The sequence below is a fragment of the Adiantum capillus-veneris genome, chromosome 6 (genome assembly GCF_014529385.1).
Source record: "Adiantum capillus-veneris isolate H3 chromosome 6, ASM1452938v2, whole genome shotgun sequence".
Taxonomy (NCBI): domain Eukaryota; kingdom Viridiplantae; phylum Streptophyta; class Polypodiopsida; order Polypodiales; family Pteridaceae; genus Adiantum; species Adiantum capillus-veneris.
In genome coordinates, this window is record NC_140936.1 from 159,259,425 (window position 1) to 159,403,603 (window position 144,179).

Here is a 144,179-nt window from a genome sequence, read left to right on the forward strand (position 1 = left end):
GGACCTTCCCCCTTTGCTAAAGCTTGGAGGGTAGGAGGAAATGCCACAAAGAACAGAAGCCTTATACTACTTTTTCAAAATGGGGAGATGTGCATGACCCTCGTGCTACTTTTTTTGGGATGGGGAGATGTGTGCAAGAGTCATCTTATAAACAAACTGGTCCTACATCAACCTACAACTAGAAGCTATGGAGTTGGAAGAAGAAGAAATGACTACAGAAAGAGGAGATGAATAAACATGACTTTGTTTTTGCCCTAAAAGCACCAAAAACATGTTTTTTAACGCTTTTTAGTGTTTTGAAGACCTCTTAAAATCTCTTCAACGAATGAGAGTTTGGGTATGCGGTAGAAGTCAAAGTTGATCCTCTCGAGGGATTGCCCATTTCCCTCGATAGTAATCTCTCGAGAATTCAATTAGAGTGCCTTAGAGCATGTATGTCACGAGTCTTGTAGGCAAGGAGAGAAGGGAATAGTGGACACCTTGGCTCCGATAAGACACGAGAACAATTGCTAATACAGGTGACCAAGGGTTGCCCCTGACATGCCCCATTGGATAGTCCCGAGGTACACCACAACTATGACTGCTACTAGACCACTAACACGGCCTCAACATGGGCTGCCCTAACCTCTTGAGAAAGCAATGTTTGGGTTGGATCTCCTCCTAGCAAGAGAACCAATTTGGAGACCTAACCACTTGAGAAAGCAGTGTTCTGCCATATCTCCTCCTAGTAAGAGAACTGATTTGGAGAGACAGGCATCGGTGCCGACTAGAGGGTATGGAACATCTCCACATTGTGTGCATCCAAGATGTGATGCTTTGTAACTGGATGATTGCATCGTCTTTGAGTATATGCCCTGAGGAGGAAGATGCAAGGAGAGTATTCATGCCGCCCTTGAACACAACAGGCCGCCCACCATCTCAAGCAAACCTCATCATGGTTGCCCACCAACAATGCCGGGGGTTGCAAGTGAAAAGTACTAGGGAAAACATTGAAGAGGGGTAGATTTGCCTGCCTACTCCGGTCCCAAAACGTTGGCTAGGGCTGCCGCCCTAGTGGGCTCAATACATACAAAAGAGGGCGCCCCCCCCCCCCCCCCCCCCCCCCCCCCCCCCCCCCCCCCCCCAACACTATCTAACACGGGGTATTGAATGAAGTAGCGGTGGGATCTAGGACGTTGAAGTGAAGCACATTTCTCGTGAAGCACGGACGCCATCCGATTTGTCCTTGTTGCCTTTTTTGTCCATGTTTACTTTTTTGGTATGTGTTTACTTTTGCCCTTGTCCGAGTTCACTTTATGAGAGAGTGACTTCGCTTAGGGACAAGCAAATCCATGCGAGCGTATGGTTAGGGCGTTGAGCTGCCAATGAGGAGGTCTTGGGTTTGAATCTTCAATGCGGGGGTTGCGGATCAATGCATTGACTTTTTTTCCTCCGTCCATTCTCCTCGAGATCTCCGCAACCCGTATGCGATCGTTGATCCCATCGCCCTGGGGTAATTAAGACCCTGTGTTAGATAGTGTTGAGCCCCCCCCCCCCCCCCCCCCCCCCCCCCCCCCCCAACCCAGTGCCGCCAAAAATACTCCCAACTCCACCTAGCTATCAAGTCCCATGTCCTCAATAAATGGTAGCGCCACCAAAAATACTCCCAACTCCACCCAGCTATCAAGTCCCACGTTTTCAATAAATTGTAGTGGGTATTTGGCATACCTAGAGAGTAGGGGGATAAATCATAGGGGCTAAAGAAGATTGACTACATGGCCATGAAACTTAGCCAAAACCTCGAGTTAAACATGGTTGGAAAATCCCGACATGAGAAAACCACCTCACTGCGGGCGGGCACGGCTATAAACAGCCCACACTCCCTAACACCTCTCCCTGGGACAAACTTGGAACGATTGGACAAATCCAAAGAGATTCCATAACATTAGGATCCTCATATCCTATCATAAACAAGGAACCAAAGAGGATGAGGATATGGGCCATCACCATAGGTATGTGTTACTTCCTAAGTGCCACCACTATTGCCTTCTGGACCTCCGCCTTCAGTTCCACCACCACCACCTCTTGCCTCCTGCTCATCCTCCACCTTCTTACTCAATGGATGTTAAACATCATTATCATTATTGTTATTCAGCACCCCCGGTGTTTCAAGGATGGTGCTGCTAGAGTAGCTCTTCACCTTTTCAGGTATCTAGCATTCTTACAATGCTCTCACGTTTTTACAATAGTTTGACGTTGTTCTCAACAATGGTAACTTTACAAAGAAATCTAGGTTGACCTTGAAAATGATATGGATGTGGAAAGGGAAGGTGGGGAACTAAGGGGTTCCCCAACATTCAGCTCTGTCCAAGAGACAACATTCAAAGCAAGCGGAGATGTGCTCTTGGTTGCATGGATCTCAGAGCATTCATAAGGGCAAAGGTAAGGATCTGATTGAGGGTAGTGACGGGAGTAGACGGATGACCACACAAGAAATTAGAAAAGAAGCATGAGACGAACACAATTATTGAAACTGACGATCAGTATAAGGATAAGTGGGATGTAGAAATGGACTATTACAACAAGCATCGGCCCAAAGAGCGGAAGTCAACTTTGAAATACAAATCTAGACATGTACACCATGACTCACGTCATCACCGAACCAAATGAGTGTTCAACTAACTTGAAGATCGCTTTCGGATCTTCAAGGGTGGGAAAAAGGATGATCCTGACGTTCATATCTAGACATTTGAGCAATATGTTGAACAGGGGGATATTGACAAAGATGAGTGGGGAGAATACCTTCCACAGACCCAGAAGGATGCAGCACGAAAGTGGTATTACCACTACCCAACTTGCAAGCTCAAAACATGTAGCAAGATGATCAAAGCTTTTCATGTGGAATATACTGATAATAGGGGCGATGAGGACATCTGTGTGCGCTGGATAAAATCAAGCAGGGAAAGCTTTCAATCCGGAGCTACATAGAGAAGATCAAGGAACTAACTAGACAACCGAATGAGCCTTCCTTAGAGAAAAGAATGTGTGCCTGGCTCCTTTGTGGTAAAGTAAAAAGCTTGTTTAGAACAAGAGGTCCTAGCACCGACAAAGAAGTCCAACGACTTGGTTCAGAGAGCATTGAAGTTCGAGCAATAAGAAAAGAAAGAAAGGGGCCACAAGGGAAGACAAGACTCCACTGATAGTGAAACGTCGATTGAGGAGTCGGAGTCTAGCTCCAACTCTAGTTCATGTGATAGCAACTTAGATGATTAGGTCAAAGGGAAGAAGAAGGGTCCTGGATAAGAAAGATGAGGTAAATGTCAAAGCAAATCACAGAAATGTCCAAGACTAGACCTTCAACCGGCAAAGTAGAGACCTAGTGTTCAAAATGCAAATCCAAAGATCCCAGGTCTGATGAGTTCTCTCAATGTACATAAAGCAAGGCATTTGGCCATGCTTGGAATAATTGCAAATTTAGGATACATCATTTCAAGAAGGGAAAAGATCTATGTATGATTGTATTGAGAAACTCAGAGGTTGTGAAGATAGATGGAGCAACTGGTACAAGAGAAAATGAGGCCAATACAAGTATTGGGCCTAGAAGATGGTGATATCAGGGCGCTAATGAATGAGGGTGAGGTCAATGAATGGAAAGCGTAGAGGACTTTGGTAGCCAAAATCATAGAGGATCTGGCTAAGAAGATGTTGGAGCAACCTGAGTGCTCTGAGGCCGGAACCATCGAGAGACTGCCGCCACAACCTTCAATAGTTTAGGGGAGCAAGCCCATAGGAGTGTTTGGTGAGGAAGAGGCTGATAAGGGGCTAAATGAGTCATTGATTGCTCGATGGAGAGCCTAGCTGAGGAAGTACGAGAAGTCATCTAAGTAGACTATATAAAGTCAAAAAACAATGGGAGCCTTTATCAAGCAGTTGTCATACTCGATGCCAAGGCAGTAGTGAACATCTTGGGAGAGCATGTTAGGTAGAAAATTGTTATTCTGGAAATGAAGCCAACACCATTCAAGATACGAGTTTTCCAGGACACTTGTTTAGTAGAAAATTTGCAAATCAAAGTGGGTAAGAAAAAGTTTAAAACCAGCTTTCTAGTTGTGGATGTACAAGGTGCATCTGGTATGCTACTAGCAAAACGTGGCTTAGAAGTGTGGGAGCCATTCATGACTGGGTTAGACGCTAACCATTCAAGGGCCCAATCGGCGTAGCCAAGTAAACACTAAAAACACTAGGAGCTAGAAGAGCTCTGCAGAAAGTATGGGACAAAGAAGATCAAGCGCATGCTAACATATAAGAACATATTTCCCATTGCAGAGATTGATCTGAATGTAGTTTAAATGGATCGAGATTGGGCTCAGAGGCAAAGTCAATAATATCCTAATATTTTTATCGAGTCCAACCCAGGTGAGAGGCCAGTAACGCTAGATGGATAAACACCAGCTCAGTCAGACCACGATGAGAAGGATTCCAGATCAGAAGCCAGTCAAGGATAGACCAACACAGAGAACCCTGACCAAGTTACTGAACGAGTAGAGATGGAAGCAGGGTTAGCAAGCTAGGAATCCATTCACAATGAATGTGCAGTAGACATATAGACTAACAAGGAAGCTGAGTCACTGGCAAAAAGAAAAGGAGGTGGACCGAATTAGTTGTTTCCAAACGACTATGAAATTGAAGAGTGAAATCTCGGGTTTGAGGAAAATCCCAGAATTGTCAAAATCAACAAGCATTTGAAATAAAAAATTAAGAAAAAAGCCAAGAAGCTATTTTAGAAATGCAAAGATGTGTTTGCTTGGGAGCACACAGACCTGAAAGGCGTCGATCCAAAGGTTTTCCAACACAGGATACCACTTAAGCCAGATGCACGATCAGTACGGCTCCAAGGATATAGAATGAACATTAACTATGGCAAGAAGGTTAAGGAGGAGATTGACAACCTATTGAAGGAAATATTCATAATAGAGGTAGCGAGCAATGACTGGTTATTCTCGATAGTGGTGATGCCAAAGGAGAATGGGAAGTTGGGTGTGTGTGTCATCGAAAGTTAAATGCCCAGACGATCAATGACCCATTCCCGTTCCTACTCCCATTTACAAATATGATGTTGGATGAAATAGCGAGTCATAAAATGTATAGCTTCATGGATGGCTATAGCGGCTATAATCAGTTTGAGAATCACCCCAGAGGTTAGAGCAAATACAACTTCATCAGTGAATGGGGAGCATTCATGTACCTAGTGATGCCATTTGGTTTGTGTAATGCTCTAGCTACCTTTTAATGTTGTATGATGGATATTTTCAATGAGTTCCTTCACAAGTTTTTGGCTATTTTTGTGGATGACTTTATAGTCTTTTCAACATAGGAAATGTATCTCCTATTTCTAGAATTGGTGTTTGAGCAATTCAGGGAAAAGAGGATTTGTCTGAACCCGTTTAAGTTTTTTTTCATGATTTGGAAGGGTCAACTTCTGGAACATACTGTGTCAAGAAACGATACTGAAATGGCGGAAGATAAAGTCATGTGTGTTTAGCAAGCCCGAGCGCCAACAAATGTGTCTGAACTCAGTTCATTCTTGGGGTATAGTAATTTCTATTGCATATTCATTCACGTGTTCACAACAAAGGCTCTACCATTGTATGTGCTTTGTAAGAGATGACCCAAAAAGGAGTGAAGTTCATTTGGACCCAGGAATGTGAGGCAAGTTTCCAATGCTCTTGAAGGAGGCAATCAGCAGGAAGCCAATCCGTCGTCAACTAGACTGCGAACTATTCTTTCATGTGCATGTGGGTGCTGGCAATGGGAGAAATATTGGCCTAGCTTGATGAGAAGACAGACTACCCAGTCTACTTCGCCAGTTACAAGTTCAATTCAACTGAACAAGGATACTCAACGACCAAAAGTGAAGCACTTGGGATGGTCTTTAGTGCAATAAAATTCAGACACTATTTACTGTAGAAGTTGTTTGACTTCTATGTTGATCACCACCCTTTCTAATTTTTGATTAATAAGGTGATAATCCAGGGGAGACTAATCAGATGGATGATGTTCTTGATGGAGTTTGAGTTCAACATATTTCACAAGCCAGACAAGACTCACTGCGATGGGGATTTTCTATCTGGAAATACAGAAGGCTTATCAACAAAATTGATCAGGGATGATCCAATGGATGTTGAGTTGTTTCAATAAACAAAAGCGGATAGGCCAGATCCATAGTGGCATGATGTATACGATTTCCTTCATTTCCAGAGGACTATTCTAGGCCAATAAAAAGGTAGTGATAATCAAGAGTTTGAATTTCACCATCATAGAGGGGCATTATACAGACTAGGCATTATTCGAGGTGCTTCGACATTGTGTGCCTATGCAAGGAAGGATGCATGTTATAACATAAGCTCATAGTGGGAGTGTAGGAGGTCACTTCTCCACTGATATACAAGAAGATCTTGCAAGCAGGTTTATGGTGGCCATGTATGATGGCCAATGTCAAGGCCTTTCGTAAGACATGATATTTGTCAGAGAATGGGAAGGCCGACAACAACATATACGACACCTCTGACTACCATATAACCATTATGGGTATTTATGAAATGGGCTCTGGATTTTGTGGGTCCATTCAAAGAATTCACCTCTAGGAAGCACACATACATTGTCATGGCCACCTGTTATGTCAGTAAATGGGTTGAGGCCAAGACATTACTGAATAACACTACAAAGTTGACAACATAGTTCTTGTATGAGCACATTGTCTGCAAATTCAACTCTCTGATTGAGATAGTTTCAGATCAGGAAACACACTTCATTAATGAAAGGATTCATATCTTGACTGACATCTTTCAATCAAACATAAAAAATCAACACCTTACTATCCCACTTGCAATGGACAATCTAAAAGCAGTAATAAAATGATCAAGACCATTCTAACAAAGATTGTTTAGAAGGAGACACATCATTGGGATGAAAAGCTTCACACGCAGTTATGGTCCTATTGACGAACAACTCACAAACTAACAACAGGTATGACTCCATTTAGGATGGTGTATGACACAAAAGTAGTCATACCAATGGAATTTTCAATTCCCAGTCTAAAAATGGCTATCAAACAACTATGAATTTTATTGCAAATCTGAAAAACAGGTTGGATGAGCTACTGAAGTTCGATGAAATCAAACAGAGGGCTATGTTAAAATAGGAAGTTATCCAGCAAAGGAGGAAACATTGGCCTGATAGCAAACTTAAGGTTTGGAAATTTAAGATGTGGGATCTGGTATTAATGTTTTAGCCAAATTTAGGCCCCAAGAAACCCCGGGGGATTCACTCTATATACAAAACAGGATGCCACCTACGAGCGGACAACTTTGATAAAACCCCTATATACGACTCATATTAGAGAATATGAGCCCCCTTTCTACGCTTATACGGATATCAATGCAGAAAACTACCATACCCCTATCTTACATATAAAATCTAGGCGTCACTTGATCTAACTGAGTAAAACTAGTCAAAGAGCGTGTAGCATAGTGACTCGTAACGTACTAAGGAACCACTTCTGTTGATAACTAGATGTACCCTCAATGTGTCTTAGTTTGACTTTCAAACTATGTGCCCGTTTAGCTTGCATCTAGCTACTCGTCCAATTTTGACCCATCTAAATTACTCAAAAAACATGGTTATAAAGTTGTGTGAGGTTCTGTTACCATATACATGTGGTAGTGATGTGTGTGAACACATTAGGACCGTCGGGGCATTTTTCCCTCTTTAGGAGGTTTTTTCCCCCGTGCATTGTATATACGCCCATCACTCTAGGGCTGTCTATCTTTCCATTGCATACTAAGAGACACACTCTCTATTGTGTGCCTTGAGCTTCCTTCGTCTTCTCCAAGCTGTGTGCGTTTCTCTGCAACCCTAATTCCAACAATTGGTATCAGAGCAGGTCACGCCCTCATGGGCTTAGTCGCCAGCTGCTCCAACACACGCCTGCTCACTTTCTCCGATTTCAATGAGCTTTTGCGAGCGTTGGCAGGTTGACAAATATTTTGATTTGGGCTCATTTTCGGCCTCCGTTTCCACTACAGGCAGTACTGCACATGCTATTTCATCATTTTGTGCAGAATTTCTGTTAGTGTCGTTTTCTGAATAACAGGTGCCTTATAGTCTTCTATGGTTTGTGCTATATAGCACAGGTTGTTCTCGCTCCATTTCTCCTATTTTCGGGCAGTTTTCACATCAGGTGCAGCATTTACCATGGCTGACAACAACAACACAGATGTGTTCAAGATGTTTGCTGTTGAGGACAAGTTGGATGGGGACAACTACCCTATGTGGGCTTATATGATGCAACATGTTCTTGTGTCAAAGGGTGTCTGGAACATTGTGCAGGGCATTCATGTATGTCCTGGTTCTGAGGATGTAGGCGATGTTGAGGATGTTGCAGGTCTTGCTGCAAGGATTGCAGCTGTTAGAGTTGTTTTGCCTACGGTAGAACAAGCTCGTTGGGATGTTAAGGATGCACAGGCTCATGCATTGATTGCGTTGTCTGTGAAGCGCACCATTGTTCCTACATCCATTCAGCAAAATCTATAAAACAGGCTTGGGATATTCTAGCAGGTCTTAATGCAAGCCGCAATGAGGCTAAAATTGCTTTGCTGCGTAAAGAGCTGGAGTCGAAGATTATGCATGAGGAAGATGATATGGACACTTTCCTTGCTTTTATTGCTTCTCAAAGAAAGGGTGGTAACAGCAATGCAACCACTTCTTATGGTTCTGCTGCGAGTGGCATAAATTCTGTTCCTAATGCTTCTGCTGGCAGAAATTCGTCTGGAAATTCTGGTGATAAGGGCAAAAAGAAGATGCATTGCCATTATTGTAAAGCCAATGATCACTTGATCAAGTCGTGTCCTAAGTTGAAGGCCAAAGAGGCTAAGAAGAAAGAGGGTGGTTCCACTGCAAATGCTGGTTCCACTACAAATGTAGCCATTGTTGAGTCTTCTGTGAAAGGAGACTGTGTCGCTGATGTTGATGCAGAATGGGCTTTTAGCGCAGAATGCACTTACAATCCTGTTGTCCATGATGCATGCTTGTCAGTTGTTGCAGATTCACATGTGTGGTATTTCGACAGTGGTTCTACAAAGCACATTACCTCACATCGTGAATTGTTTACCTCTCTCGAGTCTCTCCCTCATGGGAATTCAGTCACTTGTGCCAACAACGCCTCTTATCCAGTTCAGGGAATTGGAAAGATTGTGCTCACTACTGCTAATGGCAGTTCCTTCACACTTGTTGATGCAATTTATGTACCTGGGATCAAGAAGAATCTCTTGTCTGTATCCGCACTTTCTAGACTTGGACTTGTAGTCAAATTTGTGGATGACAGATGTACAGTTCATGATCTCAGTTTTGGTGATGAAATTGTTGCATCTGGGCTTTTGTGCCGTGGGCTGTATAAGCTCACTTTGTATGATAAGTGTGGACAAAATTTTGCAAATGCTGTTGCAGATTCAAGGGCTATTTCAGATGCAAAACTTTGGCATGCGCATTTTGGTCATCTGAATTTTGCCAGTTTGCTGCGTTTGCAAAAATCTGATATGGTTGCTTCTTTGCCGCCTCTTGAAGCACCTGTCAAACATGTTTGTGAAGGCTGTATTTTGGGTAAGATGTAGCGTTCTAAATTTCCAAAGGATGGTTCAGTTCGGGCCACATGCAGGTTGCAGCTTGTGCATAGTGATGTTTGTGGGCCCATGCAAACTCCGTCCTTGGGCAATTACCTATACTTCGTGACTTTCATTGATGATTACTCCAGGCATGCATGGGTATTTCCACTTAAAGCAAAGTCCGAAGTTTTTATGTGCTTCAAACAATTGCTGGCTATGGCTGAAAATGTCTTGAAATGTACTAAGGGCACCCTCCGTTCCGATCGAGGGGGGGAGTATATGTCTCATGAATTTAATGCTTTTTTGGCTAGTCGTGGGATAAAACACCGATGTACAGTGCCTTATACACCCCAGCAAAATGGTGTTGCTGAGAGGAAAAACAGGTCACTGACGGAAATGGCACGATGTATGGTCAAAAGTCAAGCTTTGCCGCATTCTTTTTTTGGCTTGAGGCCATCATGTGTGCCACTTATGTACTTAACGGGTGTCCTACGAAAGCTTTGCAATCCATTACTCCATATGAAGCATGGCATGATAGAAAGCCTTCTATTGAGCACATGCGTGTTTTTGGCTGTTTGGCATATGCTTTGGTGCCACAAGTGCAGCGCTGAAAATTGGATGATAAGGCTGTCAAATGTATTTTTGTTGGTTATAGTGCTGAAAGCAAAGGTTACAGGTTGTATCATCCGCAAACAAAACGTATTCTGGTTTCTCGAGATGTAGTGTTTGTGGAAGATTTTGTTCAGCCCTTGCTGCCATGTAGTAGAGACAGTAATGTAAGCTCACAAGACATTTATGACACTTTGTTGCCTCTTTTCAGTGGTGGAAATACGATAGACTATTAGAAAATGGGGGTTTCTGAAAATGTTTTAGATCAGCCTATTACTAATGCAGATGTACATGATGTACTTGATGAGGAAAGGGCTGAAATCGTGATTTTGCACCGGGTGTTTTGGGTTGGGGTTTTGGTTCATAGACCTTAGGGAGAGCGACATATTGGTGTTAGTAGGGTCTCCTTCAAGTTATGTGGTGTTTCGAGATTGTTTGATGGGTGTTCGTCTCTAGAAAGCGTTGTAGAAAGTTTCCTCTTATGCACTCCTGAAGGCTGTTGAGCAGGCTAGAGGTATGCCAAAATGGCTGGTGCACACTTTGCGTGACAGTAAATTGGATGCACCTTTGTCTAGTCGTACTCGTTCAGGCTCTCGCCATGCATCTTATGCATCAGATTGCTATGCTTTGGCTGTGTCTAGCTTACATGATGTTGAGGAGCCTCTGTCTTTTGATGAAACATAGAATTCAAAAAATTGGATGGCTGCCATGCAATCAGAATATGATGCACTTATAGAAAATGACACATGGACTTTATGTGATTTGCCTCCTGGAAAAAAGGCCATTGGTGCGAAATGGGTTTACAAGTTAAAACGCAAGCCGGATGGTCAGATCGATCGCCATAAGGCTTGACTTGTTGCAAAGGGTTATGCACAGCAAAAAGGCATTGATTATGAAGAGACTTTTGCTCCCACTTGTCGTATGACTACTGTGCGTTTTCTATGTGCATTGGTAGCTCATTTTGGTTGGGATGTACATCAATCAGACATTGTTACTGCTTTCTTGAATGGTGACATATTTGAGGAAATTTATATAACGCAACCTCGCGGTTTTGTCATAAAAGGACAAGAGGACAAAGTGTGCAGATGTAAGAAGGCTTTGTATGGGTTGAAGCAATCTCCTCGTGCTTGGTATGATAAAGCTGACACTAGTTTGGTGAAACGAGGCTTTCGTAACAGTCCAACAGAAAGCACATTGTATGTAAAGCGTGAGGATGATGTACTTCTCATTGTGGTTCTTTATGTCGATGATTTGCTGATCATTGGACAAAATGAGAGACATATTGCTGAATTTAAGGCTGATTTGAATGCTACTTTCAAGATGAAAGATTTGGGGCTGTTGCATCATTACTTGGGTATACAGTTTAAGCAGTGTGATGGTGGTATTGCTTTGTGTCAGAAAAGTTACATAGAAACATTGCTATGTAAGTTTGGACTTGAGGATTGCAAACCTATTGCCACTCCCATGGAAACAGGTTTGAAGTTGAGTCTATATGATGCTGGTGATCCTGCTGATGTCACTCTTTACCAAACTGCTGTTGGCTGCCTCATTTATGTATGCAACATGAGGCCAGATATTCAGTTTGCAGTCTCACAGGTCAGCAGATTAATGCATAGCACAGGGTCTAAGCATTGGTAGGCTGTCAAGAGGATTTTCCGCTACCTTAGTGGCACTTTACATCTTGGCTTGTTTTATCCCAATGGGGGATCATTGCTGCCAGACTTACATGCTTTTTCGGACTCAGATTGGGCTGGTTGTTTTGACACGCGAGTGTCCACAAGTGGTTTTTGTTTCATGCTTGGCAGTTCATGTATATCATGGTTGAGCAAGAAGCAACCTACTGTGGCCACTTCGAGTTGCGAGGCTGAGTACATGGCAATCTTCACAGCTATGGTTGAGTGTGTATGGCTTAGACGCCTTATGGCTGATTTGGGTGTTGGACAGGACATTGCCAACACTATCTACATTGACAGTCAGAGCGCATTGGCAGTTGCGAGGAACCGATTTTTTCATGCTCGCACAAAGCCCATTGAGGTGCATTACCACTATGTCAGGGAGAGGCTCTCAGCAGGAGAGATCAGCTTGGCTTATGTGCCAACACAAGACAACCTTGCAGATCTTTTCACAAAGGCATTGTCTCGTGAGAATCTTGAAGCTTTCCACAAAGCTTTGGGCTTACTCCCCTTTGTGGACTGATCATGTCCTCAAGGCATGGAACTTCCCTTTACTCATGTGCCAGCTCTCGTTCACCGCATCACTCCAGGGGGGGTTTTTTACCATATACATGTGGTAGTGATGTGTGTGAACACATTAGGACCGCCGAGGCATTTTTTTCCCTCTTTAGGTGGTTTTTTCCCCCGTGCATTGTATATACGCCCATCACTCTAGGGCTATCTATCTTTCCATTGCATACTAAGAAACACGCTCTCTATTGTGTGCCTTGAGCTTCCTTCATCTTGTCCAAGCTGTGTGCGTTTCTCTGCAACCCTAATTCCAGCAGGTTCTTCGTGTAAATTTGCATGTATACAAACTCTTTATAGCTTTTATCCCTCAATAAATGAACTATAATCATAAAACAAGCAATTGATAAAAAGCAGTGTTAGTTCTTGCATGTATCTTTGTAGCTATTGACTCACAAGTTTGAGGGTAGAATCCTTTGGGAAGCCATTATTTTGAAACACAAAAACTTCCTCTCATTTTTTCCTTTTCTCACTTCTTCCCCCCACCCCCATAAATATGATACCCCCTCCCTTATTTTTAAGAATGGGAGATAAATTATTTGGGGCCTGCCCCTAACTTATACGCTTATGTAACTTGTAAAAAAGAACCCCTCCCCTGCACTTACGTGGTGCAGTAAGTTTTCCATGGTGAATCCCCCGGGTAAGAAACCTAATATGAAGATAGCATGGTCAGGTCCTCCAACCCCACTGCATCACAACACACCCATTTTAGAATCATATGATGAGCCTTTGGACCTGCTCGAGGTAGTGGGAGTGGCTGAAGGTCAAAACTAGGTGGGGCATTCAGGGATTGTCCCAGTTCAAAGTCAGATAAGGGAAGAAGTGAAGGAGAGTGGTTTTCATAACAATAAATGGCAGGCTATTAATGACCCAATCTTTTAAGGAATCTTACCAGCACTCACAATAAGGACAAACCAATGCATGTGCGCCATGTCATGAATGATGGACAAAACCACCAGGCGCTAGACAAATGGTGCATTCATGACAAAAATTAGGATCACTATGAGGTGTGTGCATGACCCTAGCCTTGCTCCTGAACGTCTTGCGTGCCTTGCACCCTAGCCTGTAGATCTTCTTGCACCATCACTAAATCTACATATCTTGCTATGCATGTGCCACCATCTCCCTCACCTTCTCCAGCGTTTGCTACACAGCGTGCTACTCCTACATATTCCTGGTTTGAGTCGCCACCTTCTTTTAGAAAGTTTTCTTTCTCCATGCAAAGCCTCTCACAGAGTTCAAATATGGTAAAGAAGGGGCAACTCTTGTTGCATGCTATGCAAGCCACCATGGATGATAAAGCAATAGAACAACTCGAAGAGCTTTTGCAACATGTAGAGAAACAATGTTTCATAACGCATCATAACATCAAAAAGTATGTGTTTCAAATCAATGAAAGGTCACTATTGAAGTTGTGGGACATGGAGGTGGTGGTAGAAGCAACCATAATTACCTTTGACATCGGTATCATTCAATAGTTCATCGACGCTTTCAATGATGATACTCTTGCAGTCAAAATCAATGGTAGATTGGCTCATATGACAACAACAGCTTTATCTCATGTGATGCACTTGCCATTTTCTTCAAAGCCTCAACCGTGTTCAGCTGATCAGGTGTGCACATTTTTGAAAGAAAATGAATTGGAAAAGAACAAAGTATAAGTTGGAGGATACGACATTCCAATTTCAGCACTAGAAGTTTTACCAGCATATAAGTTTGCAACAAAACAATCAGTCTGAAGAATAACCCTACATATGTCTCAAAGAAGTTTTTTAGCATATTGCTAGCCAGAATCAAGAACCCTCAGGAAGTGATCAACCTCATTTCAATCCTCTATAGCAGCGTTATGCTTTAGACTGCTAAGGTAAAAACCCAAAATTTGTTTAAAGCATGGTACACATGGCAGTTTTTGTATTGGGCCACTTACATTCCACCACATGTAAATGCAACTATGGCTTGGGCAAAAGTCAAAGGTGAAGGAACTATAACCAATCAGATCATCATCTAGGGCACCCAAAAGGGCAAACAAGTGAACTAGCTTCGGTGAAAATTGGGGCAAAATGGACTACAAAACAATCAAAATCCAGAACACTAGATCCAACAACCAAGAAATAGAGAAGTATGCTTAATCTCTTAGAATAGCTGAAGGCTAAACAAAAGACAGGATCAACATCCACTACTCTGATGATATCATAGCCAAATGTTGGATCCAAGGGTCCTTGGCAGATAAAGCAATCGAACTGCCAAGTTCACCACAAGAACGGACCAAGGCCAACGGGCTAGCACATTGAAAAAGGCTTTGGTGGCGAGTTCTTCTATTTGGCACACAATACGACTCATGTTATAGATGATTCAAAAAAAGTATATTGTTGAGAACCTTATCATCAATAGCTATGAAAAGCTACCTGTTCCATACCAAACTGCGATGCTTGTCTAGACAGATTGGGACACCAATAGTGATGGCTTTGTTTCCACCATCTAGACAGGGTAAAACACAATAGTTAATGAGTCAACCAAATGATGTAGGCTCAAGGTTCCATTCAAACAATTGATCTAAGTCATCTCGAAGCAGACCTGCAATAGACCAGGAGCCAAGTGGAGGAATACATAAGGAACCTTGCACCTCAAAGATCTAGCGGGCTGAAATTGCAAATTGAGTAGGAAAAAGACGAGCATATAATGCAAATACAACAAAAGAATTTGGATAATCTTAGTGTACAAAAGTCAATATTAGAGGAAGAGAAAGCATAGGTAGTCAACGTGAACAATGTCAAAGGATTGTGCTCAATCGAAATGTAGCGGCTTTGAGCTGTATGAAGGCCATCCACAACACCCTAAAACAATCTATTTTAGACAAATACATTTGTAAGTCATTGCCGGGTATTTCTGATCCAGATGGAAAATTGACATAGAATCTTGAATACCTTCAAAACTTGGTCGGCTCCAACAAGACTAATATGAAGGAGAAGACAAAAGAATTTACTACTGCACTAGTAAACCGAGCATTAATAAGGCATCTCAAGCACCAGTATGATGATGAGGAAGATGAGGATGAGGACACATAGCACGGAAAGGAGGATAAGAATGGAACAACTGATCACCAAGATGATGATGATGATAATGATCAACCTCCTCCTCCAACACCTGGCTCAGATATAGATGGACATCAAATCGACAACACGCAAGGGATGAAGGGAACAAGTGAACAAACTATAGACAAGACTCAACAAAAAACACAGAAAGGGTCAACGGTCCAATAGCAAGCTTAGGTTAACAAGTTGAATAAGGGCAAAAAAATCCTTGTAGGTCTTGATTCAGACATCGATCCTGACTACTCTCTTGAATGTCTAAGTCTGAATAAGAGATAAAGGAAGGAGAAGGAAATTCAGATACAAGAATGATCATGATGCACATTTGATTTAGAAAGATTCTAGATGATGTATATTTAGATTTTGAAATATTCTAGAAGCTATATGTGGGGGCCAGATGAATGGTAGATCAATGGAAGATGGTCAGCTATCACAAGCAAACCACTTTCTAGCTTTCTCTTCAACCCAACCCAATTAAACTTTTTGAACGAGTGCTAGAGCATATACTCGCCCGATGTTGTCTTGATGAATCCTCCAATGCAAAAACCATCTACTATGAATATTTAGAGCTTAGGGCTCAAGTTGGAAATGCCATTGAGAAATCAACCTTCATACACATGCATAAAAGATATTGGATTAGAAATGCAAGCCTTTCTCACTAAGATATAGATTGGTTGGAGGGTCTTGGATCAAAAAGTAAAGATCTTGCTGGAGGACAATGCTTGCAGTAGCAATATAAGACCAAAGAATAGAATGAGTTTGAGGAAACAAGAGATGGATTTGAAGAGTCTCTTTCATGTGGTTAGGTTTTTTTTAAAAATGTTGATGCAGGAGAATCAAGTGGTGATGAGCTTCATAAAGTTGGTTCCTGACTCTCCAATCCTCATGTATGCCTTACCCATGAAAGATGATGAATTATCTAAATTGATCTTGCCTTGCATCCAAAGTACAATGAACCAGCAAAGCGACAGAAGTTTTTACACATTGTCAATCATTAAGAGAATAGTATGAGCACAATGGGTGGCTTGGAAGAATGTGTTAAATGACGCTGAACAAAAAACCACAGTCTCAGAAGTGAAGGAGGGTCTACATAGCTTTCAAGGTATGATGAATTAGTGGAGCCACCAGATTTGCACATTGATTAGGTGCACCAATGAACTCCTCCAATTGTCAGTAGAAGCCTCCATGATTCCAGAGAAGGACCTGGCTAACAAAGAAACATACAAACCATAGTTCATAGAAATGGATGAAGTTTTGTTTGACGCTAGGATCAAGGCCAACTAGCCCCTTTTTCCAACGGGTTGGATACACACCGCATCAATATGTCACAAACTAGCCTAAGACAGACTAACTAGGGGAAGGGGCACTTTTTATGATGCTAAAACAAAGACCTGGAATGCTAAAACAAAATCGAGATGATGACAGATTGTAGGGCGTAGCTGGAGCAAGAATCCATCTATTGGATCATCGAGAAGGACAATGCTAGAATCAGTGCTCAAGGAACAACTCAATCTCTAGCAATTTAGGCCCCACCTCATACCATTTAGAAGCCAACACGGAAAAAGACTCTAGATAAAAGGAAATATTGACACCCTAGAAACTGTGTATGGAAAGCTCAAGAACCAGAGTGTTACACATTTGAAGTTTTAGATCTAATTCTAAGACCAATTATAGAAGAGAGATCTCGACAAATAGTGGGTGGATTGAGATTCCCTATTCCCAAGGACATCAATCATTTTTATAAGCAAACTTGGAATTTTGGAATATGCCAAAATTTAAAGAAAGGGGAGGAGAATGTAGATGGTGGGAATAGGTGTTAGTCGCGTGCCATTACAGTAATTAGGAACTGGGCAATTTTCGACTTATAGATTTATCACCATAAATGTACAGTGTATAGTTAGTCAGAGCCCAGTTTGGGTATCTATAAATAGGACCCATCACTTCATTTTGCGGGCTAGTCATTCTCGAGTCTAGAATTGCTATGAGCATCAATTAGCTCTTTCATAGCTCTCTCTAGTGCTAGCTGTATACCTTTTGATATCTGAATACATATCAACTCCAGTCTCTTATCTTCATATTTCCATTTCAGTCTTTGTTTGGTATTTTGCTATCTGAAATCTAAACCTGAAGCTTACTATTTGATCTGATATGACTAGATCCAAGTCTCTAGCTTGGAATAGATATCATAAGTGATTAGATCATTCCATTTTGGCAATCAGTGTGGTGAGCTAACGCTCTTGATAAAGAGCCTATCTCCTAGCTGGAGTTTAGTATTAGCAGCAATTTAACAATGTTTCCCAGAAGAGTCGAACCCAAAAGGAGATCAACCTACGAAGTTCATGGGGGAGCAGGATCATGTCAACATAGTGTTTGAGGAGTTATAGCGAGGCCCTAGCACCGAACCTAACCTTGAAATGATACAGATGTGCGAAGGAAGCTGAGGAACTTGGGGGTTCCCAACATTCAACTCACTCCAAGAGACGACATTCAGAGAAAGCAGAGATTTGATGAAACCTTTGAAGTAAACATACTTTCAGCTTGGTCTAGCCTGACGATGTATTCCTCAAACAATCTCGCAATCTCCAACCGAAGATTTTGTGACTCTTAGCTACCAGTTTGCACTTTTAGGGACATTTCTTTTGCGGATCAAATTGAGAAGTACACAATGGGCTTGCCTTCTCATTTTCACGATTGTTGTATCGACAAAGTGGTTTCGACATACATAAACTCATGTCACACACAAGAATGGGCTATCATATCATGAAGAAAGAGCTAGTTTTTACACATTTCTACGACTTCCTAGAAAAGAAACCACAGTTCCTAACCTTTTACTCAAGATACCTCACAAAAAATTAGCTCATCCTTTGAATTTCTATCGGAGAGTCCACTCTTGAAAGAGATGGCATAGTACCAACCTAAAGGAAGGTGTTAGAAAAGTGGCATTTGTGGATGGCTGGGGATTATTTGACAAGCTTGAACACAAAACCATCACTTCTATATGATACCACTGAAAATAACAATCCATGACCTTTAATTGGGTTGATTTTTTAATTGATAGGTGCCCCTAATTTTTATCCATCCAATGAACCTTGTAAAGCTATGAAAAAAGTAAAGATGCCCTTAGCCTCTTTGATTGAGGATCCATGCAAAGCTTCTACTCCCCACAGTTAGACACAAGATATAATAATTGACAAATATGCAAACTCTAATTGAAGCACAGAGGGCCAACATGAATTATAATCATAGACACTATTGATTAGATCACTTTGACTTCAAGTTCATGCAGTTGCACATTCAGCTGATTTCTACATTATGGACTTGGAATGATGTGATGTTTTATTGGGTGGTTTTAGGACTACTATGTGAAGCTCGGCACATGAGAAAGATTGATCCAACTAAATCACAGAAACAAGGAGTTATTGTTGGACTTGAGTATACTTGCAGATTGAGGAGTGAAGACAACCGAGGAATGAATCCAATAATTTTTGGATTGCAAACATGAACCATCAATTTTATGATGATCTTGGGTATGCAATTGGCATCCAAGCATGATTCAATGTTCTTTTATAGGCATTGGCTATATGATATTGGCCACATGACAGATTTCTAGACACACTCAAGGTGTTTGTAGCTACCTTATCCCTTCTATATACACTACCATCAGTGCACACATATGCATGACTAAATTTTCACTTGTGGATTTAATTTGCGGAACATTGTGAAAATGTTAAGAAGTGTGAGCATTCTTTCATTTTACATTCTCTTGCTTTTGCTATTTCATGCAATCAAGGACGATTACTTTGACTTTAAAGGGTGGTATGTGAGAGCCTTTAGGGTTAGGGTTCTTGCATCAAGGTCATAGATGCAACTGACCATTACGTTTATTTGGCAAGTCACAAACTCTCTCTCTCTCTCTCTCTCTCTCTCTCTCTCTCTCTCTCTCTCTCTCTCTCTCTCTCTCTCTCTCTCTCTCTCTCTCTCTCTCTCTCTCTCTCTCTCTCTCTCTCAAGCTGGTCAATGCCAATCTCTTTGTCAACACCACAATCGTGTCTACAGTGCATTGAATTTCTCTCTCTAGAAGCATGGATTTTCTCTCTCTAAACTTGAATTTGTGATTTTTCTCTCTAGTACAAATTTTCTCTCTCTATTGTAGAATTTTTATAGAAATTGTTGATTTCTCTCTCTAGAACAATGCAATTATTTCACTCTCTAAAAGTGAGTTTTTTCTCTTTAAAATCGAATTTAAAATAGCATTTAAAAAACGCTTTCTCTCTCTCTCTCTCTCTCTCTCTCTCTCTCTCTCTCTCTCTCTCTCTCTCTCTCTCTCTCTCTCTCTCTATAATAGTAGTCTTTGGAAAAAGCAAAGTAGGGGCATGTTTTTGGAGCACCCTATTTTTGGGTGATTTACTATTTTTGTAGGTCCTCTAAGCCTAATAAAAGCAACCCTTTGGGGTATCACTTTCACACATAGAACTTGCAGCTTGATGTTGTCAGGAGCACCCACTCTTAGATTTCATCCTTCCAACTTCGTGTAGGAGAAGAGTTTAATCATGAAGAACCCAAATGGGGGCACTAATAGTGGCAGTTTAGGGCTACCAACTATGTAAAGGAGCATACCGCTTCAACATCTTCTCTTTCTCCGTCTTTCGCTTCACTTTCTGAAAGTGTTCTAGAGTTTTGTAGATTGTAGTTGTCTCTGTGTTTCCATCCGATCTCTCATCGGAATTTCTTACAGTGTGCCTATGTCAAGAGATCATGCACTATTCTACTTTGGCTAAGGTCTTCTATAGGGGAGACTTGAATGCACACACATAGAGAAAACAATGTGATGTATATGACTATAGGCACATGGAGCTGCTACACACAATGGATGCAGAGGTGGGAAATGCACAAACATTTGAGGACTTAGGGGCACGAGGCATGGGAAATTATGGAGAACGTCTCATAGAGCTTGGGGTACAACAACTTCTTGTTGTATATAATGAGATGACACAAAAGCTACGGCTAGGAAGAAGGTCATGCTCTTTACATGGAGGGCATTCCTGGATAGGGGTTATGGTAATAGAGAGTTCCATGGGATCATTTGAGGCTACTGACCACTCACATCCTTCACAGTCTCCCACGCCCCATTGGAGCATAACATACAAATAACACAATGGTTGCGTGACAACATGGGATAGTTATGGATCACTTTCCCCCTTTCCAATATGTGTGGGATGCTTTGCAAATATCCCTCACACCGAGTGAGAGGAATATAGTGTTGATGTAGGGCCTTTAGCACCACTATAGATGAGAGACAATGTGGATACCGCCGCCCCTACCAATGAAGCTTCTATAGTATAGGGAACATTTCACGAGCATTGTGGAGAATGAATACTTCCTCTCACATTGGGTGAGATTACAAATTGGTCATCTCACATTATTATCACATCACCTAAGATAGAGGAGGGTAGAGCACTTGGGCTTTCCAAGATAGAGAGGAGATACAAATGTTGTTGTGAGCGTACGTAGAGCATTATGTATGCAGATTGGCCAACTAAAACTTTCCTTACATCACCTTAAGATAGAGGTGGGTAGAGCACTTGGGATGTATGCATAAAGTTGTGATGCATAAACCAACAAATCTGCAAGAAGGTCATGTTGCCTAAGTTGACAAATTTGCACTAAGGTTGTGCTGCCTAAACCGGCAAGCATGCATTCAAATCATGCCGCCTAAATGAAAACTTTTTCACTATATGATTGTACATTGCTCATACTAACAAATTGACACTAGGATGAAAATTGTACGTTGCGTAAATTAAAAAATCTCTCTACATGTGACCAATAGACTATATATGTCATAAGCTAATAGAAATCTGCTAGTGATATGACTTTGAATTTGAGTATACTTGAGTAAAGAAAGAAATTCTTATAGCCATGGTATTCCCTATTTCAAATCTCCTTATCTCATTTGTTAAGTTTTATCTTGAAGTTTATATATGATTTAGTTAAAGGAAACAATTATATACCATCATTTATTTGTAAGCATGTTACACAATAGGTCATGAAAGGGTATATTCATTCTTAAACATAATATCAAGCAGGATTCCAAGTTATATGAACTCCATCTCCTTGAAATATGACTACACAAATTCACACTACACAATAAAGCCTCATGTATTTTAGGGAGTGAGTGAAAACACTAATAGACATATCAATACAGCTTACCCATATTTTTATTATTACCGATCTCATTGCAATCCTTCTTTATGCCAATAGTATATGTATAAAATTTTTGAAACCAAAAGAAAATTCTATAATCTCCAAGTAGTATTACTAGAAGGTAAGATATTCTATGAACTAGGTCTAGTATATCTACTTTGTATTCTAAGGCAAAGATGCTACCAATTATAGTAGACACTTGCTACATCTTTAATGCAAAACCATAGAAAATTTTAACCCTTTGTTGAGCATTGGCATACATCTATAAAATTTTATAAAGGAGAAACAATCAATTTGCAAGTGCTTACAGACCTAATAAAATAATATTTTAAGAGTTTCCCAATTAACAATATGACAAATGAGGATAGAGATCCATTTGACTATTTTGGTCTAAATAGTCGGTAAGGAGATGGGTATAAAAAGATATTATGTGTGGCCAAGGAGAGTTTAAGCCTATAACTTGTCATATCAATCAATCATAAAGTTATCACCCGTGATGGATTGTTCTTTATAATGGTTTTTCAATGTAGGAGGTGAGGTTTGTTGCTATTAAGCCTCCTCAGTGGAAAGAAAATTGCATGTGCTTGTGTGTAGATGATACCAATGGCTTATGAGTTCACAAAAAGCGAATATGTGTTTTTGCATGCCGTAGTTGTGAGCATGAGAAATAGTGAGCGAGTGAGAAGAGCTATGTTTTCAAGTTTTTGTTGTTCGAGATGATTGACATGCCAAAGAACCCAAGAAAAGCACTCTTATTTTTCCAAAAGAAAATTGAAGTTGACATCCTTTTTTGTACAAGTGGGTGTATTTTTAGAGGTGGGACATGAAAAAATTCTAGATTATGCCTAAATAATCCCATATGTACTATTTAGTAGTGTAATCTCAAATCTATATATAAAAATCTAGCAAATTACGGTCAATCAATGGAAAGGCAACAAGATATTTATTCCTAAAGACTTGCCCATGGCTCACTACATGGTTTTTTGGTTTGGAAAGGTTGGTGAGATGAGTGCACTGTGATTCCTCCTACATTTGACATCAACGCAATGGGCCACCCATGACATGATGGTGTCAATTGGTCGAACAATAGAAGTGTTGTTGTATGGCATCATCAATTTATCATGCTCTTGTAGTAGCATTATGTGTGTCTTAAGCGAGTTCTTTTAACCGGAGCCATTTTACTCACTACTTTAAATAATTAGCTTGGAGAAAAAGCTAAGGTTTGCAAGCGTCATAACAACCCAATAGATAGATTAGCAACATTAATTAATCCCTCCTATATGAGAGGTCTAGATTTTTCTATATAGCAATCATTATGGATGACACATAATCCTATGGGAACCGGCTCTAAAGATAATTACTCATACAAGTCACCATTCAGAAAGCAATTTTAATGTCCAATTGATGTACATCCCATCCAAAATAAGCTTCCAATACAGAAATGAAATGAACAGTAGTCATACAACAAGTGGGAGCAAAGGTTTCTCCATAATCAAAGCCCTTTTTGTTGAGCATAAGTTTTTGCAAGCCTTGTCTTGTAGGGACCAATACTATCATCGAGCTTATGTTTTAGTTTATAAACCCTCTTTGTATCAATGGCCTTCTTTCCAAGAGCAAGTCGCATAAAGATCAAGTATTGTTCTTCACAAGTGCATCATATTCATCTTGCATAGCAGTCATCCAATTCTTTGAATTTGTGCTTCATCGTGATGAACATAAGAAGTCCATCTTCATCACACATACTTGGCATGGATAAAGCATAGCAATCTGATGCACAAGAAGCATGATGAGAGCCCGAACAAATATAATTAGACAAAGATGCATCCAATTTACTATCACACAAAGTATGCACCAACCGTTTTGGCAGACCTCTAGCTTCCTCATTTTCAGCCTTGTCCTAATTAAGTGCATCATCTACATCTGCATTAGAAATAGGTTGATCTATGACATCACTTGAAACCTGCATCCAATTTACTATCACACAAAGTATGTACCAACCATTTTGGCATACCTAAGCTACCTCATTTTCAGTATTGTCCTCATTAAGTGCATCATTTACATCTGCATCGTAAATAGGTTTATCTATGACATCACTTGAAACCTATATATGCTAAATATTTACCGTATTTTCACTTACATTTGTATTCCCACCATTGAAAATAGGCAACAATTAGGTATCAAAGATATCATGTGAGCTTACACTTGTTTCTTTAGTAAATGACAACAAGGGTTGAACTACATCTTCCACAAAACATCTCAAGAATACAAGATACATTTCAACTATAGATGATATAACATGTAACCCTTACTCTCACCATTGTAACCAACAAAGATGCATTTAAAAGCCTTATGATCCAATATCATGTGTTGTTGTTGTGGCACTAGAGCATAAGCAAGCAATCAAAAGCATGCAAGTGACCAATAAATGGCTTCTTACCATATCATGCCTCATGTGGAATCATAGGCTTCAAAGCTTTGGCACGACACCTGCTAAGTATGTAGGCAGCACACATGATAGCCTCTAGCTAAAAATCATGTGGCAAAGCTTTGCCTTTGACCATATATCGTGCCATCTCTGCACTAAATATATTCTCGTCATCCTCTTTTCTATGATGGCCATTTATTGCATTTGAATTTTCTTTAATGAGTCATTTCTGTATATGTATCTAGATGCGCAATTTCCATATATCATCTCCATCCTAGTGTTTATTTTATTTTTCTTCGTCTCTAGATCTCGTCGTTATCAACCACCTCTCTCACAACATCTTTCTATACGAAAATCCCCCAATTTAATAGACTACTATGATAATCCTCACCTTTTTTTACTTTCTTGTAAGTTATTCTCTTCATAGACATATCTAAGGGGACACAATCTCAAGCCCTTTCTAACAAGGGAGAATACCATTGGAAATTTTGAGAGAGAAGGCACCTACATTCTCTTATGATTTATGAAACAAATAAATTTTTTAGGCGTGGATTGTACTTGCATTGATTGGAATTCTCTTGAATTTCTTTGTTATAACGCCAATCACATAAGCCAAGGTATTTTGGAATAATTGATAACAGTTTGTATGTACTTAATTGTTCAAACCTACTCCAATTTAGTGTCAAACAAGTAGTAAAATGTTTTGTTTTTTTATGCCTTGCCTAGTCCATTGGTCATATGTACACAGATTTCCACTTTGGGGAGTGTAAAAATGCTCATCCTTGTATAATTTCACCAATTTAGGCAACACCATGTAACAGTGTAGATTCGTAAATTTAGGCAGTACGAGTACTCACTGATTTAGATAGCACACCAGCAAACAAACCAACAAACAATAGATTCACTAGTTTAAGCAATATTAGTGCAGATTCGTCGGTTTAGGAAGCACAAGTGTAGATTAGCCAATTTAGGTAGCACGTCTCATTGGTGGTGATTTATCAATCTAGGCAACACCAACTACAATATCATGCTGCAATGGCTAGCCATCACTGCCCCTAGTGTGATTTTCTTACCCGAGTATATCATGAAAGTAATTTGGATATGGATTCAGATTTGGTTTATGATGATTGGGTGTCAAAAATATTTCTTGTATTGGATTTGAAATCAATGGTTTGATTGTTGAATGATGACTATGACCAATGATATCCCAATACTCTAATCAGGATATGACATACGCTGACTATTCTCATGGTATGGGGCATTAGCATATGCAGTATGTGAAATTTCTCCATTAAAGTTTATGAGTTTTTATTTTGATACATGATATTTCTGACACTTAATTTTAACCATTGTTTTTTATAGGCGTGATTTGTAGATTAATAGCGATTAGGGACAATTGCTTTCCTAATGGAGAGGTATGTAATGAAAATTGATAAATATTCAGTTACTTCAGTTGAGAGGTACAAAAAGCATAAGTTGGACAAATGAAAGGATAGCAAGTTTATGGACATTTTATTATTGAGGATCTCTTTATGAGCAATGGTCTTCTTATGTTTGGACAGATAGTTTTTTTATCATTTTGAGCATTGAAGAAATCTATAAATAAATACGTGCAAGAAGAAAATTCTCACTCTTGTAAGTTGGAGATTGCACCCATTGCATTGTGTTCCTCCTCTCTTATCACCTCTCCTCTCTCTGTGCTTGTGTAGCACTTTGCTCTAGGAGGTGCACCTGCATGTCCTCTAATGTGCTACCTTGTTCTTAATTCTTTCCAGTTCCCTGAACCAGATAAGAGGCATTGTTGACACAAGTGATAGTATTCACATTGGGGACATCATCAAGAGAAGTGAACAAGTCACGATGAGATGTGATGTGCTTCGTAGCACCACTGTCAAAATACCATGCATGTGAATGTGTAGCGTCAATCGTGCATGCATCATGGACAAAAGTGTCATACGACCACTATGCACTAAAAGCCCATTTTGTGTCAAAAACAAAATCTAAATATTCTTCAATGGTTGTATTTGAAAAAGATTTACTTTATTTCTTACGTGTCTATTTAGCTTTTAGCTTAGGACATTGGTTTATCAGATGCTACAACGCACCTTTTGCTTTCTTCTCTTAGTAGATTCATCAGTAGAGACATTGTTGTTATAGGAGGTATTTGTCACAAATGATTTGCTACTCGAAGAAGGAATATTAGAACTAGTAGCATTATTATTGCTACCTCTTCTTTGTGTAGCAACAAAAGCTTGATCAAACACATTGCTTAGCCCTATTTTTTCTTGGCATAGCCTCTTGTAATAGCAAAATGACCAGCCCATTGATACATGCCTAGTAATGCATCCAAGGCAGCCTGCACAAATGAATGGTTAAGAATGACTTCAACTGCACAATAAGTTGCTCAATGATATCTTTGATTTCGGTAAGAAAAATGTTTGTTTCATCTTTCTCATGAATGATCTTTGATTTTAGCTACATGCGCAGCCAGCTAGAATGTCTCAAGGTTGTTTTTTTGTTTTGGTTGAATGAATGTGAGGATTAATGGCAATAATTCTATTATTGTATGCATCGACACATCTCTACCATCCCAAAAATTATGAAAATTTGTAAGTTAAACAATACTAGCAATAGGAGTAGATTTGCTAGATCCTATAACATCCTCCACAAAACCTAGATCCACAAAATTTGGGCGTACATCAACAAAACCTTTAATAGTGTTCCATACATCCTTGGAAGCAAGTACATGATGCATCATGTAAGCCTGCAATGGATAGTTGTCTCCATCCTGTTTATCATCAACAGACAACATCTTGAAACCATCATTGCTCTCAACTACAATAAAAGACTAAACCTGATATAGAAAATGCCAAAATTGAGTAGAAACCAAAGCCAAATTATACACGCTATATAGCACAACCCAGAAGAGACTGTCAAAGACTTGTTATGCAAGAATCGATGATGGAAAAATACTGCACGAAAGGATGGAATTGCTTGCACAGTACTTGTAGTACTGGAAATGGAGGCTATAATAAGCTCAAATCAAAATTCAAAGCACACCAAGCTCTTTGAAATTTCCCAATATATTTATCGACCTGCTGACGCTCACTAAAGCTCACACAAATTAGAGAAAGTGAGTGGGGGGGTAATGCCAATGCTAGAGACTATATCGGAGAGAATGCAGCCTACTTTGAGATTAATTGTTGGAGTTAGGGTTGCAAGAATGCACACACAGCTTGGAGATGGAGAAGAAGCTCAAGGCATACAATGGAGAATGTATTACTAAGTGTGCAAATACAAGATAAGATAGCACTAGAGTGATGGGTGTATATACAAGGCACGGGGGGGGGAACCTCCTAGGGAGGGGAAAAAATGTCGTTGCAGTCCTAAGTGTGGGTACTTGGAACATTTCATCATGCAATTTGTCATTGTGTGAGAATCCATAACACCTTCATTTGGTTGTACCTCCCACCATAGCTAGGTAAGAGCTGACTGGATTGATATGATATAGAGGACATGTGCAATAACAACTATACAATCTTTTGTGATATGCTACAACATTAACCACGTGTATGAGTTGGCTTTTTTGTTATTAGCCATTATATTATCTTTCAATGGTTGCAAAAGTGGCAGATGTAGATAAGGATTTTAGCTTTTAATTGCACATTTGACTAGAAAAGAGTGCTAGCTCTCAAACACTTGCAAAAGCCTATAGTTGAGATCAATCCTATCGATTAGAAGTAGGTTAAATAATTAGTGTATAATTAGTTTAGGGTTTTTGCACTTTTCCTTTTCAACACAAAAAAAGTATTGTCTAACCTAATTCTTTTTTTGTTTTATGATATCGTTGCAAAGTTTAGGTTGAATTTTGTCTTTATTGGCAATAGGCATGGCCTGAAACGAATTTTTGGGTGCTTCCACACTTTTGGGCTCATTTGAGAAGTGTATACTGCCAAAGACTACTATTTGCCTCTTATATCATATGTAAAAAATGAGGGCGCTATTGGGTGTACATTGGACCAATGAATCCTAAAGGCCCTAAGACACATTAGTCACCTTGAATTTTACTAAAATTTTCTCATCCAAAAACAATCTGAGGTTAGATCATTTCTAAAACAAGCCCAATTTTTGCAATTTACAATGGGCCAAAGGCTCATAGAGGCTAGGGATACATGTTCTTAACTTTTCTAAGTTTATGGGTGCTCAACTTCTAAGCCACAAGATATGTACCTCTGAGCCATGCTATCACTTGTTCAGCCTCTCAGTCATGCATAGTAGTCTCTTCTAAGCCATGGTGAGGCATCTCTAGATCTATCCAATATTTATTAACATCTTCCACCACTTTTGAGCATTTTTATTCTTATCTCCTTAAGTGTCATCCCATAGGTTTGTTTCACCTATGGGATGAAGGGAGAAATTGTTGGTATATGCCTTATCCACTTTTTGTGGCAACCATTCTTACACGTGACATAATTGTTGATGTTCACAAGCCTCTACCTAGAGCTATATAAAGGCATAGTCCCTCACTCTTTGCAACACACCTCATCAATGATCATCCTTACTATCTCACCCCTATCACTTTCCCTATTTACCTCATTTTCTTACATTAGCTTCAATACAGAAAGCTTGTAGGATATTTCTCTTTATTCATAGATATTTTCCAATTTAAAGAATGGATTATTACGATTATGAATAGATGTTTTTATTCATACAGATAAGTTCCTCAATATGTTTGAGAGACTCCTCTCATTTAGCTCTCATTAATAGTCTTGTCTTATTTGCAAAGCCTTTTGAAGACTTGGCTTTTACCAACATGAAGTTGTTTTTAATAAATCCATCATTTTTTGTCTCTTGAGTGCTCAAGCTATACAAGATAGGTTTCCTTCTTGCTAATGCTCTCACTTCTCAACAAGGCGATTCCTTCTAGCCTTAGCACCCTCATTGCCTTCTTCCCTTGTGCTCTCATTGCCATGCTCATCAAAGGTTGCCCCCATTTTCCTTGCCTCCTCTAATTTTAACCTTCTTCCCTTGTGCTCTCATTGCCATGCTCATCAAAGGTTGCCCCCATTTGCCTTGCCTCCTCTAATTTTAACTTTGATTGACGATCTTGGTTTATTTGCAAAGCCTTTTGAAGGCTTTGATTCTACTAGCATGAAGTTTTTTTTCAATAAAGCCATCATTGTTTTGTCTCTTGAGCGCTCAAGCTCTATAGAGAGAGGTTGCATTCTTGCTAGTGCTCTCACTTCTCAAGCAAGCATCTCCTTCTCGCCTTAGCACCCCAATTTTCGTCTTCCCTTGTGCTCTCATTGTCATATTCATCTTAGGATGCCCCCATTTGCCTTGCAAATCAAGGCACCTTGTGCATGCCTCTTTGATTCTCTCTACTAGCACTCTAACCTCCCAGCGTTCTCTCTCTTGAGAGCTGCACTTACAAGTGCTTAAATCCTACAAAGACACTGTTGTGAAACATTTTCTACACTTAGAGCTTTCTAACAAACATAAAGACGATGCATTTGCTTATGAGGAAGGAAGGTGTCTAGAAAACAACTACACAAGAAGGGACGAAAAATGGTTATACCCATCCAACTGGGTGGATAGAAACAAACCTTCATTGGCTATCATCAATCTTGGGTTAGCCAATAATTTGTTTTGATTTGACCAAGCAAGCCAAAGAAGTAAGGTCGTCTCTTGAGGCTACTTTGGTGGCAACAATAAGAATTCTAAATCTTAAAATGCAATTATATCATTTCACTTATCAACCTCTAGGCACTCCCAAATTGCACCTAGTTGGACTGTTTTTGTTTTGGCATTTGGCTACTCTAAAGTTGTACTTCATAGTCTTGCCAAAGAGGATAGGTTTGTGGAGACTCAAGATTCGTAGAGAGAAGTGAATTAACTATGAAGGGATGATTGTTATTCTCATGGAAGGTGATCAAAGCGCAACCACTACTCTCGAGCATGATTTTACCACAAGGCTCTATTAACAAAGAATGCCAAGAAGTGTAATTTTTGTGAACGGCTTGCTCACCATGTTGACCAATGCTTTAAAAAGTTAGCGGTTTTTACCTTTACCTTATACATCAGTATTTAGATGTAAAGGGTTCAAACACTACGCATGCTTTTTGGGTATGTGGTAAGATCGCCATGCATTAGCATTCAGTAATCCCTGCATCGTTTGGCCCTCAACCAAGTGTACCTGTGGATTTTTTTTTGGTGGGGTGCCGGGGGGGGGGGGGGGGGTTGCCTTTGGCATACTAAACACATGCCGAAGAAGAAGAAGAAGAGAAATTTAAGAGAGAGAGAGAGAGAGAGAGAGAGAGAGGGGCATACAAATTTCCAATGTGTGCTTTTTAGTTTGTGAAAGGGTCCCTCTATTTAATGCATGTACCCACGTGAGGCTTCACCTTGTCATTATGGAAAGCTTTAGAGCGGGCAAACATAATCGATTTGAAGTAATTTTGATATGGGCAAATGCAGGAGACTTTTTGCATCGTTCTCCATGACGAGCACCTAATCTCCATATATCTTGCATGGAAACCATCATTCTTCTCTTGTACCCCCACCCATTCAACATGGCATGAGAAATGACCATCCAAGGCATGATTTAACTGTCAAGTGTTTTCCTGTAATAAAACAATGGCAGATACTAGTGCATCTAAATTTGATGTGGGTAGGCTACAAAATTGGAATAGTCATGCTCAGCAGATCTTAAGAGGTGATAATTTGTCTCAGAGAACCTCGAGAAAAAAAAAAATCAGACGGGCAGACTAGTAAGATAAACTAGAGAATAATGAGAATCGCTGTACAAAGTTAAAATAGTGGGCAAGATTATGGCTATAACAGATACCAAAGGTGTCTAAAGTGGTAATTTCAAAAGGAAATATGCTCAAATAAAATGAGTAAAACAATCACCTGGCTAACAATATGGGCACACAGTTTCCAAATGGTATAGTAACATGGACAAAACTATATCCTAGTCAGCAGTCATCCATATGGCACATGAGCTACAACCACAGGTATGCTATGACTGATGAAGCCTTGATGGGCTATTCCAGAAAATGTACACATACTTGTACATACAAAGGCACCCATGCTCCATGTATATGAGGCACATGCCCTATCCATTTCACTCTGAAGGGTTACAATTTCCAACATGGTCCTCAAGGGTTTCGTATACAGCTATTACTGTAAACCTACTGCTCTGGAAGTTGTACAAGTACTTTGCTCTCTCGCCGATCCATTAGATGACTTCCTGCGACAACAAGCAGAGGAGCTTCCAACATAAGCCGCCAATCCCTCTCGAGAGCTTCAGTGTCGATGCTCCAAAGAAGAGCACAAAAGCGTCCGCCAACACATCGTAGCTTGCCTCACTGAATCCGTTCAAAAAGTGGCGAATTAATGACAAGCAGCGAACAATTAGGCAATTCGTTGCTGTCGCAGATTAGGCTTGAAGTGAGGCTGCATCAACCGTGCGTACAGTCCATTTTTGGCGATGAGTGCATCATGGCTTCCTTCTTCAACAATGTGTCCTTCGTTAAGTACCACTATCATGTCTACATGGCGCATCATTGCTAACCTATGAGCAATCAAAATAGTGGTCTTATTTCCCATGATCAAAGTTTCAAGAGCTTCCTGCACCACTCTGCTGGATTCTGATTCAATGGCAGTACTCGCCTCATCAAGTAGAAGTATCGGGGCATTCTTCAGCACAACACGGGCAATGGCAATCCGTTGCTTCTGTCCTGATGTTAGCTCCAGACCCCTCATGCCCACATGGGTATCATACCCATGCGGCAGATTGCTTATGAAATGGTGAGCATTTGCTATGCGTGCTGCCTCCTTCATCTCAGCCTCAGTGGCATTATGGCGTGCATAAATAATGTTCTCTCTAATGGATGTTGAAAAAAGAACTGGCTCTTGCTGCACAAGGCCCATGTGGTTTCGCAGCCATCTCAAGTTCAAAGTTTTGATATCCTTTCCATCTAGCATAACTTGCCCGGACACAGGGTCATAGAACCTTTCAATCAATGCAATAACCGTACTCTTGCCAGAACCAGATGCTCCAACAATAGCAACAGTCTGACCGCCAGTTACCTTCAAGCTGAAACTGTTCAGCACCATTTGTTCTGGCCGAGAAGGGTACCTAAAATCGACGTTTCTAAGCTCAATGGTTCCATAGACATTTGGAAGACGCAACCCCAATGAGTCATCTGAATCGATCGTTGGCTTGCGATCAATGATTCCAAAGACAGAGACCAAAGACTTCCTCCGTTTCAAGATATAGGGAGCGAGACCAAACGGTTCCACCAAAGCAAATGTTGCAAAAGAGAAGATGATGAACTGCTTCAGGACAGTGGGAAGGTCAGCTTCAGATCTTCTCACAACTAGAGCTGCATACCAAAGGAGTAGTGCATTGCATGCAAAGAGAAGAAACTGAGACACTCCAAATGCAAGGCCCCTAACTTGACCATTCATAAAGCTCCGCATCAAAATCTTAGAAAGGTGGCTGCTGTAAACTTCCATGATCCGCTTTTCAGCTGAGAATGCCACAACTGTATAAATGTTTCTCACCGCATTCTCCAGCACTAAGCACGAGCTTTTATGCACCTCTTGGATATCACCAGCAAATCCTTCTAACCACAGCTTCTGCAAAAAGCAAAAATTTAAGTCTCACTAAATCCTTCACATAAACCAAAACCAGTACGTGTCCAACACCAAATGTATGCTCGAAGTACAAAAAATCGCAAACGAAGTCAAAAAAGAAGACAGACAAGTCTAAGGATGAAGAACCAAGGCATGCATACAAGTCCATTGTGCGCAGCATTTGCACTTCTTTTGAAACTATTCTAAGCATTAAAGCATGAAAAGTAACTATAAGCTCTCAATATCATTTCATCAGTGATTCTAGCAGGCTAAAAGGCTTGGTGTGTGCTCCCTCGACAAAGAAAACCTCATAATGAGCATGCAATTTCCCCTTATTACATCCGTACAATTACTCAGCCACAATCGCGTAATGTTGTATGACCCCTCTGAATAGCTACACACTTGCCGCATTTGTAAAGTCGTCTCTTCTCAAATCCTACAAACTTATGGCTGCTCCAGAATGGCATCTGGTAATAATCTCATTGTCAGAAATGAAGGAATGGATGCTTTCGATCAAGGAATCTTGAGAAAATGAAAATCATGCAAGTAACAACGATTCTGACATGGGTACACATCCATAAGCGGAGGTTTCATGTTCATGTTTCTTTCAAAAGAATCATCTCCATGGTGATTCTAGCAGGCTCAACGGCTTGTTATGTGTTCCCTCAACAAAGACAACCTCATGATGAGCCTGCGATTCCCCCTTATTACTTCCGTACAATTACTCAACCACAAACCCATAATATTGTATGATCCTTCTTAATAGCTCAACTCTTCTCAAATCCCACCAACTTATGGCTGCTCCAGAACGGCATGTGGTAATAATCTCTTTGTCTAAAATGAAGGAATGGATGCTTTCCATCAAGGAATCTTGAGAAAATAAAATTCGTGCAAGCAATAAAGATTCTGACATGGGTATACATACGACTTCCATAAGCGGAGGCTTCGTGCTGATCTTTCTTCATGTTCTTGGAGTGGCACACAGTCTGAAGATGAAGAACCGAGGTATACATACAAGCCCAATGTACACAGCATTCATGTTTGTTTTTACATGTTCTTGGGAGTGGCACACAGTCTGAAGAGGTATGCATACAAGCACAATGTACACAGCATTTACGCTTGTTTTTAAACTATTCCAAGCTTTACAGAATCAAGAGTAAATTTTGCTCTCAAAAGTTATCTGTTCATTAGGACAAGTTGCACACTGTCTGAAGATGAAGAACCAAGGCATGCATACAAGTCAGCTGTACAACAGCATTCACGCTTGCTTTTTAACTATTCTAAGCTTTGAAGAATCAGAAGCAGTGTTACTCCCAGAAGATTCGTCCCCATTAGTGATTTTAGCAGGCTGCCAGGGTCAAAAGGCTTGTGATGTGCTCCCCCAACAAAGACAACCTCATGATGAGCCTGCAATTTCCCCTTATTACTTCCATCAATTACTCAGTCACAAACGCATATTGTTGTATGGCCCCTCTTCACATTTACCACATCTGTAGAGTCAACTCTTCTCAAATCCTAGGACAACCATCTTATGGCTGCTCAGAACGGCCTCTGCTAATAATCTCTTTTCGTCGAAATGAAGGAATGGGTGCTTTTTATCGAAGAATCCTGAGAAAATACTAATCATGCAAGCAATGAAGATTCTGACATGAATATACATACGAGTTCCACAAGTGGAGGTCGTGCTGATCTCCTGGAGGATCTGCAGATTCTGACATGAATATACATACGACTTTAACAGGGAACGGACAGAACGCAGCCCAAACGTTCCGAAACGGCGTTCCGGACAAGTCCCCCAAAACAGAGTCGGGAACGGAATGCCGTTCCGGAACAGGGTGTAACCGAAACGGCGTTCCGGAACGGGCAAAATTAGGCATATGGGGCAAAAAAGTAGGCATTTGGGGGCAGATTTGGGGCTCTTTGGGGGGGACATATTTGGGGCAGTTTGAGGGCAGGTTTGGGGTTGTTTAGGAGTTGATTTGGAACTAAGCTGAATGGAGGTAATTCAAGCCTTACTTTAGTCGACCATTCCGGCCCACCCTCCTCCCCGTTCATGTCCCGTTCCGGACCCTCCCGTTCCAGGTACACTATAGACTTTCTCTACACTCCATGGAGGGGAATCGCATGGTCAATCTTGTGAATAAAAGAATGTCCTATTGGTTGACTGGATTGACATCTTGCTTCCAATGTGAAGGTACATGGGGTATAGCCACGCTCCTGAGAGACCCCATAGATAGGAAAACTTCATTGTCCAAATATCACCAAAGTTTTAACTTTCACAAAATGCCTATGAAGAATCAACAGGCCTGAAGTGACGATTCAAACTTATGAAGTTGTGAAAGAGGCAATCGATGTACAAAAGCCTCTCAACTTGAGAGGCTTGATGAAGCCATGGATAACACTGTTAGATGTCCATTATAAACCCATCCCTAGAAGGTCGCTCACCAACATGACGGCAATGCATCTCAATATGCCTTCTGTATAAAAAGTACTGAGAAAAATCCATAGCACCTTGGCTTTCAATATAGAAGTAGGAAGAAAATATTCCTTTTGAGCTGGATCCCTGAATTGATCAAAGTGAATCTTCCCCCACCACTTTTAAAAGAAACATGGTTTTCAAGGGTGGAACGTGCCTTGAAACGCTTTGTGGTAGTGACGCCGCACATGCTCTCTCTAATCGTCGCTGCCTGCTGGTGGTGAGCTAGGCGAGTCAGCTACAATCCCAAAGCGTAAGAGCGATGCAGCGGCCTCACAGCTTTGCGGTATTTGTGTTGGGTAGAAGGGCATCGGAGCAGAAAAGGGTGACAACACGCTGGGCTTCACAGCCGCGTTGCTGATATGGCGTGGCAAACTGACACAACGCCAAGACAACTGCAACGGCTGACGTGATCCACAAGGACTAAGGTTAGAATTAGGCGATGGTCCCACAACCACGAATTTGCACTTGCACAACAGCTTGATAAGACACCGGAGTACGAAGGGTGGTCAATAAAGGAGGAGGTGATGGCGAACCTCCGATATAATCATTCATTTCGCTACCATGGAAAAGAGGAAGGACTGCTTCAAAACGAGGCCTACACTGAAGCAAATAGGGATTTTCTAACTAGAACACATGAAAGAATGCATGCCCAAGATCGTGGCTGCCAGAGAGAAGGGGAAACTCGCCTTCTATAAAGGAGGCAAAGGGGTAGTACTTGATAGACACACCGCATGACGGTGCAAGACCTATAGGACCAACCTAAACCTTGCGGTATGGAATTGCAACGGCTCGTTAAGATTGGATGTCGAGGCATTCGAGCATTCCAATCTTAACGGCTCGTTAAGATTGGATGTCGAGGCATTTGAGCATGACGGTGCAAGACCTATAGGACCAACCTAAACCTTGCGGTATGGAATTGCAACGGCTCGTTAAGATTGGATGTCGAGGCATTCGAGAAAGTGACATCATTTTCTATCTAGAGATGCATCAAAACCAAAGAGCACGCTTCCAATGACTCGATACAGATGGTGAAACCGGCCCATGGGGCAGTAGGCTTTGGCTTTCACCTGAAATTCTTTACTTTAGACACACACACACACAGATCACTTTGCAAAGGGAACCTGTGGTGGGAATTAACACTTATGCACACACACGGCTTGGAAGCTAGAATGCTCCGAGCAGACGCCGACAACCTGTACGCCCGAAAATTGGCGCCCCTTTCGGTAGTTCTTTATTCTTTGAGAGGGTAAATTACAAAGTAAAGTCCTGGGAACCCTTTACCTATGTCCAGCTAGATACCACCTGTTTTGGCCAAATTTCGGCAACACAACGGCCCCAAAACTTGCGCGAAACCAATTCCCCTACTCGAACTCACTTCCACTGGCATAAACCCTCTGATTCCTGCCCAAAAACAGTAAATTCAGCACGCTGTATTTACTGGTTTTTTGTCACCAGGAGGTGTATTTTTCCTGTTGCCTTCCGTAAATAAGTATTAGATATATTTATTTTATTTTTACTTGTTTGTCCCAAAACCCTTAAAAAGGTGCAAGTGGACATTGCATGGCCAGTGTAAAACGGTTGCAGCCAAATGGGTTTCTCACATCGGGGATCTAGGTCGGTCAGACAGGGACTGCCCGGGCCAGTTAGCACTGAATTCTGATGAGTATGGAAGCTCGTGTGCGCCAAACTGGAATTTGGGCCACTCGTCAAGTCACTGCAACTTTATAAGTTGAAAGGGGCCAGTAAATTAACCCACATTGTAGATGGTGGTCAAATGGTAGTCTTCAATGATGGTCAGGAGACCGATAGGGACGCCATGGAAGCATCTCCTAAAATTTAGGGAACTGCTATTTTTGACCAGAAAATGTGTTCGCGTCATTAGCTCTGGAATGACAAGGGGAACATTTTATTGCTCTGCTGCCAAGTCAACCGACGCACCAATTGAGATATTTTTACAGGGAAAGCCCAAACTCGGAAACTGGGCGCCGTGTCAGCCTGTGAGCGATTCTGCTACTCTGGGAGACAAAAACGAGCTACATATCAACAAAGGGGGCGCCATTTTCAGCCTCAGGTGGATTGTAGCAGGTACAGAAGCTATGGAATGCTTACCTTGCCCTCTATGCACAGTATGGTGACGGGAGTGATGCCCCGCACGCTACATACTGCTCTCTTTCTCCCCTACGTACAGTATGTTATGCCCCACTAGTGGGCTTCTCATTTGACCTATGTACAGTTATGGGGGTTTATGCGCGTTTGCCAAGGCAAGAGCCTTCTGAACAGAAACCGGATTAGCTAATTGCTAATCCCCCACAGTTACGCACAGTTCCATCACGAAAGATTGCGAGTTTGGAGAGTTTTCTCGCGTGAAAACTCGTCCAATTCACAGGGGAACTGTCCCATTGCGTGCGGGAGCCCTTGGGACACGCGTAGGCGTGTTCGCTCCGCTAAAAACGATCCGAAACATCGAATTACAGCCTGCTGTGTTTTTCTGCAGGTTTAGGGTTTCGCACCTAAACTGCAAGGGAACACCGGGGGAGCCTCGTGAGAGCCTTGGGATGCGTGTACAGGCTTTTGGGCACCCGGCAGAGAAAAACAGGGAATTACAGCCCGCTGAAATTCTGTGACAGCTCACCAGAAAGCTTCTAGATATCGAGGGAATCCGTCCTAGACAGGTGTTTTTGACCTACAAGGGTTTTTGCGCCGTCATGCTGTCGAAATCCGGTCGAAAACCTGCGTTTTCAGCCCTCGCCAGGTTTGGACAGCTTTGTGAAAGCTTGTGCGAAGTGGTCGGATCGTCTACTTTCATTTGGATAAAGAAATACCGAAAGGGGAGCCAGTCTTTGGGGCCTACAGGGTGTCGGTCTCGTGTGCGCAGTGACATTCTAGTCGCTGGACGCAACTGTGTTCTCTTCCCTTCTCAGTGCTCTGTGTAAAGTTAACAGGTAATTGAAATAGTACCGCCCTCTACGTTGTACGGGCCGGTTATATGGTTCCATCGACGGGATAGTCACTTTTTCTTCAAAAAGTGCAGCGTGGATTGTTGTGGGTGAAAGCAACACAGAGCTTGTCGATATGGCAAAGAAGAGAGACCAAGTACCTAAAGAGGGATCTTCCTCACATGGCATAGAGAAAACTCCTTCAACTCTTCAAGAAGAGGACAGGTTGTTTAGAACTCAACTGCGTTGTTGCATGGACATGTTTCAGCAGTTGGCTAACAACCCAAGGATGCAGGAATTCTTACAGGCTCCGACACAAGGTTTTCAGCCTCCTACACAGGGCATGACTGACCCATTGCAAGAAAAGGAGATTTCCAATGTGCAGAGGACTCATGATGCTCGAGGGAAAGCCCATGTGGTTGAGCAACTAGCGGTGTCCAATGATCCAAAGCAACTTGCTTTAGCTGGACAGGAACCGTTTGTGAATGGTCAAGGGAGCAATGAACAGGCTATGCGTCAGACCCTTCCATTACCTAATACTTATCCTGGTTATTTTGGAGGTGGTTCAGTGTTTCAAGCTATGGCTAGACCTTCCACAGGTTATATGCCAGGGAATGTGTTCGGGACAATGCAAACAGGCATGGGTAACCCTATGTACGCGAACATGGGTGTCCAACCTGGTTTTCAGGGTGCCTATGGCCAGTTTCGAGTGCCTGGAATACAATTTGGTATGGCTGGTTTTTCGCAGCCATGCGTACAAAATGCAGATATGACAGGGAAAACAGTTGATGCGAGTGCTGGAATGAACACTCATGGAGCACCACTGTTACAGGCACCTGTTTATGATAATGTGGCTCCTTTGAGTCAGCCTAAGGATTACAAGGAAGGTGGGCAGGGAGTGAAGTTTGAAACTTTCAGAGGAACTGAGGACCAATTGAAGGCTTTGACCTTCATACAACAGTTCGATGCAGCTTATGTTGGAGGCAACTTCACGGAATCTTCAAAGATGCGCAAGGCTGCCACTTTCTTGAAAGGGAATGCGCTCCAATGGTGGACCGCATTGTTGAACCAGGGTCAAGCCCCAACAACGTGGGTACCTTCTTTGATGACATGATTGTCTACTCAAAGTCTGAAGAGGAGCATAGGGATCACTTGACCGCAGTTTTCAATGAGCTACGCAAGAATAGGCTACTCATCAATGCGAGGAAAAGTGAGTTCTTTTTGCAAGAAATTCACTTCCTTGGGCACATTGTTTCAAAGGATGGGGTACTCATGGATCCCGCTAAAGTGGAAGCAATTAGGTCATGGCCAGACTTGAAGTCCGTACATGACATTCGAAGCTTTCTAGGCTTATGTTCCTATTACAGGAGGTTCATCCGAAATTTTGTTGAGATTTCTTCTCCACTCCATGCACTGCAAGGAAAAGGAGTTACTTTCAAGTGGACAGCCAAGGAAATTTTAGCGTTCAAACACTTGAAAGAGAAGCTGACTTCAGATCCGGTAATTATTTTGCCAGATCTTTCCAAACCTTTTGTGGTTCAATGTGATGCGTGTGGCCATAGTCTTGGTGCAGTTCTAATGCAGAATGGCCGAGTAGTCGCATATGAGAGCAGAATTCTTTTGAAGACTGAAAGGAACTTGCAAGTCTATGAGAAAGAATTGCTGGCAGTAATTCATGCTCTCACTAGTTGGAAACACTATTTGCTAGGGGCTGATTTTGTTGTCCAAACGGATCATCAAACCTTGCGATATTTTCTTACACAGACGAAGTTGTCTGAGAAGAACATGCGATGGGCAAACATCTTGTCAATGTTCCATTTTCAGATTGTGCATGTGCAAGGGAAAAAGAACGTGGTGGCTGATGCGTTGTCACGAAAGCCCCAAATTTCAGCAGTGTCAATTCCGTACCATTGTGAACTAGACGAAATGAAGACACAATATGCTGAAGATTCAGATTTTGCAAGGATCTATGACCAGCTTGTTGATGGGCAACATCATGAGCACTATATGCTTAAGAATGACTTTCTCATGATGCATGGAAAGTTATGCGTTACTAAACAGTTACGGCCAAAGATTTTGATGGAAAGTCATGCTCCACCTTATGCTGGGCATCGTGGAATTGATGCGACAGTGAAAGGGGTTGAGGCATTCTTATATTGGCCAGCTTTGCGTCAAGATGTTGACACATTTGTAAGATCATGCTTAGTATGCCAAAAAGTCAAATTTGACAGACAAAAGCAACCGGGATTGTTGCAGCCATTGCCGATCCCTGACAGGCCATGGGAAAGTATAGCAATGGACTTTATCTTTGATCTTCCAAGGACGCAAACAAGAAATGATGGGATTTGGACTATCATTTGTAGGTTCAGTAAGCAGGCCCATTTCATTCCTGTTAGGAAGAAGATAAAGCCAGAACACATGGTCAAGATATTCATGAGCAATATCTTTAAATATCATGGGATGCCTCAATCAATTGTCAGTGACAGGGATCCACGTATGACGAGTCTTTTCTGGAAGGCATTGTTTGAGAACATGGGCACTACGCTCAAGTTCTCTTCTTCGTTTCATCCGCAAACTGATGGACAGTCAGAAGAGGCAAATTCTATTGTCTTGGACCTACTCAAATGCTATGTCTCAAAGCACAAGGCAACTTGGGAACACCATCTCCCATTGGTTGAATATGCTTACAATAACACTATGCATACGTCAACAGGTAAGGCACCATTTGAGATAGTGGAAGAAGGAAAGAAAGTCCCACCCATTTTGCAGACTAAGGACAAGATATTTGAGGCAGACAAGTATGTGCAAGATATGGATGAAACATACAGGAAGATAAAGATTGCTCTTGAGAAGACTCAGGCTAAGCAAAAGAAAGCTGTTGATCGTCACCGTCATGAACTTGTATTTTCACTTGCTAATTGGGTACTTTTGCGCTTTGAAAAGGCCAGGTTAAGGAAAAGGAAAGGCAAGGAACGCTTGTTTCCTAAGCTCAGTATGCGATATTATGGTCCTTTTCAGATTTCAAAAAAGATCAGCGATGTAGCTTACAGATTAAAGCTACCAGAAGGCTAGAAAATACATAATGCTTTTCATGTCAGCCTTCTAAGGCCCTTTGTTGGTGATGTGCCAGAGAATATGCTTGATGAGGAACAACCCGAAGTGGAACAATTGGATGAAATCCTTGTTCCTGAAAAGATATTGGCACGTAAAGAAAGAAAGGTTAGAGGAAAGGTTGCAAGACGCTATTTGGTGAAGTTCAAGAACTATCCATCAATAGATGCCAAATGGATGGAAGAGTCTGAATTGCTTGATTCACCTCAGCTATTGCAATTGTATCTTGAAGCCTTTCAAATGGAACCCACAGTGACTTGATGCAGCCTTTTTGGAGCAAGGCAAGAGCATGGTTCATGATGCTCAAGAGAGTAGTTAAGCAATTGTATCTACTCTTTCCATACAGAATTTAGCTAGAGAAGTTTGTGCTCAAGAGTACACTAGAAGACTTCTATGCTTGATATATGTGTCGTAGCCAGGTTGGTGGGATTGTTTAATCGTCCAACGCTACATTTCCGGAAGCATGTATATCTTGGATTCCCATCATAGAATATATGTGATATCAAGAGATATCTGCATGTATTATTGGCATGCAAGCGAGGTCGCTTGCAATATTTCAAGGGTGGGGTGTGTCACCAGGAGGTGTATTTTTCATGTTGCCTTCCGTAAATAAGTATTAGATATATTTATTTTATTTTTACTTGTTTGTCCCAAAACCCTTAAAAAGGTGCAAGTGGACATTGCATGGCCAGTGTAAAACGGTTGCAGCCAAATGGGTTTCTCACATCGGGGATCTAGGTCGGTCAGACAGGGACTGCCCGGGCCAGTTAGCACTGAATTCTGATGAGTATGGAAGCTCGTGTGCGCCAAACTGGAATTTGGGCCACTCGTCAAGTCACTGCAACTTTATAAGTTGAAAGGGGCCAGTAAATTAACCCACATTGTAGATGGTGGTCAAATGGTAGTCTTCAATGATGGTCAGGAGACCGATAGGGACGCCATGGAAGCATCTCCTAAAATTTAGGGAACTGCTATTTTTGACCAGAAAATGTGTTCACGTCATTAGCTCTGGAATGACAAGGGGAACATTTTATTGCTCTGCTGCCAAGTCAACCGACGCACCAGTTGAGATATTTTTAGCAAGGAAAGCCAAAACTCGGAAACTGAGCAATGTGTCAGCCTGTGAGCGATTCTGCCACTCTGGGAGGCAAAAACGAGCTACATATCAACAAAGGGGGCGCCATTTTCAGCCTCAGGTGGATTGTAGCAGGTACAGAAGCTATGGAATGCTTACCTTGCCCTCTATGCACAGTATGGTGACGGGAGTGATGCCCCGCACGCTACATACTGCTCTCTTTCTCCCCTACGTACAGTATGTTATGCCCCACTAGTGGGCTTCTCATTTGACCTATGTACAGTTCTGGGGGTTTATGCGCGTTTGCCAAGGCAAGAGCCTTCTGAACAAGAACCGGATTAGCTAATTGCTAATCCCCCATAGGTACGCACAGTTCCATCACGAAAGATTGCGAATTTGGAGAGTTTTCTCGCGTGAAAACTCGTCCAATTCACAGGGGAACTGTCCCATTGCGTGCGGAGCCCTTGGGACACGCGTAGGCGTGTTCGCTCCGCTAAAAACGATCCGAAACATCGAATTACAGCCTGCTGTGTTTTTCTGCAGGTTTAGGGTTTCGCACCTAAACTGCAAGGGAACACCGGGGAAGCCTCGTGAGAGCCTTGGGATGCGTGTACAGGCTTTTGGGCACCCGGCAGAGAAAAACAGGGAATTACAGCCCGCTGAAATTCTGTGACAGCTCACCAGAAAGCTTCTAGATATCGAGGGAATCCGTCCTAGACAGGTGTTTTTGACCTACAAGGCTTTTTGCGCCGTCATGTTGTCGAAATCCGGTCGAAAACCTGCGTTTTCAGCCCTCGCCAGGTTTGGACAGCTTTGTGAAAGCTTGTGCGAAGTGGTCGGATCGTCTACTTTAATTTGGATAAAGAAATACCGAAAGGGGAGCCAGTCTTTGGGGCCTACAGGGTGTCGGTCTCGTGTGCGCAGTGACATTCTAGTCGCTGGACGCAACTGTGTTCTCTTCCCTTCTCAGTGCTCTGTGTAAAGTTAACAGGTAATTGAAATAGTACCGCCCTCTACGTTGTACGGGCCGGTTAAATTTTTGCCCTGTTTTCAGCCCCAAACAGTCCCCTAACTGTCCTCTGCCAGTGGGGCACTATTCCCAATGGTTCTAGCGTCCATATGGCTGAAAAACAGTCAATTTACAGCGCATACACAGCGCTGAAAACGCACCTCTACAGTGAGGTTATTACCCTCACCGGTGCCTTCTTTGGAGTAGCAGTTAGCAACCCCTGTCCCTGCTCAAGGAGGCTCTTGCCTCAGCACAAAAGCATGAAACCACACAGTTGTACATCAGTCAAATGAAGAGCCCTCTTGTGGGGCATCACATAATTGCATGTAGGGGGAGAGAGAGCAGTGTGTAGTGTGCAGGGCATCACTCCTAGCACCACACTGTACATAGAGTGGAAAGAAAGCACTCCATAGCTCTTAACGTGTGACAAATGCAAATGAGGCCTCCCTCAGCTAGGAATTCAGCGCCCTTTTTTCTGAATGAGGCAAGTACACAGGAAAGTGCCACTTGGCACATTTACAAGCATTTGCCCGTTTCGGGGTTGCCGCCTAAAAATCTCCTGATTGGTTGCCCCGTTGACTTAGCTTGCCAAGTTCAGCGTAACACCTCTAGAAGCCTGGCTGGAGAGAGAGAAAAGGAGCAGCGCCTCCGACGGGCAATGCTTCCTTGCAGAGGATGCAGGAGCAGCATCAAGATAGTCTTTGGTTGGAGGAGCAGTTACAACAGGCTCGCCAGGAGCTCGTCAGCATAGAGGAGAGGCGCCATGAGTTTGCTTTCCATCGTCAGGCATCTCAGTGGACCCAAGTGGGTGACAGAGTGACAGGCACTTTCTTTGAGGCAGAGGGACCTCGGCATACGCATGCCAAGGTCAGGCAATAGAGGAGGCCCGATGGGTCAGTTGCTTCAGAGCCAAAGGACATGCGTGCAGTTGCTACTGACTTTTACCGTGATCTACTGTCTGCAGACCCCCAGTCAGAGCATCAGGATGCATGCAGAGAGCAAGTGTGGGCACAAATGCCTTGTCTTGTGACTAAGGAGATGCGTCAAAAGCTTGAGCTGCCTCTTCAGCTAAAGGAGCTGCACATGGCTCTTAGTGCACGATGCTACGCATCCCAGAGAGGGCCTTGCTGGACTCTGCACTCAAAGAGCGAGTGGAGGCTCTTTGGATAGAGAGCTTAGACGCACATGACTCTCCTGCTGACAGAGTGGCCTCAGGACTTGCTCAGCTTAGTCGGCTCTTTCTGAACCACGAAGGTGTCACGCTGAACTTGGCAAGAGGCCAAAGTGTCTGAACCAGATCTGTCACTGCTAAGTCCCTTGTGTGGTGCGAGAACTCAGTAGCCTGGGTCTGGAGCCAGGCTACTGGACTGTATGCTAGGTCCACTCTGTGATATCTTTACCACACAACGGAAAGGAGAAACCCACCGCTGTGTCCAGGGCCTCACTGCCTCTAGCTGCAAGAAAGAGGACGTGGACTCGAAAGCTGGCCTCCTCCAAGTCGGAAGAGGAATCACCCAGAAACCGAGTGAAGCTGTAGTCGAAGAAATCCCAACGTCTGCGAATGTCGAAGCTAGTCAGACCATTGGGGATCGCTGCAAAGGGAGAAGTGAGCACCAAAAAAGGCGGCCTCAGGTGGGGCTGTCCCTTACGAGCCACACGGCTCGCAGCGAAAGCACTACCAAGAGAACGCCTCGCGGCAAAAGCGTGGCCAGTACCCTACATCTGAGGAGGAGTGGCGGAGACGGGGCATCACTCCTAGCACCACACTATACATAGAGTGAAAAGAAAGCACTCCATAGTTCTTAACCTGTGACAAATGCAAAATGAGGCCTCCCTCAGCTAGAAATTCAGCGCCCTTCTTTCTGAATGAGGCAAGTACATAGGAAAGTGCCACTTGGCACATTTACAAGCATTTACTCGTTTCGGGGTTGCCACCTAAAAATCTCCCAACTAGTTGCCCAGTTGACTTCACGGCAGAATTGTAAAGTGTTCCCCTGGTCATACGGAAGGTAATGACGCGAACACATTTCACGGCCCAAAATAGCATTTTCCTAATTTTTAGGAGATGCTTCCGTTGGGCTGCCACTGGTCATCTGACCATCTATCCTCATTGGGACCGCATCCAAAAGTGCAATGTGGCCCAACTGTCGGATACTTCCTGTTGGCGATCCCACCTTGACTTTATGCCTTTATTGAGTTCACTTCCTCGTATCCACCAACTTGCTCAGTGCGACGGGGGGGCCTACATGATCTTGCACTGAGCCTAGACATCCTCTTACTATACGAATTCCAGTGCCGACCAACTTCCCGTCTGCAGGTGAAACTACCGTTCACATTGGCCACACAATGTCCGACCATTTGCAACTTCAAAAAGAGGGTCTCAAAAATAAAACAAAAATCATTGGAAAGAAACCAACAACTAAGGTTAGCAGTTGCTACGTCCTCGTGACATAGTTAACAGCTGCCACATCCTCGTGTGACAGATGGGAGAGCACAAGCAGACAGGTGGCTCGTAATGAGCACAGTAGCAGAGGATCAAGAGGAGTAGCAATGTTATTTAGGGAGGTTTTAAGGTTGGTCCCATAGGTCTTGCACCGTCATGTAGTACGCCTTTCCAAGATCACCACTCTCCCCTTGTATAGAAAGCAATTTTTCCATTCTCCCTCGCAACCTTGATTCTGGCATCAACTCTTACATGTGTGCAATTTGCGCTAAAGGGAGGTCATTGCCCAAAAATATCCCAGTTTGTTTAAGAGTTGGTTTCTTCTTCAAGAACTCTCTCCTAGTTTCCACAGTAGGGAAGCGCAAAATGAGCGCTCTTTCCTTAAAACTCGCTTCCCCACTTTTTCCTTTCTTCCCCACTCTCCATGCACCTGTGTGTGTCGCTTCGGAAATGCCCATGTGTTTAAGAGTTCTCACTCTTCTTCCACATTTCCAATGGCTTTAAGGCCTGTCACACGCATGCAAAGTGCTCTAGTCTTCCTTTTTTGCTCTTCCTCAATGGTCATAGTGATAATGGTGGCTGTCGGTGTAGCTTCAGCCATCTTGGCTTTTCCCTTCTTACCAGGTTCCTTCCATCCATGAACGGGTGATTAGGACGCCTATTCTACAGGCTTTGCCAGTTCAACCCGCCACCTTTCCAAGCCCGCATGTTGCGTTACAGGGACATGGAACCAGTTTCCAGGCAATGCATCAGGTTTTTCCACCACCCACGGTACATCCTGGGTATTTCGGGGATGGATCTGTGTTCCAAAATATGGCTGGTTATGCGCCTCGAAACCAGCAATATATGCGAGGAACAATGTTTGGGGGTATGCCAAACCCCATGTATGGTAGCATCAGCATGCAACAAGGCTTTTAGAGCAACCAAGGCCAATTTAGGGTGCCACAGGGTAATTTTGGCATGGCTGGTTTTTCTGGACAGCAGGCAGATATGGCACCTATGACGCAAAATGTCAATGGCCAAGATGCACTGTCACAAAAATACGGAAGCGTAAACTGACGTTTAATTGCACTTCAAATACTCAAGAGAATTAGAGGGAGAGAGAAAACTTGACACTCCATTGGGGACCAGAAGATGGGCTGGTCCCCCCCCATAAAGAGAATATCTTTATTACTAAGGGAGAATCTTTACAAGCACAAGAACGGGGCATACGCCCGTCCTCTATTCTTTCTTCTGTTCTGTTCTGACTACTGACTGAGAAAGTGTTTCCACTTTCTTTCTGCTTAGAGGATTTCCCCTCTTCTGAGAGATTGGTTGGAAGCTCTCGAAAAGAGAGTCTATCTTCCAAAACAGCTCATCGGAAGCTCTCACAGAGGAGAGTCCATCTTCCGTTATGTGTTGCCTTCATGCTCATTCATTCATGCATCGAACACAAAATAGAAACAAGCAAAATGCACACGCACATGCTGCTGTAATTTTCTGCACATAACCTGAAATTCTTACCTGTGCACACCCCTACGCCGAAACAGAGGTCTTCTTCGCGATGGAATCGCGCCAAACTTGATGTAGACTTAGGATGAGGAGAGAGAAGAGAATTTCTATGGCTGATCTGCTGAAAACAGCCCTAATCGAGGTGATTAAGGGCTGAAAACAGAGAATTACAGCAGCCGCACTCTGCTAAGAGAGCGTCTACGGCAGCTTCTCGCGATGAAACTTCACCAGAAGGTGTCTATGACTGTGAGATCCCTTGTTCTTGACAATGGGAGCACAAGGCTACCACATATGTCGCAAGGGGCTGCTCTCAAGCTTCAATGGAGGGCTCCACCGCGTAGAGCACGCTCACATTAGGGGGGGTAGGTGCACTGCCAGCCCTGAAAATGGGGGAGGGGGGGCTCCTAAATAGCCATCAGGGAGAGGGGGCGCTAGGAAGAGAGAGAGGGTGAGAGTGAGAGTGAGAGAGAGTTAGTTTGCATTGGTAAGTGTGCCACTTGGCACACTTACTTTAAAAACTTAAAAACCATTCAACTTTTGACTTTAAAAACTTCTAGCCCATTAATTAAAAATGTGCAACTAACTAACAAATGCTACCAATGATTCTTTTATGAGAACACCAAAGGTCTGCCGGCGCAATGCCGCACTGGCACTGCACCGCCTTTACCTGTTCACACTTGTCCGGTCGCCCGCCCGAGCACGGACCGTTAAATTTAATTTAGCGAAACTTACCCTAAGGCTTTATTAGCTTTATTAGCCTTAGGGTCACTGTTATAAGGACCCCATCTCATTCATGTGCTTGTATTGACGCACGTATTTTTCTGAGCCTAAAATCTGAGGCTACTGCTTACCCCTTTCTGAAGACCCGATTTCCCAATCACTAGGGCTTCAAGGTAATTTCTGCTAAGATCCCTCTGAGGTGTTGTGGCCCGCATTTAGGCTCACCTGAGGCCTTAGAACTGCTAGGTCTATTCTGGTGTGCACACAACTAATTAGATAATTCTTTTCTCGTAAATAAATTAATTATTTACAAAGTCTGACTTAGTTACATGCGCCGATGATCCCTGTCAGAGTGCCCATGTTGCAGGCAATTCCCTATGACAATTGGGGGGCACTAGAAAAACCAAAAGCTTACAAAGAAGGTGGTGCAATTGTAAAGTTTAGCACTTTCAACGGCTTTGAGGATAAGGCAAAGGCTCTTACTTTCCTCTAGCAGTTTGACACAGCTTATGCAGGGGGGAATTTTACAGAGGCCTCTAGGTCAGGAAAGTAGCCAAAAGACAATGCGCTTACATAATGGACGACATTGTTAATGCAAGGACAGGCACCCGTCACATGGGTAAACTTCAAACAAATGTTTGCATCTGCGTGGCTGTCAAATGAATTTGAAGCCGATGTCATGACGGATTGGCACCAACTCACAGTGGCTACTTGCAAGAGCCTACAGGAGTACAATCGGAGGTTTTGCAAAGCATTGCTCTAAGTAACCTCCTACAGGTTTGTGCCACTGACAGAGCAGATTAAGAAGTATTGTTGTGAGCTGCCTAAAGGGCTTCGGGATTACTGTACAAAGAACAAAGTGGCTACCCTCACTCAACTTATGGAAGTTGCCAACACTGGTCTTGCCTTATTGAAGGGAGAGGACAGTGGGTTCTCGGGCAATGCAAAAGGGGGGCAGCAAAAGAAAAATTCAACAAAGAAGCCCTTTGTCAAAACGGCTCCTGAAGCACCACAGGGATCAGAAAAGGACAACAAGGATAAGGACTCAGTCGGGACTTCTAGAGTGCAGGGCAAAGAAGCCAAAAAGGAAGCCTTTTGTGTGCAAGTCGCTCGAGGAAAAGATCTTGATGGCTGAAAATAAATGCTTTATATGCGAGTAGCCTGGTCACTTTGCTACAGATTGTCCACAATGGAAAAGACCAGCTGATTCGGATGATAAAGAAGATAAGAAAGGAAAGAAGCCTAAGTCCACGACAGGTTTGGTGCCAGATATGGTGGGTGACAGGCCAAGTACACATGCCAGCGAGTTATGCAGAGCATGGGGTAAAGTCAAAGATCAGACGGCACTCATCTTCTTTGATCAGGTGCCAAAGCAAACTTATCTCACCAGAGTTTGCTATGAAGCTGGGCATCAGAGCTAAAGAGATTGGGTACACGGCAGAGGCAAGGTTGGCATGTCCTAGCCACTCAGAGTGTGTTACTCCCATCATTGGAAAACTGTGCCTGCATGTTCAGTCGTATGTGGACACTGAAGAGTTCTATATCATGCCATTGGAAGGGTGTGATGCGCTACTTGGAATCCCATGGATGTTCAGAGTACATGGTATGCTGGATGTCTTCGGCAAAACGATCACCCTTCAGCATAGGGACAAAACTCATGTTTTGGATGTAAAGCTCAAAGCGGAGTCTATCCCTATTGTATCTACCTCGACTATCACTTCTGTAATTAAAAATCACATTGTTGTGTACTTGATCTTTGCACGTGATGTTTCAGATAATTGTCAGTCAAATTTATTTGTGTTAGATAAAGAAAGGTCAACATGTTTGCGAGAGTTTAATGACAGTTTTTCTGATTCTTTACCGTCACAATTGCCGCCGGAGAGGCCTGAGGACCATGCAATCGATTTGGTGCCAGGGTGTAGCCCACCAAACAGACCTCCCTACAGGGTTAGTGCGGCGCAACAGAAAGAAATTATGGGCCAGGTAGAGGAGCTTTTAGAGAAGGGGTTGATTCAGCCTAGTTCTTCACCTTTCTGCTACCCATTGCTTTTAGTGCAGAAGAAGGATTGCTCTTGGCGCATGTGTATTGACTACTGTGCGCTAAACAAGAATACCATCAAGAACAGGTTTCCTATCCAAAGGATTGATGGTATTCTTGACCGTTTAGAGGGTGCTGCAATTTTCAGCAAGATAGACCTTAAGAGTGGGTACCATCAGATTCTATAAGGCTAGAGGATGTGCACAAGACTGCGTTTAGAACGACATTTGGTCTTTATGAGTTCTTAGTAATGCCATTTGGTCTTACAAATGCTCCTGCCACGTTCAATAGAATGATGGACCGAATTTTCCGCTCGCATCAGAAGTTTGTTGCCACATTCTTTGACGACATGATAGTCTACTTGAAGAATGAAGAGGAGCAGTCACTTGACCACTGTGTTCGAAGACTTGCGCAATCACAATGGTCAAGTTCGTTGCCACATAGTGTCAAAGGATGGTGTCCGAATGGATCCCACAAAGGTTGAAGCTATTAAGACATGGCCAGACTTAAAGATTGTGCACAATGTTCGAAGCTTCTTGGGATTGTGTTCATACTATAGAAGGTTTATCAGGAATTTTGCAAAGATAGCTTCACCTCTTTACGCTTTGCAAAAGAAAGAGGTCTCTTTCAGATAGACCCAAAGAGAGATTTCAGCTTTCAGTCTCTTAAAGGAAAAGTTGACTGCAGATCCCGTGATTATTTTACCAGATCTCAGGAAGTCATTTGTGGTCCAATGTGACGCGTGTGGCAAATTGCAATAGCATCGGAGCAATGCTAATGCAAGATGGTTGTGTAGTAGCTTATGAGAGCAGAATCTTGCAAGGGCCAGAAAAGACTATGCAAATCTATATGAGAGAGCTATTGACTGTGATTCTGCGCTCTCTAGCTGGAAGCACTACCTGTTAGGTGCTGATTTTGTTGTCCAGACAGATCATTAGACCTTGAGATACTTCTTGACACAGTCAAAGCTATCCGAGAAGCATATGCGATGGGCAATACATTCTTTCTATGTTTCACTTCTAGATTATACATGTGGAAGGCAAGAAGAATGTTGTGGCTGATGCATTATCGAGGAAGCAACAAATTTCAGCTGTGTCAATTCCTTATCATCATGAGCTGGATGACATGAAGGAACAGTATGCTACTAATGAAGATTTTGTAAGGATTTTTGAACAGTTGCTAGAGGGGCAACATCATGAGCACTACCTCCTCAGAGACAGTTTTATGATGATGCATGGCAGACTTTGTGTTACTAGTCCATTGCGACATAAGGTCATGGTAGAAAGTCATGTCCCACCATATGCAGGGCATCGTGGTATTGATGTGACAATTAAAGCAGTAGAGACATTCTTTTATTGGCCTACTTTGAGGAGAGATGTGGATGCCTTTGTGCGAGCATGCGCGATTTGCCAAAAGGTCAAGTTTGACAGGCAAAAGGCACCAGGGTTGTTATAGCCACTGCCAATTCCGGATAAGCCATAGGAAAGCATTGTTATGGACTTTATCTTTGATCTTTTAAGAACGCCAACAGGGAATGATGGTATATGGAACATTATTTGCAGGCTCAACAAACAGGCCCATTTTATCCCTGTCAGGAAGAAGATAAAATCTGACCAGATGGCACAGTTATTCATGTACAATGTGTTCAAGTACCATGGTATGCGACAATCAATTGTCAGTGATCGTGATCCTCGCATGACAAGTTTGTTCTAACATGGGCAGTACGCTCAAGTTCTCGTCTTCGTTTCATCCACAAACTGATGGATAGTCAAAAGAGGCTAATTCTATTGTCTTGGATCTGCTGAAATGCTGTGTGTCAGACAATAAGGGCAAGTGGGAACAGTATTTGCCTATGCTTGAGTATGCGTACAACAATACAGTGTATTCGTCCACAGGCAAGGCACCTTTTGAGATTGTTGAAGGTGGCAAAAAGGTTCCTCCCATTTTGCATACAAAGGACAAGATCTTTGAGACAGATCGATATGTTGAAAACATGGATGAAATGTACAAGAAAACTAAAGTTGCCCTAGAGAAGACTAAGGCAAAACAGAAAAGGGTTGTTGATCGTCACCGTCGTGAACTGTTGTTTTCACCTGGTGATTGGGTACTTTTGCAATTTGAAAAGGCAAGGTTGAAGTAAATGAAGGGCAAGGAAAGATTGTTACCGAAGCTTAGCATGCGTTATTATGGGCCTTTACAAGTGCTTGATAAGATCAGCGATGTTGCTTATAGTGAAATTGTCTGATGCTTGGAAGATTCATAATGCGTTTCACGTGAGTCTTCTAAGACCCTTCGTGGATGATGTGCCAGAAGATATGCCAGATGAGGACCAGCCAGAAGTTGAGGAACTTGATGAAATTTTGGTTCTTGTGCAGATTTTGGCACATAAGGAAAGAAAAGTTTAAGGGACAGGTTGCAAGACGCTATTTGGTGAAGTTCAAGAACTATCCACTGTCACGTGCACATCTAACCCTATGTGCATGTGGACAAGCTACTTCAGGTCCAGGGTTCACGTCATCTTAGGAAGTGTTCTGGCACCTTTGTGAGCGCAAGCCGCGCATGTCCAGGCACTTAGAGTAGTTGCATATCCTCTGGTTGCACACAGCATGATGATCAGAATTACAATCAATAGCCATCATGAGCATTTTACAGTGCACAGAACCCATTTTCCCTATTTTAGCCATTTTTCACTTATTATTAATAAGTGACTTTGTTGGGAAACTAGGTAGGGCAAATTGCCTAAGTTGATATATAAGAAAACCTAGCGCTAGCACTTTCTGGCAGAAGAGGCAAGAGAGACCCAATGTCTGGCAGTGCACCTTCTCAGCAAGACTCGGGAGGACAACCTAGCGTTTTTCAGCCATCAAGACAGCCTAGCGTTTTTGGCAAAGAGCAAATCAGCCCTAGCGTTTTGCAGATTTGCAGATCAGCCCTGGTGTTAGCAGATTCCCCAAGATCAGCCTGGCGTTTTTGCTATTACAGACCAACATCAACGTTTTGCAGATTCCCTGCGACAGAACCAGACCTAGCTTCAGCGTTTTCAGTTTTTGGGCATCTAGACACCACAGATCAAGTCCCAAAACCTCGCAGATCTCACCTTCCCGCAGCAGATCCTCGCCGCACGATCAAATTAGCAAGCGTTTTCAGTTTCAGCCCGCTGTTCGCAGATTTCAACATCTGTGTTTTCAGCGCATCGTCGTCGCCATCGCCGTCCTCGCTGACACAGTGTCAGAATTCAGCAGATACCAGATTTGCAGATTTCAGCCCCTAGTGTTTTCAGATTTCAATCCGTCTCGTCGCCGTCATCATTGTCGTCGACATCGTTGGTAAGTCCATTGCATCTAGACCATTGTATCAGATTTGTGCAATCAATAACATAGACCTCTCTCGCCATAGAGAGTGGGGCCCTTGTGGTGTCGTATTCTTTTCTTGTTCTTTCTCTCAGTCTCAGCACCTTCATTCACAGTGTATTCAGTTTGTTTGCGATCATTTGCACTCTCTCACTAAAGGAACGGAAGGCTCTCCCTTCCATAAGTAAAAGGAACCCTTGAGGACAGTTCGGAGCACTCATCTTGAGCAAAGTTCAACATTCACTTCCGTTGCACCTTACATTGGTACCAGAGCTTTGGCAGGGTTTTGTATCACTCCAGGAAAGAACCACAAGAAATTTTTTGCTTGTTGCGGTCGCACGTAACCCAAGTCCACTTGAGCGTGTCGATTCCTAGTCGTGTTTTTGAAGAGTGACAGGAAACCCAAGAAAGAAGGGCTTGTCCGGCCTCCCCTTGTGCCTCTTTTCACTCATTGAGAGCGGACCGTGCACTTAACGGCCGGCCAATCGATGTGAGGTGGGAAAAAGAAACCTTGGTGTGAGCGAAAGGCTGCCAAGGGATGCGCCCGCAGGGAAGAGTAGAGCTCGGGTAAGAGAAGATCCTTCTCTAACACAAATTGCAAACTAAAGAAAGACCTCAAGAACCTCAAGAACTCAAGGACTCAAGAACCCAAGAACCTCAAGAACCCAAGTTCCTCATGGACTTAAGTACCAAGATCTCAATGTATGTTTTTGAAGAGTGACAAGAAACCCAAGAAAGAAGGGCTTGTCCGGCATCCCCTTGTGCCTCTTTTCAGTCATTGAGAGCGGACCGTGCACTTAACGGCCGGCCAATCGATGTGAGGTGGGAAAAAGAAACCTTGGTGTGAGCGCAAGGCTGCCAAGGGATGCGCCTGCAAGGAAGAGTAGAGCTCGGGTAAGAGAAGATCCTTCTCTAACACAAATTGCAAACTAAAGAAATACCTCAAGAACCTCAAGAACTCAAGGACTCAAGAACCTCAAGAATCCAAGTTCCTCATGGACGTAAGTACCAAGATCTCAATGTATGGTCATCACCCGAAGCGGAATGGATACTCCGTGTGAAGGTGATGAGCATGGAGGTGGAGAAGAAGAATTTTCCACACCAAGAGGTTTTTCCGATTCTCCGCCTTCCCCATTTACGCCACGGTTTGCACCAAATCCTATGGAGGCTTTGGTCAAGTCAATGATGGACATGATGCTACGACAAGCAGCGCAACGCGCCGCCTTGGATCGTGAGTGCGAAGCAAGAACAGCAGCCTTAGAGCGTGAGCAAGCGCGCTTGGCAACCGAAGAAAGAAAGGCAGAATTGAATCACGAGCGCGAAGAAAGACGGTTAGCCTTGGAGAGTGAGCGTGAGCAAGCACGCTTGGCGGCCAAAGACAAACGAGCGGCCTTGGAGTTGGAGAGTGAGGCACAGAGAGACCAACGCATGCAAGAGTTGGTCCTACAAGTACTCGCCTCGAAGCCCGAGCCGGTCAAAGAGGTTGGTAGTTCATCAAGTAGCACGAGCAGAGATTCGGACTCAAACAACCCCGTCACAAAGAAGATCACATTCAGTAAGTATGACGGTAAGATGGATACTAGTGCTATTCATTCTTGGTTGCATCAATTTAATGCTTATTTTGCAACAACTAAGAAGACACGAAATAGCAAGGTTTTGACAGCAACCATGTACCTTGCCGGTGATGCCATTAATTGGTACCACGCATGGCAAGAGGCACACTTGACCGTGCACCTAGAGGAAGCTGAAGAAGGCGCACCCCTTTCTTACAATTGCGCTGACTTCCAAGACGAGCTCAAGGCGCGATTTATGCCACCCCAGTACCTAGCACGATTGAAGGACGATTGACGCAGTCTCAAGCAAAATGGTATGTCAGTTATGTCTTTCTCTAGTCGGGTTTTGCAGCTCGGCACCCAATTACGTAAATCGGATGATGAGCGCAAGGAGGCATTCCTTTATGGACTGGACGAGTATATCAAGTATGATGTAGAGGTACTCGATTCAATCGATTTCAACAAGGCGGTAGCGACTGCTCTCGCACAGGAGATGAAGCACAATAAGGGAAAGCCTAAGGAGTACAAGTCCTCTCAAAGTACCTTTCCAACAAAAGTAGGTAGGGCAATTTTGCTAAGTTAATATATAAGCAAACCAAAGCTAGCACTCTTTGGCAGATGAGCCAAGGAGCACAACAAGCTACCAAGCAACAGGTGTTCCCTACATCTCTCAGCAAGACCCTCTCCAAGCATCTTGGTGAGGCCCATTTCCCCCGCAACATCCTCAACTTGGGATCGCCCATTCCTCTGGCTGCCTTAGCGTTTTTCCTCCCATGCAGAGATCGCCAGCAAGCAGTGAGAGCTAGCGTTTTTGCCTTGGTCAGATCGGCGTTTTTAGCAACTACTAACGCCAGACAAACCTCAGCCAATTCAGCGTTTTCATCAAGCAATATGCAGCAGATCACCATAGCCGAGCAAGGAGTTATTAAGCACTTGAAAACCTGCAAATTTCAGCAAGAAACCCTCTGCTATCCCAGCGTTTTTCAGCAAGGCACTTCTCCCCAAAAACGCAGCCAAAGAGTAGATGACAGCAGCGTTTTCATCACCTTTTCGACCCCTACAAAACAGTCATTTTTCAGCCATTAAAACAGCGAGAAACAGTCATTTTCAGCCACCAAGAAAGACCCAGATTTCAGCCTAAGTCGCCGCCGTCATCATCGTCATCGGCATAGTCCCATTGTATCAGTCCATTGCATTCGCATTGTACATCTTGGTGCAATCATAGTAGACTACTCTCGCCAACGAGAGTGGGGCCTTCGGAGGAGGGTTTTACAACCTCTCGGTGTAGTATCTCTTCTCTCTCATTCTCTCAGTCTCATTCACTTGCACGCACAATATCCACTCACTTTGTTCATGATCATAGCACTCTCCATAAGACGGAAGGCTCTCTCCTTCCCTAAGAACTAAAAGGAACCTTGAGCAAATAAAGATAATTAATCTTGAGAAAATACAACATTCATTCCGCTGCACCTTACATTGGTATCAGAGCTTTGGCAGTGTTCTGTATCACTCAAGGAAAGAACCACAAGAACCACAATAATTTTTTTTTGGATCTCATCAATATCCTCCATGGTCAATACTTTGAGTGGGCATCTCACATGCTGAGAGAGAGAGAGAGAGAGAGAAATGGTAATGAAATGAAATGTTATATTAACGTGTTCAAAAGGCCAAAGTAACCTATGAGACCAAAAAGTTACAATGTGGTGGATCTGATACAAAGTCAGAGTCAGAGTAACAAGATGACATCAATGACAAAAATGAAATGACAAATGTCACAATAAAATACTATGGAATCCTAAACTACTAGGTGTGAACAGCAGCTAGCTGGGATAGCTAGATCACAAGAGATCCAGCATCGGTCGCTGGCGGATCTCATCAATCTCCTCCATGGTCAGTAGTCTGACCGGGCATCATGCATGTCGAGCCAAAGTGATCCGAATCCTATGATGCAGCCTCCGCCGATGTTGTGTAGTCCTCCGCAGTGCCTAGAACTAGATTGATGCGCAGATTACAGCAGATGGGAGTACCCACAGAGCTCATTTGGGGGGTCATGGCATTATACAGGTCAGTAGTGGGGCAGGTACGCACCTCAGAGGGTCTATCCACACCGATTCACTCCACTATTGGGGTGAAGCAGGGCTGCCCGCTCTCTCCTACTCTATTTGGTATGTATGTGGATGAGGTTTCTGACTACATTGAGAGAGATGGTGATAGAGGTGCACAGCTGGCACAGAGCCTAGAGCTAGATTGATGCGTAGATTACAGCAGATGGGAGTACCCACCACAAAGCTCATTTGGGGGGTCATGGCATTATACAGGTCAGTAGTGGGGCAGGTAGGCACCTCAGAGGGTCTATCCACACCGATTCACTCCACTATTGGGGTGAAGCAGGGCTGCCCGCTCTCTCCTACTCTTTTTGGTATGTATATGGATGAGGTTTCTGACTACATTGAGAGAGATGGTGATAGAGGTGCACAGCTGGCAGGGACATGGATTCCATTATTGTTATATGCTGATGATATTGTGTTGATCTCCGACTCTCCGGAGGGGATGCAACGTCATTTGGATGCTTTGAATAGGTTTGCTCAGGAAAGTGGTTTGTCCGTCAACCTTGGTAAAACCAAGGTCATGGTATTTCATACCACCCCACAGTGGATCAGGAGGTCAGCGCCAGCATTCACATACGGCCAGGAGACTGTGGAGTATACAGATGCGTACACTTACCTCGGAGTGGTTTTTAGTGGGCCAACATTTTCATTGAGGAGGGCAACAGAGACTAACTGACCAGAGCCCATGCAGCATTGGGTAGATTGGAAAGGATGTGTTCACAGGTTCAGTTTCAAGAGCCTCGGACGAAGCTCTGGCTCTTTGACACTCTGGTGGCTTCTGCATTGCTTAGAGAGAGAGAGAGAGAGAGAGAGAAAGAAAGAAAGAAGAAAGAAAGATTTTTAACGTCTATGTCAGGCAGAAATCGGCCTATGAGACAAATCAAATGTACATGGTGTGTATGTCATCCGTCTATCGGAAAGACAAATGAAACAAAATTGATACAAAACTGAACTGAATGTAGGTAGTGGAGTATCTGAGGAGGGATGGAGCTCTATCTCTAGGGGTATATGCATGTCTATATGCTCAATGTAGTACAATCATGAGAATGCATCAAGCTATCTAGCTCCATCCTATTAGAGAGAGAGAGAGAGAGAGAGAGAGAGAGAGAGAGAGAGAGAGAGAGAGAGAGAGAGAGATATTTTTAGCTGTTAGAGGATGAAATCGGTCTATAAGACGAATAAAATGTAGAAAATGTAAGAGCGGGAAGCCCTGTACATGGTAGCCCTGAACTGCCACTATCAGTGCCCCCTTTCGGGTATTCCTTTATTGACTAAATCTCTTCTGATATAAAAAGTAAGAGGGCTGAAATCCAAAAGTATGTGTTGAAGCAATCACACAATCACAATCTGCAAATCCTGTGTGTGTCCAAGTGAGCCGGCAGTGGGTGCTTTATAGAATCTGAGGACCCGCAACAATAGCAGGGGACCACTGGCCTATGGTAGTTCCCCTCTGAAAATTTAATGTTCTTGTCCACTTCAGAGGGTGTGCCTTACTAAAATACATCACCTAATTGCTAACAATAACAAGACAACCCCTTCTTCGCTCATTATGCGTGAGATACTGTCATCACATAAAGGCACTCTTAAGTATCACGAGTAGGATTCAATACCTGCCACATATTGAAATTCAAGGAGACAAATTTTTCAAAATGGCCAAGCATAAAACCTCCTATTCCGCAGTAATAAAAGAACCAAACCTGAGCCACCGCCGAAATTACAAGAAATGGCACAGAGGCAAGAGCAACCAGAGCCACACGCCATTGCAATGCAATCCCCACTGCAAGAGCTACAAACATAGCTGTAAGATCCTGGATAAGTATTGACAAACGATTGCTGAAAGCTGCTCGAACAAATGTAGCGTCATTAGCCAAGCGCATATTTAAAGCATCCGTACTATTTTCCTCCTCATCGAACCAGCCAACTTCATTCCGTAGGATAGCTGTACTTGAAATAGTCGGGGTTAGTGCCACCTCAGCTAATCACAAAACCCCAAAGAGCAAAGAATGAGCACACACATACCTGAAAACATCATTCTGCGAACTCGTTCTGTCATCTTTTCTCCCATTATTCCAAAGTAGAAATGCTGGAGAAAATTTGCTACCACAGTTACCACTCCCATTCCTACCACCACTAGGCACCATTTATTTATTTCACGTTTTGCATGACCCCCATTGCTATCTACTTCATAGTAATTCTGTACGACCTGAACAAGGACAAATGCTAGAAGAGGATTAAATGAACCAAACAGCGCTGCACCCAAACTCCCAAGAATTGCATAGAGCCATTCGGGCGAACTCAATTTTGCAAGTCGCCATAGTGAGGGGGGCTTGTGGCTAATAGTTTTGGCAAGGTCCAAGTTGCTCGCCTCTGGACGAACATCAATATAGTGGATATTGACTCTACTGAAGGTTTTAGAATGAGACCTTTCATTCTTGGGATCAGATGTAAGCAGTGGAGACACTGGAGACTCTGGATCAGAATGGCTTGAGGATATCCTTTGTTGCATTGCATGTACATCCAACTTGGGGAGAGAAGGTAGGCAAATTTCGAAACTATCTTGCCGTTTGTTGGTAAAGGTCACCTTCTCTTGCACATCAAATGACTTGTTGGCATCAAGCTTCTGTTCAGTAGGCGGGCTTTGCAGCTTCGGAGACTCCTGGGCACTGTTGTACTCAAAAGAAAGCAAAGCATGGGTTCCATGTTGACGTTGAAGGGAAGGGGACTTGACAAGCTGAATCGACTGTGATTCGTGAGGAACCGATGTTATAGGGGCTTCCCTTAGCAGGGGAGCTACGGGCTGCTCCTTCAGTGATTGAGAAGCTGTAAGCTCTCGATACGGCTTTGCTAACACCCTGCATTGCAGCTAGAGTAAATTAAACACACGCCACACAGTTTCAGTCATCATACTCCAAAGCTTCCTCAGTCCATTCAATCTCACCGTTTTGGGGGTTTTGCAGCCTCCTCATGTCGAATAAGGTCTGTATAAAGGCCGTTTGCAGCTAACAGCTCTTCATGACTTCCCAGCTCAGCAAGTCGACCTTCCTCCACCACAGCAATCATATCCGCACTTCGAACTACTGAAAGCCTTCGAGCAATAACAACAGTGGAGCGACCGAGCATCAACAAGTCCAAAGCCTCCTGCACAACTCGTTCAGCCTCAACATCCAAAGCACCAGTTACCTCATCCAGTAGTAAAATACAAGGATTCTTCAGAACTGCCCTGGCTATGGCTATCTTAAGCTTTTGATCTTCCGATAGACCAAGTGCATTCCCACCGACCTGGAAACATTAACAGAAATAAACGATGTGTATTGGACAAGTCCAAATCTTATTATCATAAACCTTCTTGTCAATAAACCTACTTGAGTATCATAAGCTTCTGAAAGAGAGCTAATAAAAGTGTGTGCATGAGCAATCTTTGCTGCCTCTTCAACTTCATCCATGCTTGCTGACCGACCATACAAAATATTTTCTTTGATGCTTGCTGTGAACAAAGCTGGCTCCTGACTAACCAACCCTATCTGGCTCCGAAGCCATTCCACTCTCAAATTCTTAATGTTCTCTCCATCTAACAACACTTCACCTAAAATAAAAAGATATTTGCAGAATTAGGTGAGTAGAGAAACAAAATTTGCTGTAAGCCACTCAAATTAAGTGAAACGTACCTAATGTAGGATCATAAAACCGTTCTATCAAGGGAATAATGCTGCTTTTCCCAGAACCGTGCCTTCCAACCAAGGCAACTGTCTTTCTAGCAGGTATTTCAAGAAAAAACCCACTCAAAATTGGTATATCTGGACGAGATGGATAGCTAAAATAAACATTGCGAAACTCAAGGTTCCCTTGAACATTAATCAAAGCTTTCCCATCTTCAGTAGTGCCAAAAGACGATCTGCTGATCATGTCAAAGAGTCTATGCGCTGCAATTCTCCCTTGTTCAAAAGCATAGAAATTTGTGGCTGCCTGATTCAAGCCCCTTCAACATTCAAAATCAAATGAGTACGCGCACAAGAATGTCATCACAATGTTGAAAATCAATAACCATAGTGAAAGACCCCAGATTTTTAGAGCTTTGATAAGATAGAAGTTGCTTCAAAGTGCAGTGCTCTTACAGGCCACTGAGGATTATCGCAAACAATGCAGTCACAATAGCACCTCCATCTGTGAGACCTTTTGCCACCAAATACCGCCCAAACCATAATTGTAAAGCACATGAGCAGATAGCAAGTCCATATGTAAAGCCTAGACCAAGACCTTGTACCAAACTGATTTGTACACCATACCGTAACGTCGCTTGAAGAGCATTGGCATATGAATATTTGGCGAGCGTCTCATTTGCAAAAGCATATAAAGTTCGAATATAAGCTATTGCCTACAAATTTAGTTTTGAGCAGGTTAATGAACTCCTTGCAGATAATCAAATGGCAAACAGTGTCACAGCCAAGATATTTTCTTTGAATGCTACCTGTTCAGCAATAGTAGCAGCTTCAGCATACGCATCTTGTATATCTTCTGCAAGTTTGTGTAGGAATATATTCGAAATGCCTCCAGCAGCAACAATAAATGGGCCAGTTCCCAAAGTAACTAAAGCAACTTGCCAGCAACTAACAAACCCAATGGCAAGGCCACCAAGAAAAGTTGCCATATTATGTATATAGTTTCCCACCTGGATAAAAACACAGTAAGCTTCTGAATGTGTGCATAAATCTCTACTTCTTAATGGTTCTCACCTTCTCACTGAGGGTAAATTGTATAAGAACCACATCATTTAAAACTTGACTAACAATATCCCCATTGTTTCCATAAGTGTCAAAGAATCCCATGTCCTGATTAAACAGAACTCGGACGTAGCTGGAACGTATTTGTGCTGTTTGTCGTTCTCCCGTATAAATCCAGCATGAAACTTCTGTTTTCGAAAGTAGTGAAAGTTATAAAGTCATAGACGAACTGAACAATAAAATGGACTTCCTTACAGGAGCAGACTTACCGATCCAACCAGCGACCAAAGCACTCGCAGCAACATATAGGATGGAAAGACAATGCTGCAAACAACACATCCAATAACATTAACCATACAATTATATTGCTGCAATTTGTTTCATTGCTAAAGTAGATGTTTCTGTATAGTCTAGTTTACTGAAAATCCATTTTCTTTAAATGAGTGCACATTTTAACCGTTAGTTGAATACATGAAAAGAACATTTGGATGCAGTCTCATAGAGCATAAAGCCATCCTAGAACATTTACTCTTGGACATTCCAGATAGATGACTAGAGCATTGTGATAGGAAACATCTGCTAGGCCACCTGAAACAATATACCTTCATAAGTTCAGAATAGTCTGAACTCACGAATTATAAGAGGGAATAAAGCACTCATAAAACTATAAAAGCAAGGGACACACGAAAAGAAAAGAAAAACAAAAACAAACAAACTAACTAACTAAATCACTTTGATTGCTTCGAAACAAAACTAGATAAAACAAAACATTATTAACTTAAAAATGTTTTCAAAAAAGGTATGTGTAAAATAAGTTGACGCAACTTACTTGGCTTAAAACAAGTACTCAACTTTAAGCAAAAAAAGGATAAGACATCTTAAAAACTTAATCCTAGAAATCAAACTTCACACAACAACCTATAACGGAACACATTCTTAAGTCCTCAAGTAAGCTAAATATGAAATCGAAAAATGAATACTACTACAAACCTACGAAGAGCAAAGAACCAAACTTGACAATATGTGATCTCAACTTCACTGCTTGTCCAAACAGGAAGAATAAGATTATCACCTTTATCATGCATAGCTTGGACAACAGCTATGACATCCCTACTCACGTCGTCAGTGCCCAAGAGTAGGTGCAGGTTTATATAGAGGTCATTCATGCTTTGAACGTACTCTACAAAACCAACGAGCTGAGTTTCTATCACCCTCCGGAGGTGATGGGCATACTCAACCATGATAAAGGCTAGCAATTGTCAAGCTATAGTGAAAATACTAGAAACGCTAAAGATCAAAACAACAACATAAGGTGTTATTAAGTCAAACACTAAGTGGGCTTTTTAGCTCCCCACTTCTATTGAATTTACTGATGATTATCTTGAACATTCCAAAGGAAAAAACACTAAAAAAAAACTTACTACGATGCAAAAATGAACGAACTTTTTTCATGATTCTTTTGAATGAGTATCCTTTTTCAACTAGTAAAGAAAAAGGATGGCAAGATTGAACAACAAAAGTAGATTTACTAGAACAAAGACGAGAAAATCTAAATAGTTGAGAGCAAATGACACCGTACTTAGCTAAAAGAGAAATGTTCGAAAAAATGTGAGGCATGCGGATGATTTTTAGATTGGCATATTCTGGTTCAAGGCGCTTATCATAGATATCTACTCCTAATCCCAAGGGAGTCTGAAAAATCTTAAGTTCTAAAAAGGCACAACAATCACTATTTGTAGGAAGAAATACCACAAAAGGCGCTTGTTGACGGGCTAGAGCTTCTGAAAGAGGAACTCCACCCCTTTGTCTCTTGACTTCAACCATTATATCCAGTTCGGGTTGCTGTTTCAGTTCAGTTGTAGCATCGCTTACAATGTTTCACCGTCTGTTTAGTTGGCCACCCAATTTCAGTGGTATCAGAGCACCAGTCCGCTCAAAATAGAATAGGATGTTGAGCTCGAAGCAGAAGAAGGTGATGCAGAAGAGCCTAATGCATATGAGGAGGAAGCTGAGGATCAGCATGCCACTTGCCGATTGCTAGACGTTTTGGGATACCTGTCACGGGACGGGCACCACGTGCCAACGAAAAAGAACAGACTGAACACCTTCAAGCACTTCAAATAACAATTGAACTGAAAGAGATGCACGACACACGAGACGGGGAGTGGCGGAGTTCCACCCCAAGAGAGCACTGGCCCCAAACCTTGGCGCACCTTTTGGTATTTCTTTATATTGCTTGAACTTAGCACAATGCCCGTACTCGCGCTTTGCACCTTCACCCCATTCTCCTCTCAGGTCGGGAGGAAAGCTGAGAGGACAGTGCAAGAAAGCGAAACTTGTACTCGTAGAAAGAGCTGGACAGAATTCTTGAAAAGAAAAACCAGAGGACCACCAGAAGACAAACCACGGAATTCCAGAGCAGCCAAAGAGCATAGAAGAAAAGGAAAGACGAAAGTAGGAATGGTACCACACCCTAGTCAGATTGAAGTAAGTACCGAACTTTGCAAAGCATGGGACAAAGTGCCAGACCAGGAAGCCCTTATCTTCTTTGATAGAGAAGCCAAGGCCAACTTCATTTCAACCGAATTGGCATCTTGACTTGGAATTACGCTCGAGGAAATGTGGCCACCGACCGAGGCTGTTCTAGAGGCACCCGGATGCGATGCTGCCATTACACCTGTCATTGGAAACCTACGTTTGCATTGTCAGGGGTATTTAGCGCACAAGGACTTTACATCATGCCTTTGGAAGGGTGTAAGGTGCAGCGGAAGTGAATGTTGAACTTTGCTCAAGATGAGTGCTCCGAATTGTGCTCAAGGTTCCTTTTACTTATGGAAGGAAGAGCCTTCCATTCCTTTAGTGAGAGAGTGCAAATGATCACAAACAAAGTGGTAAACACTATGAATGAAGGTATTGAGATTGAGAGATAGAGAGAGAAGAATACGACACCAGGAAGTTGTCAAACCCTCCTCCAAGGGCCCCTCTCTCGCCATGCTATTGATTGTACAATCTGGTACAAGATGCTGATGCAAGTCGTGAGACTATGATGCAAAGTGTCTAGGATAGAGACGACAGTATCGAGACGGCGGCGACAACGACGTCTGGCTGAAATGGCTCTCTTCGGGCTGATCCTTATCTGCAGAGTTCGTTGATTCTACTGCTGAATTACTGTTGTGGCAAACGCTGAACTGCTGTTGTCGTAAAACGCTGATTTGCTGCTACAAAACGATGTTCTGCTGCTGGCAAAAACGCTGATTTGCTGTCTTAAAAACGCTGGACTGGCTGGTTGGGAAAACGCTGAAGTGCTGCTGTCGAGAACGCTGGATTGCTGGCTGTGGAATCCCTGATGTCAAGCTATTAAAGCGCTGAAGTGTTGGCTCCAAAAACACTGGTCTTAGGGGCTGAAAACGCTGGCTTCTTGCTGAAAAACGCCAGGCTTTGCTGGTTCTTGCTTGAGAAGTTGCCTGTTGAGCAAGTGCTCCTACTGCCTCTTCTGCTGTGGGATGTCAGCGCTAGGTTTGCTTATATACTCACTTAGTCAAATTGCCCTACCCAGTTCCCAACAAAAGTCACTTAAAAATAATAAGTGAAAAATGTCAAAAATAGGGAAAATAGGTCTATGCACTGTAAAAATGCTCCTGATGGATTCTGATGGTAATGTTGATAATCATGTTGTGTGCAACCAAAGGATATGCATTTACTCTAAGTGTCAGGACATGCACGGTTTGTGAACGGACTCACAAAAGTGCCAGAACACTTCCTATTCTAGACTGACTTGACTGAATTGAACCCCGGTCATGCTTTAGCTTGTCCACGGACACATAAGGTTGGAAAATAGGTCTATGCACTGTAAAAATGCTCCCGATGGCTTCTGATGGTAATGCTGATAATCATGTTGTGTGCAATCAGAGGCTATGCATTTACTCTAAGTGTCTAGACATGCACGGTCTGCGAACAGAGTCACAAAAGTGCCAGAACACTTCTTATTCTAAATTGACTTGACTGAACTGAACCCTGGTCATGTTGTAGCTTGTCCACGGACACATAGGGTTAGATGTGTCACGTGACATCCCATCCTTTTCAAAGTGAGGTACTGATACCGAATCGTATGGCGTCGAGGGAGATCGCCAACAGCGTCTGGAATCCTGGAAAGGACTCTTCGTTGGCCCACTCTGATGCGTGGGTCATGCGATACTTGAACTTCATAAAAGTCTGCAATGCTTGCTTCTTTGGGCTGCGCCGAAAGCGACACAAAGTCATATGTGGCTCCTTCAATGCTTCATCTTCGTCTATAGTCATGCGTCTCTCTTCTTCAAGAATCTCCGAGGCTGAAAATTCATGAAACCACTTTCAACACAAAAACATGAACATACTCATTCCATGTAAAGTGACTGGAAATATACTATTCCTTCGAACAAACTGTGCATGCGATGCAAATGAACAAAGTGACGGAGTGCCAAACCGTTCATCAAACACACGCAAACAATGGGGTCGAATTTTAACTTTTTGATCTGATTCAATCAATTGTGGAAAATCACAATGGACATGCCTATGCTTGATGCTCAATCGTTGTTGTGCTCTTTCTACGACTGTGTCGTGCCAAGGAAGAGACATGAAATGTAAATTCCTTGAATGCAAACATTTCATCTTTTCATGAATCATCCGCATACATCCGTGCTCATTCATGAGTGAATCGTGCTCATCGTACAATATGTCATGCCTGTGAAAAGGGATCACAGAAGGACAGTGACTAAAATACAGGAAAACATCACGAATGAAACACTCGAACAATGCGTGTTGTCTAATCATTCGTACACATAATACTTCCTGTGGGGGCTCTTTGGACCTCGACTCGAGAGCCAAGATCGGTTCTTGGCAATCGATCGAATCTGCAACGAGGGTAGCTTTGCTATAAAAAGCATCAAGTAAACCCTCATCCTTGTGAACAATCACATGATCTTTCTGCAAATCATCATGCTTGTGAGACATCACATCTTGATCATGCAAATCATCATGCTTGTGAGACATCACATCTTGATCATGCAAATCATCATGCTCATCATTATGCTTACCATCATGCTTGTTGTTATCACGCAAATCATGTGTGTCATGCTTTGGAGAAGACGAGACTGAGAGTCTCCTTTTTCTAAATCCTTTCAATCTTCGCCTGCACATTAGAAATGAGAGATGAAGAATGAACAACTTGCTCTCCACGAATGACAAGAGAAGAGTCACTTTTGGCATTGAAAATGAACGTATTTTCTGCCCAATCAATGAGAGGGTTATGCTCACAAAACCATCGAATGCCCAAAAGCATATCACATCCTAAAAGAGGAGAGACTACAAATTTTCTGCAGAAGGATACTCTCGTTGAACAGTAAACAAAACATCAAGGCACTCTTGCGTGATGAGAGAGTTCATACCGGGAGAGAAGTCAGACACCTCGAAAGGAGATGTCTTGCGAACCTCCAAGCGGGCTCTTTTGACAAGAGAGTCACTAATCAAATCTTGCATACTGCCTGGGTCAAACAATATGACAAAACGTTGACCATTCACATGACCATAACACTTAATGAGAGACTCATCAATGGGAGGATCATGAGAGACTTGGGTCACACTCGTGTTCTCATTTATTGCATTGACAGAGGAAGTGGGTTATGTGGGTTCTTTAGATTCATTAGATTCAAGCTTAGGATATGTTCTTTTTATGTGACCCTTAATGTGACAATGAAAACAACGACCTTCCTTAGAATAAATGCTTTGTTCTTCTGACGTGATGTATCCTCCTAAAATTCCTTGTTCTACCTTTTCATCTGGAGTGAGCTTAGGTTTAGCAATTGTGTTAGCTTTACCTTTAGGTTCACTTTGAGAGTTCTTTTCTAAGAGACTATTGGAAGATTGGTTAAAAGAGTTACCGTTCTTATCGCTCTGAGGGTTCTGAGAGGTCTGAGAGGTACTTGTGGAAGTCTTGTTTCCCTTGGGCTTTCCCTTGTTGTGCTTTATCTCTTCTGCGAGAGCGATCGCTACCGCCTTGTTGAGATCGATTAGATCGAGCACCTCGACATCATACTTGATATACTCGTCCAATCCATAAAGGAATGCCTCTTTGCGTTCCGCATCTGATTTGCGTAATTGAGGGCCGAGCTGCAAAACATGATTAGAGAAAGACATAACTGGCATACTATTTTGCTTGAGACTGCACCAATCATCTTTCAATCGTGCGAGGTACTGAGGTGGCATAAACCGCGCCTTGAGCTTGTCTTGGAAGTCAGCCCAATTGAGAGAAAGGGACGTGCCATCCTCGGCTTTCTCTAGGTGCGCGGCCAACTGTGCCTCTTGCCATGCGTTGTACCAATTAATGGCATCACCGGTAAGGTACATGGCTGCCGTCAAAACCTTGCTATTGCTTGTCTTCTTAGTTGTCGCAAAATAAGCATTAAATTAATGCAACCAAGAATGAATAACCGTAGTATCCATCTTACCATCATACTTACTGAAAGTGATCTTCTATGTGACGGGGTTGTTGGAGTCCAAATCTCGGCTTGCACCACTGGATGAACTACCAACATTTTTAGCTGGCTCTGACTTCAAGACGAGAACATGTCGGACCAACTCTAGCATGCGTCGTTCACTCTATGCCGCACGCTCTGTCTGTCTTTCTTCGGCCGCCAAGCGCGCTTGATCACGCTCACGCTCACGCTCCAAGGCAATGCGATTCGCTTCTTGTTGTGCCAGCGCAACGCGATTTGCTTCTTGTTGTTGTGCCATCATGTCCGTCATCGACTTGACCAAAGCCTCCATACGATTTGGTACAACCCGTCGCATAGATGGGAAAGGAGGAGGATTAGAAAAACCTCCTTGGTGGTGAGATTCTTCTTCGCTACTATCATGCCCATCACCTCCATACGAAGTATCCATTCCGCTTCGGGTGATGACCATACACTGTGATCTTTGGTTCTTAAGCTCACGAGGAACTTGGGTTCTTGTGGGTCTTGGGTTCTTGAGGTTCTTAAGTTCTTGGGGGTCTTGAGGTTCTTGGGTTCTTGAGGTTCTTAAGTGCTTGAGGTTCTTCTTTCGCTTGCAATTTGTGTTAGAGAAGGATCTTCTCTTCACCCGAGTTCTGCTCTTTTCCGCGAGCGCACCCCTTGGCGGCCTTGCGCTCACACCAAGGTTGCTTTTTCCCACCTCACGTCGATTGGCCGGCCACTAAGTGCACGGTCCGCTCTCAATGAGTGAAAAGAGGCACAAGGGGAGGCTGGACAAGCCCTTCTTTCTTTGGTTTCCTGTCACTCTTCAAAAACACGATTAGGAATCGACACACCCAAGAGGTCTTGGGTTACGTGCGACCGCAACAAGCAAAAAAAAATTGTGTGGTTCTTGTGGTTCTTTCCTTGAGTGATACAGAACACTGCCAAAGCTCTGATACCAATGTAAGGTACAGCGGAACTGAATGTTGAACTTTGCTCAAGATGAGTGCTTCGAATTGTGCTCAAGGTTCCTTTTACTTATGGAAGGGAGAGCCTTCCGTTCCGTTAGTGAGAGAGTGCAAATGATCACAAACAAAGTGGTAAACACTGTGAATGAAGGTACTGAGACTCAGAGATAGAGAGAGAAGAATAGGACACCAAGAAGTTGTCAAACCCTCCTTCAAGGGCCCCTCTCTCGATGGCGAGAGAGGTCTATGCTATTGATTGCACAATCTGGTACAAGATGTTGATGCAAGTCGTGAGACTATGATGCAAAGTGTCCAGGATAGAGACGACGGAGTCGACGAGGGCCGCGACGGCGACGGCGACGTCTGGCTGAAATGGCTCTCTTCCGGCTGATCCTTATGTAACATTTAATGGCCTAAAAACTTGTGTGTAGCGGAAATTAGCATGAACATAGTGGGCATTTCATTAGAATAGATTCCTAATGAGAAATTACAAGAGTGCTTGGGTGGAGAGAGCAACAAAAAGCATAACACCTAGTTAGATAGCATGAACAATACTTTCAAAAGAGAGAGAAATTACGCTATTGACAACAGTTGAGGACCGGATTTGCATGGAGCCGGTCCCCCCTCCAAAAGGCTTTGTATTATGGTTTCTCCCATCAAGAGAGACATTGTACAATACAATTCTTTGTGTTCCTTCAAGACTAGCTAGTGCAATGAAGATGAAAGCTTCATGCACTAAGCAAAACACTTAGCAAACACAACATCAATTATCCCCGGTCTCAGACCCAAGACCTCACACACCTTCAAAGATGGTGAGAGCTAGCAGGGTATGAGAGTAGATTGAGAGGAAGAAGGAGTATTCTTACGAGAAAGATGTACATCTCCTCACATAATCACTCATATTAGCATAGCTTAGCTTAGTAATTAGCATGGTAGAGGAGATGAGTATGCATTGAAGCTTGGCTCTTGGTTGGGTTTGCATCACAAAGCCAAGAGTTGTTGATGTAGGCCTCCCTTCTCACAAGCTTGGAGTAGGTGGTAAGCTTTCCATTAAAGCTTGAGAAGAGGAGAGAGTCTTCTTTACTTCACACATGAGCTTGTGTGAGTGTGTGTGTGATAATGCCTTGCAAAAATCAGCCCCCTCTCTCTCTTGGTCGACCCCTCTTGCTATTTGCTCATGCTCTCCTCTCATTGGACCTCCCCAAGCCTAGCCAATGGTAATTAAGCAGTATAAGTGATAGCCTTCTAACATGTGTCCCCCTTTCTCCTTTTGTGAGAGCTTTAGGTAATTTAATAATTCAACTAAACTCTCATTGGACCCCTTTGCCTCCTGGCCAATAGGAATCAGGCAAGCCATTGGGCTGCTGAATGCTCATTGGACCCTTTGGGAGACTGTCCAATAGTCTTCTAGAGGACTTAATTCTCATTGGTTCTTTTATTAAGTGTTTTTAAATTAATTAAACTAGATTTACTCTAGCCTAATTCTCATTGGTCCACCTCCAAGGCCATCCAATAGGAATTGGGTACACCTTGTGGGCATCTGGGCTAGGGAGCTGACATGTGTCCCTCATTCCCTTTGTGTAAAGGGAGCTTGTGTGTGTGTGTGTGTGTGACTTTCTCTCTCATCCCCTACAAGCTAGGCTCGCCCCCTCCTATGTAGGGATTTGAAAAGACTTTTGGGACACACACAAAGCATCCAATTCCCCCCATGGTTGACCTTTGGACACAACCTTTGAATTTTGAAACCTGAGCATTTTGGAAGTTTTAATGGGCTGAACCTTAGGGTCTTTTTAGCCCATTGTTGCACATGGCTCTTTTGCAGATGGCCCCCCCTTTGGATCCGTATCTTCCCTCCTTTGGTTCCCTATTGTGGCCGGTCTGCTAGCTTAACCAATATTCTAGCTTTTTCTCCCCTGGCACTTCCCCATATTAAATGATCAGTTTAACATGAGAAATCATTTAGGAGAAGTAGATATTGATTATTATGACATCCTTATCTGCAGAGTTCACTGATTCTACTGCTAAATTACTGCTGTGGCAAACGCTGAACTGCTGTTGTCATAAAACGCTGATTTGCTGCTACAAAACGCTGTTCTGCTGCTGGCAAAAACCCTGATTTTCTGTCTTAAAAACGCTGGACTGGCTGGTTGGGAAAATGCTGAAATGCTGCTGTCGAGAACGCTGGATTGCTGGCTGTGGAATCGCTGATGTCAAGCTATTAAAGCGCTGAAGTGCTGGCTCCAAAAACGCTGGTCTTAGGGGGCTGAAAACGCTGGCTTCTTGCTGAAAAACGTCAGGCTTTGCTGGTTCTTGCTTGAGAAGTTGCATGTTGAGCAAGTGCTCCTGCTGCCTCTTCTGCTGTGGGATGCTAGCGCTAGGTTTTCTTATATACTCACTTAGTCAAATTGCCTCACCCAATTCCCAACAAAAGTCACTTGAAAATACTAAGTGAAAAATGTCAAAAATAGGGAAAATAGGTCTATGCACTGTAAAAATGCTCCTGATGGATTCTGATGGTAATGTTGATGATCATGTTGTGTGCAACCATAGGATATGCATTTACTCTAAGTGTCGGGACATGCACGGTCTGCGAATAGACTCACGAAAGTGCCAGAACACTTCCTATTCTAGACTGACTTGACTGAACTGAACCCTGGTCATGTTGTAGCTTCTCCACGGACACATAGGGTTGGATGTGTCACGTGACAAAGGGTGTGACATCCTTCGAGGAATCCCTTGGTTCCTCAAGAACAGTGTCGTGGTCGATTATAGGGCAAGGAAAGCCATCCTGAAGAATGAGAAGGGCAAAGAGATTGTACTGAAGGGCGAGTCTATCCCATCGGTATCGGCTTCATCCGTTTCCAGATTAATGAAATTTAGTCTTTTTGTTTACTTGATTTTCTTAAAGGAACTCAATAATGATCAAAGGTCAAACATGTATGACCTCAAAAAGGAATGACAAGAACTTCTCCAAGCTCAGGCTGACTGTTTTCCTTGAAGGTTTACCAGGTGAGTTACCACCTCATGCGATTGATTTGATTCCTGATTGTCCACCACCGAACCGGCCATCTTTCCGACCTAGCCGAGCCCAAAATGAAGAAATAATAAACCAGAACGGATTCCCCATTCCAAGGATCGATGATATACTCGATAGACTTCAGGGTTCTACTTGCCGAATTGATCTGAAGAGTAGTTATCATCAGATTCAGATTGCTAGTGGAGACATCTACAAGACCACTTTTGGTTTGTACGAATATTTGGTGATGCCATTTGGCCTTACAAATGCTCCAACCACATTCAATCGCATGATGGATAGGATTTTCAAAGAGAGAGACTTTCTGGGACACTCGTCTTAGCGGAAGGTGGAAAGATGGACCCGGCCAAAGTTGAGACCATTTGTGATTGGCCTGATTTGAAGAATGAAGTTTGAAGCTTTTTGAGTTTTTGCTCCTATTATCGATGGTTCATTCAAAAATTTGCAGAGATAGCTTCTCCTTTGCATGTGTAGATTCAGAAAGGGGTTCCTTTTACTTGGGGACAGGCAGAGATTACAGCTTTTCAAACTCTCAAGGAAAAGTTGATAATCGGACCAGTATTAATGTAGCAGACTTGGACACTCCAAGTCAAAAATCTACCACGACAGCACCAAATAACCACTTCAAAACAATTCACAGTTCACAATTTATTCGACACTGGCCCAGCGGAGTTCCGTGCCTAGAGATATTGGCCCCAAAGACTGGCGCCCCTTTCAGTATTTCTTTTTGTATTAATCTGAGTTCAAAGTACAAGAGTGCAGACAGGCGCTCACACTCAGACTCTGCGTCCATATTCTTTGAGTTGTGAGAGGCCAGCCCACTTATTTAAAGATTACATGGGATGCCAAAAGCAGAGCCCCCAAAAGCTGAAATCAAAAGCTTTGGAAAAATAAAGCAAAGACTCTTTCTTTCTCTCTCAAGCTTTAATAAAGCAGAAAGCTTCTATCTCTTGTTGTCTTAAGTGAAATAAAGCATCGCCCAAAAAGCTGCCAGAACTGCCGCAAATTGCGGGCTGCCAGATCAACAGTTGTACGGTGGGCTGCCAAGTCAGCAGTGTACGGAATTTTCGCGTTTCACGGGCCGGCCCTGCTCACCGATTCTGCTGCCCCATATTGGCAATGTGTCTATGTGTGGTAGGGTTTGCCACGTCACCATTTTGTGACAATTAACTTTACCAGACTTGCAAAAGCCCTTTGACGCTTACTGTGATTGGATGTGGTCGCAGTTTGGGAGCGGTCTTGATACGAGAAGGCCATGTCATAGCTTACGAGAGCGGGATGTTTTCACGTCTTGAACGAGCTGCACAGATTTATGAGAAAGAGTTTTTGGCAGTTATCCATGCTCTTACTGAGTGTCGATATTTCCTACTGGGAGCCGACTTTACCGTCTTCACAGACCATCAACGTTTACGCTACTTCTTGTTGTCTAAGCAGCTTTCGGAAAAGCAGATGAGGTAGGCTAACATCCTTTCACAGTTTCATTTCCACATAGTCCATGTTCAGAAACAGAAGAATTTAATGGCAGATGCATTGTCTAGAAAGCCCTTGCTTCTGGCTATTTCTGCGATACATCATTAAAGCTTCGAAGATTGGTACACGAGTACGCCACAGACCCTGATTTTTCAGATATCCTTCACTAGATACAGAGTGGAGAGACACTTGCAAGCTATTCCATACAGGACGGCTATTGGATGCGAAAACAATGTTGTGTGTTACATAGTCTTTGAGGGAAAAGGTTTTTGACAGAGTGCCAATGTCCACTTTTTTTCGGGCCACTGCAGCATAGATACCACCTTGTGAGTTTTGGCATCTCAAGTGAACTGCCCAATGTGATCCTATTATTTAGTTTGGCTTTTGGCTATTTATTTTACTTATTTGTCAAAGTCTTGGGTAGGGCAATTTACTGAGGTTGTTATATAAGCAACCTTTTGCCACCATTGTATACACATTAGTTATTCGTTGCCAAGGTTGATTGGTTCAAGAGACTCTCTCTGGTGCTCACTCCCCTTGGTCTCTACGCTTCCGCATCGTCGACTTTGACATGGTATTAAAGCGCTTGGTGCAGCTCCACGCGTGAAGAGCTTTGGTGGAGGAACAGCCCTGAAGAGGAGAAGAAGAACACACATCTCGTCGCCAGCGCCCAACCCTCCAAGCTGCAATCAGTGTTCTAAAACACTGAGGCTTGGTGCCATTGGCGTTCCCCCCCCCCAGCCTCCCACTTCCTCTGTCGCTGTCCATCTCTCTCTAAGGAGCTGCCACTAGCATTTGTAGCCTTTTGTCGGCGCCGAAGACCCCTTGTCTACCTGCGTTTTAAAACACTACCTGGGTGGGCCTTTCTCAAGCAACAGCGTCTTGAAACGTTGTCTGCCAGCAAAGGGTGGGAGAGCACTTGGGCGAGAGAGGTCTTCCCCCCCCCCTTTTCCTTCAATGACTAGCCCAGATTTTAAAACGCTGTGGACTGTGAAGGACCCTTGGAGATCTACAGCGGGACGTCGGTTTGGACACGGAGAGGCAGATTATGAAGCGGCTTTGTGAAGCAATGAGAAGCAGTTTAGTACCGCGAGGATTAGCACCCATCATCCGGCTTGGAAACAGCGTCAGATTTCTAGTCAAAGACAGGTGTCATCACTAGCTTCAGTCAGAGAGAGGCGTGTGAGTGGCAAAGAGGGGCAAAGAATGCTCCCTATAATTAATTTGGACCCTTGTGTTGGAGTTCAAGTTATTGGTGTTTGGACCGTAGGTTGGAGTTCAATGCACATGCATCTGGCAGGGAACCAATTAGACGTCTAAAACACTATGGATGAGCGCACCAATCCTTTCTTGTTGGTCAGATTATGGACAGGATGTGTTCCAGTAGTTCATTATCTTGAAGTTTTATATTTTGAACGTGATGTGTTCACAGTTCACGGATGGGGATTATTGGATGTAGTGTGGTCTACAGTTCAAAGTTTCTACAAAGGCAACCGATGCTCAAGATGGCATTACTTTCACGTACAAAGTTGAGGAGAGCAACACCGAGGTGTATCTAGTTGATGGCCACTTCTGGGGTGGTGTCCATGGTAGCTTCTTTATCGACTTGGTCTCACTATTAATGTCCACTATAAGTTGCAGAGAGGGTAGTTTTGGCATCTCAAGTGAACTGCCAATGTGATCCCATTTTTAGTTTGGCTATTAGGTATTTATTTTACTTATTTGTCAAAGTCTTGGGTAGGGCAATTTACTGAGGTTGCTATATAAGCAACTCCTTGCCTCCCATGTATACACATTCACTTATGCATTGCCAAGGTTGATTGGTTCAGGAGACTCTCTCTCTCTCTCTCTCTCTCTCTCTCTCTCTCTCTCTCTCTCTCTCTCTCTCTCTCTCTCTCTCTCTCTCTCTCTATGCTTCCGCATCGTCGCCTTTGACACCTTGAAGGGTGTTGAGCGTTACTTTTATTGGCCGTAAAAGGATGTGGACGCAGTTGCTTAGTATGCCAAAAGGTAAAGTTTGACAAGCATAAGGCACCAGGACTTCTACAGCTTTTACCAATACCCTCCCGTCCCTAGAAAAGCATTGCCATGGATTTTAGTTTTGATCTTCCCAAGACTCAAAATGGGCATGATGGCATTTGGACAGTCATCGAAAAATTCAGTAAACATGCCCACTTTATTCCGGTGAAGAAGACAGTTAAGCCCGATCATTTGGCGAAACTATTTCTCTCACAAATTTTTCGAAAATATGGCATGTCTGAGTCCATTGTTTCGGACAGAGATCCTCGGTTTACTAGTTTGTTTTAGAGGGAAATCTGGGAGAACATTGGCATGCGGTTACAGTTCTCGTCCTCGTTCCACCCGCAGACAAATGGGCAATTTGTGATAGCCAATTCAATGGCTTTGGACTTGTTGAAGTCTTATATTTAGGATCAGAGGACTAAATGGGAAAAGTATTTGCCCTTGGTACAGTTTGCCGACAACAGCACAGTTCATTCTTTGATAGGGAAGGCACCGTTTGAGGTAATTGAGAATGACTAAGAAAGATACATTGGATGACTACTGCCAGAGGTGTGGGGATACTTATTTGCCGGAGAGACCAGATTAAGCAGTTTTTTTGCGGTTTGCCAAGAGAGATTCGAGACTATTGTCTGAACCAAAAGTCTGACTCCATTCAGAGACTTATGGGACATGCTTAGCAACGATATGGAACGCATGCCGGTTCATTGACTTATCCTACGGACAGGATAGTATCCACCTCAACAAGGCAAGAGTCTGCCAGTGAAAAGAATGAATCAGGGGAACCGGATGACAGCTCACCACAAGATTCTGGAGAATCACATGGTAGCACATCCTAAGGTTACGACGAACTAAGAGAACCAGATGCAAGTTCATCGGAGGATTTCGGAGAAAGGGGATCAGATGATAGTGCATCTCAAAGTTCCAATGATTGAGACTGACGTGCCAATGGACAAGGGAAGCTAGCGAAGCTACCAACATTTAATCGGCCTCTACCTCTTTGGTTTAAATTCCTAGTTCCCACCAACTTATAAAGTTGTAAGTGACTTGCCGAATGGCCCAAATCCCATCTGGCGCACACAGGCTTCCACACTCATCAAAATTCAGTGCTAACTGGCCCAACCAGTCCTAGACTCACCGACCTAGACTCCCAATGTGAGAAATCTGTTCAGCTGCAGCTGTTTCACGGTGGCCATGCAATGTCCACTTGCACCTTTTCAAGGGTTCTGAGAAAAACAAGTCAAAATAAAATAAATAAAAATATGTAGTACATATTTAAAGAAGGCAATAGGAAAAATACACCTCATGGTGACACACAGGTTGTAAGGTGCAACGGAATGAATGTTATTCTTTTTCAAGATAAGTGTTCCATATTTTGCTCAAGGTTCATTTTAGTTCTTATGGAAGGGAGAGCCTTCCGTTCTTAATGGAGAGTGCTATGGTCACGAACAAAGTGAGTGGACACTGTGCGTGCAAGTGTATGAGACTGAGAGATAGAGAGAAGAGAGATACGACACCAGAGACGTTGTAAAACCCTCCTCCAAAGGCCCCACTCTCGTTGGCGAGAGTGGTCTACGATTGATTGCACAAACGGGTACAATGATGATGCATGAAACTGATGCAGATCTATGCTATGTCGACGATGACAACCGGGATGGCGATGACGACAATAGGGCTGAAAACTGAATGATTCTAACTGCTGTCCAAAAACGCTCAATGCTGAAATCTGCTGCGAATGAAGTGCTGATTTTCGGGGCTGTTTTGGTGCTGCTGAAAAACGCTGAATTGCTCTCATGAAAACGCTGAATTGCTGTTGTGTTTTAGGGCTGAAAACGCTGTTGTCCTGCTGCGATTCAATGCTGAAAAACGCAGGCTTATCTGATGCGGGTCAAGGCTGAAAAACGCCAAGGAAACAGCCTTGCTGATGCTGGCGAAAACGCTAGATGCAAAGGATATGATGCTGTCCCGTGTATGCTGAAAAACGCCAAGGCAAGGGGCTGTTGACGATGATGCAAAAGGGGAGTACGGTCCAGTACCTGTTGAAAACGCCAAGGCAAGGGATGGCGATGTTGCAAAAAACGCTAGGACAAAGATGGGTCGAAATCGCCAAGGGATCTTGGAGAGTCTTGCTGAGAGAGGGAGGAACCTGTCGCCAATGGCCTGCTGTTCTCCTTGCTCATCTGCTGTTTAGGGCTAACCTTGGTTTGCTTATAAATTTTCTTACCCAATTTGCCCTACCTACTTTCCAACAAAAGTCACTTAAATTAATAAGTGAAAAATGTCAAAAATAGGTAAAATAGGCTAAATGCACTAGAAAAATCTCCTAACTAATTCTAATGGATTCTGATGGGAATGCTTATGATCATGCTGTGTGCAACCAGAGTATATGCATCTATACTAAGTGACTGGGCATGCACGGTCTACGCATAGACTCACAAAAGTGCCATATCACTTCTAATCTAGACTAACTGGACTGACGGAACCCTATTATGTTGTAGCTTGTCCACGGACACACATGGTTGGATGTGTCGCGTGACATCCCCTCCTTTTTAAGGTGAGGTACTGGTACCGAGTTGCATGGCTTCCTTGTAGTCTGCCAACAACTCTGGATAATCCTTGAAAAACTCTTCGTCTACCCACACCGCTTCATGGGTTCCTTGATCCTTGAACTTCAAAAAATATTGTCTCACTTGCTTCTTCGAACCATGTCGAAACCGATGCAACAACACTTGCTCCGGCTCCATGACTTCAGCTTCATCGATGATCTCCCGTTCTTCTTCCTAAATGTCCTTTGGAGGTGTTCCCTGAAACACTTTCAACCAAGAAACATGGAAAACGTTGTGCATTGACCATGAGTTAGGCAACTCCAATTTTATTGAAACCTCATTTATCTTTTTAATGACTGGAAATGGACCATACATACGAAAAGACAACTTTGGACACTTCTTTCCAACTTTCTTAAGACGTTGCTTCATGATTCTTAAATACACCCAATCTCCTTCCTTGATCGAAACATCCTGACGATGCTTATTATTGCCGTGAATAAGATCCTGAGCCTTGCTTAGCCAAAGCTTCACACTCTTAGAAATCTCATCCAATGACTGATTTTCAGCATTGACATCAGGCATTTGACTGATCGAGCGAGTCAAAAGTGACTGGAACGGACGGCCAAAAGCTGCCTCATACGGAGTTCGACCAATAGCAGAAGAAAAAAAGTCATTCAAAATAGCCTGAACCAATGGGAGATAGAGCTCCCACTGAGACTGCTGATCAAGCACATATGACTTTAAAACATCAAAAGCCAATTGATTGTAAATTTATGATTGACCATCTGACTGTGGATGAAAAGCCGATGAAAAATTCAACTTAGTGCCAAAATTTTCAAAGAGTACGCGCCAAAAATTGGACGTGAACTTAACATCCCTATCTAAAACAATTGATTTTGACAAACCACAGAGGGGGTACCAATGCTTAATGAACAACCGTGCTACATCTTGTGCAGTAACTGTGGCTTTACAAGGAATCAACATGCAAAACTTGCTGAAACGATCAACAATTGTCAAACATTGAGTGTTCCTTGAATGCAAACTTGGTGGTAGGTTAGTCATAAAATCCATGGAAATATCCTAAAAAGGTCCATCGGGAATAGGCAGCGAAAGCAAGAGGCCTTGTTGCTTACCCCGAGGAGCTTTTACTTTTTGACATATAGTGCACTATGTGACATAACGAAACACATCTTTTCGCATTTTAGGCCAATAAAAGAATCTTTCAATTTTTTCCAAAGTGGTGTTCATTCCCCTGTGTCCACCCGTGAGAGAATCATGTACATCATGCAATATGGTTAGCCTGAGAGAGGGCAACACACATAAACGTTGACGAAAAAACAACAATCCATCACGAATAAGATAGTTGCTTGGCCCTTGGAAAGCAAGAGCCTGCAACCAATGCTTACCAAACTCGGAATCCGCATACTGATTCTTCATGCTGTCAAAAGACTCACCCTGAATAGAAAATGTGGTTCTTGACTCAAGAGCCAAAATCCGTCCTTTGCAACTCAACGCATCTGCAACAGGGTTAGCTTTTCCAGGCACATACTCAATCCAACCTTCAAATTGCTCAAAAAATTGTGACCACCGTGCTTGGCGATCACTCCAATTTGCACTAGGCATAGACTGCAGCCACTTGAGGGCTTGATGATCTGTGTGTACTGTAAACTCTCTACCATAAAGAAAATGCTTCCACTGCTTAAGAGAGTGAATGACAGACAAAAGTTCTTTATCATAAACTGAATAATTCTTTTCCGCACTATTGAGCTTCCGGCTAAGGAAAGCTACAAGACGACCATGCTGCTGAAGCACAGCGCCTATGGCGACATTGCTCGCATCCGTCCATACTTCAAAGGGATTATCCCAAGAGGCAAGGATAAGACACGGTGCTTCTGTCACCGCAACCTTGAGAGCTGCGAAAGCCTCAATGGCTGCTCGGGCAAGTCTAGGCGATGACGGTGAGTCTTTACCCCTTTCAAAACATCAGTCATAGGTGAAGCAATGCGTGCAAAATACTCTATGTGCGAAATATATGCTTGACATAAACCAAGAAAAGAACGCACATCATATGCAGTTTTGGGCAAATCCCAATTACGAACCTGTTCCACCTTCGCGAGATCTAGCTTGACGCCTTCTGCAGAAATGATATAACCCAGATAAGTGACTTCAGTAAGAAAAAATTCAGACTTCTTAGCTGCAATGTACAACTGACACTCATCCAAACGAGTTAGTACCCTTTCGACATCTCTTTCATGTTGTTCCCACGATGTAGAAAAAATGAGAATATCATCTAAAAAGATGAACACACATACACAAACTATATCGCCGAAACGACCTACCATGAAACGATTAAATGTACCCACGGCACTTGTCAATCCAAAAGGCATAACAATATACTCTCATTGCCCTCGCTCGGTGCGAAAAGCGGTCTTGAAAATGTCGCCTTTGAATACTCGTACCCGATGGTATCCACTTTTGAGATCGACCGTGCTGAAAACCTTTGCCCCATTGAGCCTATCGAGGATATACTCAATGCGAGGCATCGAAAACTTGTTCCTGACAGTCATCTTGTTTAATGCCCTGTAATCAACACACAAACGAGGCGAACCATCCTTCTTGCGAACAAACAAAATAGGGACAACAAAAGGACTTACACTAGGGCGTATGAATCCTCTAGCCACCAACTCCGTGAGTTGTCGCTCTAACTCTTCCTCTTGTGTCTTGTTCAATCGATAGGGAGTCCTACTAACAGGTTGTGCCCCCTCCATAAGCTCAATGCGATGGTCCTCCGGCCGCTCGGGTAGGAGACGAGATGGAAGATCATCCTGCAAAAAGAGATGTTTAAACTTCGCAAACAACTCAGAATACTTAGCTGGAGCATGAATGCTCTGGGAAACTCGAGCAGCATAGATGAATGCCGCTTGTGCACCTCGTCGTAATTCACGCTTTACCTGCACATGAGAGATGATAGGCAAAGAATGCAAGCCCTCCTCAGCACGAATGATGAGTAAGGAATCAGTTTTGGCATGTAAACTCATTGTAAAGTGAGAGTGTTAGCCTCCCAATCAATGAGAGGGTTGAGTTCACGAAACCATCTTATACCCAAAATCATATCACATCCTGAGAGAGGAGACACAAGAAATTTCCTACTGAAAGAAGCTTGTTGAACGGTAAACATCACATCAAGGCACTCCTTCGTGATGAGGGAGTCCATACCAGGAGCGAAGCCAGAAACCTCGAGAGGAGATTTCTGACTAACCTCTAGGCGGGCTCTCTCAACAAGAGAGGGAGTAATTACATCATGCACACTGCCTGGATCAAACAATATGATAAAACACTGACCCTTTACATGACCATAATACTTCATGAGAGACTCATCAATGTGCGTGTCAAAGCCATGAGAAGATTCAAGGTGGTGTGTGAGAGTGCTTGTGGTTGCTGTGGGTGCCTTTTGTTCTTTAGGTGGGGTTGTCTTAGGACAAGCCTTCTTAATGTGACCCTTGACGTGGCATTGAAAACATCTACCTTCTTTAGCATAAATCACTTGTTCTTCAACCGTGATGTATCCTCCTACAATTCCTTGTGCAGCTTTTTCATCTAGGGTTAGCTTAGGTTTTGCAGGTGCTTTAGCTTTACCCTTAGATTCATTGTTAGAGTTCTTTTCCGAGGAATTAGAGGAAGAAGGACTAGAAGAATTACCATTCTTACCGTTCTTACCATTCTGTGTGTTCTGAGAATTCTGCGGGGTTCCTTGAGAAGTCTAGTGTTTCTTAGGCTTTCCCTTGTTGTGCAATGTGCTTCATCTCGTGTGCGAGAGCAATCGCTATCGTCTTGTTGAGATCGATTGGATCAAGTACCTCGACATCATACTTGATATACTCGTCCAATCCGTAAAGAAATGCCTCCTTGCGCTCCGAATCCGATTTGCATAATTGAGTGCCGAGCTGCAAAACCCAATTAGAGAAAGATAACCGGCATACCATTTTGCTTGAGAGCGCGCCAATCGTCCTTCAGTCGTGCGAGGTACTAAGGTGGCATAAACCGTGCCTTGAGCTTGTCTTGGAAATCAGCCCAACTGAAGGACAGGGGCGTGAGTTCGTCGGCTTCATCTCGGTGCGCGGCTAGCTATGCCTCTTGCCATGCGTGGTACCAATTGATGGCATCACCGGCAAGGTACATAGCTGTCGTCAATACCTTGCTATTCCCTGTCTTCTTAGTTGTCACAAAATAAGCATTAAATTGATGCAACCAAGAATGAATAACCGTAGCATCCATCTTACCATCATACTTACTGAAAATCAACTTCTCTGTGACTGGGTTGTTGGAATCCGCATCGTGGCTTGCGCCACTTGAGGAACTCCCACGATCTTTGGCTGGTTCGGACTTCGAGGCAAGTACTTGTCGAACCAACTCTTGAGTGCGTAGTTCTCTTTGAGCCTTGCGCTCGGCCTCCAAGACCGCGCGGCTTGCTGCCGCTTCGTCCTTTCTTAGGTCTTTTCTTTCTTTTCGTTCGTCGCGTTCGCGTTCCAAGGCAATGCGAGTCTCTTCTTGTTTGGCCATCATGTCCATCATCTGTTTGACCCTTGCCTCCATAGGGTTTGGTACACTTTGTGGCGTAGATGGCGAAGAGGGAGGGTCGGAAAAATCTCTTGGTGGGGAAAATTCTTCGTCGCCTCTCTCATGCTCATCACCTGTATACGAAGTATCCATTCCGCTTCGGGTGACGACGATGCACTATGATCTTTGGTTCTTAAGTTCGCGAGAAACTTGGGTTCTTGAGGGTCTTGAGGTTCTTGAGGTTTTCTTTCGCTTGCAAACTGTGTTTGAGAAGGATCTTCTCTTCACCCGAGTTCTACTCCTTTCCGCGGGCGTACCCCTTGGCGGCCTTGTGCTCACACCAAGGTTGCTTTTCCCCACCTCACGTCGATTGGCCGGCCGCTAAGTGCACGGTCCGCTCTCAATGAGTGAAAAGAGACACAAGGGGAGGCTGGACAAGCCCTTCTTTCTTGGGATTCCTGCCACTCTTCAAAAACACGATTAGGAATCGACACACCCAAGCGAACTTGGGTTCGTGCGATCGCAACAAGCAAAAAAAAATTCTTGTGATTCTTGTGGTTCTTTCCTTGAGTGATACAGAACACTAGCAAAGCTCTGATACCAATGTAAGTTGCAGCGGAATGAATGTTGTTCTTTCTCAAGATGAGTGTTCCATATTTTGCTCAAGGTTCATTTTAGTTCTTATGGAAGGGAGAGCCTTCCGTTCTTAATGCAGAGTGCTATGATCACGAACAAAGTGAGTGGACACTGCGTGCAAGTGTATGAGACTAAGAGATAGAGAGAAGAGAGATATGACACCAGAGACGTTGTAAAACCCTCCTCCAAAGGCCCCACTCTCGTTGGCGAAGGTGGTCTACGATTGATTGCACAAACAGGTACAATGATGATGCATGAAACTGATGCAGATCTAGGCTATGTCGACGATGACAATCGGGATGGCGATGACGACAATAGGGCTGAAAACTGAATGATTCTAACTGCTGTCCAAAAACGCTCAATGCTGAAATCTGCTGCGAATGAAGTGCTGATTTTCGGGGTTGTTTTGGTGCTGCTGAAAAACGCTGAATTGCTCTCATGAAAACGCTGAATTGCTGTTGTGTTTTAGGGCTGAAAACGCTGCTATCCTGCTGCGATTCAATGCTGAAAAACGCAGGCTTATCTGATGTGGGTCAAGGCTGAAAAACGCTAAGGAAACAGCCCTGCTGATGCTGGCGAAAATGCTAGATGCAAAGGGTATGATGTTGTCCCGTGTATGCTGAAAAATGCCAAGGCAAGGGGCTGTTGACGATGATGCAAAAGGAGAGTACGGTCCGGTACCTGCTGAAAACGCCAAGGCAAGGGATGGCGATGTTACAAAAAACGCTAGGGCAAAGATGGGCTGAAATCGCCAAGGGATCTTGGAGAGTCTTGCTGAGAGAGGGAGGAACCTGTCGCCAATGGCCTGCTGTTCTCCTTGCTCATCTGCTGTTTAGGGCTAACCTTGGTTTGCCTATAAATTTTCTTACCCAATTTGCCCTACCTACTTTCCAACAAAAGTCACTTAAATTAATAAGTGAAAAATGTCAAAAATAGGTAAAATAGATAAATGTACTGGAAAAATCTCCTAACTAATTCTAATGGATTCTGATGGGAATGCTTATGATCATGTTGTGTGCAACCAGAGTATATGCATCTATACTAAGTGACTGGGCATGCACGGTCTACGAATAGACTCACAAAAGTGCCATATCACTTCTAATCTAGACTGACTGCACTGAGGGAACCCTGTTATGATGTAGCTTGTCCACGGACACATAGGGTTGGATGTGTCACGTGACACAAGTCCCAAGGCATAAGGAAAGAAGGAAAATGGAATTAGATGGTAGATCGGAAAATTCCCAAGACCCAGTATAAGATTTTTTTTCAGTATACGAGAGATTTGGACACTGCTTTTGCCGAGGTTCGCGAGGCTCTTGAGAAGTCTCAAGTACGGCATACGAAGGCAGCTGATAGATATCGACACGACTTGCAATTGAAGGAGGATGATCGGGAGCTCTTACGGTTTGAGAAGTCATGCCTGAGGAAACGAAAGGGAAAGGAGCGGCTTTTTCCAAAGCTAAGTATGCAATATTATGGCCCTTTCCAGATTCAAGAGAAGATAAATGATGTATACTTAAGGCTGAAGTTTCTTGATACTTGGAATATTCACAATGCTTTTCATGTGAGTCTCTTGAACCTTTCGAGGGTGAGGTGTCAGTCATCAGGGAGCCTGAGGAGCAACCGAAAGTGGAAGAGAGCAAGGAGATACTCTTTCCAAACAGATACTGGTTCAAAAGGAAAGGAAAGTGAAAGGTACAGTGATATGGCGGTTCTTAGTGAAATTCAAGAACTATCCGGCATCGGATGCGAAGTGGATGGAGGAGGAGGACCTAGCAGATACTCCTCAGATATTGGAACTTTACCTTGAGGTTTTCGGTCTAGCTTCGACTATTCCAAGAGATCCCGTGGATCAGCATGATTGAATCTGGTGCAAACGGGACTGCACAATGGGAGTCACTCCACTCCTTTGACACAGGTTATCTAGATGGAATAAAGTCACTGATTTTCCTTTAAGTTTTAGGATACTAATGGGCTAACAGGATTATGTTGATGACTTTATGAAAGAAGTACGTCAACATGGGAATTCCCGAAATGAATCTGATTTACATGTGCTCTCTCATGTGAGTCGTGTCTCAGTGCATCTTTGAAAGACAATGACTGCAGCATCTCAATCTTGAGATTCCATATGAGATGGACATGATAGCAATAAGAATTAGTCAATCCGACATCAGTGAGATCGGGTATAGATCTAGATGCGATTGCTAAGCACGTTGCCAATAGATCATGGTCCGAGATCTCGATGGACTTTATGTGATTTGATTTGAATGTGATTTGAATGATGAGTCTTTGTGCAAGTGCTGGATTTTGTCGTCTAGTGCGTCAGTGCTTAGTGTCAGTGTCTACTGAACTGGTTTGTGGCTTATGTTTGATTTTGCAAGCATAATCGAGGGCAATTACAATTCTTTCAAGAGGGGGTTATGTCACAAAATGATGACGTGGCATGACCACCCGGGGACAAAGTCCAGATAAAATGTCATAAGGGTTCCCGTCCGATGGGACGCAGGGGACACAAGGAATTAAAGAACTGAAGCTCAAAGTTGTACCAACTTATGGTACCCCGGCCAAGGGGCCTAAAACCCTAAAGACTAGAGGCTTGCACTCTGAAAAAGAGTTCCATAAATCGCAGTGACATGCTCATGTGGCAGATCATACGGCTGCTAACATGGCACGCTGTACGAAAATTCCATGTTTTGCGTTGGCTGTGCCATATGGCAAGCTATACGAATTTCCGCAACACACTGGCAGCTTTTGGGAGCAGATGCTTTTGGGGCATCCTTTGTAAGAATGAAAGAGCCCTTGGGGCCTCACTCTGTAGATGCTTTTGGGGCTCTGCTTTTGGGGCATCCTTTGTAAGAATGAAAGAGCCCTTGGGGCCTCACTCTGTAGAGCATCGCAAAGTCTAAGAGCAGAGGTCCCTCGGGAGTTGTACTTTACAATGATTAATGATAAAGAAATACCGAAAGGGGCGTCAGACTTTGGGGCCAATACCTCTGGGCACGGAACTCCGCCTAGCGGTGTCGACACTCTCTCTCTCTCTCTCTCTCTCTCTCTCTCTCTCTCTCTCTCTCTCTCTCTCTCTCTCTCTCTCTCTCTCTCTCTCTCTCTCTCTCTCTAAATATATATATACACACATATAGCTATAAAAGTTCAGTGTTATTGAAGTTTATGTTCGTGTGTTGCTATTGATTTCTCGCTTGGAGTGTCCAAGCCTGTTACACCTAATAACTCCCCCAATTGGAACAAATGGCTCAGAAGGTTGCCAGTCGGAAGCTCTCATACTTTCTGATGCCAGAGGAGGAGGTACCACCTGGGGCATCAGAGGGTTTAAATGTAGTTCAAATACTGTCAAAAACTTTGCACCATCGGGAGATTCTACTGAGGATGCCGAGAAAGTATGTGGTGAAGCTCCTCGAGAAGAAACTGCAGGTTCTCTGCCGAATCTATAAACACCATTGTGCTATATCTGTTCTTGGTAGGACCAGTATGCTTTCAAAAAAGCACACAACTAGAGCTCTAATACCACTGTAACGGGATGGCACCACATGCCAACGGAAAAGAACACATTGAATAGACTTTAGCACTTCAAAACAATTGACTTGAAAGAGATGCACAGCCCCATCGGACGGGGTCCCATAAGTTGGTTGGACTTTAAATATTTTGGCCCACTCTGCGAGGATCTATAGGTTGGCTAGGGTTAGGCTTGGGGAGCCCTAACCAGCCGGGTCTTCAGTGGCTTGACACGTGAGCAGTTTGTGACACCGCACCCGCCAACAGGCTAGAATCTGGCGTCATGGCCACAGTACGTGTGCCATGCCGATCTTGTTAGGTGCAACGGAATGAATGTTTGCACTTTGCTCAAGATGAGTACTCCGAACTGTGCTCAAGATTCCTTTTGTTCTTATGGAAGGTAGAGCCTTATGTTCTTAATGAGAGAGTGCTATGATCACAAACAAAGTGAGAGATAGAGAGAGAAGAGAGATACGACACCAGAGACGTTGTAAAACCCTCCTCCGAAGGCCCAACTCTCGTCGGCCAGAGTGGTCTACTTATGATTGCACAATCTGGTACAAACGGTATGCATGAGATTGATGGAAGTCTAGGCTATGTCGACGATGACGACGGTGATGACGAAGTCGATCTAAGGGCTGAAATCTGCAATCTTTTATCTGCTGTCCAAAAATGCTATGGGCTGAAATCTATGATTAGTCCAAAACGCTGATTTGGGGGGGCTGTTTCTGTGGTTCTTTGACGCTGAAAATCTGCAGGTTTAGGGCTGAAAACTGACGATCTTCAAGGCTCAAAACTGAGGTCTTTCTAGGCTGACTCCGCTACACTTTAGGTGAAAATTGCCGGTCTTTATCTCCTGTTGAAAACCAAAAACGCCAGGGAATCTGATGATCAAAAACGCTAGCAGTTGTGGTCCTTGCAAAAACGCTAGGGCTGGGTACTGTTGGCGATGCAGGTCTGATGGAAAAACGCCAGGCTAGGGATGTTGTGCAAAAATGCTAGGTGAGGGAATCTGCTGCTTGGAGGGGAAAGTCCACCAAGATTCTTGTGAGAAGTTGCCTGCTGAGCTTGGCTCTTGTTGCCTCTTCTGCCATTTAGTGCTAACTTTGGTTTGCTTATATATTTTTCTTACCCAAATTGCCCTGCCTACTTTTGTTGGAAAGTCACTTAAATTAATAAGAGAAAAATGTCAAAAATAGGAAAAATAGGCTAAAATCACTGGAAAATTCCCCTGACTGATTCGGATGGATTCTGATGGGAATGCTTATGATCATGTTGTGTGCAACCAGAGGATATGCATCTATACTAAGCGACTGGGCATGCACGGTCTACAAATAGACTCACAAACGTGCCATATCACTTCTAATCTAGATTGACTAGACTAATTGAACCCTTGTCATGTTGTAGCTTGTCCACGGACACATAGGGTTGGATGTGTCACGTGACATCCCCTCCTTTTCAAAGTGAGGTACTGGTACCGAACTGTATGGCGTCGAGGGAGATCGCCAATAGCATCCGGAATCCTAGAAGGGACTCTTCGCCGGCCCACTCTGATGTGTGGGTCGTGCGGTACTTGAACTTCATAAAGGTCTGCAACGCTTGCTTCTTTGGGCCGCACCGAAAGCGACACAAAGTCTTATGTGGCTCCTTCGATGCTTAACTTCATCTAGAGTCGTGCTTCTCTCTTCTTCAAGAATCTCCATGATTGAAAATTCCTGAAACCACTTCCAACACAAAACCATGAACATTCCATGTAAAGTGAGTGGAAAAAATCTTATCTTCTTCAAAGACTGTGCATGCAATGTAGATGAACCAATAGACGAAGTGCTAAACCGTTCACCACACACACGCAAACAATGAGATCGAATCTTTCTCTTATGATCTAGAGCAATCAACTTTGGCAATTCACAACGGAAATGCCCATGCTTGGTGCTCATACAATCATATGCTCTTTCGGACACTGTGTCATGCCAAGGAAGAGACATGGAATGAGGCTTCCTTACATACATACTTTTCAGCTTTTCATGAGAAATCCGCATACATTCGTGCTCATCCATGAGAGAAACGTGTTCAACATACAATATGTCATGCCTAGGAAAAGGGATCACATAAAGACACTGACTAAAATACAGGAAACGATCACGAATGAAACACTCGATCAATGCGTGCGTATCAATCATGCGAACACATAATACTTCATGTAAGGGTTCTTTGGACCTAGGCTCAAGAGCCAAGATCGGTTCTTCCTTAGGGGGTTCTATGGACCTCAACTCGAGAGCCAAGATCGATCCTTGGTGATTGATCCAATCTGCAATGAGGTTAGCTTCACTAGAGAAAGTATCAACTAACACATCATCCTTCTTGTGAACAATCACATCTTCTTCATGCAACTCATCATGCTTGTGAGAAATCACATCTTGATCATGCAAATCATCATGCTCGTGAGAAATCACATCTTGATCATGCAAATCATCATGCTTGTCTTTATCATCCAAATCATCATGCTGATCATTGTCAATCAAATCATCATGATGCTGCTCACAATCATGCAAATCCTGTGTGTCATGCTTTGGAGAAAAAGAGACTGAGAGAGTCTCCTTCTCATGAATCCGTTCAATCTTGTCCTGCATATTAGCAATGAGAGATGGAGAATAAACAATGTCCTCTCCATGAATGACAATGGGAGAATCACTTTTGGCATTGAGAGTGAAAGTGTTAGCCTCCCAATCAATGAGAGGGTTAGCATCACAAAACCATCGAATGCCCAAAATCATATCAAACCTTGAGAGAGGAGAGACAACAAATCTTCTAGTGAAGACAACTTTTTGAATTGCAAACAACACATCAAGGCACTCCTCCGTGATGAGAGCGTCCATACCAGGAACAAAGCCAAAGACCTCGATAGGAGATCTCTGACTAACTTCTAGGCGGGCTCTCTCAACAAGAGAGGGATTGATCACATCATGCATACTACCTGGGTCAAACAATATGACAAAACGCTGCTCCGTCATATGATCATAACATTTAATGAGAGAATCATCAATAGGAGGGTCATGAGAAACTTGGGGCACACTCGTGTTATCATTAATTGCATTGACAGAGGCAGTGGGTGCTGTGGATTCTTTAGATTCATTCGATTCAAGCTTCGGACATGTTCTTTTTATGTGACCCTTAATGTGACAATGAAAACAACGACCTTCCTTAGAATAAGTGCTTTGCTCTTCTGACGTGATGTATGCTCCTACAATTCCTTGTGCTATCTTTTCATCTGCAGTCAGCTTAGGTTTAGCAATTGTGTTAGCCTTACCCTTAGATTCATTGGAAGAATTCTTTTCTGAGAGACTGTTGGAAGATTGGTTAGAAGAGTTACCATTCTTACCGTTCTTACCGTTCTGAGGGTTCTGAGAAGTTTGCAAGGTACTTGTAGAAGTCTTGTTCTCCTTAGGCTATCCCTTGTTGTGCTTCATTTCCTGTGCGAGAGCAATCGCTACCGCCTTGTTGAGATCGATTGGATCGAGCACCTCGACATCGTACTTGATATACTCGTACAATCCATAAAGGAATGCCTCTTTACATTCATCATCCGACTTGCGTAATTGGGTACCTAGCTGCAAAACACGATTAGAAAAAGACATAACCGGCATACCATTTTGCTTGAGAGCGTGCCAATCGTCCTTCAATCGTGCGAGGTACTGAGGTGGCATAAACCGCGCCTTGAGCTTGTCTTGGAAATCAACCCAATTGAAGAAAAGGGGCGTGAATTCGTCGGCTTCCTCTAGGTGCGCGGCCAACTGTGCCTCTTGCCATGCGTAGTACCAATTAATGGCATCACCAGCAAGGTACATAGCTGCCGTCAAAACTTTGCTATTTCATGTCTTCTTAGTTGTCACAAAATAAGCATTAAATTGATGCAACCAAGAATGAATAGCCATAGCATCCATCTTACCATCATACTTACTGAAAGTCAACTTCTCTGTGTGATTGGATAGTTGGAATCCGTATCGTGGCTTGCGCCACTTGAGAAACTCCTACTGTCACATGACACATCCCAACCCTATGTGTTCGTGGACAAGCTACACCACAGCAGGGTTCAGTCAGTTCCGTCAAGTTAGATTAGCAGTGATCTGGCACTTTTGTGAGTCTATTCGTAGACCGTGCATGTCCAGTCACTTAGCATAGATGCATATCCTCCGGTTGCACACAGCATGATCATCGGAATTACCATCAGAATCCATTAGCATCAGTTAGGGGAATTTTCCAATGCATTTAACCTAATTTCCTATTTATTGGGATTTTCACTTATTATTTTTAAGTGACTTTCCTACAAAAGTAGGTAATTTTGCTAAGTTAATATATAAGCAAACCCAAGTTAGCACTTTCTGGCAGAGAGGCAGCAGGAGCTTCCCGCTCAACAGGCAACTTCTCAGCAGTACCCCCCCTCATGACCCCCCATCGCCATACCTCCCATCACCTTGGCATTTTTTCATAGAGCATCCTCGCCCCGAAGTTCTCCCCCACTTCTGGCGACAGTCCCAACACCAGATCAGCCCAGAGACATAGCGTTTTTGAACTCTTGTAAATCAGCCACCCTCGGTGTTTTTCCTGCGACAGAACCACAACAGCATTAGCGTTTTTGCCTTTCCTCAGCCATACCAGATCTCATGGCGATTTCAACCTTGGCTTGATTGCCATCACCCCCAAGTCATCTAGCGGTTGCACAATCATCCCGTTTGCAGCAGCAGTACCCATAGACTAAGCGTTTTTTTGAACCAGCGTTTTCAGCCAGAAAACGCAGCAGCACCTCTGCCATTCCAGCGTTTTTGGATCAGAAATTCAGCATTAAAGAAAAGCAGTTTTCGGCATACAAAGCATAGCAGAACCACCCCAAGAAGGTTGCAGATGGTTCCCCATTTTCAGCCATAAAAACACGGCCCAAAACAGTCATTTTCAACCACCAAATCAGTCCCCGAAATCAGCGATTATAAGACCTCAGATTTCAGCCATCGAGTCGTCGCCATCACCGTCGTCGTCATCGGCATAGTCCAACTTGCATCTGTCCATTGCATACGCATTGTACACCTTTGTGCAATCAAGTAGATCACTCTCGCCGACTAGAGTGGGGCCTCCGGAGGAGGGTTTTACAACCTCTCAGTGTCGTATCTCTTCTCTCTCCTTCTCTCAGTCTCATTCACTTGCACGCACAACATCCACTCACTTTGTTCGTGACCACAGCACTCTACAAAACGGAAAGCTCTCTCTTTCCCTAAAGAACTAAAAGGAACCTTGAGCAATAAAGATCACTAATCATTCCGCTGCACCTTACATTGGTATCAGAGCTTTGGAAGTGTTGTGCATTACTCAAGGAAAGAACCATAACAATTTTTTTTGCTTGTTGCGATCCCACGAACCCAAGTTTACTTGGGCAGGGCGATTCCTAATCGTGTTTTGTTGAAGAGTGACAGGAATCCCAAGAAAGAAGGGCTTGTCCAGCCTCCCCTTGTGTCTCTTTTCACTCATTGAGAGCGGACCGTGCACTTAGTGGCCGGTCAATCGACGTGAGGTGGGAAAAAGCAACCTCGGTGTGAGCGCAAGGCCGCCAAGGGGTGCGCCCGTAGAAAAGGGTAGAACTCGGGTAAAGAGAAGATCCTTCTCCAACGCGATTTGCAAGCGAAAGAAAACCTCAAGAACCCCAAGAACCCAAGACCCTCAAGACTCAAGAACCTCAAGAACCCTAGATTCTCACGAATCAAGGACCTCAAGAACCTTAAGACCCTCAAGAACCCAAGTTCCTCGCGAGCTTAAGACCCCAAGATCATAGTGCATGGTCGTCACCCGAAGCGGCATGGATACTTCGCATTCAGGTGATGAGCATGAGAGAGGCGACGAAGGATTTTCCCCACCAAGAGATTTTTCCAACCCTCCCCCTTCGCCATGTACGCAAGACCCTATGGAGGCAATGATGAAGCAAATGATGGCCATGATGGATAGACAAGAAGACAAGCGCCTTGCTTTAGAACGCGAGCGCGACGCAAGAAAAGAAAGAAAAGAACTAAGGAAGGAAGAAGCGGCAACAAGAAACGCAGCGTTGGAGGCCGAGCGTGAAGCTCGACGAGAGCTACGCACTCAAGAATTGCTTGCCCAAGTTCTCGCCTCGAAGACCGAACCACCCAAAGATCATGGGAGTTCCTCTCGTGGTGCAAGCCACAATGCGGATTCCAACCATCCAGTTACAGAAAAGTTGATTTTCAGTAAGTATGACGGTAAAATGGATGCTACTATTATTCATTTTTGGTTGCATCAATTTAATGCTTATTTTGCGACAACTAAGAAGACAAGCAATAGCAAAGTTTTGACGGCAGCTATGTACCTTGCCGGTGATGCCATTAATTGGTACCACGCATGACAAGAGGCACAGCTAGCCGCACACCTAGAGGCAACCGACGATTTCACGCCCCTCTCTTTTAGTTGGGTTGATTTCCAAGACAAGCTCAAGGTGCGGTTTATGCCACCTCAGTACCTCGCACGATTGAAGGACGATTGGCGCGCTCTCAAGCAAAATGGTATGCAGGTTATGTCTTTTTCGAATCGTGTTTTGCAGCTAGGTACCCAACTACGAATGTCGGATGAAGAGCGCAAAGAGGCTTTTCTCTTTGGATTGGACAAGTATATCAAGTACGATGTCGAGGTACTCAATCCAATCGATCTCAACAAGGCAGTAGCGATTGCTCTCGCACAAGAGATGAAGCACAACAAGGGAAAGCCTAAGGAGAACAAGACTTCCACAAGTACCTCGCAGACTCCTCACAACGGTAAGAACGGTAAGAATGGTAAGCATGATAACTCTTCTCACCAATCTTCCAACAGTATCTCATCAAAGAATTCTTCCAATAAATCTAAGGGTAAGGCTAACAACAACTGCTAAACCTAAGCCTACTCCAGACGAAAAGGTAGCACAAGGAATTGTAGGAGCATACATCACGTCAGAAGAGCAAAGCACTTATTCTAAGGAAGGTCGTTGTTTTCATTGTCACATTAAGGGTCACATAAAAAGAACATGTCCTAAGCTTGAATCAAATGAATCTAAAGAACCCACAGCACCCACTACATCTGTCAATGCAATGAATGATAACACGATTGTGCCCAAAGTTTCTCAGGACCCTCCCATTGATGATTCACTCATTAAATGTTATGGTCGTACGTCGGGGCACCGTTTTGTCATATTGTTTGACCCAAGTAGTATGCATGATGTGATCAGTTCCACTCTTGTTGAGAGAGCCCGCCTCGAGGTTAGTCCGAGATCTCCAATCGAGGTCACTGGCTCTCGTCCCGGTATGGACGCTCTCATCACCGAGGAATGCCTTGATATGTTGTTTGCAATTCAACAGACTGCCTTCACTAGAAAATTTGTTGATTCTCCTCTCTCAGGATGTGATATGATTTTAGGCATTAAGTGGTTTCGTGGGACTGATGCTGTCATAAAATTTGCGGCTAATACTATAACTCTCAATGCCGACAGTGATTCTCCTACTGTCTTTCATGGAGTGGATACTTCTCCGTCTCCATCTCTCATTGCTAATATGCAGGACAAGATTGAAAGGATTCAGGATAAGGAGATTCTCTCAGTCTCTCTTTCTCCACAGCACGACACACAGGATTTGCATGATTATGAGAAACATGATGATTTAAATGATAATGATTTGCATGATGATTTGGATGAAAAAGACAAGCATGATGAATTGCACGAAGATGATGTGATTGTTCACAAGGATGATGTGTTAGTGATGCTTTTTCTAGCGAAGCTAACCTCGTTGTAGATTCGAGCAATCACCTAGAATCGATCTTGGCTTTCGAGTCGAGGTCCAAAGATCCCCCACAAGACGATTCGATAGACCCCGAAGAAGCGATCTTGGCTCTCGGGCCTTGGTCCAAAGAACCATCACAGGAAGTATTATGTGTTCGCATGATTGATACGCACGCATTGTTCGAGTGTTTCATTCGTGAAGGTTTCCTGTATTTTAGTCAGCATCGTTATGTGATCCCTTTTACTAGGCATGACATATTGTATGTTGAGCACGTTTCTCTCATGGATGAGCACGAATGTATGCGGATTGTTCATGAAAAGTTGAAAAGTTTGTACATCAGGAAGTCTCATTCCATGCTTCTTCCTTGGCATGACACGGTTTCCGAACGAGCACATGATTGTATGAGCACCAAGCATGGGCATTTCCACTGTGATTTGCCACAGTTGATGATTTCGATCAAACAGAAAAGATTCGACCTCATTGTTTGCATGTGTTTGATGAACGGGTTGTCACTCCGTCTATAGGTTCATCTACATTGCATACACAATCTTTAGAGACGACACGATTTTTTTCCTTCACTTTACATGGAATAGGTATGTTCATGGTTTTGTGTTGGAGATGGTTTCAGGAATTTTCAGCCATGGAGATTCTTGAAGACAAAAGAAGCAATACTCTAGACGCAGTTGAAGCGAGAAAGGAGATTCAAATGACTTTGTGTCGCTTTCGGCGCGGCCCAAAAAAGCAAGCGTTGCACACCTTTATGAAGTTCAAGTACCGCACGACCCACACAGCAGAGTGGGCCGGCGAAGAGTCCCTTCCAAGATTCCGGATGCTGTTGGCGATCTCCCTCGACGCCATACAGTTCGGTACCAGTACCTCACTTTGAAAAGGAGGGGATGTCACGTGACACATCCCAACCCTATGTGTCCGTGGACAAGCTACACCACAGCAGGGTTCAATCAGTTCCGTCAAGTTAGATTAGCAGTGATCTGGCACTTTAGTGAGTCTATTCGTAGATCGTGCATGTCCAGTCACTTAGCATAGATGCATATCCTCCGGTTGCACACAGCATGATCATAGGAATTCCCATCAGAATCCATTAGCATCAGTTAGGGGAATTTTCTAGTGCATTTAACCTAATTTCCTATTTATTGGGATTTTCACTTATTATTTTTAAGTGACTTTCCTACAAAAGTAGGTAGGGCAATTTTGCTAAGTTAATATATAAGCAAACCCAAGTTAGCACTTTCTGGCAGAGAGGCAGCAGGAGCTTCCCGCTCAACAGGCAACTTCTCAGCAGTACCCCCCCTCATGACCCCCCATCGCCATACCTCCCATCACCTTGGCGTTTTTTCATAGAGCATCCTCGCCCTGAAGTTCTCCCCCACTTCTGGCGACAGTCCCAACAGTAGATCAGCCCAAAGGAATAGCGTTTTTGAACTCTTGTAGATCAGCCACCCTCAGTGTTTTTCCCACGACAAAACCACAGCAGCATTAGCACTTTTGCCTTTCCTCAGCCATACCAAATCTCATGGCGATTTCAGCCTTGGCTTGATTGCCATCACCCCCAAGTCATCTAGCGGTTGCAGAATCATCCCGTTTGCAGCAGCAGTACCCATAGACTAAGCGTTTTTTTGAACCAACGTTTTCAGCCAGAAAACGCAGCAGCACCTCTGCCATTCCAGCGTTTTTGGATCAGAAATTCAGCATTGAAGAAAAGCAGTTTTCGGCATACAAAGCATAGCAGAACCACCCCAAGAAGGTTGCAAATGGTTCCCCATTTTCAGCCATAAAAACACAGCCCAAAACAGTCATTTTCAGCCACCGAATCAGTCCCCGAAATCAGCGATTAGAAGACCTCAGATTTCAGCCATCGAGTCGTCGCCATCACCGTCGTCGTCATCGGCATAGTCCAACTTTCATATGTCCATTGCATACGCATTGTACACCTTTGTGCAATCAAGTAAACCACTCTCGCCGACGAGAGTGGGGCCTTCGGAGGAGGGTTTTACAACCTCTCGGTGTCGTATCTCTTCTCTCTCCTTCTCTCAGTCTCATTCACTTGCACGCACAACATCCACTCACTTTGTTCGTGACCACAGCACTCTACAAGACCGAAAGCTCTCTCTTTCCCTAAAGAACTAAAAAGAACCTTGAGCAATAAAGATCACTAATCTTGAGAAAATACAACATTCATTCCGCTGCACCTTACACCTACGATCTTTGGCTCGTTCGGATTTCGAGGCAAGTACTCGTCAAATCAATTCTTGAGTGCGTAGTTCTCGTTGAGCCTCACGCTCGATCTCCAAGGCCACTCTTTGAGCTTCACGCTCGGCCTCCAAGGCCACTCTTTCAGTTGCACGCTCGGCCTCCAAGGCCGCGCTTTGGGCTGCACGCTGGGCCTCCAAGGCCGCGCTTCGTGCTGCCGCTTCCTCCTTTCTTTGTTCTTTTCTTTCTTTTCGTTCGTCGCGCTCGCGTTCTAAAGCAAGGCAATTTGCTTCTTGTTGTGCCAACTCATTCCGATTAGCTTCTTGTTGTTAGGCCATCATGTTCATGCGAGTCTCTTCTTGTTTGGCCATCATGTCCATCATCTGTTTGACCATTGCCTCCATAGGGTTTGGTACACTTGGTGGCGTAGATGGCGAAGGGGAGGGTCGAAAAAATCTCCTGGTGGGGAAAATTCTTCATCGCCTCTCTCATACTCATCACCTGTATGCGAAGTATCCATTCCGCTTCGGGTGACGACCATGCACTATGATCTTGGGTTCTTAAGTTCACGAGGAACTTGGGTTCTTGAGGGTCTTGGGTTCTTGAGGGTCTTGAGGTCTTGAGGTTCTTGAGGTTTTCTTTTGCTTGCAAACCACGTTTGAGAAGGATCTTCTCTTCACCCGAGTTCTACTCCTTTCTGCGGGCGCACCCCTTGGCGGCCTTGCGCTCACACCAAGGTTGCTTTTTCCCACCTCATGTCGATTGGCCGGCCGCTACGTGCACGGTCCGCTCTAATTGAGTAAAAAGAGGCACAAGGGGAGGCTGGACAAGCCCTTCTTTCCTGGGATTCCTGTCACTCTTCAAAAACACAACTAGGAATCGACACGCCCAAGCAAACTTGGGTTCGTGCAACCACAACAAGCAAAAAAAAATTCTTGTGATTCTTGTCGTTCTTTCCTTGAGTTATACAGAACACTGCCAAAGCTCTAATACCAATGTTAGGTGCAGCAGAATGAATGTTTGCGCTTTGCTCAAGATGAGTGCTCCGAACTGTGCTCAAGATTCCTTTTGTTCTTATGGAAGGTAGAGCCTTACGTTCTTAATGAGAGAGTGCCATGATCACAAACAAAGTGAATGGTCACTGTGCGTGCAAGTATATGAGATTGAGAGATAGAGAGAGAAGAGAGATACGACACCAGAGACGTTGTAAAACCCTCCTCCAAAGGCCCCACTCGTCGGCCGGAGTGGTCTACTTATGATTGCACAATCTGGTACAAACGGTATGCATGAGACTAATGCAAGTCTAGGCTATGTCGACGATGAGACGGTGATGACGAAGTCGATCTAAGGGCTGAAATCTGCAATCTTTTATCTGCTGTCCAAAAATGCTATGGGCTTAAATCTATGATTAGTCCAAAACGCTGATTTGGGGGAGCTGTTTCTGTGGTTCTTTGACGTTGAAAATCTGTAGGTTTAGGGCTGAAAACTGACGATCTTCAAGGCTCAAAACTGAGGTCTTTCTAGGCTGACTCCGCTACACTTTAGGTGAAAATTGCCGGTCTTTATCTGCTGCTGAAAACCAAAAACGCCAGGGAATCTGATGATCAAAAACGCTAGCAGTTGTGGTCCTTGCAAAAACGCTAGGGCTGGGTACTCTTGGCGATGCAGGTCTGATGCAAAAACGCCAGGCTAGGGATGTTGTGCAAAAATGCTAGGTGAGGAAAGCTGCTGCTTGGAGGGGAAAGTCCACCAAGGTTCTTGTGAGAAGTTGCCTGCTGAGCTTGGCTCCTGTTGCCTCTTCTGCCATGGTTTGCTTATATATTTTTCTTACCCAAATTGCCCTACCTACTTTTGTTGGAAAGTCACTTAAATTAATTAGTGAAAAATGTCAAAAATAGGGAAAAGAGGCTAAAATCACTGGAAAATTCCCCTGACTGATTCAGATGGATTCTGATGGGAATGCTTATGATCATGTTGTGTGCAACCAGAGGATATGCATCTATACTAAGCGACTGGGCATGCACGGTCTACGAATAGACTCACAAAAGTGCCAGATCACTTCTAATCTAGACTGACTAGACTGACTGAACCCTTGTCGTGTTGTAGCTTGTCCACGGACACATAGGGTTGGATGTGTCACGTGACAGATCTCCTCTGTCAAATCTTTATCACTGTTATCCCTGTCTAGCTTGCCTTTGCCTTTGTCCTTTTGTGAGTTCTTGCTTTTTCCTTTGGCTTTGCATTCCCGAGACAAACAAAGCACCTTCTCGCATTCATAACAACGACTCTTGGACCTCGTGGATACCAAGGCAACTAACTGAGCACTGGTCTGCCATCCTGTCAAGCTTGCCTTTGTCTCTATCTTCTAGCGATCTCATACATTTGCTTTTGGCTTCACAATTCCGAGCCAAACAAACAAACGGCTTCCTTGAGAACTTCTGTAAAGCATAGGCTGCTAACAGGATGCTAGTTGATACACTTTCCATAGCAGTGATTTGATGTTGGTATACCTTTGGATTTAGAAACACAAAAGCTATCATAATGTTGAGGACAAGCCAACAATACGGGTCTCCAACTGCCAAGCACTCCTTTAAAAAACGCAGCTACAAGTATTCTCTTCCTGTAGCTTTCCAAATCCTCTTGCACAATGACTATGCATTGCACATGCGTTTCAAAACGCTGCTCACAAAATGGCCAAAACCTTTCGCTACTCAAGGGTGATAGCAGTGTTTAGAACGCTGCTCGCAATGATTCTAGATGTCGTGGCTTAAGTGCACTTAGCATTTCAAAACGCCATGGCAATGTGTCCTCCAAGCTCCCTGCCATCTCTGCACCTGCATTTTAAGACGCTACCACCCCGCTAGCATATCAAAACGCTGTGCCCACCGCTACAATGGATCTCTCCTTCAGACTGCGTTTCGAAACACTACACCAACGGTGGAGAAAGCTTGTGCGGCCGAAAGCCTTTGCTCCTAACTTTTTTAGAATGCGACACTAAGATGATGAAACGCTAGGGCAACGACACCTCCTTCTCTGATTTCTCTTCACAACACCATGCTTCTCCCATGCGATCAACGAACCACTTGCTCTCATACCACGTCAAAGTTGTCACTTGCACATGGCTCTGTGTGCCGCGTGGACATGCTTCATCGACTTCCAAAGCCAGTTTTCCCCGTCTTCCTAGATAGGGATGTCTAGAATCCTAGGAGGATTAGTACCGGCAATTTTGTGAGCCTGTTCGCAGGACCTGCATGTCAATAAGTCCATCAAATTAGGTTTTCCAATTTTGGGAACCTCTTGCATAAATGGTTTGTATACGCGTCTTCATAGATGTTATTACACTACAGTGGGCATCTGGCATGACGAGCATGTAGTTTTAGGTTAGAGGAATCCAACGAGCCATTTCCCGCGTCAATCGGATTCCCGGGTGGGCAGATGTGCGACGGTTTCACCCAAAACTAGACCCCCACTGACTCAATTCTAATAAATCAATTTATTGATTTATTGTTGGGTAAGTTGGTGGACACTTGCCCTACCTAAGACCTAATAAGTATTCAACCTGCAAATTTCACCTATAAAGGGACCGAGGCAACCAGCATTTCATCATCAGAAGTGAAGGAGCGCTGAGTGAAGGAGCAGCCTCGGGCCAACATTTTCTGCAATTAGCCCCAGCATTTTCTGATTTCAGCCCATCAGCCAACGTTTTGGGAATTCAGCCCTGGCGCTAACTCTTGGCAGCAGATTGGGCCAGCGTTTTCAGTTTTCAGCCCATCGCCGGCAAGGCGGTGTGAGATTTGCTAACGTTGCCTCTTCTAGATGTGGTCCGGTACTTCGGCAGCCAATCGAGCTCTCCCCTCGGCCATTCCCTCGCCAAAATTGAGTGCTCCATTGTTGTCCATCATCGGCATCGTCGAGATCTGCATTTTCAGCCCTTCATTCCTCTCACATTGGGAGTGCAAATCAGCCCCTTGGAGACCATCGGCAATCCCACATCGAGAAGGGTAAGCCAAAAATTTCCACAGCCACTACCGTGTTTGTTATGAGAGAGCAATACGCTTCAGATCTAGAACTTGATACTATCATTTATCAACTGCAAAATGAGAAGATGTCAAGTGACAACTCTCAAGGACGGTTACTTGATGCACAAGACCAAGTTGTGTGTGATGTAGGCTTTGTGGAAAAAAGAGTTGAGGAAGTTCCAAGATCCACCCTAGATTGGGCATAGAGGCATTGAGCCAACCGGTAAGGCAGTAGAGACCTGCTTTAATTGGCCTTAGCACAAATCAGATGTGGATGCCTTCGTAGATCTTTTATGGTAAGTCGGAAGACAAAGTGAGACAGGCACATAGCACTAGGAATCCTTTATGGTAAGACGGAAGACGAAGTAAGACAAGCACAAAGCACTAGGACTTCTCATACCTTTATCAATTCGAACTAGACCATGGGGGAGTGTTGCTAGGGATTTCATCTCTGACCTCCAAGGCTGAGAGTGGGCAGGATAGCATCTAGACTATTATGGCTAGATTCACCAAGCAGGCCCACTTTGTTCCAAGGAAGAAGACAATGTAAGGCGACCATATGCCTAGGTTGTTCTTTGCATGGATCTTCGAATATAATACAATGCCACAGTCTATTGTGTCAAACAGACATAGCAGCCAAGATACGGGACGGGAGGTTTAATACACGGCGTACAATACGCGTACTAGACATATTTTTTAGAATTATACGTCAACTTTTTTAGATATGATACTTCAATCGAGACAAATGAAGCGGGATCATGTACCTCCTCAATGACTCTTCAATGTTTAACATAAACAAGCACCCTAAAGCTCTAAAATACACTTATCAACTAGCAAAAAATATGAAAATAGAATACATTTTGAACCAAAAAAAAAAACGCTAGAATAAAATACGTTGTGAGACGTATTGTACATTTTGATACAGGACGTACCGTATTCTAAATAAAGTACGCGTATTTGAGCTGCTATGCAAACGGAGGACCCAGGATAGCTTGTTTTGGTGGGCATTATGTGAGAATTTGTGTGATACACTCAAGTTTTCTTCATTGTTTCATCCACAGTCTGATGGTAAGTCACAAATTACCAATTCAATGGTTTTGGACTTGTTATAGTGGTGGAGCCTGAGCCATTGGTGAAGTTTGCCTCCAACGCACATGGTACACCTACTGGGAAGCCAATTTTGCAATGATCAAGTGTGGTGAGAAGGCTCCGCCAGTTTTGGGCACCAAGGATAAAATTATCCAAGTTGATCATTTAGTTGAGGTTCTTGGTACATCTTTTGCTAAAGGTAAGGAGGCTTTGCAAAATGCTCATGACAAGCATAAGAGGCCGTTATATTGGTGAGTACCTACATTGTTATATACAAATCCAGACATAAATATGTAAATTGTACATATGCGTGTGTATTCGTGGGCGAATGCACAGACGTGTGTGTGTCTATATATGTGTCTGGGTGTTTATCCACACATAGATATACTACCCCCCCCCCCCCCCCCCCCCCCACACACACACACAAAACACACACTGACATATACACACACAATGAGTGTGATTGACAATATATTGACTTAATGCCTGAATTCGATGCTCCTGCAGGTACTGTCAAAAGTTTAATTACTAACAATAAAAGACACCAACCAAACTAACAATCATGCATATTAATAAACCCACTTTGTCCGTTCATGATTTAGTTGTAATAAAACATGACAATAAATTGAGGCTTCATAAACAGACTTACCTGAGTAAATTCATGAAACAACTCAGAGCTACTCAAGTTTTCGGAACCAAACATGTTGATTATCTTTCCGAAAAAGTGGAGATAAATGGGCAAGGCTGCCCCATGGGCTGCAGCTGCTACGGCAGCAATGGACATGAGGAACCAATCGAATGGGGTAGCATATGCAAAGAGCCTGAAGAAAGGGACGGCAGCAGGTGGAGGCTCAGCTTCTTCCATCTCTTCAGGAAGCCCATCATCATCAACAGGGATGGCATCCGCTCCCACATCCAAGTAAGGAGAAGGTGACTCCGGAGGCTCTGAAACCTCAGACACAGGTGTCAATGGCTGGACATGAGGTGGCGACCAGCCAAACAAACCCCTCGGTAACATCATTGTTTACTGTCGCAGTGACTGTAAATGCATGGTGAAGCTACGCATACTGAAACTTTCTCCTGCAGCACAAGGTATCCTCTTGTTGCCCTCTGCTGCATTCACCCTTTAAAACAGATCCACTGTTAAGATTCTGCAAACACAATGTTGCCCAATGGAAATCCACACATGCTCTGAGGTTTTTCGCACCAATAGAGAACTAACTCAATTCCTTTTTCGCAATCCTTATCTGGATGTATGGTGCCGAGGAGAAAATTACCAACCAACACTTGTACTGAGATCCCTTTAACCAAGTACAAAAAAAACCCAACAGAACATTTTATAGTCAGTCCCGAAGCGTTCCTTTGCACCACCAGAACATCTTCTCTACCTTGGGGGAGGTTTCATGGTGGGCTTTTTCCGGCTTCCACAAAAATTTCCGTTTTTGGGTTGGGCAAAAAGATATTCAGGGAAGTGACAAAATCCGATTTCAGCCCTCAGGAAAGCATCTGTGTTTCTGGCCTTTGTCAAACACAAGGATGAATGTTCACGCGTTCATTCCAAGAAACACCAAGAGCAGATCACTTGGATGGTCTTGAAATGTTAAAACAGACAGTACGTCCTCTGCAAAAGACAAGGATTTCCGTCAGTCCTGAGGTGCCTATGTGAATCTGTCCTGGCTAGCTTGCGTAAATTCCATGGCGTCCCAATTGAGGGAATCCAAGCTTCATTTCCTGGGTCACACCAATTACGCGACAACGAGAGAGGCAAGACAAAGACCCAGCAGAGGAAGAGAGTCCAGACAAAGGAAATCGGGAGGGGAAAGGCAGAAAGGATGAAGACCAGGTGAAGGAGGCTGTCGCAGCTGTCGTTCACAAGGAGATCGCCAAAGCCCGCGTCACGCACGAAAAGCGAGTCTTCTTTACTGTCTCTTGTTGTAGCTGTCTGTTGGAATGCAACGGGGCCTAGCGAGAGCCTGCCTTGGACTCGATCTCCACTTCTTCGGTCCCTCAGCTTTGACTAATCAAAATTGGGTTTGAATACATACACCTGTGCCCCCCTTCCCACACGTGCTTATGGCTTCTTCGAGCCAAACTCCTAGATGGCATTCACACGCTCATTCTGCCGGCCCCCAACATCATCGCTTGTAGTTGCTAGCATTATCCTCTCGAGACGGTAAGCAATTGGATGCTCCTTCAAACATGCATATGAATTATGAATGAGACCAGTATTGCTCAATATTGGTTCATTGCAGTTTTGCATCATCTTGACTAATTTAGGAGATCAAAAATCCCTTCCAATGTAATCTATTGGGGGGTTCAAAGTTCATAGATCGAGAATTGTAAGCCCAATTTGGCTTTAAATTGATGGCTACTTAAGAAAGAAGGAGCCACTACCACTAACGATTATTAAAAGATACATTTTCACATCAAACATTCTTACAACCAAGTCATGGCTTTCCAAACCTCAAGTCTCGAGTAAGCTCTCTCTCTCTCTCTCTCTCTCTCTCTCACACACACACACACACACTCATGCGTTCATCTACCATTGATCTCTCCACCGTTGGGTGGCTAACCACCAAGTTTGCTCGCATTGAAGGTGATGTGCTACTTTGACAATCAGAGAGCACATGAGTGATTTTAAAACAGAGCAGTAACCAAAATAGAGTCCCCAAAGAGAGGAAAGAGAAATGATCAAAAACCTATGAGAGAGAGAACAAGCTAATTAAAAAACAAAATGGCATGTTGTAATTGCTTATTCTAAAATATTGCTTTTATTAACACAATATTAAAATAAAAAATTGATGTACAAAGTAAATAATCTCTCTCGTGCGCACATACACACACGCGAGACACCTTATCGACAATCAGTAAGTTGAAATTGATGTAGATTTCATGAAAAATAAGTAAATCAAACAAACTATGCAATGAAGTGGTGCATGATTTTGAAATAAACCAAAACCATACTATGTACACAATATAGCAAAAGAGAGAAGTTTTCCATCATGAAATTTTGGAAGCAAAATCTTAGAGAAACATAAGAGTGTTAAACTCATAAGAAACTAATCATTATTTTTCCAACTCGCATCTGAAACTCGTCATCTTTTTGGGCTTATAAAAACTAGTACAATCATCGCCTCTCTCTCTTTCTTCATGTAGTTCGTTGTGTGTGTGTGTGTGTGTGTGTTGTTTTGGGGGGGGGGGGGGGGGGGGGGGGGCCTCTATGTGTGTGTGTGTGTTGGGGGATGGGGGGCTCTAGAGAACACATGTCGGATGGAGGAGTCAACACGTGGCAAGGAGGGGGGTTCAAAATCCGTCCCCCCATTATAAATAGTATATAGATCACCCCATCCACATAATCCTTATCTATGATTTTTTATCCTTACCTAGGATATTCAAAAAGACAAAAAATTTAACTCATCTGAGACTAATTATTATGTTAAGCTAAGAAAGAACTCAGGTAGGGTCTTCTTTTGATGGGTGGCTCCCTTAACAGCCGATGTACTCGCGATGTGTGCCTCGGTATGCTTCTACTGGTAGCTTTTGTATCCGAAGTCTGTTTGGGGTGCCATGGCTCGATCCGAGCATAGCTTGCCTATGTAATTTTTTGGTTCTATTAATATATCTTACTCAATTGTGAGTTTTGCAAAAAAAAAAAGAAAAAAAAACTTGAATCAAAGTGTCGTCATATCACTTTACGCTTAGCAAAAAGTTATAACTTATACCCCCCTTCACATAGTTCAAGGAGGTTCAAAAAGACAAAACAATTAACTCAATATGAAACTAATCATTGTTTTTAAGTAAAAATAAAACTCACAGCAAAAGCTTATCATCAGGGCTAGAAAAATACATTTTTCCCGACCAAAGAAAATAAGGGCAAACTTGAAATTCTTCCGATTTTTAGGTCAAAATTTGAAGCTTTGGCCGGTATTTACACTAAAACTTGTGTAAATTTGTCGGTTTTCTTCAAGGCAAGCTCAAAATCTAACCGGGATTTTATGATTTTAGTCGATTAAAACACAGTGTACCCCGGTTTTTTTCTAACACTGCTTATCATATAATTTTAGGCTTGGTAACTTCACATATTGAATAAAAAATTGGTTTAAACAAATCATTATAGAGAATTTTGTCTAGATTGTCGCTAGTGTGTAGAGATAAGACTATGATTAATGATGATCAAGTTGAACGTCAATTGTTTGGTCACACCATCACTGGTAGGGATGTTATGGCCGAAAGAATGTGACACATTCGATAATTGAAACTAGCAAAGTGCTTGTAAGATGGTTTTTATAAAGCTAAAGGATATAAAGCTTCTTGTAAGGTTTTTCATGTTGATGTCTTCTTCGAAAAGTTGCTAATACCTCCCTCTCTCTTTTGTCACCTTTGAATGTGATGTGATGGCTTGCTTTTTATGGCACAGCAAGAGACCTCTCTCTCTCTCTCAGTCTCTCTCTCTCTCTCTCTCTCTCTCTCAAATGGAGGGTTAAACCTTGATATTACAAAAATACGAGTGTGACTAGAGCCTTCGACGGTGGTGCTGCCTACGGCAGTAGCTCAATAGAAAGCTTATTAATGACTCTCTCTACTATCAACTAAAATGATGGTGTAATATTATTAGAAAGGAATGCAATTGAGCTACTCCTCTCTCTCTCTCTCTCTCTCTCTCTCTCTCTCTCTCTCTCTCTCTCACACACACACACACACACACACATTTGTGACTCACTTTGAGTTGACAATACATCATACAAAGCATTGCAAGCACAATACATTTGGACGTCAAAGGCAGTCCAAGCCTGGAGTTTTCTCATGTTCTGTAATGGAAATGGCTTATTAACTTTGAGAGTAGTTGAAATTAGAGAAAGTACTTTTGTGAAATTACTTTGTGAGCATAGCAGGTGAACTTGATTGATGGTAGCAACATAAACATAGCATTTAGTTAACTTGGCATGAACAATACTTTTGCAAGAGAGAGAGTTTAGAGAACATGACAACAGATGAGGACCAGATTTATGTGGAGCCGGTCCCCCCTCCAATAGGCATTTGTATTATAGTTTCTCCCATCAAGAGAGACTTGGTACAATACAATCTTTTGTGTTCCTTGTGACCTAGGTGATGCAATGAAGATGGAAAGCTTCATGCATCACGAGCATAACATAAACTTTATGGAAAGCATTAACTATCACAAACCTCAGTCCCAAGACCTCAAACACCTTCGAAGGTGGAGAGAGCTAGCAGGGAATGAAGGTAGGGAAGAGGAAGAAGAAACATTTCATAGGAGAAAGAATTAGTTCCTCACTTATCATCACTCTTCTTGCTAGCATACATAATACCATAGTAATGAAGATGGAAAAGAGGGCAAGCTTAAGCATTGAAGCATGGCTCTTGGTTGGATTTGCATTCCATAGCCAAGAGTGTTGGTGTAGGCTCTCAACTTCTCTACTTGCTTGCAGAAGGAGATGGAGCTCTTGCACTTCACACAATGAGAGTGTGTGTGAAGTGCAAAGTGTGTGAGTTTGTATGGGAGAGTATACCCCCTGCCTTGCTTTGGTCGACCCCCCCTTGTAGCTCATGATTGAAGATCATTGGATCTCTCCAGGCCTAGCCAATCACATGGAGGGGCATATCAAGCAACAAGGGTAGGCTTGGGACAAGTGTCCCCCTTTTCCCTTTGAGAGAGAGGACTTGATAAATGCTAAAACAATTAATTAATTCTACTTAATTATTTTTTGGACCCCTTGGGAGGCCAGCCAATAAGCTTTGGACACTCCTTGAGGGTAACCTAGCTAGGGGCTTGACATGTGTCCCACTTGCCTCTTGACCAAGGGTGCCCTTTGGAGAGAGAGTGGTCAAGCAACCACCCCCCCTACTTGCATGGCTCGCCCCCTCCTTGTAGGGATTTGCATTGACTTTTTGCCGTCTTCTTAACGGACCCAAGAGTAGCCAGCCAATCACTGGAACCCTTGAGATTACAGCTTGACATCTTCCCAAGGTCCCTTTGGAGAGAGAGTGCGTCACAACCACTCCCCATACTTGCTCTCGCCCCCTCCTTGTAGGGATTTGCATTGACTTTTGTGGCCCAGTTCTCACCACAAGCTTGACCCTTAAGCCCCTCAAGATTGGGTCAGGTTCCCACCTCAAGTACAACCCTAGCATCTCAAGCCTGACAAGCACCTCAAGCATCTCAATCATCAAGCACAACAAGCACCGCAGCTTGGGTCGGGTTCCCACCTCAAGCACAGCCCTAACGTACCTAAGGTCAAAGGACTTTTAACACTAACTATTGGAGGTCTTCAATGAAGCTAACCCTAAGGTCTTTAAGCTCCATTGGTTAGCCTTGCTCTTTGACAGACCATCTCTCATTTGGGCCCCTTTACCATTGGCCCCATGTTGAGATAGATTTGTAAGCTCGTGTCTATATGCTAACCCTTGTTCCCGTTTATTCTCCCACATTAAATCATCAGTTTGATATGAGAGGATCATTTGGGTTGGTTAGATATTAGATTTTATGACATTACCTCTCTCTTGAAATCGTAGTCGTCCTCGACTATGAGGTAAGAAGAGATGAAGCCTTAGTCATTAGTCAATTTTTCTTAGCGGGTAGAGGATCCCTTTTTACACTACGACATCTTTCCCAGATGGATGACTAATCCATTTGGTGCTTGGGAGACATAGCTGCAGCAAGCATGTTTGCTTGTTAGTCCATTTCATTCTCCCAAGTAGAGTGACAAATTCTACTTGGTGTTTGAGAGGCATCGTCATCACAAACATGATTCTAAGCATGCATACTACTTAAATTTGTACACAATAAAAAGAGAGAAGTAGTCTTATAAGACAAAAACATTGATCATTTGAAAGAAATTTGTACATTTTCTTACTCTAGCGTAGCATTGTAAGCATTGACAAAGGTTCATACTATCCTTAAATTGTATTCCTTGCATCCATCTAGCATCTTCAAAAGGATAATTTTTGAACTTAATAAGATACCGTCAAATAATCTTGTCATGTCGTATTATCTTGTCTTCATGCCGAAGGATAGCTTCAGGTTGTAGCGCCTCTTCTTGGTCTTTAGTTTTGGGAGGGTCTTCAATAATTGGTTCACTTGGTGGCTCTCCTTTGTAGGGCTTAAGTAGGCTCACATGAAAAGCATTGTATATGAGCCAATGGTTGGGCAACTTGAGTTGATAAGCCATCTCATTGATGGGCTTCAAGATTTGGAAAGGACCATAGTATCTTTTTGCTAGCTTAGCATAATACTTTTCACGGCCCGTAGTATTTTTGCTCGTCGTTTGCCTCAATCGAGCCTTAGGAAACTTAAGTAAGACCCAATCATTTTCTTTGAACGTTAAGGCTCTTCTGTGATTGTCAGCAACATCTTTTTGCCTTTGTTGAGAGATGGATATAGCCACCTTAATCTTTTGAAAGGATTCTTGTAGGTCACGGCTATACTCATCGGTAGCGAAGATCTTCCCATGTACTTTAAGTAGCAAGGGACGTTTAGGTCTTCCATCAATTATTTCAAAAGGTTCTTTTCCCGTAGAGTTATGTACAGTATTATTGTACGCATACTCTACAAGAGGTAAGTACTATTCCCATTGTGAGCGTTGATCTACTTCGGTAACATAAGTCTTTAGTAGATCGAGTATCGCAAGATTGGCTATCCGTTTGTGGGTGATAGATCGAAGAGAAATTCAATCTTGTTCCTAGATTTCTCAAAGAGACCTTTCCAAAAATTACTGGTCATTCTAGGATCTCTATCTTACACTATGGATGTTGGCAATCGATGGTGTTTGAAAATCTGTGATATGAAGAGAGTTGCCATTTGGTGTGCCTTAATAGTCTTTTTGACAGGAATAAAGTGTGCTTGCTTACTAAACCTGTTCACTATTGTCCATATTCTCGTATTCCCATGGATAGACTTGGGCAATCCAAAGTTAAAATCCATGGATATACTCTCCCATGGTGAATTTGGGATAGGCAATGGTTGGAGTAATCCAGGTTGCTTCCCTCTATCATACTTGGTCTTTTGACATACTACACATTTTGAAACATACTCTTGTATGTCCACTTTAATGGTAGTCCAATAGAAGTACGTTTCTACTCCTCGGAGAGTAGGTTGAATGCCTCTATGCCCTGCATAGGGAGGAGCATGGGATTCATACATGACTTTCTCACGAAGGGAGTGGGTAACACATAGCCTATTTTCGTGGAGAAGATAACCATCTTGCAAGGTGAATGGTTCCTCTATCTTCTCCAAAGCAAGGGCTGACATTATGTCTCTATAGTCAAGGTCAGTAGCATACTCATCTATCATAGAACATAGATCATTGTGAGTAGCTATAGACACCGCATTAACTTTTGGTCATCGTGAAAGTGCATCAGCCACTTGATTGTGCTTATCAGCAATGTGAGCAATATGAAAATTAAATTGCGAAAGAAAATTTGCCCCATTTCATTTGTTTTTTGAAAATCTTGGTTTGTGTCATGAAGTACTTGAGACTTTGGTGGTGGGTTCGTAGAATAAATGGAGTCCCCAATAAATAGTGCTTCCATGTGTCTAGGACATGTAGAACAACTAATAGCTCTTTCTCATAAATGCCTAAGACACGTTCATCTGTATTGAGCCTTCGGCTCTCATATGCTATGGCATGCCCTTCTTGAAGCAAGACTGCTCAAAGGCAATCACCACAAGCATCACATTGGACCTCAAATGGCTTTGAGAGATCCGGAAGCATGAGGACTGATTCGGAGGTAAGCTTCTCTTTGAGCTTGTCTAAAGCATTTTGCTCCTTAGCAATCCATAAATACTTTCTTTTGCACTAAAAGGACTGGACAACAAAAGGGAGAGGAGCTAGGCCTCACCATCCCTTTGTCAACCAATTCTTGTACTTGCCTCATGATCTCCTCTTGTTGAGCTTGAGAAACTCGATAGGGAGGCTTGTTAGGCGGTGAGCTTCCTGGTAGGAGCTCAATTCAATGGTCATCATCCCCTCGTTTTGGAGGTAAGTCCATAGGGATATCATCGATGAAAACATCTTGGAATCCTTTTAGAAAATTAGACAAGTCTAACTCTTCTTGATTCCTACCATTTACATTTTATGACACGTTAGCACCTTCTAGAGACTTTGACAAAAATCATGTACGCAAAAACTGAGCTCCTCATTGATTTATCAAAAGCAGGAGGATTTACAAGTGTATAGTACGACCAAACTCACTAGCATCTATATACATGTTCTTTCCCCTGTAGGTGAAGTAGATTCTCCTTTCAAGGAACTTCATGTTGGCAGCCATGCGGTTGAACCATGGTGCCCCTAGGATAGCATCCCAATGTTGGAGAGGAGAGATGAAAAAGTCTTCTTTGTTGACATAGCTTTGGACATGGAGCCTTAACTTCCCAATCAAGGGAGTAACTGAGGCTCGTTGTCCCTTGAAAGCAGTGTCGATTGTTACAGCATCTCCCATCTCGAAAGCTTGAATGTCCAACTTGGTGGCCAAGTCCATTGATGTGAAGTTGTGAGTAGAGCCAGGGTCAAACTAGATGAAGGCATCATGCTCCCTTACCTTTCCCCAAGCATAGGAGAGAGGTGCACCTTTCAATGAGCATCCTCGTTTGGAGATTCAATGGTGGAATCTTTAGGAGTCTCATTGCAAATATTTTTCTTGGGGCAAGAACGATAGCCATGTCCTTGCTCCCCACGCTTAAAACATTTATGGTCCTTGCGAAAAGCTTCAAGATCTTCATGAGAGAGTTTGTTTTTACCTTTGTTAACTCCTTTTCCTTGGACCGAGTGTTGTTGTTGTTGTTGTTGGAATTGCCTTGGGAAGAATTTTGGGCATTGGTTTTCCCCTTTGCATCATTTTTGTTTTTATTTTCCATGGGCTTGACATTCCGTCTAGCCCCTTGTTGGAAATTGATGCGTGAAGCAACCATGGTGTGGTGGATTACTTCGGTAATAGAACCAAGCCGTTGGGAGTTGACGTACTCAACCATCTCTTCAGGTAATCCCGTACAAAACTGTTGCTTTTGCTCGACAAAGTCTATCTTTTGGAAGACAATAGCTTTGAGATGTAAATCCCAAAACTTGTCTACATACTTGTGGATAGACTCAAGAGAGGGTAGCTTCAAACTGTGCCATTTGGTAAGCACTTTGTCCTTTGCATCGCTTGCAAGGAATTGCTTCATGATGGAAACTCTTAGAGTTTTCCATGTCTTTGGGCTTCTCCGTTGCCACGAAGGCTAGCCCACCATTGACGAGCCAATTTTTGGAAGTGCATAGCTACATGGTGTAGCTTGGAGGACTCCGTGAAGCCCTCGTCTCCAAAGGCCGCATCAAATTGTTGAATGAAGGCCAATACTTTGTTGATGGTACCAAAGGTGCCATCATAGGTAAGAAAATAGATACTCTTTCCTCCCTCTTTAAACTTCTTGAGCTTTTGTGACCTTCGCCATGCAGGGTATGTTTTATGATGTCCACCCCTCTTGTATTCTCTAGCAGAATAGCCATAGCTTTCGTTCGAAGAGGAGAAGGTGAAGAAGAGGGAGAAGAGGGTGACCTCTTTCTTGTCCTTTTCTTCCTTTGTTTCCTCTCTTCCCTTTCGGAGTGACGAGGAGAAGGACTGTGTGTTGATCTTTTCCTCTTGGGAGAGTTGGCGATCGTCTAGACTGTCGTCTTCATGGAGCCACATCTTCAGAAGAATTTAAAGTTTCATTACTTTCTTGCTCTTTGGATTCCTCCTCTCGTATGGGAGAGAGTCTTATTTTGGGGGTCTCTTCAAGAGGCCTCCTAAGCTCTCTCTCCTCTTGGAGAGGAAGGATAATCCCCTAAGCGGGGAGTTGTTGAGTAACTTCGGCTTGCAAAGCAAGGTTGACCATAGCTTGCTGCAACCTAGTAATAAGGTAATTGACAAACATGGGGGCATCATCATTAGCACCTTCATGTGCAAAATCAAAGTTATCAATGTTCATTCTACTCTCTTAGTTATTGTCATCCATGTTAACAAAATTTGTGTACTTACTTAGTGTATGCTTTGGCAATTCAAAACCTTAGTTGCTACTCCTCTTAGCCATTGAAAATTGGCACTTAAGTATCTACACCCGGCTCGAATTGGTTAATTATAGAGAGTAGTGGAGCAGGTCTAATATTGCAGAGTTTCCGAGGGCTAGCTCCTTTTGGACTTCTTATGGCTCAATAACGGTAAAGCCATAGGTAAGTCTAAAAAGACCCCATTATTAAGTCCAAAGCTCCCGAGGTGTGCACCATATTCCACATAGTGGGCTCAACAAAACCGATAATAGATCCCAGTCCCACTTATCCTAATATAATTAACAAAATCAACCATTTATAGGCTACTTAAGGACCTCTCTTCTTAAGCAAGAAAAGAGAAACCAAATGCTATGATATCAATGTAATGGAAATGGCCTATTAACTTTGAGAGTAGCGGAAATTAGAGAAAGTACTTTTGTGAAATTACTTTGTGAGCATAGCGGGTGAACTTAATTGATGGTAGCAACATAAACATAGCATTTAGCTAACTTGGCATGAACAATACTTTTGAAAGAGAGAGAGTTTAGAGAACATGACAACAATTGAGGACCGGATTTATGTGGAGCTGCGGTCCCCCCTCCAATAGGCCTTTGTATTATAGTTTCGCCCATCAAGAGAGACTTGGTACAATACAATCTTTTGTGTTCCTTGTGACTAGGTGATGCAATGAATATGGAAAGCTTCATGCATCACGAGCATAACATAAACTTTGTGGAAAGCATTAACTAATGCAAGACCTCAAACACCTTTGAAGGTGGAGAGAGTTAGCACAGAATGAGGGTAGGAAAGAGGAAGAAGAAACATTTCATAGGAGAAAGAATTAGTTCCTCACTTATCATCACTCTTCTTGCTAGCATACATAAAAGCATAGTACTGAAGCTGGAGAAGATGGCAAGCTTAAGCATTGAAGCATGGCGCTTGGTTGGATTTGCATTCCATAGCCAAGAGTGTTGGCGTAGGCTCTCAACTTCTCTACTTTCTTGTAGAAGGAGATGGAGCTCTTGGACTTTGCACTTCACACAATGAGAGTGTGTGTCAGTGTGTGTGGGAGAGTATACCCCTCAAGAAACCCCCTAGCTTGCTTTGGTCAACCCCCCCTTGTAGCTCATGATTGAAGATCATTGGACCTCTCCAGGCCTAGCCATTCACATGCAGGGGCATATCAGGCAACAAGGGTACCCTTGGGACAAGTGTCCCCGTTTCCCCTTTGAGAGAGAGGACTTGATAAATGCTAAAACTATTAATTAAATCTACTTTATTATCATTGGACCCCTTGGGAGGCCAACCAATAGGCTTTGGACACTCCTTGAGGGTAACCTAGCTAGGGGCTTGACATGTGTCCCACTTGCCTCTTGACCAAGGGGTGCCCTTTGGGAGAGAGAGTGGTCAAGCAACCACCCCCCCTACTTGCATGGCTCGCCCCCTCCTTGTAGGGATTTGCATTGACTTTTGTGACACCTCAAGCCCCTCAACCTTGGGCCCAATTCTCACCATAAGCTTGGCCCTTAAGCCTCTCAAGCTTGGGCCGGCTTCCCACCTCAAGTACAATCCTAGCATCTCAAGCCTGACAAGCACCTCAAGCATCTGAGTCATCAAGCACGACAAGCACCTCAAGCTTGGGCCGGGTTCCCACCTCAAGCACAACCCTAGCTTACCTAAGGTCAAAGGACTTTTAAAATTAACTGTTGGAGGTCTTCAATGAAGCTAACCCTAAGGTCTTTGAGATCCATTGGTTAGCCTTGCTCTTTGACAGACCATCTCTCATTTGGGCCCCTTTACCATTGGCCGCATGTTGAGATAGATCTGTAAGCTCATGTCTATATCCTAACCCTTGTTCCCGTTTATTCTCCCACATTAAATGAACAGTTTAATATGAGAAAATCATTTGGGTTGGTTAGATATTAGATTTTATGACATGTTCACATTAGGACATCTAAGGACACTACATTCAAAGAAAAATCCCCACTCCATATACTCAAAAAATTAGAGAAAACTATTTGCTCTATCTCTGTTTAACATATTTTGTAATTAGTGCCATTCAAGGGATGACATGATAGATAGGAAGCTTCTTAGTCACTCCTTGTGCTATTCATGAGATGGTGTGCTAGATAGGAAGCTTCTCAATGACTCATTGTGCTTTTGAAAGACATATCATGCAAGTATGGGGCAAGGGTATGTTTTTTCCTCGTGCTAGTAAGGAAATTTGGTCATGAATCATAGTAGACTTGAGTGCTACATCCATGACACACATTTAATTTTTTTTCCAGATTGCATTTATGGATAATTCCCCTTTTTGCATCCCCTGCAAACAATGCAATTCTCACTCGATAGCTCTTGCTGGTCGTATCCTCCTATAAGTGTACTAAGAGACTATATTTGGAGAGGCGTCTTTACTTTGTATCCCTTGACCAACATCAATTGTATCCCTTGACCAACATCAATACATCAAGGGTGGTTGCTTCTCAGCAGGGCCTCCATACATTGGTCCCCATCACTTACTTAGTAGGCTTTGTAATAGGCCTTGGAGACAGACTTCTCAACATGCACATTGGTCCCTATTACTTACTTAGCACAGCACAACCACAATTACACCATCATTATCATGCACAATGGTACCTCCGGCATCCTCCGTGACTGCAGGGCATTGAAGCTTGGGAGCACTCACATGGTAGTCATGCATGTTTGTAAGCACACCATCATTTGCCATGTTTGCTTCACTTGCGTGGGTTCAAAACCAAGTTTGGTGGTAGTTCGAAAGTGCAAGATCCTTGCTTGCCAACTACCAACATCTAAACCCACTCTTCTTGCAAGTTACGTATGTCAATGCTGCTAGCATGTCACCTTATGCTAGTTATTGATGGTTTTTACAAACTTCATCCACCAATTGCATACACCATTACCACTCTCTCTCTCTCTCTCTCTCTCTCTCTCTCTCTCTCTCTCTCTCTCTACCCGTGCTCAAAAACACCTAGGTTTAGTATAATCCCAACTACAAAATTTGAAATTACCTCCAAATTTTAGATTTGAGGCGAGAACTTACAAAATTTAGTTCTAAATTTTAAATTCAATGCCAAATATCTCAATCTTTTGCATTTTTGAAAACTAGGCTATGATTTCTTAGCTCGTTCTTTCCAACCATTCCCTCTTGCATGCTCTCAGTGCGGGAATATCGGATGTTCTTTCCTCCATTGCTCTCACCTCCTCCTGTAGGCAATTTTGATTAGTCATGTCTCAGTTGAGTCTAGAGTTTGCCACGTTTTAGATAAAAAGTGCAATTCAAGTGATGATGTTGTTTTGGAGTGCCACAATTGGACTCTTGGGCTGGGTGCAATGGTAATTCACATGTTGGTTGTTCGGCTTTCGGTCATTTGAGACTTTGTTGCCACTGTTCTCCGCCCAAATTGCTCAGCCTTTACCATAGCTTGCATTGCATGCAATATCGCCCACAACTCAAGTCTACTATGTCTTTGCTCTCCCCATTTGGCTCAATCTCATGGCCGTCCAATGCTAGGCCCCCCTATTTCCCTCCTTTGTTGTCTTTCCGCCTCCATTTACTCATGGGCCACCTGCTCCTAGTGCCTTGGTTTTCATGTGACCAGCTCCCATCTAGTCTCTCTTGAAGCTAGAGAAGGGAGACACTTTGCATAGGCAAAACGATGCAAGGACTGCAAAAGGGCACTGGATTGGGGTGACATGTGCCTCCTCCTACCTCTTGAGATGCTACTTCCACAGAGAGAGAGAGAGAGAGAGAGAGAGAGAGAGAGAGAGAGAGAGAGAGAGAGAGAGAGAGATAGAGAGAGAGAGAGAGAGAGAGAGAGAGAGATGGAATGCTCAATAGAGGAGGAGACTCGACAGATGGTGGATGGAATGCATGAGAAGGGGATAGGGGAGATGCAACCAGAAAAACACGACAGAACCAAGTGATGGGGGAGAAGGAGTGGCAAAGCAGTGCAGGGAGGTCTAGGGAGAACATGTAAGGGTGAGAGAATGAACTTGTTTGGCGTAAATAAACGGCTACTCCTCTTGAGATGTAGGCAACCAACAATCTCGATTAGAAGGAGGGGGCATTCTTGACTTGTAGATGAGGGCCGACCTATTCGCTACTCGAGGTGAAAGCCGCTACTTTGCAGACACATAAATGGCTACTCCCCTTGAGTTGCGGGCAACCAACAATCTCGATCAAAAGGAGGGGCATTCTTGACTTGCAAAGGAGGGCTCACCTATCCGCTACTCAAGGTGAGCTAACTTCACAAAGTATGTCTCGTTATGACGTTATGTACCCTAGATTACAGTGGAGCTATAGATTGCTCTGGTAGAAATGGAGGATGTAGTAGAAGAGGAGCAAGAGGAGTAAGAGCTTATGGAGCCATGGGAGAACCAACCTTAACAAATGAAGAAGATGAAAGAGCTATGCTATTTGCCATAGTTGACAACCCTAGAGCTCGGCAACAATATGCAATCATGCAAACCAGTACAAACCGGCAAGTTGAAAAGTTTGAGTTACTTATAGATTGTGGTAGTATACATATTTCTCTCTCCAAAATGCTTAAGGAAGCTAAGGTTAAATCAACACCCAGTCAAAAAAATGGTAGTAGAACTAGAAAATGGGAAAGATGCTTTCTCTCAATACTCAACCGGATAGGTAGAATTTGACACCGGAAAAAACCCCCACCTCATCCTACTTTTGCACCTTGTCAATAGGGATCTATGATGGCATCTTAGGATGGATTGGTTATTTCAAGATCAAACACACATTCATTGTGCACAAGGTAGTTTCTCCTTCAAAAATAACCAAATTGAAGAAGTTTTATTACAAGGGACTAATGGAAAACCAAAAGTTCATTTAATCAATGCTAGTAGACTTCTAAAAGGTTTACGTAAGGGGAGACAAATCTATGTAATTAAATTGAATAAGGTTGAAGATTTTGAGGATAGTATGCTTCTAGATTGGCTTAAGGAGTTCTCATACATATTTCCAAAAGATCTCACAAACCTACCCCCCCAAGGGATATAGATAATGAGGTAGTGAACATGTTTTGAAGAGGCTCTACAAATGTCTCTCTCTGAAGCTATCGAGCTAAAAAAAAACCCACTTTGTCAACTTATTGAGCAAGGGTTCATATAGTCAAGCAATTCACCATAGGGAGCGTGTATCCTGTTTAAGAAAAATAAGAATGGACCTCTATGTCTATGCATTGAGTATCAAGGTCTTAACCAAGTATCACTAAAGAACAAGTATTCTATTCCTGGTATTGTCGAGCTTTTCCATAGATTGCATGGAGCCAAAAATGTTTACAAAGATTGATCTCATATTAGATTACCATCAAATTTGGATCAAAGAGTCAGACATTCACAAGATTGCATTTAACACAGGTTATGGACATTATGAATTCATAGTGATGCCCTTTGGCCTTGTGAATGTCCCAACAACTTTCGATCGACTCATGCAGGATATATTTAAAAAATACCTAGATGATTTTGTGTTGGTATTTTTGGACAACATATTGGTATATTCTAAGTATGAAAAGGAGCATGAAGGTCGTGTGCACAAAGTGCTAAACTTCATATGTCAACCTCAACTTTATGCCAAGCTAAGCAAATGTGTTTTCTTTACTCGCCAAGTTAGCTACCTCGGGTTTATCATATCTGCCGAAGAAATCTCAGTGGATCCTACAAAGGTTAAGGATATTGCAGAATGGCCACAACCCAAAACCATCAATGAGCTTTGAGGCTTCCTGGGTTCATAGGATGGTACAGGGTATTTATCAAGGATTATGCACTCATCATTGCACCCTTGACCCATTACACAAGAAGAGCAAGAAGATTGTTCCCTTTAACTAAAGAAATACCACACACCAATCCCCATACTAAAACAAGAGTTTGAGGTGGTAAGCAATGCAAGCGGCTTTGCTATAGGAGAATCCCTAATGCAAGAAGGCTGACCAATCACCTTCACATATGAGAAATTGAGAATCCATGAGCTAAATTATCCAACTCATGATTTAGAACTTTTAGCTGTTGTTCATGCTCTCAAGCTATGGAGAGATTACCTTTTGGGACGCAAGTTGTAGTTGATCACCGACCATCAAAGCTCGAAGTGGATCTTCACTTAGTCAACTCTCAACATGAGGCAATGAAGGTGGATAGAGCTTCTACAAGAATATGACTTTGAAATTGAGTATAGAGTAGGTAAGGACAATGTGGTTTCTAATACCTTTAGAAGGAAATCACTCCTTGTGGTGCCATCTCCATGGTTAACAATCCAATTTTAGATAAGGTTAAGGAAGATTCCGTGGAGAATAAGACTTATCTTCAACTCTTTCATATCATTGGTCAAGAGGAGCCGACAAGGGAGAATTCCATGATCAAGGACTATTCCCTTGAAGATGGGCATCTATAATAAATCATCAACTTTCTATCCTTAGGAATTCAACCTTGAAGGATTTAATCCCCCCAACTTAAAGAATTTGAGATATTCTCATCTCAACCAAAGTTAGGAAGACTTCCTCCTCGCATATAGAATCTTCAATGAGATAATATTTCCATTGACATGGTGCTCTCTAATCAATGTATTTCTAATTTTTTCTTTCTTTGATTTTAAGAATACAATTTGGTTGAAGTTCAAGCACTCACTACCTTTGCATTATGATTTGCTTATCATCCAAAGCATGTTTGGGATTTGAGATATAAGGCTTCAAAATACTGTTATGAAACATATCATGAACATTGACGTATAGCATGTAGGCGAGCACTTTTACTTCATAAGGACCACTACAACATCTCGAGTGACTGGTTTTTGACACTTATATTGGCATTTCTACGAGTAAAGTTTTTGGGACAAATATATTTTTATTGTTCTTTATGGTCATTCATAGTTGGCCCTTTCTTTGTGCGCATCATTTTGCCTTATGCAAGTGTGTAAATGAACCTTTGATCAAGAGGGGTTGGATACCTCAACATTTCAACATACAAAAAAATAAGGGTGAATTGGATAAAGCATATAAAGAGAATTGCAAATCTAGACGAAAAAGAAACAAATTTACCTTCTATGGATATATTCAATAACCACTTGCTTTTGCTCGATTGGCACATATCGCCAATCTTTGAAAATACCCAAGGAAATACCAATTTAAGATGATTTTTTATATCTCTGAGCACTAATTTTCTTCGCGCATCTGCAAGTATCCAACCATCTTTATATAGGGAGTAGTAGACTTTGAAATAACCACATAATAATAAAGCAAACATTAGTACCACAAAAAAACATGTGAAAAAGGTAAATAGTGCATGTGGACACTTTGAAACAACTTACAACTTGTGAATTTGTGCTTGTTGCTTCCCATACCACTGACCCAAACCATCAATAAGCAAGTGGGCAAGTCGTACATGAAGCGGCCAACACAATTGGCAAGCGGGCAAGCCATTTTCGAAGTCCATTTGCATGTTTAGGACCAAAAAACACAAACGAGCTTCAGAAACGGTTTGTTCGCTTGCCATTTTTGCTTGCCACTTCAAATATAACTTGCACAATTCACCAATAATAAGTAAGTGGAAAAGCTGTATTCCTGTCTGAAAAAAAATCGATGAGATAGCTAAGAGCATAAAGACAGATCCAGGCAAGGTTAAGGTGATAAGCACAAATGGCAAGTGGGCAAGCCGTTTGTAAAGTCCAACAATAAGTAAGTGGGAAAGTCATATATGAAGTGGCAAGCACAAATGGCAAGTGGGCAAGCCATTTCTGAAATCCGTTTACGTATTTAGAGCAAACAACTCAAACGAACTTCAAAATGGCTTGCCCACTCGCCATTTTCACTTGCAACTTTGCATATAACTGGTCCAAACCATCAATAGGCAAGTGGGCAATTCGTATGCAAAGTGGCAAGCACAAATGGAAAGCGGGCAAGCCGTTTCAAAAGTCCGTTTACATTTTTAGCCCTAATAACACAATCAAAATTCAGAAGTGGCTTGCCCACTTGCCATTGTCTCCTTATTATTTTGCATACAGGTTGTACAAACCATCAATAGGCAAGTGAAAAAGTTGTATGCAAAGTGGAAAGTATAAATAGCAAGTGGACGAGCTGTTGCTAAAGTTCATTTGCATTTTTAGGAAAAAATTATGCAAATGGACTTTACAAACAGGTTGTTCACTTAACATTTCCAGTTTGTCTCTTGGTATCCATCTTGCGTAAGTAACAATAGGCAAGTGGGCAAGCCATTTCTGAAGTCTCTTTGTGTTTTTAGGGAAAAAAAATCAACAGACTTTAGAAATGGCTACCTCACTTACCATTTTTGCTTACCTCTTCACATACATCTTGCTCAATTGCCTTTTGATGATTCGGGTACGTTGTATGTGGAGCAACAAGTAGAAATGGCAAGCGAACAAGACGTTATGAGATCCATTTATATATTTAGGGAAAAACTCACAAACGGACTTAACAAATGGATTGCTTGCTTGCCAGTTTGTGCTTGCCGCTTGCATACGGCTTTCTCAAACCATCAATAGGCAAGTGAGCAAGTCATATGCAAAGTGGCAAGCCACATCTAAAGTCGTTTTCATTTTTAAGGGAAAAAAGCGTAAACATACTTCAAGAACGGCTTGCCCACTTGCCATTTTTGCTTGTTGCTTGCCATATAGCTTGCCTTCTTACTTATTGACGGTTTGGGCAAGCCATATGCAAATCAAAAAGGGGAAATGACAAGTAGACAAGTTGTTTTTGAAGTCTATTTTGTATATTTACAGCTAAAACAATACACACACTTTAGAAATGGCTTGTCTGCTTGTCATTTTTGCTTGGGACTTTGCATACGGCTTGCCCAAAACATCAATGGGTAAGTAGAAAAGTCGATTGTACAAATGATAATCGTACAAGCCACTTTTGAGGTTTGTTTGCATTATTAGGGCAAACAATATAAACAAACCTCAAAAACGGCTTGTACGATTGCCATTTATGTTTGTCGCTTTGCATACAGCTTGCTCAAGCCATCAATGGGCAAGTGGGCAAGCTATATGCAAAGCAACAAGCAAAAATGGCAAGTGAACAAGTCATTTGTGAAGTCCATTTGTATATTTTACTTTAAACATGCAACAAACCTTAAAACCAGCTTCCTTACTTGTCATTGTTGCTTGCCACTTTGCAAAGCGAGAAAGCCGTATGCAAAGCAGCAAGAAAAAATAGCCATTGTGAGGTCTCTCTCACAAAGGGACCTCAGAAATGGCTTGCTCACTTTTGCCATTGCCACATGGCACTTTGTATATGGCCTACCCACTTGCCTATTGATGGTTTGGTTCACAAAGGGACCTCATAAATGACTTGCTCACTTGCCTTTCCACTTTCTGCTTCACATACGGCTTGCCCACTTTCCTACTGATGGTTGGGGCAAGCCATATGCAAAGCAACTAGCGACAATGGCAAGTGAGCAAGCCATTAAGGTCCTTTTGCGTATTTTGAGGACAAAAATACACAAACGGACATAAAAAATGGATTGCCCGCTTGCCATTTTTGCTTGTCGCTTCACATCTTGCTTGTGTACTTTTCTATTGATTGTTTGGGTAAGTTGTATGTCGTGACAAGAGGAAATGACAAGCAAACAAGCTATTTTTGAGGTCCATTCGGTAAATTTTACCCTTGTTTGCATTTTTAATCATAAAAACACAAACAAAACTGAGAAACATATATCCTTAGAAATGGCTTACTCGCTTACCATTTTTGCTTGTTGCTTTGCATATGACTTGCCCAAACCAACAATAGGTAAGTGGACAAGCTGTACACAAAGCAACAATACAAATGGCAAGTGGGAAAGTCATTTTTGAAGTTTATTTGTATTTTTATGGCAAAAAACACAAACAAACTTTAGAAGTGGCTTGCCCACTTGCCTTTGTGTACGGCTTGTCCAAACCATCAATAGGCAAGTGGGCAAGCAAAAATGGCAAGTGGACAAACACAATTACAGAAAGATCAATTGCTTATACAAAAATAAAAACACAAGTATGTAAAGACCAAAAAATAACCTCAAATGAATAAAAACTTACACGGACATGTGATAGCAGTGTGATGTGGATCGACGGACCGAAGTGCTCGTCATCTCGATCGTTGGTCGCTTGCACATAGACTGGGAATTGTTTACTCGTATCAAGGGATGAATGGGATTGAGATAGCTTGAAGTGTGACTGGATGGTGTAGAGGGCGTGGTGGAGTCGAAGTGTGATGTGGATCGACGGACCGAAGTGCTCGTCATCTCGATCGTTGGTCGCTTGCACATAGACTGGGAATTGTTTACTCGTATCAAGGGATGAATGGGATTGAGATAGCTTGAAGTGTGACTGGATGGTGTAGAGGGCGTGGTGGAGTCGATGTAAAGTTAGGGATGGGAGTGTGTTGCATGGTACCGCCCTCCTGTGTTGAAGGTCGACGTGTGGAGTACTTTGAGGGCCATCTACTAGTTTTCTCACCCTCATCACCTCGCTTGCTCTTTCCATTACTGCAAGGGAGCAATTTTCCAAGGGAACATTCCCACACCCCGTTTGTTCATCATCTGTGCAACGAGGGACCCTTTCAAATTGATCGGGGTGCACAAATGCATTAGACTAGTTGTCATCGATGGGAGGACTGCTATATCTATGACATAAGAATATAGTCTACGGCCTATGCATTTTGACAATCATGTCCTCATTTGAATACTTTAGAACCCGAGAAGAATCACTTTGTTCTTAAATGACTGTCACATTGGCAATTTAAATAATAAAAGTTAAAAAAATTATCACAATACACAAATGCCACAACACACTCATTTTGACATTGACCGTGACATTTTCACAAGATTGAAGAAGTGCTATTTATTATAAACGACAAAGTTTAAGATACCAGAAGCTCTATGCAAAGTGCTATTTATTATAAACGACAAAGTTTAAGAGACCAGAAGCTCTATGCAAGGTAAACAACTCAACATTATTCACTTTGTACATTAGCACATGGCAAAATAGTAAGAAACTTGACAATGTACCTTGATGATGTGCGATTTTTGTCGAATCTTCACTTGACATGCCAATGCGATGAGAGGAGGGATGCACATAGAGCTCAAGGAGAGATGGTGAGAGGGGGGTGTGCTATATGTTAGGGGTGAGGAAAGAGAATAGGAGTTGCAAAATTTTGAAGTGAAAATGGGGCCTCTGTCCTTGGGCACGGGAGGAAGTTTAAATAATGGCAAAATTTTCGACAATGTAAAAATGTTGGAGGGAGCCATAGTGTGAAAATGCCAAAAATACCAGTGCTCGCTATCTACATTAACGTCACAAGTAATGGCACTAGTTGTTTTTTACTAAAATTGTTAATTTTATATATATATATATATATATATATATATATATATATATATATATATATATATATATATATCATTTGAAACTATCTTTTGACTTGATAGGAATGCATTTAAATAGAAGAGAATACAAATGTTGATCCAAATGACATATTGGAATGTCCATGCCTACATTAAAATTATCAAACAAGACATGGGCGACGTATTGTGGAAGATTGTGTGCGTAAATATCATATTATACCACATAAGGAGTGGGTTCAATGGAAAGCCATGGGTGAAGAGGTTTTTTCTTTCCCTTGTTTAAAAGGATTGACCATTTGCCATATGGACGTAATGCTTGTTTTTTTGGATTAATGAAGGTGCTGGGAAACTCTCCCATTGACATGGTGCCACATCTGCAAAAATATAAAAAAGTGGCTAGAGAAACAAAAATAGCATCATGAAGTGAGAGAGTCAAAGCAAGTAGGCCATCCGATGTGGATGAAAGTGGGTATTGAGCAAGGTATAGCTGACATGCTAGAGGATTTTTTTGGAGATGTACCTCCACAAGAACAAAATGATGAACCAACAAAAGAGACAACTCAAAGGATTAAATGAGAGGTGAATATTAAAGCTAAAATTTTGTATGTGGGGGACCAAAATGTCCAAAGTATGTGCATTGTTAACTCTTGTGAATTTACAAACTGTGTATGAATGGTTAGATGCAAGCGTTTCTACATTATTTGAGCTCTTACACCAACTGTTGCCTATTGGAAACAATATGCCTACATCAAGGAGGGATGCCAAGAAAGTCTTGTCTATAGTTGGGCTTGATTGTGAATGCATCCATGTATTCTCTAATGACCATGCATGGGAGTTCTAGAATGCAGTGAAATGTCCAAAGTGTGAGGCAAATCTATATAGATAGGATTTACAAGGAATAAACATTCAATGTAAGATATTAAGGCATTTTCCATTAATTCCAAGGATAAAACTCATGTTTAGATGAAAGGGGATTGCAGAGCTTTATGACATGGCATGAACAAGGTAGATCAATGGATGGCAAATTGAGTGAGCCAATTAATACCTTGGAAGCATATAGAGGAGAAATGGCCAGTGTTTGGAAGAGAGCCATGCAATTTGTGATTTGGTCCTCCTACAAAAGGCGTGAATCCTTTTGGACTTTGTTCTACAAAGTAGTCTACTTGGCCAATGGTTTTAGTGAATTACAATATATCAACCATGGTTGAAAATCAAGTAGGGCCATCTACTTCTGTCGCTACTAATTCTAAGGAAGCGTAAAGTGAAAAACTTTAGAGCATATATGAAACCATTGATTGAAGAGTTAAATGAATTGTGGAATGGTGTGACTGTTGTTGATAAGGTAGGGCAAGGAAGGCACCATGTATTCTCTTTGAAGGTTATTTTGACGTGGACAATGCATAATTATCTAGGTTATGGAGAGGTATTGATTTTTCATGTCAGGATACCACGTATGTCCCACATGTGGGCCACAACTACAAGTTCACCATACAAAAAGTTTGAGAAGATAGGTATATGAAGGCCACAAGAAATTTCTTGCATAGATCATGGAAAAAACTGCGCAAAAAATATTGTGGATGTTCTCACACATATGAGCGTTCAAAATTGGCAAGAGGCATGGGATGAAAATGGATGTAAACCAAAAAATGGAACGAAAAAGCTCAATACATTTTATGGCTTGCCATAAGGTGAATTTTCTCGAAAGTAAAGCCAAACCAATAAATGGAATGAAAAAACTCACTACCGATAGTACCAGTGTCCCATAAGTATTTTGAAACAAAAAACCCCCAACAAAAGACGTCGCTAAGGGCGCCATCTATTGTAGTAAACCACAATATATAGGACTAAACTTTTTGAATTTTCTTAGGGATAGATTGCTCCTTTTTGGTTGGACCCATAGAAAAACTTTATCCCCTTACTTAAAGGTGCAATAGGATTGAGTAGCATTGTGAATATCATGTTGTATGGCCTTAGTTTGTGCCTCCATCTCCTCCAACATTCTTTTTGAAGCCTCTACCTTTATCATTGGGTCGGACAAATTTAAAGGGGATACACATTCATATCCATAGAGCACATTGAAATGTGACATTGAAAGGGGATACACATTCATGTCCATAGAGCACATTGAAAGGTGACATTCTAATGCTTCTATGAAAAGAAGAGTTATAAGAAAATTCCACTAAGGGAAGAAATTGTATCCATTTGTGAGGCTCTTTGCTACAATATGCTCTAAGAATGTCTTCAATTACATGATTTACTTGTTCAATGTGGCCATCAGTTTGGGGATGATTAAAACCTAAAATATAATTGGGTTCCTAGGGTTTCAAATAAGGCCTTTCAAAACTTGGAAGTGAACTTTGCATCCCTATCATTGACTATTCTTTTAGTTATCCCATGAAGTTGGAAGACTTCTTTAACAAAAAGGTAACTTATATCTAATGTTGTATAAGTTGTTTTTACAGGCACCAACAGAGATACTTTGGAGAGAATATTTACATGCATCAATTGTGATACTTTTGTGAGCTGGAGTCATAGTGAACATATCTCCAGGCATCAACTAAGATGATTTAGTGAGCATATCTACAACTACTATGATGGAGTTATGGCCTCCTTGAATGGTAAGAAGGCTTGTTACAAAGTCCAGGTTGATGAATTCCCACTTAATTCAAGCAATGTTTAGTGAATGAAGTTTCCTTACCATCATTAGTCGCTTAGCCTTAGTCTTTTGGCAGGAAAGGCATTGCTTGATGTAGTGAAGTAAATCTTCTTTTATTCCTAGTAAAAATAGCTCCTTCTCATAGCAATAAGAGTCTTTGCATAACCAAGGTGTCTTGTTGTTGTTGGGGCATTGTGTCCTTTATTGTGAGTGCAAATGTCCACCTTTACAAAAGAAGAAAAGCGTGTCTTGTTTGTCATGCCTAAGATAAGATTGGGCAGAGGCCAAGGACCATGACAAACATGCGGTAAAGAGCGTCCTATAAATAGTAGGTCCAAGGGCCTATATAGTGCTTGGTTGGGTGGTTATTTGCATGTGCTAGGGCCCCTCTCTGTCTTATATTGGTATCATAGCCATGGGGAGAAGGGCAGCCATGGAGGAAGGGAAGGACATAGGCCATGTAATCTCTCTCTCTCTCTCTCTCTCTCTCTCTCTCTCTCCCCCTCCATAAAGCATGGAGGCAAAGCCTCCCTCTCTCGATTGTCTCTCTCTTGCGAGAAATGATCCTTAGAAGGGCTCAATAGGGAAGAAGACGATGACCATGCAATCGGGAAGAAGACGATGACCACCCCGTGGGAAATAAGGCTTAACAAGAAAGAAGGGCCGCTATGAGGAGCACAATACTGGACATGAACGAGCTTGTTGCAATCATGTTGTTGAGAGAAAGAGAAGTTGACACGGTCGCATGGGAATTTGACGTCTGTGGTGTGAGCAGGGCAAGCTTTTTCCTCTTTGTTTGTGGTCCACAATCGTTGCAACGAGGAGCGTTGGTTTGTTTTCTCACTTAAGGGTGCCCACCAAGTTTAGGGTTTCCCTTTCAAAGTTCAAAAAAGCTGCGAGAGGGGTCCCCCCCCCCCCCCCGCCCCCCTTCTTGTTGTGTCAACAAAGCCAAACCAAGTAAGAGCCCTCAAGGCAAGGAGGGCAATGGTGAATCTCTCTAAATTTTGAAAATTTCAAAGATTGTGCAAAATTTTAAAAGCGCATACTCTTCAATACCATTGATACGGTGGCCTTCGATGAGCATCAACGACATCCACAACGGGTCCAAGCTATCATTCTCTTGTTATTAGCTACGAACTGGTAGTCTTTTGATATCTGGAGTAGGCAAGGTCTTTTTTGCCGAACTTTCAAAGTGATAAAGCTCAAGATGAGATGGTGCTTTACAACGTTCAATATCAATATTGAGAGCGAGAGCAAAGGTATCCGCTAAAAGGCAATTTTCCTCCATTTGAACGTGAATGAGGTAACTTCCTTCATTGTTTTATCAGTTTCTCAATCATAGCTGATGCATGTCAGTAAGGTTGCCTTGCAGTAAGGCAAGTACAGGCAAGGCCTGTGTCTTGTACGACAAAGGTAATCAGCAAGGCTAATAATTTATTGCAATTCACAAAGATGATAGGCATCTTTTCTAGTTTGGAGTTTTGGATTTGCTAGGGCAGTCATGATCAAACCATTATTGGCAAGCCGAATCCAACACATTTTCAAGAGTAATTGGCAATGAGTGCATGCAAATAGTATTGGACACCTCATGTATGTTTTTTCTATGCAATTATTGTAGATATGCTTCCACCATTGTATCCTACTCAACAAGGTCGACAATCGACATGGTTAATCTTCTTTTCACTTTGTCTAGTATGACAATGCCATAAGATGCACCACAATACATTGGTCATGTTTTAACTTGGGAGCAAAGTTTAATACAAGGATGCTCAAGAACCCGACTTGTGTATTAAGTCGGCTAGCATCTCTTTGAAATGTCCTCTTTGTGCTATCAAGCAGAGGGGAAAATCAAGGTTTCCAGGAGCATGACTCCCATCTATATATATGCATTGGGTGCATGGTCACTCCAACGCATATACAACTTGCAAAGGGTAGGCAAAATCCATAGCTATGAGCTGAATCAAATGTTGACACCTATACTACATGGTGCTACGACTTCTGATGCCAAGGGCGATAATGTCAAAAAATTCGTAAGTATGTTAATTTTCACTTTCAAATTTTGAACTTCTTTCCTCTTGCAGTTTTTTTTACAGTGCCAACCTGACAAACAATTGCTGCTTTGATCAAGTAGAGTTTGGCAATTAGATGACATTTGATAGCTAAGCTTAGGAACTATTTCTTTCAATATCAGGAAATCTCATGATTCTCAATAAATTGAATGATTCAGCAAGGCCGATTCTCTATGAAAACTTGACAAGGTCGATTCTCTTTTGCTTTGGCATTTGATAACTTATGTGAAGCAAGGTTTCACTTTAAGGCATATTGCATAGAGTTTGGAATATGCAATTAGCATACAAACTTGGGGAAACTTTGCAACATGTCTACCTAATTTTTTCTTAGAGCTCGGTATGAACCAAGCCTCGAGGGCATGTAGGCTACATTCAACATCTCTAAATTTCTCAGCATACATGGCTACAAACCAGCTTCATTTGAAGGTAACTGCTCTCATAGGGACGACAAGGTCAGACCATTTCAAGTTATTCTATCGTTAACTTTTTTTTTGAAAAAGATTTTCCTATTGTGCAAAGCAAAGTGCATTGACAAACTTAACAAGAAGCAAGGCTTTTTTTCCATTCCAAAATACTATCTATCGCTAACTTTTTATTTGAAAAATATTTTCCTGTTGTGTAAAGCAAAGTGCTTTGACAAACTTAACAAGAAGCAAAGCTTTTATTCCATTCCAAAATACTATCTATCATTGACTCAGGATCAAGGCTAACGGCACACATGTTTGGTGCATTGGCAATACGGATATAAGTTCACATTTTATGTTTGGTGGCATCACACTATGATGCATCTATGCTAGTAGAAATTGTGCAAGGCACATATGGCATCGGCTCACACTGTTCAAACCGTCATTGAATCCAAGGTCTTATCACTTTTTTTCCCCCAATATGCATGCATGGCATGCCAGTATGGTGGTGTTAATTCCACGCCATCATTATTTATGCTTCTTGTTTAATATCAGCTACTCTGTTCAGAAAGAGTTGAGGATGTTTGCTTGTGATTGTTGTATATGTCTACGTCGGTGGCCACTTTACATCATTTGCTCTATGAACAAGATGCAGCTGATACAAATGAAAATTTTTGTGGGTAGTAAGTAGGCATGGCCTAGCGATCCAACACCTAATTCATGGGATGATCTGAATGGACTAAGAGAGCCTCCCTACAAATAATCTTTGTCTTGAACACCCAATAAAATTTAGTATGACTACTTTCTTTCTCTTATGTTCATAATGAGATAAGATTATTTCAAGATCTATTTGTGGATAAGATTCCAACTTGAGAATATCTGTTGCTTAGTTGCAACATCGATTGTGTCTCTAGAAGTGGTATTTTCAAGGGTATGACCTAGCGAATACACAATCACATTAAAGGTGTTGAGGATCATGGTATGATCTCATCACAGTTGTACTTTCAAGGAAAGAAGTTTGCAATCTAACAAGGGGTAGTGGACAAGTTTAACTTCCCAAGGTAATTCCAATCACTATTAGACACGATAGACTATGTTGGTCACCGTTGACTACTAGTTTGAACAATTTCCATGTAGAATCTAACCAAGGGATTGGACATTGCAAAATATAACCAAGGGGTTTAGATTGCCAAGGCAACACCCAAGGTTACCATTTCAATAAGGTTTGTTTTTCACTAATCTCTAATTTTAGCATTTCATAGGTTAAAGATATACTAGGTCTTTTCAAGCAAGATTTTTGGTCATTTGCACTTGACTACGGGTAAGTGAACTTTATGGTCAACCTCCAAGTATGCATACGATTTGGTTTTATTTCATGTTCAAATATGTTTTGATTGGGTTTTTCAAGTAGGATGTATAAGCTTGAATGCTTTCATCCATTTTGCTCTTGAGAGACATAACAAGGTCATGTAGGAGCAAATTCTTTTGGAACGTAGTGTCCCCAATACATTTCTACATTATGCAATTATGGACCTACATGGTAGGGTTTTGTTTGGCACATGTTGTCACAAGAGGAGAAAGATGGTCTAAGAACTCATGGTGTTTGGTTTAGACAGTGTGGAGTGAAGTTTATGACGGTCCCTCTCACTCATGTCGCTAAGTGTTTACAGTTACCATCACACACAAGTACATCTCGTACTTTATGGATGTCATTTTTTTGAACATGTTGATATGAGACATATTCCAACTAAGGAGAATGAGTCTCTAGGACTGACACTTGTGCCCGTTCTTTCAATTATGTGTCACGACAGAGTCCATAGGTGCTGGTGAAATCCGTTGATTAGACCATTTTGAGCACGTCGTATTAGGAACAACTTCAGAGGCAAAAAATTATTGGATACCTGGTAAGACTTGTTAAGGTTACAAGTATTGTTAAGCAACTTTAATGGATGGTTGTTTACACATGTAGCAAGCTATGCATTCTTAATGAACCAATGTATTTTATTCGTGAGGTTTTGTTTTCGTGCTTATTGAAACTATTTTATCGAGCTTATTTCCACTAATGTATTTTCATCAAAGTTTTACATTGATATATGGTCTACATCATAACAACTAACACTTACTAAAAAATGGATGGTAAACCATGTGGATGTCATACAAGTGAAGATAATGAAGTAGATAGTGGGCAAAATTGCATAATACCATAGTGTAGGGAAACCTACCCACAACCAATGCATTATTCAAAAGATTACATAGAGAGGGCACTGACACAAGAGCCAACCCACAGTGTGGGAAACCTACCCACAACCAATACATTATTTAAAAAGATTTCATAGAGAGGTCACAAGAGAGAACCTCAAAACAAAACTACCATGACCTTTGACATGCAGCCTTTGTGTTAATGCAAACTCCTCCATAAAGGTGACAACCATACTGCTAGCTGTCTCCAATCTTTTTATGGGTCTTTAGGAATCCCATGCCTCTACTTTTTCTACCACACCATTGCATATATCTTCAAACTTTCCACTTCAGCTTGAACATATATCTCATCCATACCTCCCTTAGTAAATGTTATGGATTAGCATGTCATAACTTTTAACTAACTGCCATTTATGGCTAGAGGAAAGCAACATAGGTGTCCATCCATATGGATGAGCACAACCTACCATCTTGATGGTTGTTGATGGATGAACATAATATTGACAAACATATCACCATATAGGGTGGTAGGATAGAAACATAGAGGACATAAATGCCATAGGTCCTTGTAGAATAGTTGCATGCAAATATGACCATTTGTTCATTATCACCATGTTTTCTTTTCAAAGTAGGCACCATGTCATGGCAGCCGGAGAAATCACAACAATGGATTGCACCACAAGACACAATAGAAGCAACAACCACATCAACAATAGGAGGCAACAACTACTACTACAATAGAAAAAGCTCTAGCCCCTTCGAATGCAACTACTCTTTGGGTACTCATATTAGGTCACCTGCAAAGTCCTTGAGGGTACCGTGGCTACATTTTCCATGATGCATACCCTTTCACATTACAAGAGTGGAAGGCCTTTCATGATGTGATGTTGAGAGTTTTTCTCACATATGGGCTCTCATCAGATGTCACTTTTGTCCTAGGTATGGAGACACAGAGGCTAGACCACCGTTCATAGTTGACAATTGTCTCCATGACAACATGAGTGCTCATACCCTATTATAGTACCTAATGTACTACAAAGACTACTCCACCATTTTTACACAGATATTTTGCAATGTAGCTATTTGCAAAGTTTGTTCTAGTGTTGGATGTGGGCTACCAAGATAGATCACCTAGAGGTGGTCGTGGCTTAGGTAGACTTCATGAGTAGGAGAGGGCCTCAAGGTTGATCGAGTTCTTAGCACGCCCAACCCACCAACATAGGGTGGAGCTAATGGTGATTGGATTTCAACATGATGTTCACATACTGCACCATAGTCTCGAGGGGTCCACTGTGTATAAATTGTGTATATCGCATGCATTCAAGAATTGTTTTTAAAACTTCTTATTTATGAATTTGTGAAAAATAAAATACACCCTTTTCCTATTCAATCTATAATTTTTTTTCTAAATGTCATTTTATGGTACCCTACTATATGTGAAAATGTGAGAAAAATTGCCCCTTTTGCTACACTCATGTGATAGTCACGTAATTATTAAGTGAACCCCCCGGACCATAGCTATAATTTGGCTGCAGACCTCATGTATAGGCCTATGAAAGAAATATGGCTAAGGCACAAACAAGACCATTGTGTCACAGTCAATGATGTTAGAATCACAAAAATGTATGCATTACACTATAAAGGTAAAAAGAAACTACTAATTCAAGAGACAATGTACAAATTTGAAAGGAGGCATATTAGATTTCTTGATCAAGCCCACAAGAAGAGGCAAAGGGGATCATTCATGAGGAATGGGATATATGAAAGTATACTTGGTATCCACTAGCATCATCATAGCTGTTAGTTCCTGGATTAGCACTGTTCATCAGCTATGTTAGCAGCTCCTACTCTCCTATGCACAACCTCCAAGATGTTCCCAAGATCATCCATATGTAAGCATCAACAACTTGCACCCCCTCTCTATGACATAGCTTCACATCAAGGACTAAGTGGGAGTAGTGTATGGCCACTCTTAGCCACCCATATGCCATAAAAATGAGAATATAGTAGCCAGGACCATGCACCTACTAAAAATAATATCCCAACAACCATACCTGAGTGTCGTAGAACAATTAAGTGGGGCTTTTTTTCTCGTGGGGAGTATTCATGGGGGAGCTTATGTCCTATGGCTGCATCTGCAATCATCTACTTTGCATCACAATGTGTCAATCATAAATTCTCCAAATTGGGTGAGATTACCTGGGTATGTGATCTTAGTGCATCAAGAAACCCCTTTCAAGATCAACATGATTTGGGTATGATAGCTAACTTTTCTACATCAAAATGTCAAGAGCTCCAATACGGAATGGGAATACTGAATGGCCCTCTATTTTTTGAGCTAACTTGATTGAGTTTTGCAACTCTAATTGTGGACGATTACTCTTCTTTCAAGAGGGGGTTACTTCAAAAGCTGATGATGTGGCAACCACTGAAGATGGAGAAGGTTAGGATAAAAATCCTAGCCTTGACCAACTTACAAGAGTTGAAGAAGAAGAGGGCTAGTATTAAAATCCTAACCCTGACCAACTTCCATAGTTGGTCAAGGGGGCCTAAGACCCTAGAAGATAAGGAGAAACCTAGATTTGCTTAAATATGATGTTGTGGCAGACTACACGGACATGCCCAAAATTTTTGTTGAGTGTTATACAAAGTTCCGTGATCTACATCAATTGCTTTTGGGGGCCAAATTTCAACCTTTTAAGTTTTGGATGTGTTGCTTTTCATGTGACTGCTTTTGGGGAGGTCAAAGGCCTTTAAATATGTGCACAAGGGTCTCTCTAGCGTTCTACCTTGTAGAGAAGCTGAGCAGAGTCCCAAATCTTGTGTCTCCTTGAAGCAATATAAAGAAGGGCACCAAGGTTTTGGGCCAGTAAACTCACCCATAAAAGCTTATTTTAACCAATTTATCACTATTTTCCTCAAAATTTATGCGGGATTGTTCATTTCGATGAGGGCAGTCGATCCCTCCTTTTTTCTTGAGTAATTTGTCAAATTTTACAAATTTTTTCCATTTTCACAATTTAAAATAAGGGGGGACTTGAGCCTTACCATCATCCATGCATGTGAACAATGGTGGGAGCTCTAACCTCCCCTATTTTTTTTTGCAGATGCACAAGTGAAGCCTCAATCTCAATTGACAATGGGCATGAAGATGTTGATACGGGTAAAAGAATTCATAATATTGTTCAAGAGCTGCTCGTGTCTGGGATGTCGTTTCTTGCCAAGAAGCTCTGGGTAGTAGTATAGATAGGGGATTAAGAAGCCAAATATCCATGATCAACATGGGATTTATGCATTTGAACAAAAAAATCTCGAAAAAAAGGGAGGGCTAGGCCCCCCCATCTGAGACGCACGTGCGAAAAATGGGGGGGACTCTATCCCCCCTTTTCTTTTTTTCGATTCACCAAGAAGCCATATAAGCTTGAATTTTATCGATGAAAATGTCGTGCTTGGTACTACTTGGGTCGATGTGTATGCTAAATATTTTGAAGGTGAATTAAGAAGTAGTATATATAGGGAATTAAGGTGCCAAATATCCATAAAAGTTGGTCATCAAAAAGTACACCTAAATCGCAAAAACTACACCTCGCCTTTAATTTGGCCAAAAGTTGTCAAAAAACTAAAAAAATATCAAATTTTGGAGCTATTAAAAAAAATGACAGTGAACACTAAAAAAAAAACTTCAATTTTTTGTACTAAAGTTGATATAGAAAGTTTTTTGAGATTAAAAAGGTGCAAATATTTTTAAGAAATTACGTAACATTCTACTAGAAAAACAATTACATCCTTGAAAGCTTACAATTGAAGACTCAAGGCTTTCAATTACAATCCTTGAACTTTTTCCATCATTTTTTTTAAAGGTTTGTTGACGAAGATGACCAGACTTCTTCAAGGTGAAACCATAAACAAGAATTTCCACATCCTCCAAGTTTAGATTATCGATACGTCGTTTGCTACTTTCCTTTTTCTTCTTCTTAGTTACCTTGATCACTTCAGGATAGTACCTACTGGTAATTGCATTTTCTCCAACCGCTTTATACGAGTGAACATCAATCGAATGAATACGTTGATTTTCTTCATAGATCTTGATGAATTTGGCTATTACAAATGGACATCCACTCTCATCATCTGATGCTAACACAACAATCATGACACCCACATCCAACCCATTGACATTCCCCTCCCACATCTCTTTCTCTATCGTCGTCTTTGTGTTGTTTTTCTTGCACCGACATAAGCTTCTCGAGTCTTTCCATGCACCAATCGCTCCAACTCCTCTCTTAATTGAGTCCATTGATTTCCACCTTCTATAACATTATTGTTAGGAATAATGTTTGATTGACGCACTTGTCAAAAAATTGGATCCTAGATTATGACTTCAATTGTGTCACTTTTGAGGCCCTCAATTAACTTCTTTTTCTCCTCAAGAAAAACTAAACCACCACTCCATTGAGCATGCTAGAAAGTATACATGTGATGATTGTAATGTGCCTTTGATTTCAACTAAGCACTACAAATAATTGATGCCTTGATTCCCCTTTAAAGCTTTTGTCGATTCATTTGTTGATCCTAATAGCATGTATCTAGATGGAACAATGCGTTGTTCTAGAACAAATGATATGAATTTTAAACCATCAGTAGGATGCCATGGTTTTGTGTTAGAACACTTATTGCACCAAAGTCGAGTTTCACCATCGTTCTTCTTCATCTTGAATTGATGTTGAAAACTATGATTATTTAGTTGTACAAAGGATGATGTACCTAAAGCTCCACTAATGGCAAACTCACGGAAAGCATATGTTCCCATAAGAACATGTACTTCCGATTGAGGTTTGTAAGATTCTCTAAGGACTTCACAAATTTCAGAAAAATCAAATGCACTTTTCTTTGCCAACTTCACTGAAAATCTATTAAACATTTGGTCAATTTGATTGTGAGTATGCCCCACTAGTAACAAACCAAGTTTGACCTTCTTAAAAACCTCTTTTTCCACTAGCATGCTTAAGTAAGCTATCAACACTTGATTCTTGTCTTCTCGAGTTGTGTTGTCAAGTTGCACGTACAATGTTCCTGGTAATTCTCCTTTCCACTCCTTCAAAATCTTTTGGATCACAATGAATGTGAGGTTTGGATCGTTATGTAGATTAGGTAAGTTGATGAAAACTTTGGATGTCATGACACTGTTGAAGATAAGTTCTTCTACCACATGTAGGTGCACAAAATTTTCTTCTTTGAGATTTTTTGGAGCACATAAAAAATGAGGTAGTAAAGTCTTCTTCTGATCCATCCCATCAATGACCAGTCCCAAGTATTGATCTTTGTGCTCTAAACACTTTTTCCTATGCTTTGCTAGCTTTTGTCGCTCTGCGCTTTGTTGTTCTCGGTGGATTTTGAGTGCAAGTATAATAGGAGCTTCAAAACAAAAGAACAATATTAGTTATTGAATAGAATGATCCAAACAATTATATTTGAACATCAAAATCAAAATCAAGCTTACCTTTTTGTTATGATGTTTTGATTATGTCTCACTTTGCTTTTAATTCAGCACAAGTTTGACACTCACCCATTCTTGTTTTTTTTGAAATTTTTACATGGGAGAAGTGTTTTCTCCAAACTCTTAGAAATAAGCAAAAAGAAAGAATTGACATGTTTCGTTCCTTGAGAGTTTCAGCATAAAGATTGTAAACCTTTGTCTTTGTAAAGTTATTCGGTAAGTGTGTTAACTTACAATTTGGAAGATTTTCGCCATTGTAACCCACAAATACATCCAACCAACTCTTTAAATATGACAGCTCCGGTGAATCACATACTGTGTATGAGCACTGCATAACCTCCTCTCTAGATCTTGAACATGCTAATTTTTTTTCATACGCTTATTGCTCAAGCAAAAAACTTTTACAAAACATCTTTGACATACAATTTCATCCAAAACTGTATATCTTATGTGCTCATTCATTATCCCAATTGATGCATGTAAGAAACTATTTTGGTTAGATTGCTTCATCCCAAAGAATATCTCTCTTTCTTGCTTGATTTTGTTGAAGCCTAAACTTCTTAAACAATTCTTTACACAACAATACTCTTGACAAGTTTCTTTCACACTCCTTTGAGTAATCTTTTTGTTCTGCTCAGAGTAACGTTTGAATCCTCAGCACTTTCAACAATACCTTGAGAACCAAAAGCGCTATCCAACTCCATGTCCGATGTTTCTTGAAACCTTTGGCTGATTGCCTGTTCACCGCTAGAACTATTATTCTTCGTTGGTGGTGTAATTAAGGAAGAAGGTAAGTGAAAAGATTCAGAAGTGCTTGAAAATGACGCGTTTGAGGATGATAAAAATTATTTCACAAAGATAATCTTTAGCTTTGGATCTTGTTAGAAGGAGTTTGAGTAATCCTAGGCATTTCTTATCCTATTTAAATATAGCTTTTTAAAATGTAAAATATGAAATAATTAATTCCTTTAAAAGGATCTCAAAGTCTCATTTTGAGTCGCTCTTCCTTAGAGTTTTGTGCATTTGATCTCTAGAGCACGTTTCTGCAAAACAACACTTTTTGCTCCTCATTTATTTTCAGGTATGATTTTTATTTTCATGTTTTGATATATTAGCTTTTTATTGTTGCACAATTTGTTTATACAAAAAAAAACTTTTTGAGTTTCATCATTTTTAAGTTTTTTTTTTTTTTGGTGCAAGAAAACTGTTGAATTTGCATTTAAGACTTTTTTAAACCAGTAAAATGGTTGAATATTGTTTTAAAAAAATTTGAAGTATAAATTTTATAAGTTTTAGAGCTATTTATTTTTTTGGAATGCTTTAGACCATTTTAAATAAAAAAATTCAACCAAATTGTTAAATCTAGTACAATAAAGCATTAATCTTGAGTTTTTTGCACTAACGTGTCATTAACTTGTCTACTAGAATACAAATTTGTTTTTTGAAAGTATTGTTTGACGAAAAAATAATGAATTTTTTTTTGAAGCAATTGTCATGGCATGTCTATTTAGTGTCTTCTAGAAAATAAATTTTTTATTTTTATTTATACAACTCATTTGATTTTAGAAAACAAACATGACGACCTGTGTGTCAATATTTGTTTTGGAAAACAAGTTTGTAGCACAAGCGTATTCCAGAATACATGTGTGCAAGCTTCGTGTATTCTTGAATAAAAAATTGTACTAAACTTCTTTTCCAAAATACAACTTTACAATACACTTGTATATTAGAATACACGAATGTTAAGATTTTTGTTCATTTATTGTGTGTAAGTATTCTAGCATTCAAATTGTTTTCATTTTAGAAGACAAGTGTACTTCAATCTTGTATTCAAGAATACAAGTTTTAGCACTTCTCTATTCTAGAACACAAGATTGCAACAATCTTGTATTCTAGAATACAAAAGTACAACGCATGTGTATTCTGGAATACAAGTTTGTAGCACATGTGTATTCTAGAATGTAACTTTGTTATACTCTTCTAATCCAAAACACAACGAGAAGGGTTTGCTCTCTCCAGAGGTCGTATCCAGGTATGTATTTTTTATCTTCATCTCCATCTTTGTGTTCTCCATCCCTTGTTCTTTGTGTGAGTTTGCTATGTCTTCATGTGTGTACTTTACATGGCCTTGTGCAAACCCGTTTTGCATTCTCACATGCGCGCGTGGAATTTATAGACAGTTTTTGGATCCGGAGCTTGGATTTTCATATTCAGCATTCTGAGAGATTTTCTAGTAGGTATCTTGGAGTTTTACGCCCCTTTTAGAGTTGCTTATACCCTCAGAATTTTGTTCGGAGCATCACAACAGAAGATAGTTTTCAGCCATACAAAAAATCTTCCTGTGTGTATCTTACAGAAAACATGTATTGGTGTGGAGATTAAAACTACACATGTATGATGGATTGTGGATACAAAGAGAGCTATGTTTTGGAAGTCTTGTGCAGAGGAAATTACCATTGGTTGTTTGGTACATTGGTTGTGTAGATCTTTGTACACATGGTGTGAATTTGTTGTTATACGCATAAAGACACATCAATGAAGAAACATTGATTCTTCTATTCTTGATGTACTTCCAAATAAGGATAGATTGGATAGTATTAACTACTCTCTTTGGTCTTCCTTGCTTAAGCAAGCACTTGCTGCAAGAAATTTGTGAGATCATGTGGTTGGCTTGGAGATTCAAGTGTTGAGGTGTTGCTCTAGCCACTTTCGCAAAGAGATAACATGAGTACTACTATAGTACTTGTTTTTTTGGGACACTAGAGCAAAGGAGATGAGATTAGCATGATGCACTTGCTTTTGGTATCAATTTTTTAACATATAAAAGACCTATTCTGCCATAAATAAAGACATAAAGACATGCTTTAGTTTTTTTTGGTTTAAATACACATAAATTCTTATTTTTCTTCTTAAGAAAGCATTGAAATATGAGAGATTTTTTTATCTTCTTTGTTTGATTTTTTGTAAACTTAATATGCTTCTTGTTGTTTTTAAGTAAATATTTTGGATATTATATGCTTGATTACAAGAATTTATGGTTGTTTTGTTGATGTTTGCAGCTTCTTTGTAATGGCTTCTCCTTCATGTGATGCTTATGTTTACAAGAAACAAAGAAGAGGACAACAATCTACTCTTGCTAATCAATCTTCATATGCTCCAATTGGTCCAGGTTGTACAGGTTTAGTAACTCCCTCGCGTAGTAAACCTGCTCCCATCAATCCTCATTGTCAAGCACCTAGGGTACGTGTGTCAATAGACGGAGCTTCTTCCACCTCCTCCTGCTTTTGGAAGTGGTGCTCCTCGATGACAATTGTTAGCTACTCATCAATTTCCAAAACAAGCTCAAGGTATTCGTGAGACTTTATCGATGGTACCTTTAGACATATCCATTGTTCCTCCTAGAGGTATGCTTACTACCTCTCATAACAAAAAAAACCATCATTTCCTTGCCACAACCATGTTGGGCGTATCCTCTACAATCAATATGTTCCAAGTGTCAACATTCTTGAGAGGATGCCAATCAAGAACTTTTACTACTTTCATGTGGATGCCAATACATTCCAAGTGCACTCTTCAATCAATACGTTCCAAGTGTCAACATTCTTGAGAGGATTCCAATCAAGAACTTTTACTACTTTTGTGATGAAAGCAAATTTGGCATACATATCAACCAAAAAAGCATTGCCAAGCACACCTTTTTGCACTAGCCTCTCACTAGCAATCACATGGGTGGATTCTTACCCATGTAAACATGGTGAAAACAGAGAGCCATGTTGGGCATATCCTCTCTTCATGAATTCTCTCAGTAGCCATGTGAAGTTCTTGCACAATGCCACACAAGTAGCCATTTGCTACACAAGTTTGGAGAAGAACCACCATTTGAACAAGCTAATTGACAAAAGTGCTGGTCATGAGAGTTGGGCTTTGTTGCAGATGGAATTGTTGGTGATTTGAGAGTTGTGCGCTAATTTACGTTGCTACTTTTTGTTGATACAAATACCACGATTCTATCCAAAACACCAAACATGTGGATAAAGGAGGTGAGAATATTTTGAATCTGAGTGTATAGCTAACGAAGTAAAGAACGTGGATGAAGGAGGTGATAATATTTTGAATCTAAGTGTATGGCTAACAAAGTAAAGAAACCTAGTGTTTTCCAATGCCTTGGACGACTTGTAAGGTGAGAGATACCCCTCCCCAGGGGTCTATGTACAAAGTATATAATTTACAATTTTATACTATTTTCAGTATACATCAGAGTTGCGGAAGCATTTGTATAGGGGAGGAGTCCTCAGTGCCCGACCAAGCATGGAGTTTTAGGCCAGGAGCCAGACTGCATCCAGAGGTACCTAGCGACTAGTCTACCCCTGAATGGGTGTTATGCATGAAAGCATACTAAGAGAAATATAACATTGTGGAGGGTGAATATATGTGTACACCACGTTGTGGGAAGAGAGAGAGAGAGAGAGAGAGAGAGAGAGAGAGAGAGAGAGAGAGAGAGAGAGAGAATATAGTGGAGGGTGAAATAGAGTCATAGAGACATGAGAAGATGACAACAGAGAATCTTTAAATGCCCATCTAAATGGAACATGCAACCACGTATTCATGCAATGACAAAATCTAGGTATACCATAACATCAAAATTTTTATGACAAAACAACTAGTAGAGCACCGGAACCTGTGTAGGGATCGACCGGTCCACCCATCCACTTCCGCTCTACTACGGACAAAGAGAAGTTCACTTCGACGGGAGCGAGCTAGAACACCTCCAACCTACCTAAGCGAGACATAGGTTGAGGCCGCTTCGCCTCCCTCCATGAACCCGAGCTCTGAAAGGATATCACATACCAACAGGTGGTAGGGTATCAACACCAACCATACCAGTTTAGGCGCCATGCCTCTTTGATGCCCAGCACCAGGTGTTTAGGCAAATCCAAGGTAAGATCCCCGTGCGTTAGCCGTGTAGGTCATTCAGCCCCCAATGCACTAACCATGTAGATGAGCCTAACAAAAAGAAGAAGGCCTAGGCAACACCCCCAATCCAGCAAAGCCCCAGGTCAGTGACCCTTTAGTCTAAGGCTAGCGATGTAGGTGATCCTAGTCTTGTAACGACGCTGCCATGAAAAATATAACACATGAGTCCAATCACAATAGCACTTCCCAGATGCACAAACAATTCTTTTCCAAACATTTAGATTGTATAGGGTCTCTACCCTTACACATCTACCATAAACCATCTTGATCACTTCATGATCCAATCCCAAAAACCATAAACCATAATCCGATCACATCACACAGATGAGCACTTCGACCTACTTGGGTGAGGCATGACCAATCCTGCATAACCACTTTAGAACACAACATGGCTGCAAAAGTTTCGACAACATAACCCAATCCAAAAAAAAAAACCACAAGCCACAAAGGCTTTCACCATAAAATATCAACCATAATCCATGAGGGAATCTCAGCCCTTAACCATAAATCATAATCACACTGAACCAAATCCCACACTTGGAGTCTGACCCAGCTCATGCAATCAATCGGATATCACGATCAATGATCGTCGATTGAGGTGCAATAGGGACATTGGCATTAGTAGGAACTCCATTTCCTTCAGGAGGCATGATGTATTACTGCATCATGTCAAATCCAAAATCTTATCAACAATATATTATAGTAATCTTCTCACATTATGAGTCAAGAGGGGTGGGTGGGAGGGAAAACTTTTTAACCATAATTTTCTAAGGAATGGGTAGTCATTTACACCCCATTGAAAGATAAGATCTAGTTACGAGATGTTAGAAGTCGTCAGCAAGGTCATTACTAAAACAAACATTCAAAGAAATTCTTGATACACTTGTTGAACACTTCAATCACTTTACCATAACTCAATCCAAACACTTCCACTCAAGAAGACAAGTCAAACAAGTACCATCAACCAATGTCACTTATAGATGCATCATGAATACAACATCCTTTCTCAAATAGCATGCATGAATGCGTGCACAATGCATAACTAACCCGACTAGTATCAAGCTTTAGGCTATCCCATAACCTTAAGCATTGGCTCTGATACCAGGTGAGAGATACCCCTCCCTAGGGGTCTATACACAAAATATACAATTTACACTTTTATACAATTTTTAATATACATTAGAGTTGCAAAAGCATTTGTATAGGGGAGGAGTTCTCAATGCCCGACCAAGCATGGAGTTTTGGGCCATGAGCCGGACTGCATCTAGAGGTACCTAGCGACTAGTGCTACCCCTGAATGGGTGTTATGAATGAAACCGTACTCAAGAAAAATATAACATTGTGGAGGGTGAATATATGTGTACACCACGTTGCAGGAAGAGAGAGAGAGAGAATATAGTGGAGGGTGAAATAGAGTGCATAGAGACATGAGAAGATGACAATAGAGAATCTTTAAATGCCCATCTAAATGGAACATGCAACCACGTATTAATGCAATGACAAAATCTGGGTATACCATAACATCAAAATTTTTATGACAAAACAACTAGTAGAGCACCGGAACCTGTGTAGGGATCGACCGGTCCACCCAATTACTTCCGCTCTACTACGGACAGAGAGAATTTCACTTCGCCGGGAGCGAGCCAGAACACCTCCAACCTACCTGAGCCAGACATAGGCTAAGGCCACTTCGCCTCCCTCCATGAACCCGAGTTCTGAAAGGATCTCAAATACCAGCAGGTGGTAGGGTATCAACACCAACCGTACCAGTTTAGGTGCCACGCCTCTTCGATGCCCAACACCGGG

At 42.3% G+C, this 144,179-nt stretch overlaps 1 protein-coding gene across 1 annotated transcript; it reads right to left on the minus strand.

Annotated features, from left to right (window-relative positions):
- Positions 1 to 31,059: 31,059 nt before the first annotated feature.
- On the minus strand, positions 31,060 to 104,202 carry LOC147456596 (ABC transporter B family member 6-like). The gene is made up of 11 exons (XM_086515031.1): positions 102,851 to 104,202; positions 62,146 to 62,200; positions 61,889 to 62,064; positions 61,624 to 61,824; positions 61,271 to 61,530; positions 60,824 to 61,134; positions 60,521 to 60,741; positions 60,097 to 60,437; positions 59,178 to 60,010; positions 58,856 to 59,097; positions 31,060 to 32,848 (listed from the first exon to the last, which is right to left on the minus strand). Exons 1-11 carry the CDS (start codon positions 103,220 to 103,222, stop codon positions 31,619 to 31,621), a joined length of 4,242 nt encoding a protein of 1,413 aa, XP_086371157.1. The 5' UTR covers positions 103,223 to 104,202; the 3' UTR covers positions 31,060 to 31,618.
- Positions 104,203 to 144,179: the final 39,977 nt, after the last annotated feature.

What these genes read in the sequence shown, in the direction of transcription:
- LOC147456596 (XM_086515031.1), bottom strand. Translation starts at nt 103,222, where the DNA reads ATGATGTTACCGAGGGGTTTGTTTGGCTGGTCGCCACCTCATGTCCAG. An exon ending in GTTTTATGATCCTACATTAG is followed by an intron (nt 60,742 to 60,823) that starts GTACGTTTCACT and finishes TTTTTATTTTAG; the next exon opens with GTGAAGTGTTGTTAGATGGA. An exon ending in TCGCAGAATGATGTTTTCAG is followed by an intron (nt 59,098 to 59,177) that starts GTATGTGTGTGC and finishes TTTCAAGTACAG; the next exon opens with CTATCCTACGGAATGAAGTT.